Here is a 144,179-nt window from a genome sequence, read left to right as displayed (position 1 = left end):
AGGGAAATATGACCCACCATTTTTACTAATATCTTATATTAACAGCCACATTTATCTGTTATAATCCTTAAAATTGATGAAAAATGTCAAATAACTCCCATAGAAACACTTAATTTTGTACTTTACCCAAGGAAATTGGTGCATTTAAAAAAAAAAGATGTTGTGGAGTCTAATCCTTTAAAGTCTTTATACTATCATGCAAATGTCATGGGGGGTGGCAGGTCCAAATCACAGGACACTGTCAAAAAATTGGGGTAAGAGCCCGGGGAGCCCTTTGCTATCTGAAAAAATCATGCTTTACCATCTTCGACCTTACAACTTTTTAAGGTACTTCTTGTCTTAAAATTTATGGCCTCCATACTTGGCAGTGGCAAACACGTTGGATACTGCCTTTTGGAGGTACATTGAGGCAAAAGATCGTTGTTTTCACTACCGCATGCTCTAAAGAACTCTGAAAAAGAGAACTGTACTGGAATGTCTGAGAAGTACATTAAAAATTCCTGCATACCTTTATGCATTTAAAAGACAAACTAAACATATGATATAGCTCAAAGAGTAAATATATGTTCGTGGCAAGTGTAGTAACATAAAAAATAACTATAAACGGCATACTACATAGTACATAATGTACCTTGCCCGCAAAATTTGAAAAGTCACCTCATGATTTTATTTCTAGACCGATCTGGATCGAAATTTAAAACGTGGATCAGTATTTTCTTTTCTAGAAAAAGAATAACATAACAAAGTTTTGTAGGCCATTTGTTGAACGAATTTTATAACAAGACCCTTTCAGACCGAACTTGAAACGAAACACATAATAGAATATGATACATAATAAAATAGTCCTGTATAATGATGATAAAAAGATCATTCCCATAAGGTCATAGGGGTTATTTTAAATATTCGGTAGTGAGAGTTAAAGATGGAGATTATATATTGTTAAGGTGAGAAGGAACACTATGTCTATAGTATTAAATTATGTTCTTGTAAGTTCCATGAATGGGAGGATAATAGTATAAATTAATTGGATATCTGAATAACATAAAGTCTTTTGACATAACATGCGCTTTTTGCATTTACTTAACCTTTCAGAAAGGAGTGCTTTAAACTATGGATCTACATATATTATGTATGTTGTAAATGGAGTTGAAGAATGCTTTTTTTTAAATATATGAGAGTACCAATTATGTACATGTACCTATATACAGTACAAAATATGTATGCATTTAAATGGGGATATGAAAAATATGACGTTGACTCTTTGCCTCTTCCAACAAAAGTTTAACAGAAGTTACCTTTGTGTTTCCCTCTTTCTGTGTTTGTTAGTCAACAGAACAGGGCCAGAAGTTACGGATCGATTTTGATAAAGCTTGCTACAAAGATTATATAAAACCACATTAAGAGACCATTAAATTTTGAGAAGTCAAGCTCAGAGGCAAAGTTCAAGTTATACATAACCTAAAAAATGCATAGTCGACTATAAATTTGGAACAAACTGAGATAGACAACTCAATAGTGACATTAAGAGGCCTTAAATTTTGAACAAAATAGTGTACGAAAATTATATATAGTCACAGTAGGGTACCATTTTGAGAGTTTTAGGTCAAAGGTCAAGGTAAAAAAAAACGTAAAAAATCATAATCGAACAAACTTAAGGAAAAAATCGAGATACATAAATCAATTTTACTTTAGGTGGATGTTGAACGCTCTCTGTTGTGTGTGCATTCAAGTTTTTTTTTGGTTTTTTTTCAACCAATCCTCTCATCTGTAGATTAACAAATCTGTGTGATCATTCTGTGTCTTTAGAATTCAATAATATTAAAAAGGACTAAACCCCTGCCATGGTTTTAGGAAAAATGGCACAGAAAAAATTCGACAATACTTTTAATCTGACCGTTGTCCTGATCAAACATCTCACATAAATCCGTTCATTCATTTCATTATAAAGTGAATTTCTAATCTTGTTACTCTAAGCTTGAAAGTTAAGACAGTAGAACATGCTCAAAAAACCATGACAGGACCCTTTTTCCACAAATTTTACCAACAGTGAGGCATAACATATATTCTGCCGGTATATAAAATTATAAAAAACAGAAAATGAACTTGTTCACCTTGACAAATTGAAGAATATTTTGTAAGAGAGCAACTTAGCTGTCACGACAGCTTATTGTATCAGCTGCAAGGGTGGGATGGAGGAACTGTAGCCCCACCCAAATTAAGGAATTTTAGTTCTTCCAAAAATATATTGTATTTGAAATTTAATTAAATTTTTCAATAATTTTTTTCCAACCAGTTCAAATTTTCAATTTTTTCCAAAAATTTAATTTTTCAATATTAAATTTTTGAAATTTTTACGAATAACTATGGACTTGTGTATTATTTTTTTTTTCTAAAAAATTTTTTTTTATAGGGGTAGATTATTGATTTTTTTTCCAAAAAAAATTATATTTTGTGAATAGCTCTGGATTTTTTTTTTTTTTGTCATAACTCCTTATTAGATCAGTTATAAGAAAAATAAATAAATCCTTATCTAACTATGACATATAGGCTGGAATTACTTCCATGTTGACCCTCAATTCTACTCCGAGTACAAAAAAGACTTACACTTAACTCTCGTGCAAATCTTTTTCTTGCTCTTTCGAAAATAAAAATCTGTTCTGATTACCAATTGGAAAAAACAACTCCGCTTGCTAAAACAAGTTTTATACACCTCACATTGTCAAAAAGAAGAATCCAGGATATCAAAAGGAAAAAATAAAGGAAATACTATTAAAGAAAGTAGTTAATTAAATTCACCAAACCTCCACTAAAAATGGTAAGATATACGAATAAATGATAAACAAGGCATTATTTAGGTAAATAAAGAACTACACATAGTCATGTTTAATGTTTCTGGAGCATTTTGAAAAGTTATGGCGATAAAATGTAATTACAAAACTACAAAAACATTTTCATAAATTTCGGGGTAAAAAATATCCCAGTTGAATAACGAAGGGTTAATAAATTAAATGATTTGAGTATGTATATTTTTTTAATTGTCTGTGGAAGACTCATTTTAGACAAGGAGAGAGTGTAGCTATAGCTCAAAGCGTCATATTAAAAAGTAAAAGAAACTACCGCATATTTGTCATATAAAGATGTTATCTAGTGGTACACAAGGGTAAAATTTAAAGGAGAGGTTTTGTGAGGACATTTATTTCACAAACTCATCTGAAAAGAGTGATCGGCACATCTTTTATTCTCCATTATGTTAATCCTCATATACAAGGTCCAATACGAGACCTAAATCAATTGCAGATCTTGAATATGAAGTCATACTCAAGCATGATCCACTCCTTTTTGATGAAATCTCCATCTCCAGTTATTGGACACTCCTGTGACGAGTAACATCAGAGTTGGCAAGTTAATGCAACCTAACTTATAACTTGTAAATTTTTTTAAACTGCAGTATCTTAATTTTAACTTAACTTGATTAAGTTAATTAGCTAAAGTTAAATTAATTTTTTTATTCAAAGTTGAAATACTAAAAAAACAGTCTTTAAGAAACCGTTAGTTCTACAATGATTTCGTTAAATTTTCAACTGGGTCATTCCACATCAAAGCTATAAAAAGTATATTTTCTCAGTGTCGTAGAAAGTGTCGTTTTTATATTATTTCCCATATAATATATAATTTTACATATATTTTAAAATTAGATAGAAGCTCAAAAATCAAAAAATTTAGCTATTTTTGACTTCCTTTTTAGTATTAAGCATGAATTTGTATTTTTTTTCTTGATCGTTCCATTGTATATGGAGAAAATTTCATCGAGAGAGACCAACAGAATAATTTTATTTAAAAGCCTTGATAAATCTCTCAATGGACTAACTTAAATAGTTATTTTTTTAATATTGAAATTAATTTTAGCTTAACCAAGGTTTAGTGAGTTAATTTACCTTAAATTACTCTTCAGTTAATTAATTTAAATTTAACTAGTTTAAAAAAACTTCGAAATTAACTTTAACTTAACGAGTTATTTTTCATAGAAAAATAAATTAACTTTAATTCAACTTAATCATCTTTAATTCCCCTTACTCTCCACAAAATGGGCGGGGAGGTAGACTCCACAATACCCAAGCCATGCTTCCATCTGGATTTTTTGTTCTGAACGCTGAGATATTGTTTGGTGTGATGTTGCGCCTGGTCTGCTGCTTTTTCAGACTGGTATCAATAGTGAAAAAATTTTTCATCAGAAAATAGCAAAACTTTGTTGCTTTTGAGAAAATTTAGAATCTTCTTTTCTATTTCCAACCGTCTCAGTTTCCTCTTTTCAGAGATAATATGTCTTGATGCCCTCCTCCGTGGTTTTGCACCAATGGTATTCCGGATTATAAATGAATAAATATTTTCCTTTAGATAAGATCAACCCTATACTCCATCAAAATAGGCAATTTTCATGTAAAAAGTCATCGATATTATTATTCTCTCTATAAAAAAGTATATTGCTAATTCTTTATTTAGAAACAGCTCGTAGTTTAAAAGGTAAGCATTATGACACATATCTTAAAATCCACAAACATTAAAAAATAGTAAACATTATAATCATTGAACATCTTCTTCTTCATTTTATAAAGAAAAATAATTCTGAAGACTTAATTCATGAGTATACATAATTTTTTTATCTGTGCATTCCCCCATGATGCTGTATGTGTTTAAAATAGGAAGACAGAAAATTTAATTTTTGGTAAATATGCATCAGCATTTGATCGATGATGATATCAGTAAAAGTGGGCATAAAAGATACGTATTTATAAAATACATAAATGCTATTGAATTAATTTACTAAAAGTTATCTTTAAGATAACATTTGCAAGATATGTAGAGAACCACATCCATATTCCCAAATATGCTTTGGGCGTATAATGTATTTATATCCTTTACCAAATAAATCATCTGTCGGGGTCATGGGTAAATAGAACCATTCCGTGCAGAATGATTTAAATTCCACAAAGTTCTAACGTACAAACAGTACGGGTCAAAACTACATTGCATTCTGACTGTCAGTTTAAAGTCGTTGTAGTGACCCCAGTTTTATAAACGACTTTCAACGGCTACCCTCCAATCTGCTGACAATCTTCTTTTTCAACATTTCGCTTAAATGGCTTCAAATAACGCTCTGAATCGTTGATGCGTGGTTGTTTATCGTCCACTGTAAGCAAACGCACACCCACTTAGAAATCAACTTGTGTTGGTCCTAATATTTGCCCGTATAATAGCCTTGACTTGTCAACGATCTCAGACAGCTTCATATTATGATCTCTAAAACCTTTTTGTGGACATTTTCCGTAACAGCTACCCAATTTTGGACGCTGCTCAATCAACACGAAATACCTTTATATCCCATGTCTCAAAAATTAAAAAACTAGAAGTAACTAAAACGACTGTTATCACTAAGCTAAAGAGTCGGGAATCTTTTTTTCTGAGGGAGCCATAAACCCCACATATTTTAAATTGTAATTTCGTGAGAGCCATATGTACAATATGACTAACACGAAATGCAAGTAAATGTGTGGATTTTGTGTAGGACCAAGACTTTTAAGGCACAATAGTTAATGAAATTCTTATTTATAAAGTGCATTAAAGTCATGCGTACCGTATTCAATGTTCATTTACACAATAGGAAATCAAGAACTATAGACAGGGGTGTCCACAGGATTATACAAACTTTTTTTTTAGAAAAATAAGAAATCCCCTACTTTCTCGTCAAAATTTTTCTATTTAACAAATAATTTTTTGTTTCAATAAAAGTTCCTTGATAACATTATACAATAAAGTTCAGTAGGGTAGTACTAAATTTATTTAAAGTTATCCTTTTTATATATGTATAATATAGTTACAATTTTTACGTCACATATCATCTTATACATTTAAATAATGGGTCATTTTAATTAACATCAGTTAATTAGTTATAACACTTCTAATTTATATTGTATTTGCAAATAGAATAATAATATTCTGGTTATTTGAACCCTTACATTGTGCCACAGAATATTTATCAATGAGTCATTTCAATAAAGGATTCCAAAGTGACAATATGAGGATATTACATTAACAAATAGCTACACATCTCTAATATATTAAAGACACACTCCAAAATGAGGTGTCTACAGACAGACAAACCTTGCTTTTACATATTTGAACAAAAATAAATAAAATAATACCAATCCCAATAATTACCCTTTAACTTATAAATATAAAAATCCCAATATTTCATAGAGTTAGTTGAGTTCATCATCATAAAGTTTATACAAAGACTATAAATTAATTTTATAGTTAAAAGTCTTTTTCTCGATTTGTAAGGCGTTATTGGACGCTGCTGATGTGCCCTATTTAATAGAATATTCTTCGTATTAATTAATTGTAACGCATAATTTCTGCAATCTGTATGTGTAATTTACGATGCCTCCAAATAATTGATCAGGATAATTAATCAAAATAGAAGTTTGATAGATTTATGAAATTGAGTCAGCCATCCATTCTCATTTTTGAAAAAAATTCTAGTTTGATTTAGTGTTGACGGTTTTCATCTTTACTTACTATCTATTAGTACTGTCTTTCCAATACCCGTAATGACTAAATGCACAAATTTAAACACTCTCAATTGGTCAAGTAAATTTATAAATTGTAGTCATATTATATTGGCTAAATTGCAGTAAGTGTAAAAACCTACCTACGAGACTGGAATGTTTTGGTGGATAGATATTACCTTTAATTTTCATTTATTTTGTTATTTCACATCAAAATATAGGCTGTGAAAATGTAATGAAAATAGGGCTTAAAGGCTAAACTTATTGCGTTTTAGAGGAGTTTAATTGTTCTTTTGTGTTTTACCGCTTAAATAACAATAATAAATGTGAATTGAGTAGACCAAGTACCTAAACACTTTGTAAGGATACTAATTTGTATCCTTTTAACTTGCCTTCTTTTTTTTTTTTTTTGGAGTTGGCAACCTCAAGAGGGAATTTTCTTTTCATAAGCTGTTATCATTATTATTACATTCCCTAAGGAGGGAACTTCCTTTTCTACTACATGCAATCTATCAATGATATTTACGAAACACGATGAATATTAGCGTGTGTTGGTCACAAAAGAAGGATAATTAACCGGAAGATTTGTTGCAGAGTAGTAGTTTTATGTCCTTAATGGATCTACATCGGAGCCATTCTAGGTCCATATCAACATGCCTTAAATTCTTAACAGAACTATGCTGATATTTGGATTTTTTATTTTAACATGCCCGGACAGACACCGTCCATTGGGTCAAATGAGTGAACTTGACTCTATTAATTCTAATCATTTAAATTTACTAGATTTTTTTATGACTAATAATTACTGCCTAGTTGTTGAAATTGAATGTTAATACATGTATTGTTAACATGAAACATTTGAACTGTTCATTCAATTTCTTGAGACAAGCCTCTTAACGCCGAAATACACATTCCACCCCCTTAATCCTATATTTGAACCTAAAATTTATGCTTCATTAATATCCTTTATGTTCATACTAAACAAATATAGAAACCATTAAAATAACATTAATCTGACATGGAATGTAATAGATAAAAAGTCCTAGTTGTACTGCACTGTACATCGTTTTTACTCTTATGAATGCCACAAATACGTGGGCAAAAATGCATTTTTCATAAATTATTCCTAACTATCTCTTGAATAATAAAAGGAAGTAATTATTAAATACCATTTATATGAAATGCTCATAAAATACTTATTCATTAGCTTGCATCTGGTCGTGATTTATAATTATGATTACTCCAATTTAAGAGAGCTTGAAAAAGTTTTTTTAATACCATATATGACATGGTTGAAGATTTGACCCCGATTTGGGTAGAAAATAAATATTGATGATCGTTTAATAAGTCTTTTCGTGTGTCAAAATGTCTTTAAATTATGAAATTTTAAGTTTCAATCCTCAGTTTTGTGTTATTTAGCCCAGAAATTTGAAGGCTTGACCAATTTTTCACAAAAATAACAGTTTTTACGTGGCAAATTTTTTGAAATCCTAATTTTGTAGACCTATAGAATCTACAATCTACATTAAAATAACCATTATTTATGTTCAAATGATAGATAAGGGGCAGGACTTTAAAACAAAACCATTTGTTTAGTTATTTCTTACATAACTTTTGTACAATGGCGCTTTAAATAGTATGTTTAAAGTGACAAAGTAAATCAAAAAGTCACACTTTTTGATAAATTCCTAGCTTTAGGTAGCCATATCTATTGAAAGGAAATGACTAAAAGCTTGATCTACAAACCATTTTTTTTTAAATTTAATAAACTTTAAATTGATACCTAAATTATACTATTTTTTGTTCAGAAATATTAAAAAAAAAAAAATGTAACACGTACTCCCTAATTTTATTGACGTGTGAAAAAATACAGTTTGACATTTAAATGGATGGTATACAAAAACGTTTGGAGCTACATACTTGAAAATTTAATCGTTGTACTTGAAATGGTATATTTTAGGCCTATGAGTTTATTTTTCTCTATCAGATGTAATATTGTAGATTTTTTATTTATTTAACGATTAACAAACTTAAAATTTGATGCAAAATTTCTCATTACAAGAAGCCTTAACCAAAATACAGAATGAGCAATATTCGCGAAAACGTACTCGATTATACCCAGCATATATTTCTTTATGAAAATGATAACCAATTTGAGTCAAACTACTTAATACTTCTGGATTTTTCAATTGCTTTTTTTTTTTTGAAGCAATTAGAACACATTTTTGAGCAAAATATCCATATTTCAGAACGTGTGATATTGTGCAATCATTTGACACTAACATCTACTTGATATTGACCAAATCAAGATCCTATTTGTACACGAACAACTGCAGAATGTCAAAACAATAGGACTGATTGATTCATTTGTAGAACTTGAAAATGCTGAAGATTTATTTTTATTTCCGTCAGATTAGACATACCTTTACAAAAATGAGTATACTAAAAAAATCAACTATTGCATATTTTGTATTTCTGACTTTAGATTTGAAATCTACATAAGATTTTGTTTTTGAAAATATGTATTACTTATCAGAATTCGATATTTGAGATTTTCCTAATTTTGCCAGTTAAATCAGGGTCGAATCTCAAACCATGTCTTATACTGCATTACTAGCGACAGTACCCGGCATTGTCTTGAATAACTAGGCGTCAGCTAAAAAAACACGTTTCGCCTTAATAATGACCAAATGACTACCTATGAAATCTTGAGTGTTACTCTCTATTTTGCATGCGTAACTACACAATATACATACCTGCCCATACCTATGACGTGTTCTCTCAAGAATGACAGAATAATATTAAGAGTTTGAGGGGGGATGTACTTTAACTCTTGACTGCTCACTAACAAATAAAAACTACAGCTCGTATGCTACATACAAAACGAGAGTTAATTCATTTTAACATAGCAGCGTTTATATTTTATTCAAATCATAAGATATAACGAGTAGTGCATTAAAATCTGAACACTTTAATTTATCATCATCAACAAAATATAATTCATTCATTAACGATGGAATCTCAACAAAATAAATACTAGAAATAGGTGTGTGTTTGACCTTTCTTAATCGTGAATGTCCTTAGAGCCAATGATGGCTTCCTGGTGGCAGCAGAAGGCCTTGCACCCACTGAGGATGTAGTCCTATGTCATAGTGTGCTTGCTGATGGTAGCTTTGAAGGCCACGTTTTTTTCGATGACGGACACTGGAAACCTTCCCCTCGAATGTACTTAAAAGGTTTAGTCGAGCTATAGGGGGCCCATAAGAATAAAAAAGTGTTCAAAAGAACACAAAAGAGTCTTTGAATGGAGGAAATGGGGTTCTTTCATGCTGGTGTGAAATGTGGCCGCTCCACTCTTACAGTGCCCTTTTCACCCACTTTTTTTAAAAGCTCTCTAGACAGTTTATTGTGGAATCCCGAGATATCTTGCATGTGCTCTCATGGACTTGAGAGGATTGACCAGGCCTGTTTTCTTTAACTCCTCAGGGTCCAGTTTCCCTTTTTGACAGAGCCCTTCTTCCTCTTCAAAGTTTCTAACTTGTACAGGACGTAAAGAGTGGTCCTGGAGACTTCCAGTGTCAACGAGTGCTCGAATGGAAATTCGTCAACCATATTCATGTGTCATTTTCTGGACTTTTACGTAAGCAAGGTAGCTCAAAATTATATATATATAATTGTTTATGCATGAATATATATAAATTAACTTCAATCACTCAAACTTCATTAATGAATGAATTAGTAAGTGGTCAGATTTCAATGCACCACCCGGTACTACAAATGCAATTGAACTATGATATATATGTGTAATAATTCAATAACAGAAACAGTACTCTATATTCGATGCTCCACGCACACAATATTTCATTAATACTACACCATTATCAAAATATGCTTATGATCCACTATATAGAGTGCACCCTATGATTTTTTTAGTACAAACAGACAAAAAGAATGATAGACAGACAGATAAACTTTGCCATTCCTCTCGAGTCAAAAGCAACTTTACTATATCAGTATGGGATCTAGTAGGGCGGATTTGTTGTAGCATCTATACTTTTTTATTGGATGTCTTATGTCTTCTCGAATTGAAGTGTTTTCCAGTGGCTTCCAAATATTTATCGACATATCTCATGGGATCACTTATCCATTATTTTAATCTCCTTTTGGTTTGGCCGCCATATTCCCTTTCACATAAACCAAATGTGTGGACTTGCATGTAGGTAATCACATGAGACAGTTTCTGTGTAAAACCCTGAGCTTATGACGGCATAATCGAACCTGCTTGAACATATAAACAGGCTCTACATCCGTTTTCTAAGGACATTTTCAACCCCACTTCATTGACACTACGTGATGACCTACTTGGTGTCTCTGAAAAACCTTTGCAGCTTAAAGTTGATCCCTGAGATTTTCTTTTTGCAATCATAGCTAGCTTTCGAAACATTCTTTCCATTCTCAGATCAAGCGTTAGTGCTCTCCGATTATGGTGAAGTACAAATGAAATTTGCTTAAGCTGCAGATAATAAGTTACGACACACATTTGGTGATCATTGGATTTGAATTCGGTTTTCTTTATTGCTTCATTCCTTCCCCTTAGCTTTGCTTTCTCAATCAAAGTATCAATGGCTTTTGATCGATAATCAAAAGCTATCAGGATTTCTTTAAGCTCTTCAAAATGATTTTCTCGCTCATTTGAATTGCTGCAAATTCTCAAGATTCTTACTTAAGATACTGAATTCGATGAGGCTTTTTTTTTGGTAAAAGTTTTTATGGATTTTCTCGCCCCTTATGTTAACCGGAGTGTCCAAAAACTGGTAAATTTTGTTGCAAAGTTGTGTGATTCTGTGAACTTTATTGTGGGATGAACTGAATTCAGTTGTGAAATGAAATTTTCGAGTTCTTCTTCTGTTCCAGTCCAAAATCTACACAAATCATGGATGAATCTAAGTAGAAAAGAAAGAGGATTGGAAACATTTTGATTCGAAGATTGTGCTGCCATCTGTTTGATAATTTTGTCTATTTTGCTCATGAAAATATTCCAAGCATGGGTGCCACTTTGGTTAGCACGCTTGCAATGTCCCACGACGGGATGAAGAGCTTCGAATCAAATTCAAGTATGTTCAGACAGAGAACAAGTGTCAACAATGATATCAGAAACGATGTTGGAATTGATTTGTTGTTTTGAGTTTCAAGAGCTTCTTTAAATGTGTCGATTCCTTCATTAATAAGTATATTGCTACATACACCAACAGCATCAATGGAGATGGTTGTCACATTTGTGGGATGAGTGTCACTTTTTTTTTATCTCGTTGATGGATCTCGAGAAGTCTGGAGTACCCTGGATTAATGTTTCTGGTAATTTTACGAAGGCTTATGAATGAAAAGCTGGCTTATCTTCTCAGTGATTGACTCATTGCCGGATATGATGGGACGTCCTGGTAGAAGACTTCCTTTTGGATGGTCTTTTTGAACTTTAAAGATCTCATAACATTCAGCAACTTTCTTTTTTTAGGGGTTCATACATGAAAATTCATCCTTATCAATGAAGCAATTTAATGTCCCATCATTCAGAACTTCTTTGATTTCTGTCTTGGAATTTTTGAATTTCTTCTCCTCTAGCTTTGTATTCAAATTTAAGTGATGATTTAAGATAACTAAAAGTTTAAGCTATAGTTTAAAATTTTTATTTGATTTAAGTAACTTATATTGGCCCAAATATGGGCCTTTCAAATAAAATATGTCAATTTCTCAACTTTTTATTGTGACGATCAATTTTGTCTACTTTCAATGTAATTTGCGGCACATCCAGAGTCTTGATAAGAGTCCCATGTTACTTTAAGAGTGAAATTTTGGCTGTGGCAACACTCTGAATGTGCTGCAAATTACATTGAAAGTAGACAAAATTGATAGATAGACGGTTGATAGAAACGCACAATCATTCGTCAAGAATATAAATGTAATCCACACTTAATTTTGAGGAAAATCATTCTAGCTTGTTTTTGTGTTGAAGGACACACACATGTGATATTCCTTAAATAGATTAGAAAGCCTCCAAATATCACTATTATCACAATTCCATCAATGTAATCTGTAATCAAGTACTATACTTACATCTTCAGGGTCTTTTACATCCACCGACGAAGTTGAAAGGAGGTTGTTTTTGCATTTGTTTGTTAGGTACCAGGATTAGGCCAAAAGTTGCAAATTCAATTTTGATCAAATTTGGTGCTTTATACTGTATATATATGGTAACAGTAATATTCCGGGAAAAAAAATTGAAAAATCAAATATTTTCGAAAAAAAAATTCAAATATTTTCGAAAAAAAAATTATTAAATTTTTTGGAAATAAGTACAAAGTCAAAAACTATTCTTGAAAAAAATTAAATTTTTTGAAAAAATCTCAAAAATTCTGCAATTATTTCCAAAAAATTTTACAATTTAATTTTGAAATATGAACTTTTTTGTAAAAAAAAATGGAATATTATATTTTGTTGAGAAAAATCTCCAAAATTCATGCCTATTAACAGAAAATTAATTTTTGGGGGAAAAATGGAAAAATTATATTAAATTTTTAGTAAAAGCAGAAAATCCTTACTTTAGGGGTGACTACAGCACCTTCAGTCTAAAACTGCGGACGCCCCTTAATACAAATGAAATTATTATATGTAAAAGACCCCAAATCATAAATCCATTTGAACACATCTTCTACATCTTTAAGTACAAATAACCAACCATATGTTGGTCATAAATTAAATATAATGATTATGTTTCTTTGACACATTCTTAAGGCCTAGTGAGATGAAGATATTTGAAGAAACAAAAGAGGAAAAAAAAATACGACAACACAGTAGAAGGAAGTATTCAAAGAAAATTTGTTTAAGAATAAAGGCGGAGTCTTGTAGATTTGTTTTTAAATTGTATAAATATGTGGTTAGTTAACACGGAAATAATCTTGTACAAAAATCAAGAAAAGGAGAAATTCTCAATTCATTTTGATCAAATAATTCATTGACATATTTGAGTCAATTATAGGCATTTGTATTCTAATTTATAATATTAGTTTAAAAGCCAAAGAATGGTCACTTAAGATTTTTATAACTGAAGACTTTGATTTTTTTTTTAAAACCTTGACTAAGTAAAAGTCGTTTCTTAAGCCTTATGTACATATCCCAGCATTCCCCCGCTGATGATACTATGGACTTGGTAATTGCTTTTTTTTCTTGACCAGCTCAGTCATTTTCTTTCTTGGATAACATTCAAAGGTCCCTTGGGCACCTTCTGGCACTAGTTTGGTTCGTTGACAATTTCCAGGTTTGCCTGTAATGTTATCTTCAGCTTCAAGTCGTTTCCTGATCCTCCAGAGAGTCTAGTTGTTGGCTCCGATAATATTCATTTTATTGAGATGACCAGTGTGAGAACTAGAACGGCAAATTCCTTTCTTTTGGCTTCTATTTTCCACATAAGAGTATTTAATCCGACATACACAGCTAACCTTTTCTATAACTTTAAAAAGTAATTTACACATTATAATTTTATTTTAATAGCATTCCATTTTCGACCTTTATTTTATCACGATATGGGCAATCTGGTTCTTCCAAATGGATGACTTTTTAAAATTTTAGACACAAATCAGAAGATATAAGTTCTTCATTGGTACGGAATTGTGTTCATTTATTGTTGGAAATTGTTCGCAGATTCAAATAGCTAATTCAAATCCCACCAATCAACGTTCGGAACACTAATAGAAGAAAAGAAAATGACACCTCGACAGCTGTCAACAAAATACACTCTATACTATTGTGTTAGTGAAGTATTAATCAAAATCCTTTATTGATATCAATTGACGATGATTTGTCAAAGAATACAATGTATGTAATTCAAATTCAACATTGATAAAAATCCTTTTAATTTGCTTTTCTGTTGATAGTGTGTGATTATATTTGCAAAAATGTATATGTAGATATACAATTGCAAGCCATCTAATAAATATAAACCGTTTTTGAGCTAGAACACGTGCAAACACGTGTTTATTCATTTTATGCAAGCAAATATATTAATGAAATGACTTGCAACAATGAACAAAAAGAAGAAATGAATTTAAATCATGTTTCATTTGGGAATATATTTACAGTTAATTTCAAATCTAGGAAGTCTATGATTGTATAATGTTTGTTTTGTTTCTGGACTGAAGTTGATCCAACAGTTGTTTCTAAATACTATCTAATAGTTATATTTCCATTCTTAATGCTCTTACATAGGGCCGTCCGCAAGAGATAGGCTAGAGGGAATCAAAAGTATTTAAATATATATATTCCTGCAGACGCCACTGTTAAAGCAATAAAGTATATTTGACATTTATAAGTAGTTACACATCAGGATATAAAAACAATACGCTTGAATTTTATGCAAAATACATATGAAAAAACAAATACAATTATTTATTTATTTTATAAATTTTTTTATACATAGGCAACGTTCTCTTAAATACCAATTTTTGAATACATAAAATACTATTGAAGTAAAAAATCCGCATGAAGTAAACTTTTTTCCCCTTATTTTGCTATCAACTTCATAAGAATTAATGAGAAAAAATAATTTCCAATGACTATTTTTCCTATATTTTATATGTACAAATCATAAGCTGGCCCACCATTTTTGTTGATACTTCTCATGAACTCCCCCCTCCACCCCGAAAAATCATTTCACTTAAAGATAAGCTAAAAATCATCAATGGTATGTCAAAAACTAAATCAGGTTTACACAGTAATTAGAGTATTAAAATACGTAATATTTAAGAATCAATATGGATACAGTTATTTGTAAAAAATCAAAGTATTTTGGATTACATTTTAGTTTCATCAAAAAAACCTGCCTTTTCCCCTATAAATGCTTTACAGACTTTTGCCATTCTTGTTGTTAGTTTTTCAAGATAGGCAGGTGTGATATCATTCCAAGTTTTCTTTAAAATGTTCCACTTACTTGTGGGGTATTTTTCTCGAACTTTTCTGTCTTGTGGGTGTTCCCACAATAGTTCTATTGGGGTCAAATCAGCTGACAATTGCATAATAGATAAGATGTGAGAGGCTTCCTCTTTTTACATAAAGTTTTTTCAGAGCTTGGATATATGTTTTGGGTCGTTGTCTTCTTGAAAAACAAACTTCCTTCCAATTAATCTCTGTCCAGAAGGAATGGCTTGCCTCTTCAGGATGGAATGATAACAATTTTGCTTCGGAATGCTTCTCTTGCCAGAGAGATACATTACAAATGAAATTAAGCCTGGCCAAAACAGCTGGATTTTTATAGACAAATAAAATAAAAAATATTTGATGCATCTATTTTTTTCATAATAATTTTCATAGGATTAAAGTCAAAAATATTGATAAAGACATTAACATTTATGAAAATGACGATAAAGTAGTTGTTGTTGTTTTTCAAACTTTTTCTTGCAAGTGTATATGCATGCATTTTTGCTTGTTTAAGTGCAATTTGCGGTAACTTAATTAGGATTAATCATTATAATTTGTTGTAAGAAAGTAATGATAATTCCTCAAAGAACCGCATATTGTGTACTTGACTTTACCTCTTGATGTAATAGACATTTTAATTCAGACATGCAGGTCAAAGATTCATCTCAGGGTTCATTATTATTGATAATTAATCATGAACTCGGATAGGAATTACATATTATTTTATCTTTGACTTGAATGTCTGAATGAATGGTATCTCTTCATTATGAATGAGCCTCATTAAAATACAAGGCTACATATTACGGACGTAATTGAGACATGAGGCTCCATGTTGATATCTAAATGAGAGACTCACTGTGTTTATATAAGATGAAGGAATTTATTGTCAAAAAGGATTCACTTGTTTTTAGTGAACATTTAGAGGCGTCCACAGGATTATAAATTTTTTGTGGTGGAGGGGATGGGGCATGTTGATTTTTAGAGTTTTTTTTTTTTTTTGAAAAAGAAAACAAATTATTTTTTTTAGAAAACAATTTCAGATAATAAATTATTTCAAAAATTCACAGACTATGCATAAACAAAAATGTTTGAAAAAAAAAATCAAAATTTCACAACTCCTCACAAAAAATTATATTTTTTGGAAAAAAATATCAAATATTAAATTTTTTGCAGAAAAATTTCAATATCCACCTATTCACAGAAAAATTAAACTTTTTAGACAAAAATTTCCGAAATCCATGAATATTCTCAAAAAATTGATGTTTTATTTTTATTTTCAAAAATCTACAGCTGTTTTAAAGACATGTAAAAAAATTCTGAAATTATTTAACAAAAAAAACCCCATTTCTATTTAGAGAAAATTAAATTTTTGGGAAAAAAGTATCAAAAATTATATTAAATTTGTAATATTAAAATTTAAAAAAATGCAATATTAAATTTTATTGTAAAAAGCAAGAATTCATTCATTTGGGAGGGGCTAAACCCCCTCCAGCCCACCCCCTGCGGATGCTCTTGACATTGAATGCGGACTTGTATCACAGTGATTTAGACTCGAGTTGCTACCTTATGACTTGTCTTGAATTATTAAACTTAATGACTTGAACTTGATATTTAATTACTCTTTACTTGACTTGACTTGAGACATAAAAGGATACACTGAAAAATCATCTACAAGTTATTATTCTGGTAAACTGACTCCCTCATGGGTGACTTGTCTCATCTATGCTCTTAGTTAATTATTTTTTAATTCTTTATATTCTTATTACCTACTCAGGGGAGTAATATTATTTAAGTCCTTTAATTTAGTACTTATACTTAAGTATTTAAACAAATCAATGTTTTTATCAATTGAAAAGTACACTTCTAAGGAATAAAAGTTACTATAGGAAGTACTCGAACAAATTATATAGTTGTGTCAGCTAAAAAATCTACAATAGCTACTGATGTTTTGTTAAAAGATGAAAAGCAACTTGATGGAATTTTCAGTTTAATATGATAAGATCTAATCTCTCCATTTCAGACCATGAATTTTTTTCTTAGAAAGAATTCCTACGCTAACTTGCACTAATTTACTTCCTATAAAAGTAGATTAACTCCTTAAATGGGATTGAGACAACACACAAAGATAATTTAGGGGATGGTCCATTGAAATATGAACACTTAATAATTCAATAATTAATAAATACAGGTTGAGTCATTGAAATTAGTTTATATTTCAATTTATTAAGCCATACACAAATAGTTACAAAGCAAAACAAATCTGAGCTCTCTAACTTAAGTACAAGTCGAGAAATGACACTCTAACGTGATCAACGAATTTCTATTCATCAACTACAAGTAGTTGGGGGGGGTCTCCAGGACCAACGTCTACGCCGTTAGCTATTCCGAAACTTTGGGGAGAGGGAAGAAAAGATCTGTCAAGAAGCACAAACTGTACCCAGAAGAGTTAAAAAAAACAGCCAAGGTCAATCATCTGAAGCCCATGAGAACCTCTTCAAAACTCTTTTCTTTTGAATTCTTTGTTGACGCTTTTGGCCTCCCTACAGCCGTGATGACAACCCCATTCAAATACAACTTTTTAGTGCATGTCGAGGGAAAGGCCTGTAGTGTCTGTTATCCGAACAACGAGAGTCTAAAAACCACTGTCAGCTGGACTGGGAGGCATGACAGAGGACTACATCCGCAGTGGGAGCCAAGACTTCTTCCGGGACCGTGAAGCCATCATTGCCGGCAAGGGTGGCTACATTAATAATTAAGTGAGCTCAGGCACACATCTCACTAAAGTATCTATTTTGTTGAAATTCTAGTGTTAATGAATAAATTACGTTCTGTTGAAGTTTAAAAGTCAAAGTGCTTCGATTTTAATGAACCCCTGGGCATTCTTCATAGTTTATTCATGTTTAAATGCATTGCTGGTATTTGTGAAACACTTAAATCTATATTAATAAAGCAAGTTTTGTCTATCTGAATGAATATATGAAAAGGAGTCACTGGGTGGACTATCCCATCATATATATCATATGCGTATTTTTGATTTAAAAAAGGGCAATTTAGTCGTATTAATGAAGTATTGCAGGCGTGTGTATGTAGCATCGAAAGTATATACAGGGTCCACTGTATTTGTGGTATATTGTCTCCCTGACGTAAATCATATAAATATTTTTGATAAAATAATTAATAATGTGGTTTTATTAATATAATATTGGAGTTTGTGTATTCTGCATTTATAACAAGATCACAGTTTATATTTATTTTTTATTACTGCTCTCTAGTATATATATAACATAATTCAGGGGAATTTACAGTATATAATTTAACATTTGAATAAAATATAGAGGCTAGTATGTTAAAATGAATTTTGCTGGATTTTGTTAGTTATCACTCTAAAGAATAAAGTACTCATCAGTACTCCCAATATATTACTTTTTTTATCAAACTCTTATTATTAATCTTTCATTCTTGAATATGAATTGATATAGGTATTGATTTCTTACGTTGTTTGCAAAAAACGAAGCGTAACACTGAGGATTTATTGGAGAGTTATTTTCTTTATTATTAATGGAAAAATTGTTTTTTAGCCGACGCCTAATTACTCAAGGCAATGCCTGGTACTAATGCAAGTATTAAATAAAAAGAAAAGTATACCTTATTTATTTTATTACTCAAGAGTGTAGCTCGAATTATCAAGTGTTATTCAATTAAAGATGTCAGCTTCCAGGAAAATGCGAATTTCTCTTAAATATAGTATCTAAATATTAATTTTCAATACAAAATGTTTTGTGATCCTTGATGCTGCTCAGGATCAATTTTTAATCATTTGCATTTAGTTCTTACATTTTGAAATTCGGTCGTTAAAAATTTAACCTACGACAGTTGCAAAGATATTCCATATTCTAAGACAATAGGGTAGAATTGATTTGAAAAAAAGTATGTAAACCAAACAGTTCTGAGAGTGCTTCGATATATATTACAAGGGTGTAAGAGGAGTCTCTAGGATGCAATAACAGCTGTCTATATTTAAACTTGTCAGTAATGCCTCTGATGCTCAAGCCTTGTAATCCATAAAAGCTAAAAAAAATATATCTATCCTATTTACTATTATTAAAAAAAATACTCTAAACGATAATTGTCCCGAATTACTATTTTTCTAGATATTTCAGAATTCAGATGAATGAGAGAAAAACTGAGATCAGTTTTGGATTCAGTGCTCAAAGATAAATTCCTTTTTTGACTTGAATTATTTTGCATCAAATGAATCACAAATTGCTACTGTTTCAACTTGGCCAATTGATGGGGGGATTTATAAAACAAAGAAGAATATTATAGCTAAAATACCGTTTAAAATAGGTGTAAAATGTTACATTTTGTTTTCACATTGCAAAAATAAATTCACGCCTCAATATTACTTCTATACACAGAGTTACATGCCAGATTTTCATATCAACAAGCCCCAGTGCCCCCCCCTCCCTATGTCTAAAAAGTATAAAACATTATCAACAATGTTATTGATGTTGTATCTTTCAACCTTTCCTACAAAAAAGATAATAATTGTTGACAGTTAAAAATCCATTGATTATTATTTATCCATTCAGGAAATAAGATATTATGTTGTGTCCACATCGTACTCTCATTCAGAGAGTGATGATTTCTAATTGGAACAAGATGAAGAATATGTCCAACCACCTCAATCAAGTACTTCTAATATTGACGACTATATTTAAGCTTCTGATCAGCTTGTCGGTATGTAATTTTGTTGAATATCATTATTAGTTTTGATAGAAGCCATATGTATTTATTTACAACTAATTGATATATTTAACGTTTCAAAAACTGTGATGATGACATCAAGTGACTCAGTTCCCACCACCTAAAAAACATAAATCGCCCGACTTTTTAGGAGATAAATGTTTGTTGGGAATCTGCACAAACAAATGGGAAATAGAGAGATAGTTCAGCCCGGGTTTTTTTCTTTGTCCATTCCTATTTAGCAACAAAGGCTGCAGTCCTTCCAGTTCAGTCCTGCGTATCAGTACTGAAAACTATGAAGTTCGGTCCTTGATAACGTCCCTCAACTTTAATTCCCAATTTAAAAATCATTTATAGTACAGAACAGTACAAAGGACAAATAGGACTGATTTTATGACTGGACTGGACCGGTCCTAAGATATTTGTGTGACCGTCGTCCGGGGATTCCAGGAAAACGCCTACTACAGTTTTTTATGTCTTTAAATAACTACATGGGAACTGGATATGGCCTCTTAGTACAGTGATACACTTAAATCCGGTGACTATTGGGCCATGTTAGACTATAATAATAATTTAAAAAGTTTGTTCCGGTAACCATATATATATAGCAGAAAGGTTATGGATACCCGACTCTTGGGAGTCCATATTTACTCATGAAAATAATTGTAAAGGACCCCCATCACTATCAACTGTTGAGGGTAGAAGTACTGAGTCGGTTTTCAGTTGCAATTCAACACATGCCTGCAGGAGTCACACTCCAATTCTTGCCGGAATGAAGTATAAATATGGAGATGAAACTTTTGAATAATCTCTCTGTGAACACTATAAAAAACTTTTCACGATTTGATCATAAGTTTATAGAGTGTAAGGGCATTGATGCTAAGATTGACATCAGAGAGAAGGGGCGTAAGCTCTGTATTGACGCCCATAACAACGACCTGGTCAACATTAGCAAGGAACTCATTGATGAAGACCCTGTTCAGTCCCTGAGGAAGATTGTAAGAGAGATAGAAGTCTCGTACATTCTTGTAAATAAAATAGTGAAGGAGTTATGTAAAATTAATAACTACAATCGAAATGAAGTCTTAATACGCTCTAGAAATACAATAATGTATACATAAATATGTTTTTTAAATGTCATATTATTCAACCATTAAGCCTTGTTATTATTTTTACATAAGTGGATTACCCCACCACCAAATAATAATGATACTTGATATAATCTCCCATTTACATTAGTATTGATTCTATCTTTGAGAGTAAAAATATAATCTTTCTGTGTTTAATCAATAAAGACTCAATAAATGAGTCATGAAATATATTCAATATATTATATAACGATCCACGTCATCCATCAAACCAATGATACTTTCTAAAGGTTCTTGTATGAGTAATTATTAAAAGTTTTTAGAATAGTAGATAGTGAAATGAACTAAAAACTTTTAATTATTAATGAAACTCACTTGAAGGCTTATTCTTTTACATATTTTAGTACCGATTTTGAATATCCGAGTATGTTTTTTTGTTTTTTTAAATTTTAACCTTTGAATTTTTAAGAAAATAAATATTTATTTTGCTCATCAATTTTATTGATCTTTCTTTATTAAATTAAGTATGAATGCCTGGAAAATGTTATTTATCAAAATATTATTGTGTTGGGAGGGACACTTATTGAAGAAGGTGACTTCACCTTGATACTCGAATGCTGATGAATTAACAAGGAATTGAGTGATATTGTATAATAAACGATTTATACTAATAAGCAGAGATATGGACTTGGCCTCAAGACTGTACTTGCAATCGACTTTATATTTTATAGAACTGTCACTCGAAATTATTTCACAGTGATTGAGTACTGACTAGGTATATACTAAATCATATATGTATATTGTATATAAATCCAATGTCTTTAGAAATAGGTCTTCCTTAAATATCAAACTATTCTAATATAATGCAAAATAACTAGTAATAAAAATTACAAATTAGAATTCGTAGAAAATGAAATGAAAAAAATAACTAAATATACAATTTTGGAATATTTTACATAGTTGTTAAGAGGCAGACTCTTTAGATCACTTTCCTCTGAATAGAAGGTGGTGTGCTATTGAAGAATTTGTCTATTTGTTATATTTGAATATAACCTTTTAAAAAAGAAAAGATCAATTTTTTTTCGTTTTTTCTCTCTCTTTTTGCTCAATAGGATAACTTTAGGAACAAACTTTATTGATGTTTTTTATAGTTAGAGAAGGGAAAATATATGTCAAATAAACCCTCTTAATGACCTCGAAATCCCAAATAAAAATATCATAGCAACATGTTTTTATATTTTATATGTCTAATCCCAAGTGTTGGAAGATCTATTTAAATGTTTTGAATTATAAATGTTCTGTGACACCACCAAAGACAGACTTAATATGAATAAGAAATGATAAAAATAATATGGTCTTCAGGAACTTTTAAGGGAGCTGAAGCTAGCCAAAGGTAACTACGTCATTTCAGCTATTGTAGTTATCATAAAATACCACTAAGAAATGGTTCAAGTCTGATAAATTTCAGTAGGACCAGATTAATAGGATTGCAGTATTTTGAGATCAAATACACTTTATAAATATATTTATTCATTCAATATCACATTAAAAAAAACATGTGGATATCAAGAGGACGTATCAAACAAGGTTTTGAGGTAATCTCTAGGGGACTTATCGAAAGAAAAAACCTTTTTCCTTTTAATTAATTAATGAAGACACAAAAACGTGTGTCTAAAAGAAGATGGCTCTGAAATTATAGGTCTGTAAAACATTTGCTTTAGATAAATATATATGTTATGAGTCATAGGAATTTATTTCACGTAACATAAAAAGTACTGCTAATGTATGCTTGAAAAAAAAAACCAACCATCTAGTATTAAAACTATTGTTCATTACTCAACATAAGATTTTTGAGCGATTTTTTCTACGAAAAAAAAGCACACATTTTTGAAAAATGAGTATCAAAAAAATCAAAATTGAGCAATTTTATATTTAAAGAAAAATATATTTTTTAAAGGATAATTTGAAGTACTTTCTGTTGTATTAAATTAAAGGATAAATGATACTATATTATAAATCGTCAAATCCAGATTTTAGGGATATTTTATTATTTTACTTCGATTAGGTTTGGTAGTTTCAAAAATACTTATAGACGGTTCTTCAGGAGTCTTGTTAGAAGAAGGCATCTCATCAAATCCAACAATGATTATACGTCTAACGTTTTCCCTAAATTGAAGATTAGGATTTTGCAATTTGCCGCAATCGTATTTTCCCTTTGTTGGAAGATTCAAGAAGGATTATTCAATAGTCAAAATTGTATCAAATGTTACCTTCCTCTCATTAACTGTTTCTGCAATCTGGCTCCCTTGCATATCCAATTAGTTGAATCAAATGTAATGTTTTCTCTCCAAAAATAAAGATGCTTTTTTGAATAGTTTTTTCACTTAAAGAAGGAAGGCGGTTTTAGTTGGATATTTCTAATAAAAAATCATCGAAGCTTTGGCGTAATCTAACTAGAATCCAAATTTACCCTATTTACTTCATACCAATCTATAAAAGTAACCAATTTCCATACTAAAAGCAGTAAAATGAGCGTTTTCCCTCCCAAAAAATGTAAAAATGCTCACAAATCTTGAGTAAATTAATCGCATTAACTGAATTGATGATTTAAATCAAATATTACTAAGTAGTATTATAAAACAGTATCAAATAAAATACTATATACAAACTAATAATATGTAATTCATTTTAAAAATCGTGAAGAAGTAATATGACACTGATAGTCTGGGAGTAATAAGAGATATATAGCAGTTGGTATGATTGACTTACATGGCTACCTACCACATGATGAGGGTCCTTTTTCGGTTTCTTTTTAGAAGAAAGGTTGAGTGATACAATAAAGATAACAACGTGTTACATAAACTGTTATTTTCAGCTATGCTAGCTGTGAAGTCAAAAGCACGAAACTAACTTTATTTAAATTACGTCCACGAGGAGTATTCTATAATATTCAAAGACAATATCCATCTCAGTAGTTATTTTAATTTTCTATCTTTCCTAATTTTTAATATTACTTTTTTCTAATATATATAAATATATATTGTTTTTATGAATATATTAATTCTTCAACCTACAAAAACGTCATCATTCTGGATTCGGTTATGTGGGAAGAAGTATGACACACCTTGCTCTAATTTGTGCAGCTACAAAAAATATAACCAAGGCGGGACGGTCATAATTTAGAGAAGAGCCGGGTGTCCAAAAATATGTAGGAACACCATTTTAATACAACTTTATCAAGATCTATCTATGTAATAACGACCTACACTTCCCAACTAGGAAGTGTACGTCGTTATTTATTTGGTACAGTTTGGTCTTGGACCAGGTCCTTTCCGTCCTTGGGACCAGTCCTTTAAACCGTCGGTCCTTTCGACAGTCAGAACTATAACTGATTTAAAAAAGGAAGAAATAAACTGTGTTACGCCATCAAGGACCAAACTGTTAAAGTTTTAGGACTGAATTCTACCGTGCTGAGACTGAATTGGACGGGATAAATATGGACCCATGCAACACTAGCTACAAAAACAGTATTTCGGCGGGGGGAAGTAAACATGTGTCTCATCTATTTATTGGCTTAAGATTCCACCATTATCACTGATGCAGGCCTCAAATCAGTGATCGAGGAAATTGGAAGATGAATTCAGGCTATTGGTAAACATGTTGTTCCAGTTGAGATCAAGAGCTGTTTTTAGATACTCAACATTTAGGTTTGGACAGTTAAGGCCTATTGCTCCACATGCGTCCTCAAAAATAGTTTTGGGTGTTCAGATTTGAACTTGACGGTGCCCCTTTGATCCCAACTTGCTCTTAAGGTGGCTTTGGACGGTGTTGCATGTGTGAGATGCCCCTCCATGGTTTCAGATTCACTGTCATTTCCATTTGCCATCCAAAGTTCTTTTTTTTCTCCTCCACTTTGGTTTAGAACTTTTGCACTGGCCAATCAGAAAGAATAGAATTGGGTCGCCCTGCTATTTTAGTACCTTTGGTAAGACCTCCAGTGGTGTTATAGATGTCCATGGGCCTGTAGACGGTGGTGTGGGAGACTGCAAGCCTGCAGGAGATGATACTTATGTTTGTCTCCTGCCAAAATCTGCGAAACTTTTTTGTTTTTGTTTTTTGCAAAGCTGAGTCATAGGTTATTTTCCTATTAATAAGACAATCAATGTAAACAAATATTTCAGGGCTTTAGATTAAGAGTCTAATATATCTAATATTTCTGCTTTTTACGAATTTAAACAGTTTTAAACAATAGTTTATGACAAAATATGTGATATTATTTGGCTTTGTAATTAACAAAAATACAGTTAGTAGATATTTGGGTTTCTCATTTCCCGTGAAACAAATTTTAAATAATTGGAGCCCACTAATAAATAATATGAAGTGTGAAATTTAAATATTTATTATTATCTTCTAAAAAAATGAATTTTAAACTATAGTATCATACTAAAAACTGGCAATTTAATTAATTTTTAATACATTTTTTTGTAAAAATGTTGCATAATATTGTTCTGATGCAGTTTTTGTTGTGAATCGGCCACGAAATGGGTGAACAGGAGACAAAAAAAAGTGTTTATGCATCTGCTTTGTTTGATAGAAACATAAGCAGAAAAGACATTACTGACATCATCAGGATCAAAAGAGGACCGTCTGCAATATATACTTGTACTTAATGCTAATTTATGGCTATTCAGTACATGTGGCCTCTTTCACCCTCTACTTTCAACCCCTTAATTATTGTTGATGAATCAGAATTGAGGATATGAAAAATGCAATCCCACATCGAAATGTGAATGATTTGACATCCTCCATCAAATTTGGATGTCGAAGATGCACCACGCTCTGGAAGGCTATGTAGTTGTGGGAAATGTAGACAAAATAATGGAAATCGTAGAGTACGACCGTCATGTAAGCACCATTTTCATTGCCCCGGAGTTCAACATTACAGAAAAAAACCCACCTTTTGAACCTCTTGAATAAGGCTGGATACAAAAAGAAGCTCCATGTTGGGGTGGCACACATGATGACACAAAAAAACCTTAAGTACCAAATTTCCATCTGAGAATATCTGTTGAATCACAACAAAATTAACACATTTCTGGATCAGGTTTCCATGGAATTATCTTCAAAATAGTAAAAAGTATTCCAACAAAATGGTGCATATCTTACTTAAATCATTTCATTTTAACTATATTAAATAAAGCCTTGAATGTCATGCAAAAATAATGTATTTTATTTTTACTACACGTTGTGTCTTTGAAAAAAATTGTGAGTTTACTAGATTGGGAGTTTGAATTTTATATTCCTAAAAAAAAAACACAATATGAAATACAGACAAACTTGACCACCGCAATATCTAACATGCTCAACAAAAGTGGCCAGAAAACAACTTTGCCTCGGATCTCAAACAATTATCGACCTTATTCATAGTAGGATTTCGTATAGACGACATTTAAACCACGTGGGCACTTAGGGTGAAAGAAGGACTAAGCCCTAAAAACACGTCCATCCTTGTTGGGTTTGATTGTGTGTGGGGGTAAATATTATGTGAAAAAAGAAGCACATGTCTCATGAATGACTCCATAGCTAAGTTTCAACAGGCAATATTAGATTTGATATTCCTTATTGTAATTTAAGGTTATTAAAAATTAATTCTATTACACCAAATGTTAATATGTTTCAAAAATGTAAAATATTTTTTCTCAAAAAAGTAAGCTTCTTTGGCTATACGAAAATACTACGAAATGAAGAAGAAGTGAATCATTTATTCAAGCAATCGGGGGGAAAATGCATATATTCTCTTTCTTAACTTTGTTTCATCTTTGTTACAAAACAGTATTTTTAAGAGTTGATTGTTACCTTTTAACAACTATTTTACTGTATGTATTTTTTTCCCCTACTAAAAAAAAACCCTCATCCTATAATACTATATGAATATTTAATCATGCAGTTTTCCACTGATTTCAACACTCATCGCATTGCATAAATAAACAAAGGAAGATCCATCCTGTTATTCACATAATGGATACATTTCATTAAATGTTCTGCATTTTTTACAGGCATTTATTGCTTGGCTCTTTCCTCAACTGATCAATCCAGCCACCAAACCATCTAACAAGGACATTCATCATGAAAGCTATCACCCAGACCCTTATCACCACCATCCTATTGTTCACAAAGCAGCTGTCTACCATCCAGCCCTGTTCACAGACCAGCTTCATACCACCCAGTTACTGCTACCTACTCGCGCTCAATACCTCTAAACTATGGTATCCCTAGGAAGATTGAGATCTTTTCCCACGACCCAATCAGTTTTTGAGGTTGTGACTTGTAGACTGTCTTTTATTTTTAGTTCAAACATAGATACTAAAGGATCAATCTTATCGCAGTCTTAGAAGAATGTGAATTAAAGTTTACAGTTTCTTGCTACAGAATGTGCAGTTTATACTCTCATTTTGATTATTCGACTTATTATCATCAGTAACTTTTGCAAGCAGGGGTATATTTTCGATTCTCATTCTCTCTTTGATTCATTCTAAATTATTCCTGTAAATAGGCATTTCTTCCCTTGTTAGGGCAGATTCTTTTGCCAACTTGATCTTTTCTATTTCAAACTTAATTTTCAGCTCCTTCTCTTACTGTTAGTAAGTTATACTTCCTTGCTTGGGTGTGATCTTCTACCATCAACATCTAAACTTTCTTTCTTAGCTCGATCAGTTTTGCCTGTGTATAACTTACCTACTATTTTAAAATCTTTGCTCCAGAATCCATTCTCGAAACCTCTTTCAAATATGCCCTGTGCCTCCCTTTCTCGTCATGGAGCGGTTTCAATTCCCTCAATATCTCTTCAACTTCTTTCTTCGACATCTCGTTTGTAATACAACAGCTTTTGTTCTCCTCGATGAGGAATTTCACGGATACTTTTGGAAAAGATCAACCCCAAACATATTATTAAAAGTGCTTACTAGAATGAACTAAACCAAATCTTTAGGAATGGTACCGTATGACTCCTTTTGTACCAGTTTTCATAAAAAGACATCTCACTTTGTTTTCATATTTATTAAATTTGCTAATACTTTTAATAGTCACTTCTACGTCATTACTAAGTGCACAGTTAATATTGCACAAATCAAAAAAGCATAGGATGGAAAAGAGGTATACACCTGGATATTAAAGTGGAATGACGTCAATCCACAGAGATTCAAATTATATCAAATGCCTTTATTTTAAAAAAACATTGTGCATTTCTTGAGGAGTTTCAGGTGTAAGTCTTTTTCAACTCAGAGTAGGCTTGAGGATCAAAAACGAAGTAATTTCTGCCTATCTTCTTTATTTGATAGAAAACAGAGTTTGTGATTAAATTTAGCGTTGTTATTCTCACATAATTTAGTACTATAACAGTTGAAACAATTACAATACTGTAGGCCAGTGGAGTTGCTAGCCTCATTTTGTGGGCTTAAGCCCATTCAAAAGTTTCTGAAGCACTGGCAAAAATTTTATACTATATAAAAAAACCTATTTAAATATGTATTTATAACAGTGTTGATCATTTTTGAAATAATCACCCCCCTCCTTCTAAATAATGAAAGCAAGCAACGTCCTTCCTGTTAAAATAATCAACTAGTTTTGTTCAATTTTGTAGTAGATAAGTTAATTCAATCTTCTGATGTACTTAATAAAAAAGTAATGTTTCTAAAGTTTCAGTCTTCAAAGGGCGTTTTTTGACTTTATAGCAAGTTGAAAATTACTTTTGGGTAGGCTGGATTTTTTTTTTTTTTTTCAGAGTGATTAAAGATCTTTTTGCATCCGAAAGCTGGGCTAAAATTTAATTTGCTCATTTTTATTATTTAACCCTCCCCCTGTACTATAACGGCCGCGAGTACAATGTAAGAATTTTCGGAGTCTTTTAAATCAGTATTTATGTTTGTTTCTAAGCACAAAAGTGTATTAATTTTCAAGTCAGTTAAAATTGAAGATTTTTTTTTTTTTTTTTTTTTTTTTTTTGTTTAAAGTAATTAAAAGACTGTTTTTGCTAATTTTTCTTAAAAATATACGGTTTTTTCCCCATACATGGAGTTCTAGATATATAGAAATATAACTCTACCGACGTATTTATTTTCCCCCACTTGAGGCATACTTTATACACTTAGAGTTATTGGTGAATAATTTGTATTTAAAACATTTTTGCTGGTAATTCGCCAGAAATAAACATATTAAACGATATCCATGGTAAGTTATTTTGAAATAGAAAAATTCTACCTTTATTCGGCGTATCTAGAGTTTCATAATCTATATAACACCTCCGAAAATTATATATTTAACTTGACAAAATATAACCGTCATCTTTTTTCAACGAGGCAATACATTTTAACCCTTGGCGGTCATAAGTAAATAGTTTGCATCTTTTGCTTGTTAAATCATCAATGGATTTGCAATTGCATCCCCGAAGTTTTTGAGCTAAAAAGCTATCAAACCACTGAAATTGAGTATTAAAAATTCATTAATGAGATGTATGGCGCTTTAGGAAAAATATGTTCAAATCATAAATTTAAAATATTTACATTAAACTTATGTCATATTTCAATGACACTTTTACCTTTTTTAAAAATCTCATCTCTAGAATGAAACCACCCCATTCTTCTACTACCTTCACAGCCTGATTGTCACGCACTATAAATAAGGACAATATTTTGCCGCACCCTATAATATTTATGGCAAATTTTCAAAGAAACGTTTAATAAAGAGCCTATATTATACATATAATGAAGTTAGATTAAACTGTAACTTGAGATGACAATATCAAGACTATACCTAATTATAAGTGTAATCCACGCCTTAATTCAACTAATGTTGCTTTTATGTTCTATCCAACGCTAGAATATTTCAAATTATTATAATAATTTTTTTATCCATTTTTATTAATTGAATGTATGTAAATATTACTTTAAGATTCAGGGATAGAAAAGATTCCTTCTATATTTAGGAAAATTAAAGGTATCTTATATGTATGTAATACTTAGTACATCCCTGAGGTAAAATATGAGATACAAGCTCACTATGACAATTACAAGTCTGCATCTAAGCCAGCTCCCTACCACCCTGCTCCATATCACCCATCTCCTTATTATGCCTAAATTCATATTTAATAATTCTTCTTTAGACACATATTTATTTATTATGAAATAAAGAATTGAAATTGGAATGAATTAGCGCTGAGTAATTTCTCTTCCTTCGTACTAAGTTATCACCAAATACTTTTTAAAGTTCAATATACTTAGCTAATCATAATAGGTCCATGCACTAGATTTGAAAGTGAAGGAGCTTAACAGTAATTTAAAAAGAAAGATTTGTTTTAAAAATATATGTTTGATCATCAACCATCCAGTGAAATCTTTGTAAAAATTTATGAAATTTCTGGGTTCTATCAATTTTTTAAATAGCATAATATACAGCAGATGTTTTCTGTAATGACACAGACAACTGTTTTAAGTCATCGCCGTATCCCAAAACGGGATGAAACCCACTGCCACTATTTAAGCAACCACTAAGAGCCCCTCTCAACTCATATGTTTTAGATTTTCCCGGGTACGGCCTGGCCCCAAAATGAGATGAACCCCACTGTCACTGGTTAAATTTACCCCACCTCCATTTACACTCCGAAAGAGCCCCCAAAATTTGAGACTGTTTCGTGTTTCCTCTCATTTTGAGGCTGGGTGGTACCCAAAATAGCCCGAATTTCAAAGTATAAATTAGGGTTTGTGAGGGTTCCTTTGGGCTGGAATGTCTGGAGTGAAATGTCGTAGAAACAGTTTTTGATATTTTGAAATGTAATATTTTACAGTCAACGTTATTTACGGTTGAAGTTTTATCCATTCGATGTTTTGTCCATTCCACATTTTGTCGGTAAACGTTTTGTGAGTCGACGTTTTGACCGAATACCATTACAAAAGTACCTATTTAAAAAATTTGCATATCCAAAGATTTTGGTTCGATTTTGTATTTTTAGAGAGAGCCTATTTTTTATGAGGGTGTACCATCAAATAATATAAATTATTTTAATAATGTTGATTATATCAATATGACGACATACTCCGTAATAAACATTAAAAATTAATTTCACTATATAATATGTCGAGTTCAGAGCAAGATACAAAAAACACTTTTATAATCATAAAAACCCCTTTTACATCAGTTTTATTCATCGTACAACAATTTGGGGATTGTCTTAATGATAAAATTGACCTTAAATAATAATAGTCCCGAATTACTATAATCTCAAATATTTCTAATGTCGAACGAGTTTTGTATTTTGCTCTCAAAGATAAAAATATACTCTGGTTCCCTTCTGTAATTTTTGGATAGAACTTGAGGACAATTCATTGAAGAATACAAATTAGAGATGTAATGCATAACACTTTGTGTTTATGCTACTGTATTGAGTATTGAAATCAGTGGAAGATAGCTTGATATAACATAAAATCAAAGTTTTTTATACGATGGGGTCAATTGATTAAAAAAATTGAAAAGTACCCTCAATTTTAAATGAATATTTCCGGTTAGATTTTTCAGAACAAAGTTGAAACACAAAAAAAAGCAAATATATACGCAAAATGATGAAGCAATGATACTATTAAAAGGATTATGTCTATGGTAAAAATGATTTTTTATTAAAATAGGGGGAGCAAACTTATTTTTCTCCGGCCAAAATCGCCAAAATCCATTTTCATAATAAAATATTGAAAAATTAAAGCTCCATTTTGAGAAAAATCATTCTATCTAGCTTTTGTGTTGATGGCCGACATTTTTGTCTATAATTCAAATAAATAGTAGAAATCTCTATTAAATAAACTAACAAATTGCTATAATATTATTTTATGTGTCAAAGAGTACTTTAGAAAATGAGAACCCCCCTAAAATGCATGTATACTAACTCAGACCTAGTTTTAAAAAAGGAAAATAGATAAAGAAGTACAGTCTATGCTATGTATATTAATTACACAAAGAATGAATGTCTGATTCAGACTTGCTAATAAAAAGAAAAATTAAACGCCGTTCCATGGAACGTCGTCCTATGAACGGAAGAGAATTTTTGTTTGAACGGCAAAAATCTGATTTTAGCGTCCTGTTCCATTACTACTTACAAAAATTCAAGAAATCCAACTTTATATATTTTTTAAAATATGATTTTAAGGGCTGATAAGGCAAAGATTAAAGCTTGGTAGACCTTTTTTGTGTCATTAGCACAGGGAGGGGGCGGATGAGGGGTCACTTTTTGAAGATATCGAACAGGAAAGATTCTAGTACTCTACCTTAACTAAAACATATGAACTGTAGCAGTTTAATAATTTTGAATCATGTGGCCCAAACTCATGATTTGGGCGTGAATGTAAGCAAATGGACCACTCAAAATAATAAATTCTGATCTTGTGTTTTGCAAGGGCTGCAGTATATCCTGCTGGAACACATAGATAGTTCCTCTCTGGGTTGTTGGACTTAACCCTGAGTAAGACCATCTCCTTGAGGACGTCCTGGTAATCCTTGGCTCCGATTTTCAGGCCTTTCCGGAACCTAAACAGGAGTATCCTCTTTCTGTCTGATCCCACAATTCCCAGCCTCTTTGCGGAGTCTGTGAACTTAGGATGGTCAATCTGCAAACCCTCGTCGACAACGTAGGGGTCCCTTCTGGAGTTTCTCAACTCGTCCACGGTCCACCAGTTTTTCTTGCCTTATTGATGTACTAGGAGTGAATCCAATCTGCTATATTTTACCTTTTGGCCTCCATATCGACAATGAATAAACCAGATTTTAGTCAACTGCAGCTCATGTGTACTCTAATATTCACCAAAATATTGTATTAAAAATTTTGGAAACGTAGTTCTCCAATGAGATCTCCCTGACACTATCAAAGTGAAAGTTGTTATTTGTTCCACACAGTGTATATGGTACAATCTTATGATTGGAACGTAGAACGGAACGCAGAAAGGAAGAGAAATAATGGATGAACACTGAATAAAGAAAAACAAAATTGAACAGAACGCCCAGCGGATCGCCTAGAAGCCTGATCAGATACTCCAAAAAAATAAACTGTTATACATTCATAAAGATATCCATTTTTGTAAATCAAATTTGTCAATAAAATATATTCAGAAAGTTTGATATAGCTTACAGCAGATAAATAAAGATACTAAAAGGGCTTGAAATACATTAACCAGGGATGAAACAGCAAAAATTAATTAATAGATTAGGCATCACACAAAAATGTAATATCTGAAAATTTTGTCAAAAAATTGAGTTTTTGTGAACTGCTGTAGATTTTTGATTTTATTTTACAAAATTTTAATTTTTTGATATTGAAATATTAAAAAAAAATAAACCTCCGGAAAAGTTTAAAAATTATTTTAGTAAGACGAAACATTCAAAAAACTGTTCCATTATATATTCGTCTTCCAATTATTAAGAAATAAAATATTCCTTGAGGAATACATTTCGTCAAGTCACACCTAACAAAATGAATACTGTTCATATCACTGATTAGGGAAAAAGAAGCAGAAACATCAACAGCTGACAAAATACACTGTACACTTTTGATCAATTAAGATCATGCTTGGATTCTTTTTAATATGATACGTCAACATAAAAACAATCTAGAATAAAAATCAAGAAAACGGAAGAAACCCAATTTATTTATTAACTTCATGTATTCATTTAGCTCAATATTTCAAAGGGATATTTGAGTCAATTATAGGCATTGTATTCAAATTATTTGGGCGAGTTAAGATACCCAAGATTGTTTGCTATAATTGAGACCCTTTATTTCATTGTAGAAACTTGCATATTTTGTTTTTCAAATAATTTCTTTTTATTGTTGAGATCAAGTTCAATTGGCGTCAATGGATTAATAAGGATAATCTATTGATATAAATTGACGATATTTCGCCCAAGAATCTAAATGTATTTTTTATATAAATAATTATAGTATGCTTTTGTGTTGACGAACAACAAATATTGTTTGATAAGTGTTGACAGACTGATTTAACCTGTAGAATAAAGTTGTCATAATAATTACAATACAAAATAACATCGAATTTAAGGGGGGAACATCTGATCACACTTCTAAAAAGGGATTTAACATGATCATCCCCCCTCGTCAATCTCATACATTTCGAAAAAGTCATATGTATTTAGCTAACGGATATTTAAATTGTATTTTATAAATGTCAAAAACTAAGGACATATTTTAGCCCTTTATTGATGGACGTTCTTTCAAGATCGAGCGGCTTGTTAAAACCAACACATTTTCAAGTTTTCTATTAGGAGACCTTGATAAACTCCCAATTTCTCTTTAAATAATATTTGAAGTGTACAATTAATTAAATGTATCAAGCAATCATTCATCTTATTATGTTGGTCTTCCCATACATAGTAATCAAATAATTAAATTAAGTTTATTGACTATACACAGAGTAATTTTTCCGGCATCTTATCTATGTCGTTCATTTTGAACAAAACACTTATTGCACAAAGCATTTTCAAACAACCGTATCTAAGCAATTAAATAACTTTGTAAATTAGGGATTATACTTTCGTTAAGTCTGCTATATATCCAAAACATAAGCCCCTCCCCCCACACACCTTTTGTATACAGAAACTAAAGAAAAAGATAAATTAGACCTCCAATACCAATTTTATCTTTTTTTAAGGAATAATATTCTTTTTTTTAGCAAATAAATTGTGTTACTAAGTGACTTTTTTTCTCTTTTTTTTTTACATTAGGTTAAACCTGTTATAACTCCAGCTGTTTTAAGCGTGTCACTGCACTTAGCGCCTATATGCATTTTTCCAAATGTAGAAATGTTACAAAAAACTAACCCTCATATGGCACGACATAGCTCAATGGACAATGTGATTGGGTGAATTTATTTTCTTGAATTCAATGTGTGTAGGTTCGTGCCACGGTCGTTTCTAGAGAAGAAATAGCTATACTTTATGTTTATGGATTTCAAAGACGATTCCTTGATCAGATGGATAAATTGCAACACTATCAGGTTTACTTTAACTTCTCTAACCAAATAAATGAACATTAAAAATAAAATGTAAAGAGTAACCCTATTGGCTTAATTGGTAATCTGTACTATTCAATTGTTTTTAAGTTTCTCTTCAGGGGCGTCCGCAGAAGGAGGGCTGGAGGGGCGGTACCCTCCCCCCTTTCCAATTTAAATAGTTATTACTAAATTATTATTTTTTTCAAAGAATTTTATATTTGAAATTTATTTTTATTTTTCAAATTATTTTTTTGAAAAAATTTAATTTTTCAATTTTTTTTAGTTAAATTTTCTGTCACTATTTATGGTTTTATATTTTAATTTCAAAATTTTTTTTTAATTTTTTGTGAATAATTTGAAAATATTTTTTTAATTTTGTGAATAATTTGAAAATATTTTAATATTTTCAAATTAGTTATTGAAATTTTTTTTCAAAAAATTAATATTTTCAATATTTTGAGAATACCTGTCGATTTTTCAATTTTTTTTTATAAAAAATTTAATTTTTTTAATTTAATTTTGTAATTTTTTTTCAAAAAATTATATATTTTCAATTTTTATGGTAGCTATTGATTTTTGAAAAAAAAATTAATATTTCCAATTTTTTTTGAAATTTTTTCAAAACAACTTGATATTTTAAATTTTTTGATAAAAGCTGCGGATTTTTGAAATCTTTGCGGAAAAAATTTTGATTTTTTGATTTTTTTCAGAAAAAATTCAATTGTTGGATTTAAATTCTAAAAAGTTTCAAATCCCCAGGCAAAAAAAAAATTATTTTTTTTTATACGCAGTATATATGTGGTCTGCATGACTCTTGCCTGACCTTTCGAGACAGGTTTTACTCTACTTTAAAAATTGGATGTCTATTAGGCAGCCCTTACATCCATCATAAACATTTTTGGCAATTTCTTAGGCCCTACCCCTCATATATCTGCCATATATCTATGACCCCTTAATCAAGGATTTTTTGATTTTTTTTCCCCCAATTACAGATATTTTTTCAGCTATAGTTTTAACAGGTTTAGAGATTTTGCGGTCAGTTGTTTTTCCACAAATTGAATTTGGCAGGACTTGCCAAAGATTGTACCTTTCCTCATAGCCAGGGATTGTTGCAACAGTTTTAAAAATTGAATGATTTTTAATAAAATAGACATTTACTTGACTTCCCGCAACTTCTTGATGAGAGGTCGTGCAATTAAGCAAAGACGTGAAACACATCGGGGCTACCTGAAATTAGGACCACATGCACTCAGTAATATTGCTCTGTACACATTGTGCATCAGCAGAGTTAGAAGAGCCGTTTTTGGAAGAGTATTTTTGAATAACCCGAGATATTTAATAAAAAGACGTCTGGATCTCAGTTAGGTATCCCCTCGACCACTCTATTTTAAAAAATGCGGGATTTATTCTGCAAAATCCCTTTGTCAAACTCAAAACAACAGTAGTTTCGCAATGAATTAGCTACAAATTGATTTACCAAAAATAAGGCCTTGAAACCGCTGGATAAATATTGTATCTTTTGTCAAATCGAAGTTGAGTCCTCTTGCCATCTATTCCATAGTTGCCCTAGGCTAGTCCTCCTCCGTAAGGCAGAAAAAAAGGTTTAGTGTGTAGTAGTACTTTTGGTGAGATGATCTAGGAGAGCGACTGCCTCATATTGTGAGGCTGAAATTATGAAGTTGGACTGCATAATAAAAGATGTCCTACAATCAATTTATCAACATAAACAGAGCAGTAGTAGCCCCACGCCTTCCTTTTTAAAAATAATTGGTAAATTATATTAACATGACAAGTTTTGACCCTTCTATGATGTACTACTCTATGTTTGTCTTCGTTTATTGTCTGATTAATTTTATATTATTTATTTTACAAACACGTGCTACCCTTGTACAAAAAAATGAAGCTGTTTTTTTCTTATTTATTTTTTACCTAGGAGTCTTTGAATTTTAAAATTGTTTTAAAATATATCAATCATATTGTAAAAAGAGTAATTAAGTAGACATATACGTAAAGGTGTTAAATAATCTTAAAAAATCGAACTTGAGTATGAAATTAAGAAAATTATACTATATAATATTTTTGACGAACTGGATATTTCAAGTTGATAAATTGTATTTTAGTATAGAAAATTTAATTATAAAAATATTGATATACTAGATTATTGATTAGTATTATATATCAGACAAATTCACTTCACAGTCCTCTTCAAGACATTTCTAGACTAATATACATGATTGCCTTGATGAAGAATAAACACTGCATGGAGAATTGGACACTTGTTGCAGCTGATCCCTTTATACTAAGCGTAACAAAATCTCAAATTCCTCGTCAATGAATAAGTTTTGAATTTTGATAAAATTATATGTACAGATTGCCAAAGAATTAATAAAACAAGTCGATATAAAAAAAATGGACTCCATATCTAATTATGAAATTAATTGACACGCGGATCACGAATCTGTAATTAGTTTTTTCGCATCAAATCTGGTTTTTAAGAATTCTTGAATTGAATTTTGGTTAAGAAAAATAATATATATTTCACAAAGGAGTAAATTTATTCGTGGGTAAAATTTTATTTTGATTTCAAATATGTGATAATATTTTATATAGGATCATGTAATCCTAATAAAATGTAGTTTAAAGTTTAAAAAAAAATTATTATAGTTTAAGAATTCCAAGGGAAAATCAATTTTAAACAAAAATAACAAGAACTAATTATAAATCTCATTTATTTATATTTAAGCCATAATGAAAAATGTCATGAGGCCAAATAGTTTAAGGTAAAATCATCGAGCACCGTGCAATTCATATCATATTATTACAAATTAAAAAACTGACTAGTATTATTAAATATTGATCCTCAAAAACTTTTTGCTCAAAATCAATTTTGTGTATTATATACAATGTTACCCACAAGTCATATTTTTTCTTAAGCTGAAATTCAATCATTACAACCTTATAATAATAGGGGGGGAAAGAAATTTGGAAGACTTTGAGAGACGGATTTGCATGTTCCGATTTCTGTGCAGGGTATTCCTGAAAGTAATGATATTGTCATGATTCATGATAGATACAAGAAATAGCCATGATACATTACATAATGAATACAAGCACTCAGTATACGGATCTATGCTGAGTCCCCCTCCATGAAATAAAATAAGAGACGCCCTAGGGAAGCCTACAATATATATATTATTTTAGTTAAATAATTTTTTCCTTGTGAGTTTCTAATCTAATTTTTTTCTTGAATATTCTCAGTTTTTTAAAAGTGATTATAAACCCTAGCTCATCCTTCCATGAGTCAGGCCCTACAAACTCTGAATTTATCCAGTCCATATAATCAGGCCTTCAATTCACTTTCAAGATCATCCTCCAAAGTGATAATTGTCCGAATAACTCAAAAGAGTTTAGATCCTAAAAGCAGACTCTGTGATAAAAAAACATTTCTGCAAAATATATCTAAACCCATCAGAGGCTCATTTGTAATTGATTTAAAATTGTTTTAAAAAAATGAAGCCCAGGTCTGGCCTCGATGGCCATTGTTATTATAGATGATTCAAAAATTTGACAGTTGTTTAAAAAAACTATACCCGGGTGCTTCGATAATCATGTGGAGTTATTTTTCGAATGTTGCAAAGATTTTATGAAGACGTTCGATATCTTTTCAAAGATTAAACACATTCCCACGCTCCGCTTAGATTATGTACAAAATATAATAATTACTGCAAAAAATATACAGATTCTTTAACTGTTTAGCCAAAGCAACATTAAAATTGGTAGTTAAACAATACTTTTAAAACTGTCTTTGCTCTTGGTAGTTGTTAGATATGATACTACAAGTATCAGCCATTTTGTTTTTAATTATTTTTGTACACTATATTTTATATATGTAAATAAGTTCTATGCAGAGTAAAACATCCACCAATCTTCCTTCACGATCATCCCTTTTCTTATTTGCTGTTAAATTAGGTAAATAGTATGAATACACAAAAAAAATCAATCTTTGTAACCTCGATAATGATTAATTCCAGAATTTGTTAAAAGGCAAAAACTAATGAAATATATGATAAATCAATAATTTAATATTCATAGAAGGCAACACTAAAAAGGGATGCCCATAAGATATTACAAGAATATTTCTGTCTCTAGGGTGAATAAACACAGTGTTAAAATTGTAACTTTAAATTATTTCAAAATATAGATATTTTAATTGTCATGAAAATCAACATACGCTCTATGAAACGCTCATGACATTTATCAAAATTAAGTATCCGTATGATAATTGTGGAAATTTGTAACACATTTCTCATACATGTGTTTACTAATTTCATGTAATTTCAATTACACAAAGCATTGAAGAAACCCAATTACATTCAAGGAGGTGAAATTAAAGTTTGCAAAAATAAAAGTGAAAAACATGTATATTAAAGAATTTTATTTTTTTGGGGAAAAACAATTAATATAAGTGTTTTTGTCAATGAATGATCCTCGTGTATGTGAGAAAAACTAATTTGCTGCATCTATAAGAACCTCTAAAACATTTGAACCAAGCATCAAAGCTACACAATTTGTATCCGAATCCATTGCAGCATCATATAACAAAGTTTGAATTAATAATTAGAATGTCATTTGTCTTTTCCTCTCCATGACTCTGGAAGAATCATTCCCCTGGTCAGATTATGAGAGTGGCAAACAGATGGATACAATGGATATAACTCATAGTGTGACGGGATAACCTGAGAAGGGAAGAGACAAGAGAGGTGGGAAAATGGTACTCTCTGGACGGAACTTGTTCAATGCTCTGAGAGTCACATGTTCTTCAATCTGAGGAAAGAGGTCTGCAGATGGTTTTTCAGAGGAAATGATGGGTATGAATAATCTACGGAGTAACATGGGGGAACGAGCAAGGCTCAAGGATCAATTCATTACTCAGCCGTGTTCATTTACAACCCTTCTTTTTGAGTTTTGCTAAGTAACTCACGTCCACTTTATCTCTCTACATGAAATCAAAATGCAAATAAGTTTTTCATATCTCATTGCATCTTAATTTTGATTCCCTATATTATATTAATCAATTTACATCATTACTATCATACTTATTTATTTTTATTTTTTTTTGCTTATTTATTCAAAGGCTACGAACCAATTAATACCTAACGAAATTTCATAAATTGAACGCTTAATTGCAACAACTTGGTATTTATTTTTCAATTTAAGAGAACGATCAAAATTATATGGGGAATTAGGGGGAATTGACAGGAAATTTATTTTTTGTGTAAATACTCAGCTAGTGGAAGTAATAGATCATTTTGTCTCTCCATCTACTTGAATGTTCTTGTCTGAATGTTTAAATTAAAAGATAATAACTCATGCTCTGATAAGAGAGCATACATACCTTTGGGTTAGTGGAGATGTCTGAAAGATATCGGAATTAAACTTTTTTAAAGTACGACTGTTAAAAGTAATAACTCATGCTCTGATAATCCTACTAAACATATTTTACGTATTATTTTGGAATAACCTCAAAAAGATCTAAAAGTAGTTTTGCTTTCTTTTTTTATTATTTCTACGAACTCAGGCCTAAAATACATTAGTTTCTATTACTTTTTTCATTCATTTTACCATAATGTTTGATCAAGTGCGGGGAAAAGGGTCTGGTTTCCTTATTGTCTAGTATGTGTTTCAAATTTGGATATAAAAATCCTACTCTGAAAGATCAAAGAAGAACTTGAATCCATTATATTTCAACAAACATCAAGATTATTTGTAAAAAGACCTGGAGGACTTTCTTAATGTGATTATGAACAAACAACAAGGAAAAACTCACAATATTTAGATCACTTTTTAAAAGTGTAAGTACATTATGGACACAGAGTGTAATTCCAGGTAAAAAACCAGTAATTCCCTACATATCTCCGTCAGGGTTGCAATGTTGATTTTAGGTTTGATTCCATAAAATTCTTATGACCAACACCCCTAATTATAAGTTAATAATGATACTCTATCTCGGGTCGGAATTGTCTTTAAAAGGCGCTAAACTTACAGTTCGTGCCCAACAGGGGCTTATAATTATTTATAAGGATGTAAATCGTTTGAATTTTTTATCTGACCGTTACTTTGGAATTGGTAATCTGAAGAATGAATTCTCTAGGAGTGACACTGGCTCGAATCTAAGTACTTTTAGTTTTGGAGATTTTTTTTTCCTCCTTTGAGTGAGTTGTCCGCTGAGCTACGTCGCTCCAACCGTTCCCACTTTTCTGATATCAAAATTATAATGCTAAGCCAAAGTGTCTTCTCCCCGATCACGTAAATATACAAGCAAGAAATCCAAGAGACCAGCAGAGCAAATTACGGAGGACTCTTTATTATTACTACATATTTGTACAAACATATTAAAATTCGGTTAAATGTTTGTTCAAATACTCCAAAATATTTAATGTTAAAATGAGTATCAGGCTCTGCTTGTTGAAATATATCATATAAATGACTAATTATAAAGGCAGTAAAAAGTGTGTCATTAAAAATGTGTTCTTCTGAAATTATAATTGATTAAGGTTAAGGCCGTACTAGGTAGGAAACGATACTAAATATGCCAATAGGAGAAAATAATTTTTATTTTGAACTAAATAAAATAATTTATGTTTTGAATTACTGCTCTTAAAACATAAACATAAGGAACTTTTACAAATGAATGAGATGTTTAAGTCTATTCTGATGTTTTGAAAATACTAAATTATGCTCTTGATTTTTATAATAATTAGATGGAAAATCTTCACATGAATATTGTGTAGACATATATTTGTCAAACGTTTTAGTCCTAATACACTGCGATGATCGTTTCTTTTTGCTTCAATTATCTATCAATATTAATTTTGGGTCTTATAAATTTATATATTTTTTGCAACTGATTAACTTCAGAGAATACGCTCAAAGAAAAATTATGTCGACAAGTCCAACTTCTCAATCTTGTTTAACTCATCGACTCATTTATTTCAACTTATCCCTTCTAAACTTCATAGATACACAACTAAGTTCTATAAATGAAGTGAACTCTTTATATGTTTAAAATAACTGTTTTTGACTAGTACATCCCTATTTAATTATCGGCGCCTACCTAAGTACTATAGATGTCTTTTCTCAGGTAAAAGGTATCCAAACATAATAATCATTATAAATAAGTAGAATAATGTCAATAGGATGGATAAAAAAATAGTAATGATCTAAAATCTAAATTTTTAATCAATAAATTGAATATATTTATCTCCCTACTTTTGTGTCTAATAAAGATGGGTAAATTTTAAATATAGAAATCATAAAGAAGTGGGCTATTTCATAAGCCTGCAGAACAAATTTTATAGATTTTACTTTTCTTTACTGCACCTTAAAGGATAAAATACGAACCTTGGGTGTTGTTTTTTGACAACAGTGTTACGGAGTGTCTTATTTCTACGGTTAAAAACGACATTGTAGATAAAAAAAAAACTAGGATTTACTATTTTATTAAAGAGTTTCCCACTGATTTCCATACTCATCACAGTAGCATAAACATGAAAGTAAATCCATCCTATTATTTACATTTTATTACAGGTTTTTATTGCATTTTCCACACTCTTGACTCTTGCCTCAGCTGATCAATCCAGCCATCAAACCATCCAACAGGGACATTCTCCTCCTGTTCATGCGTTCATCCACAATCCACATGGAAGTTATCACCCAGCTCCTTAGTACCAAGCGCCTGTTGTTCACAGACCAACTGGCTACCATAAAGCCCCTGCTCATGGACCACCTGTGTACCACTCAGCTCCTGTAGTTCACAGACCAGCTCCATACCAACCGGCTCCAGGCATCCACAAGTATTCTCCCTATCACACTGCTAAGTCATATGCTGACACACCAGTCGTCTACCAATACGGGTATGCTGTTGCTGATGACTACTCTGGAACCAATTTCGCAGCCAACGAAAACAGAGACAGATACTCCACCTACGGTGAATACAGAGTTGCTCTCCCTGATGGCCGTACTCAAGTCGTCAACTACAAAGTTGCAGATGCTTACTCCGGATATGTAGTTGATGTCAAATACGAGGGGAAAGCACACTATGACACCTACAACCCTGCTCACAAGCCAGCTCCCTATCACCCTGCTCCTTATCCTACCTAAATAACTCTTCTAAAGACACATATTTATTTATGTTGAAATAAAAAAATTTAAATCGTAACGAATTACATATGTGTTTTTTTCTTTCTGTGTACATACAAACTACTCTTTAAAGGTAAATATATTAAGTTAGCCATACAAGGATCTACAAATTATTTTTGAAAGTTAAGAGGACAATAACAGAAATATTTAATAAGATATTCTTTACATATATATGTTGGGTAACCAACAGTACAATGTACTTTTTATAAATTGATATAATATCCCAGATATTTTGGACTAGGTCGATTTTAGGTTTAAAAAAGTTGACAACTTAGTCATCCTAATTTAATATCCAATACGGATTTTTGATAATAATAGAAAAACAAAGACCAATTTAGAAGTATAGAAAAATCATTTCTTTTTATTAAAAATTTTCTAAGATAATTAATTAAAAATAATCACAATTAGACTTATTTCAAAATGTTCATCTTCTCCTCTCTAAAACTAACGCTAATTTGCCACTTGTTTTTGTTTTTTTAAATCAAAATGTGGGCATCCTAGTAACTCGATTACTTTGATTTTTCTAAAAGTGGGGTCGTCATGACCCCTCCCTGTTGTATGGTCATTGCCGAATGGCATAGATTATCAGTCTTACTTATATTTATTTTCCTATCCTCAAAAGTATAAAGTCATAACAATTTCATAGTTCATGAAATCAAACAATTTTCACTATCAGATTCTTTATATAACGGCAATAATCATGTTAAAAAAAATCACATAATTATAATTTTATCAGTATATGTGGTACGTCAACATAAAAATATTCTAGAACAAGACAAATAGAAATTCCTAATTCCTTTTTTTAAATTCATATACAATATACTGCGCAATATTTCATGTTTGAGTAGTCGATTGAAGGATTGCTATTAAAATTTATGAGATGACTCATGATACCCAAGATTTTGAACATAATTTAGTCCTTTTTTTTTTTATTTGAGAGACATGTATTTCAAATTAAAACAATATCCCTTTCTCATTACTTTATTTTAATGCTCAATTTGGCTACTTCAAGTGCAATTTGCAACAGACCCAAGGGGTTGATAACAAATAAGAGTTAGAGTTATCTGATAGACATTCTAATACCTCCAGTTATCCTTTTACAACTCGATACGCAAACCGTTTGTTTGTCAAATAGTATAAGGAAATTGTTTGTTCAGAAAAATGTTATCTGATTATGAATTTTCAATTCTTAATCTAAAACTCCAAAATATCTATTAAGGACTCCAATTTCAAACAATTATAAAATTTTGACAATTTATTAACCTTGCTGGTTTTTATTGTCTATACAACCCTTCAAAACAAAGCTTTTTTTTATTTTTTTTTCAAAAAACAATGTGAATAATGCGTCTTATCTTAAAAAATAAGTTAATTTCAAACAAGAATAAGAAACATTTAAAAACAAGACGTTATTTGACAAGTAGAAAAATTTATTAAGGATACTTTGAACATTTCCCAATTAGAGGTACCTACTCAGATATTTATAATTTTATAATTATATACTCAAAATATATCTAGAAAAAATATTGACATAATGATGATCGTGATGTATCATACAAGTTTTTATTTTCAGGGATTATGTAAGATATAAATGCTTATAAAATTATAAATTATTTGGTACACATAGATATTTTAAACAAAGTTTGGAATACAACTTCCGGATATTAGCCCCATTATTTCTCCATTTGATTTTGAATATGTAGCATCCCGCAGAGAATATCACATGTAAAAACAAGGGACAAGTCATGATCTAGCATGATATTCATGAATATGAACCAAACGACTTTTTTTTTTACATGATGGGTGCATATCTTAATTTTATATCCATTATTAAATAATAAGATTTAACCTGAGATATTTCGACGTTTCATGAAGAGGAAATGTCCATGTGCTAGTCATAGAATTTACATCAGAGTTCATTATGATTTTTTCCTTTTTGAGTATTAATTTCACGCGAGGGTTACGCATTCAATGTGTTGGGTGTTGCCTATTCAATGAAATATATTTTTTTAAATATTTATGGGGGAAAAAGCTATTTGTATAAAAGCATTTTGATTTAATATTATATCAACCAGTTTCCCACTGATTTCCATACTCATCACATACAGTAGCATAAACATGAAGGTAAATCCATCCCATTATTCACATCAAAGATTCATTTAATAAAATGCTTTACATTTTTTTACAGGGTTTTATTGCATTTTATACACTCTGGGTGCTTGCTTCAGCTGATCAATCCAGTCATCAAACCATCCAACACGGGCATTCTGCTCCTGTTCATTCTTCCATCCACAATCCACATGGAAGTTATCACCCAGCCCCTTACTACCAAGCGCCTGTTGTTCACAGACCAACTCTCTACTATACAGCCCCTGTTCATGGACCACCTGTGTACCACTCAGCTCCTGTAGTTCACAGACCAGCTCCATACCAACCGGCTCCAGGGATCCACAAGTATTCTTCCTATCACACTGCTAAGTCATATGCTGACATACCAGCCGTCTACCAATACGGGTATGCCGTCGCTGATGACTACTCTGGAGTCAACTTCGCCGCCAACGAAAACAGAGACGGATACTCCACCTACGGTGAATACAGAGTTGCTCTCCCTGATGGCCGTACTCAAGTCGTCAACTACAACGTTGCGGATGCTTACTCTGGATATGTAGCTGATGTCAAATACGAGGGACAAGCTCAATATTACACCTACAAGCCTGCTCCCTACCACCCAACTCCTTATCATGCCTAAGATTATTATATTTGTATTTATTTCTGATTTTCGTTTTTATGAAGAATCGTAAAATATATCAATCAAACAACTAAAATGTTAAGCATTTTTTTTAAATCTTACTTAGAATGACAATTATCATTTTGTACCTCAGTATTTAGTAAATGATATTATGATGACGGAAGAGTGTCACTATTAAATAATGATTAACACAAGTAATTATATTTTATTAAACAAATACATATATATTAAACTAGAATAAGTACCCTGTATTCCCCAGAGTTATAAGGCTATCGTAAAACAGACAGACTTTACATAAAAAATACAGATTATAACCACGCAAGGAATCATTGTTCCTCACCGATTTTGATGGGCACACATTTATGAATAGTTACTCAATATATAGACAATTGATATTCCCCTATAAGATCTCAAAATCTTTGTATTATACACAACACAAAATCAATTTTACAATTTCTTCATTGAATTAAAAAATATGCCTTTTCTTAAAAAAATGAACATGACATATAAATTTGACACTTTTTTAGAAAGATATGAAGCAAAATTGTACTTCAGTCAGTGATCAGAGACAATAGATCAAAATTTAATCCCTTTCAAATAGTGTATAACTCGGTAAATCTTTTGGCTTTGTTTTTGTTTTTCTTACTCGCATCAAAAAAAAGTCGTTCACGATGAATGACGAGGCCAAACGTCATATAGTTGCCACTCTCCTCCGTGCCGGTATGTCTATCAAGGAGATAATCAAGGACACTGGACTATCCAGGACTACTATGTTCAAGTTCCAGAAGATTGTGAAGGAGGGAAAAGATCTGAAAGACCTGCCCATACCTCTGGAATGACTCAGGATTGGCTCGCTGCCAACATGCCATCTTGGAACAAAAACATTTGGACACCTCAATCACCTGATTTGAATCCCCTTGACTACAGTGTTTGGTGTCAAATTGAGAAGAAGGTCTGTGCTACCTGCCACCCGAATTTGGACTCATTGAAGGCCAGTGTCAATGAGCAATGGGTAGCCATGAAAGGCCATTACATCATCAATGTGTGCAAGGCCTTCCGCGGGCGCTTGGAGAGGTTTGCAGCTGATGGTGGTTATATTCAGTAATTATATTAACTTTAATACCAAAATAAATTCTCTATTATATAATTCTCAACAAAAATACGTCATATGAATTTTATTACACATTTAATTATTAGCCACAAATAGTCCGCGTATTTATGCAACTACCGGTATATATTGTAAAACGTAGATATATAATATTAGTAATTACCTGATATCCAAAAATGTAGAGGATCTAACCTGAAATAATAAAATAATATTAATTTTGTAAATTCAAAATTACATTGGATTAAATTATGAATATTAGAAGTTAAATTATTGTGTGTAACAGATCGTTTTTCAATTTAAACTATTGTAAAAATGGAGTCAGTTATCGGCAATTTTTCTTATCCTTTAGAAAATAAAAGTTAAAAGGGTCTTGTGAGTTTTTCAGATACAGATATAGTTAAATTTAGGCACATTTAATGTTTCATAACACTTTCTAAAAATTTATTTGTTTATCTTTTTTAAGTTATCAAGAAAATGACGTCTATACGTGACACTCAGGTAAAGACCCACGCACTTATTTATGCAGGAAAAAAAAAAATTGGAGGATCACTTCTTCCCGTGGGCTTCAGATAACTCCCCAGAAGTTTATGTGGTCCTACAACAAGATGTTGCTCTTGCCCGCTCTCCCAAAGCTTCTCAAAGATGGTTAAGCATCAACATCAATTTCTTCCCACAAAAAGTATGGCTCCCATAATTAACCGACGCTAACACTTTGAACTATGACTTCTATTTGCGTGTAGATTCCAGGGCCTTACTCTTAGGCAAAAAATATCATGGACATGAAGTCATCTGTGAACGAACACTGGGCACGATAAATTAATTATTGTCAATTACTACCAACAAATGAGTTTGATTGCAGTAGCAAAAGTTCATCTGCAGGATGAAATAATTAGCAAATTTATAGATTTAACTTGGAAGTTCATATCCGCACGAAATTAAGTAGATAAATCAAATGAAAGGTTTAATGTTATAATAAAATTCTTAGATATGTCAAATTATTCTAGATATTTGAATACAAGACCCCTAATAATTGAGCGAAATATTTATATGAGATACATCTTTTTGTAAAATTTAATTTAATATTCTTATTGGTCTTCTCATCAAAATGGGGCTAAAACCAATCTTGAGAAGAATATCATAAGTATTCAAGCATACAAATTCAAATACTCCTAAAATTTACTTATGTTTTAATAAATATGCACAACTGTTAAATTCTTGTTCAAGTCCAACCTACAAAGTAGGGATTTTAAGTCAAGAAAATTGGAGGATAATGTAAAGTACAATTTATTTCCCTAAATTAATTCACCAACCCAAAAATCTTTTGCTCATGCCTGACAGGATCCAGTGAAGTCAATCACTAAAACCTACCACTTTCACCTTCAAACACAGCCTCTAACCTGCCACAAGTATTGATGAGGAACTCCTTATTTATTTAGGCACTGCCTTGAAAATGGAAGACCGTAAGGAGTTAACAGTTTTATTTGCACTTTACTTTGACTCTCTCTCTCTTAAAGCCGCTAGACAGATAGTGGTTCATTTGGTTCAGATCCACGTAGCAAGAAGGTCCAATTTTATTAAATTTTGGGGTTTTCAAGAATAAATCCTGTTTCCATTACCCGATTGCAAAAATGCCAGCCATTTCAAATTCTAGCATGACACTGGATCTGTTAATACCAATTTAAGCATTATATTTCTTCGAAATTGGAAACCATCAATAGGAACCAGTACAAATAAAAGAATTAGCCTTTATGTAAGAATAAAATAGCTTAGGCATGCAATACATTATTAGAACTTATATATTATTATAGTTTTAAAATTAAATTTGTTTCAAAAAATGGTATTTCAATTACTTCGTGTGTAGTTATTAAAATAGAGTAATAATCTATATAAAAACTGAAATAAAAATATATATATTTTTATATTATTTGGTAGATTTTTAAGGGAGTGTTATGGGCTTCAGGGATGGGGTGTTGCCTTGTGAAAACTGCTTTAAGCAGTGTATTATTTTAATATACAGAAAAATACATTGTATATACGCACATTGATTTATTGTTTTATCAAGCAGTTTCCCGCTGATTTCAATACTCATCACAGTTGCGTAAACATGAAGGTAAATCTATCCCATTATTCACATCATAGATTCATTTAATTTAATTAAATATTCAAATATATTATTTACAGGCTTTATTGCTTTTTCCACACTCTTGGCTCTCGCCTCAGCTGACCAAACCAGCCACCATACAACACGGACATGCTGCTCCTATTCATATTTCAATCCACAAACCTCATGGAAGTTATCATGCATTTGTAGTCAGTCAGCCTGCTGCAGATCCCAATTATGTTCACATCATTACCAAAATAGTTTTATTTTCCTGGGATCTTAAAAAGGGGCCATTATTTTTAAAAAGTCTCTTGTATGGACTTAAGCTTTTGTCTTTCCAGTTTTGATTTCAAGGGCTTGGCTTAAAGAGTATGTCTTCAAAATGTGTGTCCCATTTCTAATAGATTTTAGTGTTTGAGATGGAGTGCGAGTAAAAATTAAAGGCAAGATATCTCCTTAATATAATCATTTTAAAAGATAAATGATTTGTCATTATGATGGATATCTCGTATTAAAGGTCGAAAAGGAGTTAAACCATTGACTTCTGGTTACTTGGATATCAAAGAAAACTACAATAATGGGCACAAAGTTACCATCAAGAAAGTAGATCTTTTTTTTTCTCTTTTGTACACTAATGTAACATTTAAAAATAAATAATTTGTTATAGTGCTTCAAAAGGGATATTTAAATATATATTTTCTGGGATAAAGGTGACATTCATGTTTGTCCTAAACATTAAGTCATTATACAATTAGAAAATCTTCGTTTTGATCGGCAAAAGCTTAAAAAGAATAAAATTCAAACATCTAATACTCATCAATCATATGTAAATACCTTTAAGATTAAACGAGAAGATTTGTTCGACGTTGCACATAGAAATCCAATCACTTTCATCAAAATTCCAGAAGTTAGAGACTTTCTTTTAGCAAATTGAGAGAAAGGACGTGGAGTGTGTAAAGACGTAGAATATAAAGCCCATTCCAAGAATACATAATGATTATTATACTATGCACACATCATAAACAAGTGAGTAAAAAGTACATATTTCAATCCCTCAATTGACTGGATCTATATACAGAACAAAGTTATCAGATCAAAATGCAACCTTTTTACTTGCTTCAACTGTTAAAAGTAATAGCAACAACTTAAAATATTTCAACATCAGCAAATCAGAGATACGGAAAGAATGAGAAAATATACAATAACTTGAATAACAAATTCGTTCCTAAATTTCCTTTAATTATACATTGGAAAAGCAAATTCTTGAAAGGCCAGACAGAAAATGGGTCCCTCATCAGGACTTGATATTCAAGTTCTTTAAGGTTTTCAAACGATTGGAGCAAGATATACAAAACAGACTTTAAGTCGGTCATGACCAATGATTTAAAAGTCATTTCTGATATGTAGTATAACATAATTGACTTTTTTAAGGTAACAACATGTGTTAATGATTCGTCTGAAAGTTGGGATATTCACATAAAATAATTTTAACTCCTTAATTTCTATTGATAAAGAGCAGATATGGTATTTATTAGAAGTAGTCCAGGACTATCGAAAGAGATTTCCCAGTATAAAAAAAGTAAGCTTATAATATTTCAATATTAACACCACTCTATTTTTTTTAATTGAATATAACTTTTTCAATTTTTTGTTTCAGTTAAAAAAAAAAGAAAAGATTATTTAACAAAATAAATTTGGACATTCTTTAAAGAAATTCGACAACAGAAACTAAAACAACATTCAATGAAAGACCAAAGTCCCTTTGATATTATTGTGTATTTTTTACTAAAAAGATTTGCCAATATTGAATATGGATAATGAGTAACAAGTTTAAAAAACAACCTTCACTCCTATTACGTTTGAAATCAAAGAAACTAATGACAGAAAAAAGTAACATTAATAATTTTTTACGCAAATTTACTTATATGAAAAAAGTTATAGAGTACATTTAATCATATCTGCTTGTGATTGGAATGAATCAAACGAAGAATGCAAAATCGCTAAGGCCTTGGGTAGTCCTCCAAAACTTTTTTGAAATTGTTCAAAATTTGACCGTCCTCTTTTTTTACCCAAATGCATATTTTCAGTGTATGGGGGATCAACATTTCCAGAAATTTAGAAAGGAACCAATCTCATGTTTATATCATATTAGGACTAAAATTATTATTATTAATTTTTGTACAGATATACTAAAAATTAATTCAGTAATATTAATTAAAAAGTTTTTGAACAAAATATATACATTAATTTGTATCAAAGATAGAATACCATAAAAAAGTAAGGAATATAAGCACAAAATCTTGATATTCCTTTATGTTTAACAAAGTATCTATTATTTGATTATTATTATTATAATGTGTTACAACTTGAACAAAATATTTCATGTAAAGAAAATGACAAATTTTATAAGAAGATATTCATAAATATATTCCCAAATTATCTTCCTGCTTCTTTTCAACAAGCTTTTTGCATAATTCAATTTTTATAGCCAATATTAAATTATAAAAAACATAAGCTGATATATTTTGACATTTCATTCAAAGGAAATGATCCTGTGCTGAATAAAAATTCGCCAAAATGTACTATTCTTTTTTTACTTCCTGAGTATATACTTCATTCTATGCATTGGGCGTTGCCTATTTTAGAAAATGTATTTTTTAAGTATAAAAATACAAAAATGCAAGTTGTATAAAAACATTTCGATTAAATGTTATGTCAACGAGTATCCCACTGATTTCAAAACTCATCAATGTAGGATAAACATGAAGGTAAATCCATCCCGTTATTCACATTATGGATTCATTTCATTACATGTTTTACATTTTTTTATAGGTTTTTATTGCATTTTCTACACTCCTGGACGTCCCTGATTATAATGTTTGTTTTCAAACCTCATTTTCTTACCTCAGCTGACCAAATTAGTCATCACACCATCCAACACGGACATTCTGCTCCTGTTCATTCTTCCATCCACAATCCTCATGGAAATTATCACCCAGTCCCTGTTCACAGACCAGCTGTCTATCACAAAGCCCCTGCTGTTCAAAGACCTGCTACCTACCAGCCACCCCTGCTACCTACCACTCAGCTCCAGTCGACCACCACAAGTCTTCTCCTTATCAAGCTGCTGAGTCAAATACTGAAACAAATTCAACAATTCAATTTCTAATTTAATTTTTTTTTGGGAAATGAATATTCCCATATTCAATATTGTGCAGAAAAGTTTTAAAAATACATAGTTATTCACAGCAAATTTAATTTATTGGTAAAAAGTTTGAAAAATCATTGCAATTCAAAATGGAACCCCTTATTTGAGACTATATTTACTTTTTCTGCCCAGAGTTCGTGCAATATACCAGCACGTATTGGGATCATAACCTAACTTACTTATTTTGTGATATGACCTATAGAGTGTAACTAAAATGTTTAGACTTTCAATAACTATAAACTGCACTATGGGATTTATTGAACTTAAAAGGGAAATATTCAAAATCCGTTAAATATTAGTACCTTGTGATTCATTCATTTATAAATCTATGAGAAAAAAATATTGATTTTTTTAACAAACATTCTCATTCTTTGGCGCTAGTGTTCTTTTTTATTTAATTCATTTACCTTTAATAATATATTATAATTTAATTTAATATTTATTTACTTATTAATTAAGTAAATGTAGGCACTAAACATCTCTTCAACGTATTGCTCAACGGGTTATAATCTGAGTAAAAAGTCATGTATATAAAACTAATGAAATTGTTCTATATGTATTTTTTCAAATTAGATACCTTATGGATTCGAACTGGAAGATGAGTAACTAGAAAGTTCAATTAATTTGTATGTAATGTTTTTTTTTACTTTCACTAGCACAGCCATTTTTATCATCTGTATCGTTTGTATACTTTTTTGGCATCCTATCGGCCCTCTTCTTTCACACAATGAGGAAGTAGTTGCTTTATTCTGGGACAAACGGTGAACCCACAATCTTGCAGCCGCTTCCCTGAGCATCAAGGAACCCTCCTAATATCCCAAAATGCACCCCAGCTCTCATGTTGTATAGGTGAAGTACAAGGCCAAAATACAGTTTAAACTCTAGCGCTGCCACTTTTCTTGAGGGAAAGGAACCCTTCTAATATTCTATAGTACCCCACAACCCACGGCTTGTGAAGGGGAACTGTTGGGCCTAAGTCAAGTTAAATCTCTCTTTCATATTTTATCATTCTTGTAAGCCTCAAAATGATTTTCTTTTTCTCCTTAAAATTCTGCTGTTTCGCACAAAAAGAAAGTTAATTAAGAATACTTTAAATGACTACTACAATTATTTCGTTTGGTCTCATAATCTGACATCGCAGCTGAGTGATTTATTTTTATCAATTCAAAGTGACTAATTAAATATTAAATAAGATTTTCTATCCTTCCAATAGAGAGATAAGATTGTAAAAACTGATTGTCAAGACTATCACTTCCTTTTACAAATTTTTCAACATTGTATCGTATTTTGATCGTGAAAATTTACTATTTTTGTGAAATAGTAAATTGTTTAATTTATTATCTAGCTAGAGTGAAATAATCCTAACTACATATATAATTTGGATGATTTGTGATCTTTTTTAACATCAAATGTAAAAAAATATATGATGTGCATGGATAAATGTGATAGCAAAAACTGACTCTTCAACATAAACTAATATTAAAGTTCAGACCTCCAAGAAACTTTACCTATTTTGACATAACAAGATAAAGGAAATAAATAAATATTTTAAATGGTACAAAACTTTATCCTTCAGTACATTTTTATTTTCTTCAGAGGCTACGCACTCATAAGAATTATTTAAAAAAGCGTTGGGTGTTGTCTATTTGACAACTGTTTTACGAAATGTACTCTTTTATCAACGCATTCTATAAAAGCACATTGATTTACTGTTTTGTTAAGCAGTTTCCCACTGATTTCAATACTCATCACAGTAGCATCATAAACATGAAGGTAGATCCATTCTATTATTCATATCATGGATTCATTAAACAAAATATTATATTTTTCTTACAGGTTTTTATTGCATTTTCCACACTCCTGGCTCTTGCCTCAGCTGATCAATCCAGTCATCAAACCATACAACACGGGCATGCTGCTCCCGTTCATACTTCCATCCACAAACCTCACGGAAGTTATCATGCATCTGTAGTCAGTCAGCCTGCTGCAGATCCCAATGATGTTCACAACCCTTACAACGCTGACTACAAGCCTATTGCTGCTGTTCACGCTCCTGCCCATGTCCCTGTTCATTCTTCTTATAGCCCATCTTCTTACCACCCAGCTCCCTACCACTCTGCCCCTGTTGTTCACAGACCAGCTGTCTATCATCCAGCTCCTATTCACAGACCAGCTGTCTACCACACAGCCCCTGCTGTTCACAGACCTGCTCCATACCACCCTGCCCCTGCTACATACCACTCAGCTCCAGTCGTTCACAAGTCTTCTCCTTATCACGCTGCTGAGTCATATGCTGACACCCCAGCCGTTTACCAATACGGGTATGCTGTCGCTGATGATTATTCTGGAAGCAACTTCGCCGCAAACGAAAACAGAGACGGATACTCCACCTACGGTGAATACAGAGTTGCTCTCCCTGATGGTCGTACTCAAGTCGTCAACTACAACGTTGCGGATGCTTACTCTGGATATGTCGCTGATGTCAAATATGAGGGACAAGCTCACTATGACACCTACAAGCCAGCTCCCTATCATCCTGCTCCTCATCACCTAGCTCCTTATCATGCCTAAGATTATTATACAATCATTCTTCTTAAGAATATATTTATTTTGAAATAAAGAGTTAAAATTGTAACCAATATGTTTAGTCTATATACTATTTTATACTCGTAAACTCAGGGAATTACATAGTTGGTAAATGAACCATTAGAGTCAATATTGTTGCATACAAAGCCTCTGTCGAGTCGAGTTCACGTTAGGAAAATATACTCATTTTTGAGTTTTGGCTCATGGGAACTTGCATATATGTTGTTGCACTCCAACATAAAAACAACTTTGAAAAAAATCGAGCCAAGGAGATAATCCCAGTATTTATTTAACTTCATTTATATTCCTGTATACAGTCCTCCAATACTTCATTGACTAATTTGAGTCCTTTATTGGCTAAGTATTTAAATTTGATGGATTAATGAAAGGACGAAACTAAAAAAAAATCGATGCCCTTCTAGAAAAAATTCCAGAGGCTTATTCCGATGCGGGGAGTAACTTCTATAAAAAATAATTTGAAAAATAAAAATATTTAAAATAATTGCAATAATCCACAACTCTTCAAACAAATACAATTTTCCGGAAAAAATCAACAAGCCATCGTTATTTTCAAAAAAAAAAAAATCAAAATCCACTGCTGCTTGCAAAAAAATTATATTTTTGAAATAAAATTTTAAAAAATCCACCATTTTTCCTAAAAATTTTTTTTTTTTTAAGATGTTGAAATAACTTTTTTGCAAAGAAAAATCAAAAATTATTAGTTTTTTTACAAAAAAAAAGCATTTTAAAAAAATTCAAAAAAACCATCAGTTTTCCCAAAAAAAATTAAATTTTTAGGAAATAAAATTTGTTAAAATAAATGTTTTGTATTAAAACTACAATAATTCTTAGTTGTGTTACAAAAAAAAAAATTCCCAGATATTTTTTTAAAAAATCAAAAATTAAGTTTAAATATTTAAAAATTGAAAAAAACTTCAATAGCAAATATTTATCAGAAATTTTTTAAAATACATAGTTATTTCCAGAAAATTAAATTAATTGGTAAAAAAAATTCAATAATCTACACTGTACAAAAATACATTTTTTTGGAAACCATTTCAAAATACAAAGCTGTTTACAAGAAATTTATATTTTTGGAAAGAATTGTAAAATTACCCAATTTTTAAATTTTTTGTGGAAAAACCAATTCCAATATTAAATATTGTGCAGAAAAGTTTCAAAAGTAATTAGTCATTTACAGAAAATTTAATTTTTGCGTAAAAAAATATAAAAATTCAATTAAATTTAAAATAATAAATGTTCTTTTAAAAAACCAAAAATTTCTTAATTTGGGGAGGCTATTTTTTTTATAATTTTGAAAATTAGTAAAGAAGAATCTGAATTGCTAATTTAAAATTAGCATACCAGTGGCAATCCGATTCCAGAAAAGACACCCGATTCTGCTGAATCGACCCATCACTACATAAGATACTCAAGAATTTGTAACAATAGTTCATACCTTTATGTTTTTTGAAATACTTATAGGGCCTTTCAAATAAAATTTACCATCATGGTAGGTGGTCACAGCATGCAATATAATTTTGAATGAGGTAATAATACAAAATCAACATCAATCTGACCTCAAAGGCTAACTGAAGGTCTGGATTGAACTTTATGTGGTATGATTTAAAAGTTTTATTTAAGTTCTCTGTAATGAAGTACAAATTTACATTGTAGGTCAAATTTTCGTTGGTAGTTAAATTTTCTGCGTTTTCTACTGTATATACAGGGGCGTCTGCGTAACCATATTTTTTTTACCTTGTTTCCCCATTGAAATACTTTCCTCCAAGGGAATAGCAATTTTCTATACCAACAAAAAAATTCAGGTAGACATATTTTTACAAGAAAGTATTTTCTGTCTGTACTTTAAACATTGACTTTTCCGTTTGAATAAGATGTAATAGCAAATATTTTCCTTGGCATGGAATAGAAGATATTGTACTTGACATTCTATATGCTTGTATTAAGTGAACCAGGTTAATTTGGGTTTCTTTTTTGAAAAGTTCATACTTTATAAAACTAATAATTGAAATTACTCATAATCTGTACAATACTTACCTGATATTACAACCAATACTTAGTGCCCCACTACCTCAATAAAAATTGACCCGTCAATGACGTAACCCCTCAAACTGTAGGCATCCCTTCCCAACAGAAATCAAATGGTTTGTTATAAAATAAAATAAAACTACAAATTTCATTTTATGTCAAAAATTGGCGCCTTCTTAGATTTTTTATTTTTTTTGGTCAGTTTGCTTACTTATTTACATGTGTATTACAAAAACTTAGCAAAGTTGCGCCATATTGCGGATATTGATGCTTTTTGTTTTTTTAATTTGCTCATACCCTATTTCTTTAACAATAATTTATTTTTGTAATCAAAATGTACCTGCAGAGACGGAACCCAAAATTTGAAGTATTATTTAATTATCCATTAATAAACAAGTTTTATTTATTTCCATCTCTCTAAATATAAAAATGTGGAAGTGCAAACTCAAAAGGCAACGCTTGTGCGATTTCCTCGATAGAAGACTGCCACGTCCGGATTCTTTACAACATCAAGTAGTCAATTACAGACCCATAATTGCAAGGAAAATTCCAACTTCTGCAGCAAAAATATTACTTTGGAGTTTGAAACGTCTTAGAGAAGAATGCCTTACTACATAGCTCATCCAAATTTGGATTGGCTCTGAGCTGTCATCATGAGAGCCAGTGTTATCTTTGTCAGGCCTTACGAGACGAAATAATTTCGTCAACAAAGCTTTATTTCATGACGAAGACAAGACGATGATAAAAATTTGACAAAAATCATGACGAACACGAGACAAAAGGAAACTGACAAAGACAAGACGATGATAAAAATTTGACAAAAATCATGACGAACACGAGACAAAAGGAAACTGACAAAGACGAAAATCTGACGAAGTCGAAAGACTGACGAAGACGAAACTCCGACGTAGACGAACTAAAAGACAACTACAACGAAACAATGATAATATCTGACTAAGATAAAATTATGAAACTCACAAAGCTCTTATAAAAACATAAGAATTACGATAACGAAGACAAAAAATATCAATGCTTTTACTGATGCTGAAGGTTTCTGCAACATGGTTTTACCATGGTTTTACAACAAACTCATAAAATAAAACTTTTATGAAATTGCCTGAGTGTGTAGGCATGTATTTCAACAGCCCTCAAGTTGTACAATATTTCTGTATGGCCCGGAGTAAGTTCATAACCCACCGCCAAATCATTGTAATTGAAAATGGAACCCTTTATTTGAGACTCTATTTACTTTTTCTACCCAGAGTTTGTGCAATATACCAGCAGTGCACGTATTGGACTCTTAACCTAACGCCAATTTACCTATTTTGTGATATGACCTATGAAGTGTAACAAAATTTTTTAGTTATTTGATCCATTTGACTTTCAATAACTATAAACTGCAATATAGTATTTATTGAACATAAAAAGTGAAATATTCAAAATCTATGAAAAAAAATATTGATTTTTTCAACAAACATTCTCATTCTTTGGCGCTAGTGTTCCTTTTCCTTTGTATTTGTTGTCGTGATATGTGAATATTTACGTATTTAATTCATTGAAGGCTCAGATATTTAATAATATATTATAATTTAATTGAATATTTATTTACTTATTAATTAAGTAAATAGTAGGCACTAAACATCTCTTCAACGTATTGCTCAACGGGTTATAATCTGAGTAAAACTAATAAAATTGTTCTGTACGTATTTTTTCAAATTAGACACCTTATGGATTCGAACTGGAAGATGGGTAACTAGGAAAGTTAATTAATTTGTATGTATTTATTTTGTTTTAACTTTCACAGGCACTCCCATTTTTATCATCTGTATCGTTTGTATACTTTTTTGGCATCATATCGGCCCTCTTCTTTCCCGCAATGAGGAAGTAGTTACTTTATTCTGGGTGAAACGCCAAACCCGCAATCTTGCAGCCGCTTCCCTGAGCATCAAGGAACCTTCCTAATATCCCAAAATGCACCCCAGCTCTCATGTTGTATAGGTGAAGTACAAGGCCAAAATACAGTTTAAACTCTAGCACTGCAACTTTTCTTGAGGGAAAGTAACCCTTCTAATATTCTATAGCACACCACAACCCACTGAGCTGTTGGGCCCAAGTCAAGTTAAATCTCTCCGCTGCCCCTCCCCTGAGCATCAAGAAAACCCTCCTAATATCCCAAAAAATAATCCGGCTCATAGGTGTTAGGTAAAGGTCTCAAGGCAGTTTAAAATGCAATGCCGCTGCAATTATTATTACCAAGAACATCTTCTTATATGCAAGAATAAACCCCCGCCCACGTTTTGTGTGCTGCTGGTCCCTGAGGCAGGTTACATTTTTCATCCTCCGCTTCCCTGTGCATCAAAGACCCTGTCTCATATTCTAAATACATCCCAGCCCTCAGGTTGTACAGGTATTTGCTAAAAATGCTATTTATAGGCCATCGTGGTCCAAAGACTTAAAAAAAATGTTACCAGATACATTTACAGAGCCTTAAGAACCTACAAAAAAAATTCATTGAAGGCGAGACAAGGACGAAATAAAAGACAACTATGACCAAATAATGACGATTTCTGACTAAGACATGATTATGAAGCTCACAAAATGATGACGACGAAGACTATTGGTTGACGAAGACAAGACGAGTTAAGACTAAAAAGATACGAAGACGAGACGAAACAGAAAATAGCTGGCAAAGATAACACTGATGGCAGTGTAGCATGCCTTGGACACAACCTTTATCGTCCGGAGTTGTCACTCTGTTCACCAGCAGTGTATTGGTTGTTACTGCTTGTGAAAAAGAACATATTGAATTAAAAAGCAAAGCTACATTTATTATTTAAACATATCAAAAATTGGTTTTGATTTGTTTCTTCATGATTTCATAAAAACAACGTTTTTGGGTACCCAACACTAACTGGCTAACACTACCTAAATATGAAAATGAATACTTCATTTTCATATTTTATCATTCTTGTAAGCCTCAAAATGATTTTCTTTTTCTCCTTAAAATTCTGCTGTTTCGCACAAAAAGAAAGTTAATTAAGAATACTTTAAATGACTACTACAATTATTTCGTTTGGTCTCATAATCTGACATCGCAGCTGAGTGATTTATTTTTATCAATTCAAAGTGACTAATTAAATATTAAATAAGATTTTCTATCCTTCCAATAGAGAGATAAGATTGTAAAAACTGATTGTCAAGACTATCACTTCCTTTTACAAATTTTTCAACATTGTATCGTATTTTGATCGTGAAAATTTACTATTTTTGTGAAATAGTAAATTGTTTAATTTATTATCTAGCTAGAGTGAAATAATCCTAACTACATATATAATTTGATGATTTGTGATCTTTTTTAACATCAAATGTAAAAAAATATATGATGTGCATGGATAAATGTGATAGCAAAAACTGACTCTTCAACATAAACTAATATTAAAGTTCAGACCTCCAAGAAACTTTACCTATTTTGACATAACAAGATAAAGGAAATAAATAAATATTTTAAATGGTACAAAACTTTATCCTTCAGTACATTTTTATTTTCTTCAGAGGCTACGCACTCATAAGAATTATTTAAAAAAGCGTTGGGTGTTGTCTATTTGACAACTGTTTTACGAAATGTACTCTTTTATCAACGCATTCTATAAAAGCACATTGATTTACTGTTTTGTTAAGCAGTTTCCCACTGATTTCAATACTCATCACAGTAGCATCATAAACATGAAGGTAGATCCATTCTATTATTCATATCATGGATTCATTAAACAAAATATTATATTTTTCTTACAGGTTTTTATTGCATTTTCCACACTCCTGGCTCTTGCCTCAGCTGATCAATCCAGTCATCAAACCATACAACACGGGCATGCTGCTCCCGTTCATACTTCCATCCACAAACCTCACGGAAGTTATCATGCATCTGTAGTCAGTCAGCCTGCTGCAGATCCCAATGATGTTCACAACCCTTACAACGCTGACTACAAGCCTATTGCTGCTGTTCACGCTCCTGCCCATGTCCCTGTTCATTCTTCTTATAGCCCATCTTCTTACCACCCAGCTCCCTACCACTCTGCCCCTGTTGTTCACAGACCAGCTGTCTATCATCCAGCTCCTATTCACAGACCAGCTGTCTACCACACAGCCCCTGCTGTTCACAGACCTGCTCCATACCACCCTGCCCCTCCTACATACCACTCAGCTCCAGTCGTCCACAAGTCTTCTCCTTATCACGCTGCTGAGTCATATGCTGACACCCCAGCCGTTTACCAATACGGGTATGCTGTCGCTGATGATTATTCTGGAAGCAACTTCGCCGCAAACGAAAACAGAGACGGATACTCCACCTACGGTGAATACAGAGTTGCTCTCCCTGATGGTCGTACTCAAGTCGTCAACTACAACGTTGCGGATGCTTACTCTGGATATGTCGCTGATGTCAAATATGAGGGACAAGCTCACTATGACACCTACAAGCCAGCTCCCTATCATCCTGCTCCTCATCACCTAGCTCCTTATCATGCCTAAGATTATTATACAATCATTCTTCTTAAGAATATATTTATTTTGAAATAAAGAGTTAAAATTGTAACCAATATGTTTAGTCTATATACTATTTTATACTCGTAAACTCAGGGAATTACATAGTTGGTAAATGAACCATTAGAGTCAATATTGTTGCATACAAAGCCTCTGTCGAGTCGAGTTCACGTTAGGAAAATATACTCATTTTTGAGTTTTGGCTCATGGGAACTTGCATATATGTTGTTGCACTCCAACATAAAAACAACTTTGAAAAAATCGAGCCAAGGAGATAATCCCAGTATTTATTTAACTTCATTTATATTCCTGTATACAGTCCTCCAATACTTCATTGACTAATTTGAGTCCTTTATTGGCTAAGTATTTAAATTTGATGGATTAATGAAAGGACGATTCTAAAAAAAAAATCGATGCCCTTCTAGAAAAAATTCCAGAGGCTTATTACGATGCGGGGAGTAACTTCTATAAAAAATCATTTGAAAAATAAAAATATTTAAAATAATTGCAATAATCCACAACTCTTCAAACAAATACAATTTTCCGGAAAAAATCAACAAGCCATCGTTATTTTCAAAAAAAAAAAAAAATCAAAATCCACTGCTGCTTGCAAAAAAATTATATTTTTGAAATAAAATTTTAAAAAATCCACCATTTTTCCTAAAAATTTTTTTTTTTTAAGATGTTGAAATAACTTTTTTGCAAAGAAAAATCAAAAATTATTAGGTTTTTTACAAAAAAAAATCATTTAAAAAAAAAATTCAAAAAATAACTCAGTTTTCCCAAAAAAAATTAAATTTTTAGGAAATCAAATTTGTTAAAATAAATGTTTTGTATTAAAACTACAATAATTCTTAGTTGTGTTACAAAAAAAAAAATTCCCAGTTATTTTTTAAAAAATCAAAAATTAAGTTTAAATATTTAAAAATTGAAAAAAACTTCAAAGCAAATATTTATCAGAAAAATTTTAAAATAAATAGTTATTTCCAGAAAATTAAATTAATTGGTAAAAAAATTCAATAATCTACAACTGTACAAAAATACATTTTTTTGGAAACCATTTCAAAATACAAAGCTGTTTATAAGAAATTTATATTTTTGGAAAGAATTGTAAAATTACCCAATTTTTAAATTTTTTGTGGAAAAACCAATTCCAATAATAAATATTGTGCAGAAAAGTTTCAAAAATAATTAGTCATTTACAGAAAATTTAATTTTTGCGTAAAAAAATATAAAAAATTCAATTAAATTTAAAATAATAAATGTTCTTTTAAAAAACCAAAAATTTCTTAATTTGGGGAGGCTATTTTTTTTTATAATTTTGAAAATTAGTAAAGAAGAATCTGAATTGCTAATTTAAAATTAGCATACCAGTGGCAATCCGATTCCAGAAAAGACACCCGATTCTGCTGAATCGACCCATCACTACATAAGATACTCAAGAATTTGTAACAATAGTTCATACCTTTATGTTTTTTGAAATACTTATAGGGCCTTTCAAATAAAATTTACCATCATGGTAGGTGGTCACAGCATGCAATATAATTTTGAATGAGGTAATAATACAAAATCAACATCAATCTGACCTCAAAGGCTAACTGAAGGTCTGGATTGAACTTTATGTGGTATGATTTAAAAGTTTTATTTAAGTTCTCTCTAATGAAGTACAAATTTACATTGTAGGTCAAATTTTCGTTGGTAGTTAAATTTTCCGCGTTTTCTACTGTATATACAGGGGCGTCTGCGTAACCATATTTTTTTACCTTGTTTCCCCATTGAAATACTTTCCTCCAAGGGAATAGCAATTTTCTATACCATGAAAAAAATTCAGGTAGACATATTTTTACAAGAAAGTATTTTCTGTCTGTACTTTAAACATTGACTTTTCCATTTGAATAAGATGTAATAGTAAATATTTTCCTTGGCATGGAATAGAAGATATTGTACTTGACATTGTATATGCTTGTATTAAGTGAACCACGTTAATTTTGGGTTTCTTTTTTGAAAAGTTCATACTTTATAAAACTAATAATTGAAATTACTCATAATCTGTACAATACTTACCTGATATTACAACCAATACTTAGTGCCCCACTACCTCAATAAAAATTGACCCGTCAATGACGTAACCCCTCAAACTGTAGGCATCCCTTCCCAACAGAAATCAAATGGTTTGTTATAAAATAAAATAAAACTACAAATTTCATTTTATGTCAAAAATTGGCGCCTTCTTAGATTTTTTATTTTTTTTGGTCAGTTTGCTTACTTATTTACATGTGTATTACAAAAACTTAGCAAAGTTGCGCCATATTGCGGATATTGATGTTTTTTGTTTTTTTAATTTGCTCATACCCTATTTCTTTAACAATAATTTATTTTTGTAATCAAAATGTACCTGCAGAGACGGAACCCAAAATTTGAAGTATTATTTAATTATCCATTAATAAACAAGTTTTATTTATTTCCATCTCTCTAAATATAAAAATGTGGAAGTGCAAACTCAAAAGGCAACGCTTGTGCGATTTCCTCGATAGAAGACTGCCACGTCCGGATTCTTTACAACATCAAGTAGTCAATTACAGACCCATAATTGCAAGGAAAATTCCAACTTCTGCAGCAAAAATATTACTTTGGAGTTTGAAACGTCTTAGAGAAGAATGCCTTACTACATAGCTCATCCAAATTTGGATTGGCTCTGAGCTGTCATCATGAGAGCCAGTGTTATCTTTGTCAGGCCTTACGAGACGAAATAATTTCGTCAACAAAGCTTTATTTCATGACGAAGACAAGACGATGATAAAATTTGACAAAAATCATGACGAACACGAGACAAAAGGAAACTGACAAAGACAAGACGATGAGAAAAATTTGACAAAAATCATGACGAACACGAGACGAAAGGAAACTGACAAAGACGAAAATCTGACGAAGGCAAAGACTGACCAAGGCAAAACTCCGACGTAGACGAATTTAAAGACAACTACTACAAAACAATGATAATGTCTGACTAAGATAAAATTATGAAACTCACAAAGCTCTTATAAAAACATAAGAATTACGATAACGAAGACAAAAAATATCAATGCTTTTACTGATGCTGAAGGTTTCTGCAACATGGCTTCACAAAAAACTCATAACATATAACTTTTCTTAAATTGTCTGAGTGTGTATGCATGTATTTCAACAGCCCTCAAGTTATGCAATATTTATGTATGGCCCGGAGTAGGTTCATAACCCACCGCCAAATCATTGTAATTGAACCCCTTATTTGAGACTATATTTACTTTTTCTACCCAGAGTTTGTGCAATATACCAGCAGTGCACGTATTGGGATCTTAACCTAACGCCAATTTACTTATTTTGTGATATGACCTATAAGTGTAACTAAAAGTTTTTGAGACTTTCAATAACTATAAACTGCAATATAGTATTTATTGAACATAAAAAGTGAAATATTCAAAATCTATGAAAAATATTGATTTTTTCAACAAACATTATAATTCTTTGGCGCTATTGTTCCTTTTCCTTTGTATTTGTTGTCGTGATATGTGAATATTTACGTATTTAATTCATTGAAGGCTCAGATATTTAATAATATATTATAATTTAATTGAATATTTATTTACTTATTAATTAAGTAAATAGTAGGCACTAAACATCTCTTCAACGTATTGCTCAACGGGTTATAATCTGAGTAAAACTAATAAAAACTTGTTCTTGTTCTATATGTATTTTTTCAAATTAGACACCTTATGGATTCGAACTGGAAGATGGGTAACTAGGAAAGTTAATTAATTTGTATGTGTTTATTTTTTTTTTCTTTCACAAGCACTGCCATTTTTATCATCTGTATCGTTTGTATACTTTTTTGGCATCATATCGGCCCTCTTCTTTCCCGCAATGAGGAAGTAGTTGCTTTATTCTGGGTGAAACGCCAAACCCGCAATCTTGCAGCCGCTTCCCTGAGCATCAAGGAACCCTCCTAATATCACAAAATGCACCCCAGCTCTTATGTTGTATAGGTGAAGTACAAGGCCAAAATACAGTTTAAACTCTAGCACTGCAACTTTTCTTGAGGGAAAGTAACCCTTCTAATATTCTATAGCACACCACAACCCACTGAGCTGTTGGGCCCAAGTCAAGTTAAATCTCTCCGCTGCCCCTCCCCTGAGCATCAAGAAAACCCTCCTAATATCCCAAAAAATAATCCGGCTCATAGGTGTTAGGTAAAGGTCTCAAGGCAGTTTAAAATGCAATGCCGCTGCAATTATTATTACCAAGAACATCTTCTTATATGCAAGAATAGACCCCCGCCCACGTTTTGTGTGAACTTGGTCCCTGAGGCAGGTTACATTTTTCATCCTCCGCTTCCCTGAGCATCAAAGAACCTGTCTCATATTCAAAATACATCCCAGCCCTCAGGTTGTACAGGTATTTGCTAAAAATGCTATTTATAGGCCATCGTGGTCCAAAGACTTAAAAAATGTTACCAGATACATTTACAGAGCCTTAAGAACCTACAAAAAAAATTCATTGAAGGCGAGACAAGGACGAAATAAAAGACAACTATGACCAAATAATGACGATTTCTGACTAAGACATGATTATGAAGCTCACAAAATGATGACGACGAAGACTATTGGTGGACGAAGACAAGACGAGTTAAGACTAAAAAGATACAAAGACGAGACGAAACAGAAAATAGCTGGCAAAGATAACACTGATGACAGTGTAGCATGCCTTGGACACAACCTTTATCGTCCGGAGTTGTCACTCTGTTCGCCAGCAGTATATTGGCTGTTACTGCCTCTGAAAAAGAACATATTGAATTAAAAAGCAAAGCTAAATTTATTATTTAAACATATCAAAAATTGATTTTGATTTGTTTCTTCATGATTTCATAAAAACAACGTTTTTGGGTACCCAACACTACCTGGCTAACACTACATAAATATAAAATTAATACTTCATTTTCATATTTTATCATTCTGATAAGCCTCAAAATGATTTTCTTTTTCTCCTTAAAATTCTGCTGTTTCGCACAAAAAGAAAGTTAATTAAGAATAATTTAAATGACTACTACAATTATTTCGTTTGGTCTCATAATTTGACATCGCAATTGAGTTATTTATTTTTATCAATTCAAAGTGACTAATTAAATATTAAATAAGATTTTCTATCCTTCCAATAGAAAGATAAGATCGTAAAAACTGATTGTCAAGACTATTACTTCCTTTTACAAATTTTTCAACATTGTATCGTATTTTGATCGTGAAAATTTACTATTTTTGTGAAATAGTAAATTGTTTAATTTATTATCTAGCTAGAGTGAAATAATCCTAACTACATATATAATGTGAATGATTTGTGATCTTTTTTAACATCAAATGTAAAAAAATATATGATGTGCATGGATAAATGTGATAGCAAAAACTGACTCTTCAACATAAACTAATATTAAAGTTCAGACCTCCAAGAAACTTTAACTATTTTGACATAACAAGATAAAGGAAATAAATAAATATTTTAAATGGTACAAAACTTTATCCTTCAGTACATTTTTATTTTCTTCAGAGGCTACGCACTCATAAGAATTATTTAAAAAAGCGTTGGGTGTTGTCTATTTGACAACTGTTTTACGAAATGTACTCTTTTATCAACGCATTCTATAAAAGCACATTGATTTACTGTTTTGTTAAGCAGTTTCCCACTGATTTCAATACTCATCACAGTAGCATCATAAACATGAAGGTAGATCCATTCTATTATTCATATCATGGATTCATTAAACAAAATATTATATTTTTCTTACAGGTTTTTATTGCATTTTCCACACTCCTGGCTCTTGCCTCAGCTGATCAATCCAGTCATCAAACCATACAACACGGGCATGCTGCTCCCGTTCATACTTCCATCCACAAACCTCACGGAAGTTATCATGCATCTGTAGTCAGTCAGCCTGCTGCAGATCCCAATGATGTTCACAACCCTTACAACGCTGACTACAAGCCTATTGCTGCTGTTCACGCTCCTGCCCATGTCCCTGTTCATTCTTCTTATAGCCCATCTTCTTACCACCCAGCTCCCTACCACTCTGCCCCTGTTGTTCACAGACCAGCTGTCTATCATCCAGCTCCTATTCACAGACCAGCTGTCTACCACACAGCCCCTGCTGTTCACAGACCTGCTCCATACCACCCTGCCCCTGCTACATACCACTCAGCTCCAGTCGTCCACAAGTCTTCTCCTTATCACGCTGCTGAGTCATATGCTGACACCCCAGCCGTTTACCAATACGGGTATGCTGTCGCTGATGATTACTCTGGAACCAACTTCGCCGCAAACGAAAACAGAGACGGATACTCCACCTACGGTGAATACAGAGTTGCTCTCCCTGATGGTCGTACTCAAGTCGTCAACTACAACGTTGCGGATGCTTACTCTGGATATGTCGCTGATGTCAAATATGAGGGACAAGCTCACTATGACACCTACAAGCCAGCTCCCTATCATCCTGCTCCTCATCACCTAGCTCCTTATCATGCCTAAGATTATTATACAATCATTCTTCTTAAGAATATATTTATTTTGAAATAAAGAGTTAAAATTGTAACCAATATGTTTAGTCTATATACTATTTTATACTCGTAAACTCAGGGAATTACATAGTTGGTAAATGAACCATTATAGTCAATATTGCTGCATTCGAATCCTCTGTCGAGTCGAGTTCACGTTATGAAAATATACTCATTTTTGAGTTTTGGCTCATGGGAACTTGCATATATGTTGTTGCACTCCAACATAAAAACAACTTTGAAAAAAATCGAACCAAGGAGATAATCCCAGTATTTATTTAACTTCATTTATATTCCTGTATACAGTCCAATACTTCATTGACTAATTTGAGTCCTTTATTGGCTAAGTATTTAAATTTGATGGATTAATGAAAGGACGATTCCAAAAAAAGATTGATGCCATGCTAGAAAAAATTCCAGAGGCTTATTCCGATGCGGGGAGTAACTTCTATAAAAAATCATTTGAAAAATAAAAATATTTAAAATAATTCCAATAATCCACAACTCTTCACAAAATAGCCATTGTTATTTTTAAATAAATTTCAAAATCCACGGCTGACTACACAAGAATTATATTTTTGAAATAAAATTTTAAAAATCTACCAATTTTCCCAAAATTTAAATTTTTTTAAATAAAATATGTTGATATAAATATTTTTTTTTAATTAAAGAAATATTAGTTTGTTTACAAAATAAAAAACATTTTAAAAAAAAAATTCAAAAAATCAATCAGTTTAAATATTTTTTCTCAAAAATGTGAAGTATCCTGCAAATAATTTACGTAAATTTATATCAATAAATAATAAAACTTTATGGCAGCTAACCCCTTTCTTCAAATTGCCCGGATTATGTAGGTCAATTTTAGGTTTATTTTATTTTTACATACCGGTGCAACACCTTTTACAAATCACTGTTCATATGTCAACTAGGTAAAATGATTTGTTTTACACATAAATAGACTCAAAGAAAAGAGACGACATGCCAGTAAAAAAAGAAAAAAAAAACAAGCATCTCAAATATGTTAACTCATTCACACAACCCCAATCACAAAAATGACTAGGGATTCTACAAACTATCTAGAATGCAGAGATAATAAAACTGTATAACTAATTTACAAAAATCCCATCCTTAACAATGAGGCAAAACAAAAGAGAAATACAGCATCCGTAAAATATTGTAAGCCCATCACAGCTCAATTTGATATTTTTTTCTTCTATGAATATGTTTGTCACCTCTTTCCTGAGAGTACCTTTAAGAAGTTTAATATTAAAATCTGAACTAATTGAGCAAAGTTTGTTTGTATGGATGGATGTCGGAAAAACAGTCACCGGGTCCACTAAATATAGTGTTCTCTGATATATATCATTTACCAATACAGTTTAAAGAAAAAAAAAGGGGGTATAGTATACAGAGATTACAGTGATGTATGATAACATAGATAATTAGTAATTAGCGATTCAGGTATAGTCTTAAATGTGCTAATTTCCAGGAAGAAATCCAGTTTTAATTGTCCTATTTGGACCAACGCGACCATTTTTAAATAATTACATGACATCAGATCTGATTCCACCAATTTTAGCTCTCTAGGATCGTGCACAGAAAACGGCTCTGAAGACAATTGTCATTTAGGGAAATTGCCCCTATTTTGATCAAACTTAATGATGAATAATAACACAAGATATATTCGTTCCTTGGATGTATTGGAGGTGATTTTGAGGAATGTAGAGGGATACACTTCACGTACCTCGCGCAATGCCAGGGCATGGAACTATTTTTTATTATTAAAGGAATTCCTTGGATGAATTGGCAGTGGTTTTTAGTCATTCTACACTATATCTTGGTCAATCTGAGGGTGGAGGGTATTTAACAATATTTTAAGAGGACTTAAGCTATTGCACCCTTCTTCCTCACTAATGGTTCAGGAAATTGTTTTGCGATAATATTACTCACACTTGAAGGTACTCCCTAGGGTGATGGAGCAAACAAATATGTTTAGATATTTGTCATGAAGTTTGATCAAAATACTTCATGACCCTGACTGGCAATTTTATCCCAGGTGATCTTCCATGGGCAATTTATCACAGAGCAGTTTTACTAGAATCCTCTAGTATATCGATCAGTAGAGTTATTTCCGTTTTTCTATATTAAAAATTAAATCAATTAACTGATAAATATAAATCCCAAAAATACAAACTTTGGAACTAAATTTTAATGATTTTAATATTCTGTTAAACCAAATTTTGGGTTTATTTATTTTCGAAAGGAAACATACGTTTCTAACTACTACAACACATATAAAAAAAAGAATCTTCTCAAGATTGAGACCACGCCCTTTTTTCATGCTTAATAAAAGTTCAATTTGAACTTATTGACTTTGTCCATTATTTGAATTCAGAATCAACAATATTCAAAATACTCTGTTAATGATATAAATGAGCAAATTTTTAGGACTTTGACGTTTCTTGAACCGACAGGATATTTTATTGGGTTCTCAAAATATTTCTTCAATCTTAAATGAATGGAATATATGATAGAAAATAAATATAACAGCCTTTTTCCCCAATATTTCAAAGTATTAGAACAAAAAATATTTATTCTATTAGTCAATAAATTAATGGGAAGAGACAAAGGGTATCGTTAGTGAAGTATATGCCCCCGACTTTTATGCTGTAAAATAACGATTGCCTTCCGCTTGTGTATAACCCCTGACTGAGCTTCTGGACGACTACAGATGGATTGGTTATAGGCCATTATGCCGGAAACATTTTCCCCTCTGGAATATTTTGCTGTATAACATACTCGTTAACGCCGCCAATATATATTTTTATATAGTAGGTTCGAATTATAGTTTTAAACAAAGCCGTGGAGTCAGAATCTGTGGCTTTTTTTTTGGTAGAGTCGAAGTTCAAGTCAAGAGTCGTATTTATAATCTAAGGCTGACGTTAAACACGACACTTAACACTAATAAGATTTATTATTCACAAGACCAAGTAATGAACCAGTATGTCTAGTGGATATTCTCGACGTAACATAATAATTTAGACTTTAGAGATTATTATGTTACGTCGAGAATAGCCACTAGACATACTAGTTCTGTGATGGTCTTGTGAATAATACACCTTATTAGTGTTAAGTGTACAGTCGCAGTAAGAGATTGTTTCTATAGATATTCCTCGGTTAAAAGTGCATAAGTGATCTTCAGAAACTTATGAATGTATTAGCAATAGATAGGATTTTGATCCATTTCCTTTGTTTTTCATCTTTTTAAATATATTATATTCCAAATATTTTCAACATACCTCGCACAATTATTTACTACATATAACAAATAACTATCTATATATAGCTATAAATTAAATCCATATTTATAGTCTCTAGTATCAAAATACTCAATATTGGCTATAAAGTATATTATTAAAAATAGTGTGTAGAGTCAATGACGTTCAAAATGCTGGAGTCAAAGTTGGAATCAGGGGAGCCATTTTATTTAACAACATAAAACCATTTCTTTTGAACTCTAATGTCAATACTAATGATTAAAAAGAGAGTGATTAATTAATTGTCGATGAAAAGTTGCTAGAGTCATTTTGAACTGCAACAATTTTGTTGGGGCACACTGTACCAAGTAAAGATACATACGTAAAGGAGTTACCGACCTAAAAAAATCATATATTCAAAAGACAGGAAATAAAAAGTTGATTTAAAAAAAAAAAAAAAAGACATATATTTGGGCCCACTTTTTTTTCCTTTTTTTTTTGTGTGTAATTGATTTAGTTCCGTTGATTTCAAACGAAAAAGAATTACATGCAACAACATGTATGTACTCAAAATATGTAAAGATATCTTACGCACTCGAAAAGAAAAATTATTGTGTTTAGGGTGTTGTCTTACAAGTATCTATAACAATATACTAATATTCAAGAACGGTATTCATTCTCATAAGTATAAAAGAATAAACATTTATAACCTCAACAAGCAGTCAACAACTGATTTTAAACATCAACAGAACTCAAAATGAAGGTACAAACAAATGCCTTATATCACTCTTTAAAATATATATTTTTTTTAAAACTCAATTTCTAGGTTTTCGTTGCTATTTCCGCTCTTTTGGCTCTTGCCTCTGCTAACCAATCCAGCCATCAAACCATCCAACATGGACATGCTGCTCCCGTCCACACATCCATCCACAGACCTCATGGAGTTCATCATGCTTCCGTAGTCAGCCAACCCGCTGCTGATCCCTCTGACGTTCACAACCCCTACACTGCTGACTACAAGCCCATTGCTGCTGTCCACGCACCAGCTCATGCCCCAGTTCACGCTCCCTACCACCCTGCTCCTTATCACCCAGCCCCCTACCACCCAGCCCCTGTTGTTCACAGACCAGCTCCTTATCACCCAGCTCCCTATCACCCAGCCCCTGTTGTTCACAGACCAGCTCCCTACCACCCAGCTCCCGTTGTCCACAAGCCTTCTCCCTATCACGCTGCTGAAGTCTACGGTGATAGTCCCGCCGTCTACCAATACGGATATGCTGTCGCTGATGACTATGCTGGAACCAACTTCGCCGCCAACGAGAACAGAGACGGATACTCCACCAACGGTGAATACAGAGTTGCCCTTCCCGATGGCCGCACACAAATTGTTTCCTACAACGTTGCTGATGCTTACTCTGGATATGTTGCTGATGTCAGATACGAAGGAGAGCCTCATTACGACTCCTACAAGCCTGCTCACAAGCCAGCTCCCTATCACCCTGCTCCCTATCACCCAGCTCCTTATCATGCATAAGATTATTTTGTAATAATTCTTCTTAAGACATACCTATATTTATTTATTTTGAAATAAAGAGTTGAAATTGTAGCTAAACTAAATGACATTTACTCCAATTAGGGAAGCAATTGACCATTTCTCAATTGATAATTGTAAAAGAAATAAAATTTACTTTATTTTTTATTTTAAATTACCTGTATAATACGACTTGTCAACAAGTCGGTGAAAGTTATACGTTTATTAAAAAAAGATTAACAATTATGTTACTTGTAATTATTTATTGAATTAGAAAAAGTGATATCAATAAAGGGATCCCATTCAATTTTTTATCTCAATCCAAAATCACTATAATGTTGTACATCACTCTACTTAGGTAGAGAATTTTCCTAAAATTACACAATACGAGTATTTCGCAGATTTATCAACAATTATGACGTATTTTATTAGATGTTGATCTATAAGCACTGATTTGAGTTCTGAACATTAATATACTGAGCTCACATTAAATCTGATTAAATAGAGAAGTGTACATATTAATATGCTAGCTGCAGTACTCTGATGTACTGCCCGGAGTAATTAAGCGTCGGCTAAGAGACAAATTTTGCTTTAATAATATAAAAAAAATTTAATGAGCGCACTCTGGTGAAGCTTCTCTATATTTATCTATCCCCTCAAGAATGAAAAGATAATAATGGAAGTTTGATATATATATATATTTTTTTATATTTTTTTATAATGTTGTTGTTTTTTTGGTTTAAAATTATGTTTCCTTTGAATTTTTTGATCAAAATATCTATTACTTAACTTTCTTCTGCAAGACAGAAGGTTAATGTAGATCTTCGTTCACATCTTTCCAATCCGATTACAACTATTTTAAGCTTTACAGTTTTCCTTTCTTATGCTCCTAATTGCCTTATGCTCTCTTACGACACGACATTTGTGTGCCTCCTCGAATCCTCTCCGTGGTTTGCCTCAGAAAAGTATCTTCTTCTGAAACATCCTTGATTCTAACGAAGTGAAAATCCCTGTTCTTGTCTCATATTATGATTGTTCTACAATCCATGAGTCTTTTCCAATATGAATTATCCATCATGTTTAATTGAACAGGGAGAAGTGATTCACACTTCTTCCATTTGAGTTGTTGACTTGTTTTGATTTATTATATTAATGAATAGTTATGTTACTTAGTTAGTCTCTGGTTCGATTCATAGGATGAATTGAATTTTTGAGTCATTATTCCAACAGTTTTAATTGTTTTTCCTTGGAATAAATAGTACATATTTTGATTAAGACATTCAAAGGTAACATTTATTTAAACCAAAAATTAGCAATAACGATGTATAAATTTCATTTATGTATATATTAATGGAATTATCTTTGAGGCATAATGGTTTTAAGGCAAAAATAACTAACACGGGTTTTCAGACATTTATACAAACATATTTACTTTATTAACAAGTGATGAAGAAGAGTTAAATTGTTGGAAGGAGTGTCGTTATTGGCAAACTACCTTATAATTTTGAGACATTTCTTCCCTTGTTTTCAAGGAAATGTTGAAAGATACGTCTGTAGGATTGTACTTTGTGAGGGGCTTGGTGTTTGTGATATTATCTTGAAAAGAAATCCAATAATTATTTTTTTTTCGACAAAAATTAAAAGATTTACAGCTATTCACAAAAAAAATTTATATTTTTTGGAAAAAAAGTTCAAAAATTCACAATTGTTTACATAAAATTCAATTTTTGAAAAAAAAAATTTCAAATGTTCAACTTTTTCGAATAAAAAGATCCACAATTATTCAGAAAATATTAGGTTTTTATAACAAATTCACAGCTGTTAACATTAAACTAGTTTTTTTTTTGGAAAAAAAAATTAAATATTAAATTTCTTATTTTGGAAGGAGGAATACAGTCCCTCCAGCCCGCACACTGCAGACACCTCAGTGTAGATTGGTAGATGTATTTTTTTAGATTAACAGTATCATTAATAGGAGGTTATATCCCTATAATAAAAAATAAAAAAAAAGATATAGGGACCAATTATTTATCAACTCATCTTTGTATTTCATTGATAGAACTATGATACGAAATATCTACAAAAAAATAAATTATAATAATATTTTTGAATAGTTTGTGGTTAATTCTCTTCTTTTTTTTACTACAGATTAAACCACACAATTTCAATATATATAATGATATCATTAACAGTAACTTATTGGTTATTTTTCATATTTATTTTGCGTATTCAAGCGTATAACTGATTATAACATTTTTATTTTTACTAACCACTACTGCAAATAATTAGTGTTTGTACTTATAAACATCGTCATTATTAAATCAGCATTAATTAAAGATACGGAATATAATCATTTTCAGAACCAAATTCATTCGTGGCAATCTATGAACATTAAACAAAGATTAATTGATTTTGTAAGGAACACATTTTGAATAAAACATGTAAAATATAAAATTCGTAGTTGTATGTAGGAACCTGACAAAATGATTTCAAATCTTATGTAGGTATGATAAATGTCAAGGATGACTATCCATTATACCGTCTACTATTTAGACTTTGTCGTGAACCATTTTTTATTTTTTTTATTAGAACTCAAAATATGAATGAATTATTTTATCATTTTTCATGTTAAGATGAATACTTTACATTTGTATAGTCAATGAAAGAAAACGGACAACTAAAAATTAGTCAGAAAGGATTTGACATAACATTTTAACTTTTTGATTACTCATATTTTGAATAATTCAAAATTACTATCAAAGTTACATTTTAATGTAAGTTGTTCGGGAAATGACGATACATCTGTTTAAGCCATCTTTGCTACTTTGTTCGAGTCCGAAACTTTAGAAATACATTCAAATATGAAATACCAATATGAAGTTTGTGAAGGAATATTGTCCTGAATCATTTTTGCTGAAGGAAACTTTCCCAAAGTCAATTTGCCGATATTATACTTGCTTGTCACTCCATGAGTAATCTCCATCATGTCGATTAATAACTAATTGATAAGGGAGAAGTAACAAGAACTATTCTTGTATTCGAATTGCTATCATGTTTTTTTATTAATAAATATATTTAGAGTACTTCAAAGCTAAAACTTTCGAACTATGTACAATTTATCAAGGTTGTTTCCGGATCAAGTTCAGCAGTTCTATCGTTCCCGGTATCAGTTCTTTCCTAGCAAGGGTTTCGATCTCGGTTCAGTGTTATCCGTCTCGTTTTCGATCTTTGGTCTCAATTATTTTTTATACATGCTGAGTTTGTTAACAGGCGCTTCAAACAAGGGGCGTTTTTTGGCCCAGGAAATGATTTTCGAAACAAACACGACTGCAACTACCATATATAGAAAAATTCGTAGTGCTCCAAGTTCCAACAGGGGCCCTGAAAACTAAGGTTGCTTATGCCAATGGTTTTCAAAGTGGGGCTGTGAAGGGACTAGGGAGGTGTAGGAAGATGGAGAATTGAGGATTGCTTTCTGTCTACAAGACTATAGTACACGTGTTTCTTATAAAAGTTTAAAAATTTATTAGTATAGGAAGGCCTTGGCATAGTGAAGTTTAGGAAACCTTGGTCTAAGAAATATTATAGTTATCATATTATATGTTACCAACAAGCCTTGTAGTGGACTTCGTTCCATAATCTAACCCACCCCTTCCGTCTTTATTTACACCGTTTGATCCCTAAAACCACTTTTCCAGATCCCTAAGAAGCCCTTACTTTTTTGGAGCTCAGATACTAATGTATCACCATGGCAACGTACAAAAATCACTAAAAAGCTTCAATTGCACAAAAAAAAAAACTCAGAAAATTGACTTTTTGTTAAAGCTAATATATTTTTCGTAATATATATAGTATTTTCTTTATATATTCTATAGAGGAACAAAATCCCCAGAACCAAGATCGATAACAATATATTGCGGGCTCGGTTCCCTATATCGGTTCGACTTTGTCGGTTCTGATTCAAGCAGTTCAAGAACCTGAGCCGCTTGAGCCACTAGACCGATAAGGATATTGCATTTTATACTAACAATTGCTCGGAGTTATTGGACATCAACGGACAATCACATTTTCAATCATAAAGAAGATAACTCCCCTATCAATCATTGAAAAAAAAAAATGATTTGATGAGCTTGAACTTGTTGCTAGACATTATCTAAAGTCACATTCATTTTTTTTAAATTTTATACTAAGTACTTTCCACTTTTAAATGACTGCAAGATTTCATTCATTTTATCAGTGCTCCCAGTATATGATAGTCCCTTTATTTTTCTAAATACTGTATTGGTACATGAATCAGGGACACCATACATGGTGCACCTGGTGACATTTTATCATATATTCATAAATTACTTTGTACTCGCTAGATGACTATTACGTTGATTCACTCGTACTTTCTAAAAACTTTTTCACCACAAATAGTAAGATTTTTTTTTTTTTTGCAAAAGAAGAGATGTGTAACTCAATTCAATCAAGAATATTATCAACTCCCTGAATACAAAAATTGTATCTCATTGGTCACATAATTAAATGAATCTACTGAATGGAATATCCATTTAGATTGTCTTCAAAATAATACTAACTAATTCACCTATAATAAATTTACATTAAATGAATATCTATTTATCATACTTTCATATTAAATTGAATTAAAGTATGCAATACCATAAGTCAATAATTTAAATATCATTTTTTGGCAAAATTTATGTTGGGAAAATTGACCTTCCGGCAAATGTCCATTCGGTAAAAATACATTGGGACAATAGACCTAGAACCATTCAACATATTTTATATTTATTACAACAGATTTTAAAATAAGATCCTTCAGGTAAATCCGGACCACCATTAACAGCATCCTGATCAATAAGGGAAGCAAGAAAAGGTTTTATTGGAAAGTATAAATAGTACAAAAGAAAAAAATAATTCAAGTCTACCGTCTCCCCCAATCATACGCTCAATACGAGCCCTAAAGGATTTGTAGCCCTGCGGAGTAGAATTTGTCAAAGTACTATATGATGGAAGTCTTCAAGTAGTTGATTCAAGGAGTCTACCCAAAAAAGAAGTAAGCCATGGGATTAATATCAGAAAGGAGTTAAAGGGTAAGGTTTGGGGGTCCCAAAATGGTATCTACTCTTCTTTCAAATAGTTTGGTTCTTGGGAACCTTGTGAAAGGGGAAGAGTCGGGTACCATTGGCCTCAGCTTTCATCCAAGGTATCACATGGTAAGACAGGAATTCATAGTACCTGTCGGCCCGACCCTCTCTTTTGACACAAGAAGAGGGGGCATGACACTGCCGTTGTTCCCAATAGCCCCAAGGGTTATGATGCTGCCCGGAAACTTGGTTTTCCAGATGCGATGGACATTTGCTGTCTCTCCAGCCACCCACCTGTCGTTCTGGAGGTTATAGGAGCTGTCAATAGTCCATTGTTTCTCATATGAATAAAACATTGAAATTCGATGATGGTGTTCCTCCGGGTCTCCTCCGTCGTAAATACTTGTTTTGAATTAAAAGTTACACAACTAACTATAAGTGAAAACTCAACCTCTCACTTTAAAATTGAAATTACGGAGTATTATAGTATGATATTTATTCCTCTAACCTAGGAATCTTCTGTAAAGTCCATATCCATCATTTATATTTCCTTCTCGAGGAACAATTGGTTGATAACCTACACACATTACAATCAAGAGAATAATTTCTTCCAAGCGTGTTGTCCATTCTGCTAAGTCGTTCTATTTGTCTCAAAATTTATTGTAGAACACATTGGTATTCGTAGACAAAATATTGTCCATTTCTATGATCAGCTTTTTTTCAAACACTACAAATTGAAAAAAAAATAGCCAAAATAATTCGGAATAATTCATAATAAGAGAATGATAAATTGGCAGATATTATGCAAATGAAAGGGCCCATATCGGGCCTAATATATGTCTGTGAAATCAAATAAAGATTTTAAATTATAGCTACAACTCTTGGATATCTTAACACATCCTACAATTTTCAATAATATGCCTATAAGTGCCTCAAATATGTCTGTGAAATATTAGGCTGTATAAAGTTAAATTGGGATTTTCATCTTTTATTATTATTTGGTAATGATTGGTTTTATGTTGACACACCACATTTAGAAGTAAAAAAAAAAATCAATAAATGCTTGGTTCTATCAGTGATTAACTTCTAAAAATCGTTTATGAATGTTATGTGCTTTAATTATGGTTCTATGAAAACCAATATCTTAAAGGACATAATCTGTCTGTGGGCTTTGATTTAATTCAACCAAAAAAAAAATGGTATATATATCTTTATTTGAAAGTTATACTACGACTTTGATTGATTAGTTTTTACCCAACTAATATGAGTATTAGTATAATGGGAATTGACAGTCGTTGAGAAAACATCAAATTTTTTTGTATTTTATATACGTTTAATATTGGAATATTTATTTTCTAATACAAAAAAAAATATAAAGAGTTACTAAACAACATCAATTTAAATCATAGTGTTATTTAATTTATAAGTTGGTATCGGTGTCTTTGACATTAGCAATGAAATTTATTTTGATAAATAATTATTCCAAAACAGGAAGAAAAGTACATGAAAATCATTAACAACAGTATGATCTCGATTGCACTCTTATCCTACGCATAATAGGGAACATACGAAGAAGGGTGGTTCCTATACGAGTATTAACATTTGTATAACGAAACGTGTTGCTCAGACATTCATAAAAAAAGTATAAAAGTTCATCCACACAACAAGAAGTCAAGCAGTTCTTTACTGACTATCAAACAAAATAAACATCAGCAAAAGCATGAAGGTACTTGGAAACAAACTAATATAATGTATAAACATCTAATCCTTCACTTTTTTATCAGGTTTTCGTTGTTATTTCCGCTCTTTTGGCTCTTGCCTCTGCTAACCAATCCAGCCATCAAACCATCCAACACGGACATGCTGCTCCCGTCCACACCTCCATCCACAGACCTCATGGTGTTCATCATGCTTCCGTAGTCAGCCAACCCGCTGCTGATCCCTCTGACGTTCACAACCCCTACACTGCTGACTACAAGCCCATTGCTGCTGTCCACGCACCAGCTCATGCCCCAGTTCACGCTCCTTACCATCCAGCTCCCTATCACCCAGCCCCCTACCACCCATCCCCTGTTGTTCACAGACCAGCTCCTTACCACCCAGCTCCCTACCACCCACCACCCGGCCCCTGCTCCCTACCACCCGGCCCCTGCCCCTACCACCCAGCCCCTGTTGTTCACAGACCAGCTCCCTACCACCCAGCTCCCGTTGTCCACAAGCCTTCTCCCTATCACACTGCTGAGATCTACGGTGATAGTCCGCCGTCTACCAATACGGATATACTGTCGCTGATGACTATGCTGGAACCAACTTCGCCGCCAACGAGAACAGAGACGGATACTCCACCAACGGTGAATACAGAGTTGCCCTTCCCGATGGCCGCACACAAATTGTTTCCTACAACGTTGCTGATGCTTACTCTGGATATGTTGCTGATGTCAGATACGAAGGAGAGCCTCATTACGACTCCTACAAGCCTGCTCACAAGCCAGCTCCCTATCACCCTGCTCCCTATCACGCCTAAGTGAAACTATTTATTTATCCTAGATTTTATTCTCAAATTTATATATTTATTTGAAATACAGACCTGAAAAGGACTTATAAAATAGCTTTTCCTATAAGTTTTATTTATTTTTTAAATTTATAGGTCTGTTCTTAAGGGAGAAGCATTGATTATTTTTATAATCAATGCTCCTCATAAATTATATTAAGATGTGAAAAAAATTACTTATCATCGCACTTGAATGCAATTCATTCTATTTGTTTCTTATTCTCCAGTGAGACTTACTTTCATGGATGCTCTGACAAATTCTCGGTGTTACATTTTCCGATGCCATTCTTGATGCTACACCATAACCATTCCCGGAAATATTTTCCCCCATTGGAAAACGTGGAAGTCTCCAAAGTCTCACAGGTGAGGAGCTGAGAGAACAATGCCTGAGACTTAGTACTATATTACATTTAAGGGACAATCAGAATTGGATGGTAAAGAGCTCAAGAAATTACAAGTCCTTATATATTTGACTGAGCTTCTGATATTAGTCTCAGAAAGACAACTGTCTCAAATACTCCCAAAACTCTGGATTGCTCTCAAGTTCGTCTCAGTCTTCTAATAACTCTTGCTGAAGCAAAGAGGAGCTTTTCAAAACTAAAGCTCATCAAGGCATACATCAGGTCTATCATTTAAAAGAATCCTTACTGGTCTGGGCATCATCAGAATCAATCACACAGTTGCGAAACAGATCTGATACGATTAAGGCATCAACTACATTTCATCAAGGAAAGCAAGGAGTGTGCAGCTGTAGTTGGCAATTGCCTTGTTTAAATGGAGTAAGTTATTTGACGCATGTTTAAATCTATTTATTTGTATAATAGGTATTACTCTGTGTGTGTGGCTTTAATATATAAGTGATTTTAATTTTCTTGTTTTTATTGTCCCTGTTATATTTTCTTTGGGAGGGGGCTGGAGGTGAAGTTGGAGTGCGCCAATGCCTATATAGATATCCTATCAATTACCCCCCTCCTTCAAATGAAGTTTCAAAATGGCTACTTCAGTCTATAACTTGACTTGACTAAAATATTAGAAAGGAGAAAGGGAACTTGCAAACATGGCTGTTACTGGCGCGTATAAAATTTGGGTAAAGGGTCAATACTCTTGATCTGTCTTCTTTATTAATTTGTTTTAATAATAAAAAACTTTTTTTATAGTAAAATAATGTAGGTAATATTCGGATTACGAAACCCGATTGGACATTTAGATGTGTTCATAAAAGACCGAGAGTAACCAAGAGAGTTATAATTCTAAGCCTTTGTTGCACTCGAAGTGACAAAATGACACGGAGCTCCATTTTGAGTCAAAATAAAGTTGTCATCGAACTTTTCTCTGGCCAAGGTTGCACGTTCTTATCCAGAATTATGATGTAAGTATTGATCCTTCCTCTCGGTCAAAATGTGAGGGGAGACTTTGCCTGGCTGGGCACTGTTTTGTTCTGAAGACATATCTCACTGAAACTGAGGCATTGTCTGGATGTAGCGGTTATTCTCCGTATTTACAGTGGTGTCAAGTGTGGAAAAAAAAATCATCAAAAAAAGCAAAACTTTCCCCAATTTTTGTTGACCTTCTTTGCTCTTTCATACAGTATATGCTTGCTCTTTTCAAAGATAAGATGTCCGGTCCTCCTCTCTGATTTTGCACCAGTACCATTCTGGATTGAAAATAATTAAAAGTGTACCATTAGATAAGATCAACCCTGTACATTTAAAAAAAATGATATGATGCTTATCCAGAAGGTATTCCTGCTCTTAATAAATAATTTGCCCCTAAATTGAAAAATTCAAATCTATTGGCAAGCAAAGAACACTATAGCTTTTAAAGTAATATCTCGTGTGGTCTTCCAGTGCATATTTATTCAGTCAAGTCCAGTCCATTAGAATTTAAGGGCGACATTGCAGTAATTCTTGCTAATGGCCTTAATTAATTCCTACCTTCCTCCTTTGTCATAGCTGATTGTAGGTGATCTCCTTCAAAGCATTCTTCAAATTTCCAGGGTTATCATCTTGATTTTCTTTTCTTTTTTTTTTAACATGCCCATTATACACACGATTTTCATCACTACTTAGTCACTTCTATTCATGAACAAACACTCTTTACTACACTTTATACATGTAATTAGATGTTCTATTCTCAAGAATGAAGACATAATGAGTAACAGCTTTACAAAATACACTCCTACTAATAAACTAATTCTTATCAATTCGATGATTTTTTTAAAAAGAAATGAAGAACAGTAATATATATATAATTTTAATTAAAAGTTGGGTATGTAACTCGATCATATCACAAGACCACTCAACTTTTTGACATGAAAAAATGAAAAAAAATAATAAATACAAATGACAACCGTATTGATAGTTTATTGTAAATCCAAATCTTTGATACATTTGATAGTATTAAACAAACGTGATCTTAAATATATAATTGTGGACTATAGGCCTTCATTACATGAAGTTTCCTCTACTTTTTGGGAATTCAAAAGATGGTGGAGGGATGTATATCCTCACATCTCACTTTTGTAACTTAAACTGTATACTAATATAAGACCAATAACTCTTGGGGACAATGATGTGAATCCAGTTTGTTTTTTAGCTGGACTTTGACTTTGTAATTGGTAGTATATAGAATGAATTTTATTTTCGTTAGGAGTTGTCATTATTATTTAACATCCTTTCCTAAATAGATTCAATTATATTCAAAACATGTTTCAACGTTCGTGTGCCCTCATAAAAGGCGGAGCGTAATCCTGAGGATTTGTTGCTGAGTTATAATTGTATGTCCCTGTTATACTCAAAGTAGAATTGGGGATCGACCTCGGAGTAATTCTGGCAAATGTCCTTGCTTATATCCTTTTCTCCTACTTCTCGCGTCACAGCTGACTGTAGCTGATCTAATGAAACGTCATGAGTAGTATTCTTTCTCTCCTCCAAAACATTCTTCAAATTGTCAGGGTTACCATATTGATTTTCGTTTTTTTTTTTTTTTTACATGCCCATGCCACATTGGAGTTTCACCTTTGCTTGGGGATAAGAAACCAAGAGCAAAAATTGATATTGTTTTGTATTTTTAAAACAGTAAGATTTTAACATAAATAAATACAAAATTCCTTTCCGTATCAAAAATCCATCGTTATTCGCAGAAAAATTTATTGTTTGGAAAAAAATAATTCAAATATTAAATTTCTGGGAAAAAATTAAAAAGTCTTTACAAAAGATTCACTTTTTTCCCGCCAAAATTATATTTCCATTTTTTGGAGAAAAAATTCAAAAATTTACAGGTATTCTCAAAATATTAAATTTTTTGGGGGAAAAAAATTCAAAAGTTTATAGCTATTTAAAAAAGTTTCGAAATTTATATTTTTGTAAAAAGTTTTTTACACCTGTTTTCGTCGCATAAAATATTTTCATCCTGAGCAAACAAAAAATATCTAGTAAAAAAAAAAATTCCTTAATAATAGGAGGAGGTTACATCCCCTTCAGTCCACCCTGCAGACGCCCCTAATTTAGTTCTATATTCTTGGTCAAGAGCAACGTTTCTTACAGTGGGTATCGCGAAATACTAGAGAGCCCTGACCGCGTCAGGGGTGGCGGAAAAAATTATACGTCTTTTAATAACTCTTTTTTATATAAAATCCGACATATCATATTTGAATACATAAATATATTCTTTTTACATATATGTAGAGAATAAACTTATAAGTTTTAGAGAAAATACATAAAGTGTAAAAATCGGTTTCAAGTACACATTGTCATTAACGTGCAATGCAGGAAGCCCAGCGGGGCAGCTTGAATTCAGTGTGAAGAATACTGCTTAATAGATTTCACAAAGAACAAGCAAAGCAACATCATTATGGAACGTTTTCAAAAAAGAAAATCTCCACAAGAATTGTACATGATTTACTTTGAAATGGGGACTCAGCCTTTTGCATGTGTATGTCAACGGCCTCGGAGTTGGCACAAAATTTCACTGGAGTAGATCCTAGTTTGACCAAAAAAAGGGCATACAACCAAAAATTACAATTATTTTAACATGACAACAGCAGTTTTGCATTTGCACTTTTGATAGGTGCCCTGACTGAAAAAAGTTTGAGGAACACTGGTTTAGATAACGAGATCAAGCTTTGAGGTTCCTAGACAGAGACGAAACCAAGAGGGATTTCGATAACTACTCGTATTGGGTTTTGGTAAAGAAATCCTAGAATGGCCTGAGACTAATATAATATTTACTAATTCGGTCCAAGTTCGGTCAGAACCTATCTTGTTATGAAATCTAAAAAATAACGGCCTTGATCTGTACATAGATATGTATAATAAGAGTTGTAAATCCTGAGAACTTTTGAGCGGGAAAGTATTTGTTGTTGGCAGCCTGAACATTTTTTATTTTATTTTTGGTGTTGTCCGGTACTTTTGCTTTAAACGACATATTTTGCCTGAGGACATTTCCCCTTAAACTATAAATAAATGACATTTATCCCGTTCCCCCTACTCCAATAATTAATAAATTGTTACCTTTGCAAAGTTATTTCCTGTGTATTTCAACTATCTGCGGTTGCTGTCACCAATTTCGGGAGAGAAGGATAAAATATGACTGTTGGGTAAAAAAATATACAAGACACCTTCGTATACGAAAGTGTTCTGAACAGTTTCCGACCTCAACCAACGTTTCAGCCATTTTGGGCACACAGATGTTATCCAACAGTTATTTGAGTTTGTTGATGCGAGTGTTTTTGTGAAAATGGACAAAAATGAGTAGTTTGAGCTGTCATTAAATATTTGTTTTTGAAAGTGTAACCTTTCAATAGAGTCAGAAAATAGCTACATACATATAAAGGCTTGTTTTGTCAAAATTAAACACGTCTAAGTCAATCCAACTAGGAGTCATTGAGTCAAAAACAATGAGTGTCTCGTGAACAATTATTTTGTAGAATAAAATGCAGAGTACTATTTGAACGGGATACCGAGATGTAAGCATCCCCGGAAGTAGTGTGTTGAGTCACCAAGGGAAAATGTTGAAAAATATAATAAAATATTCAGAAAAAATGTCTAGTATCCTCATTATGTCTCCGTATTTAATGAGAAATCAGAGCTCTTTGAATGATTTTTTTAAATTTCTTTTGAACTTTTACTAATCCTCCATCTCTTCTTGATTTTTCATCTACCTACACGAGAGCTCCAGCGGATTAGATATTTAGAGTTAAGAAATAAACTGCTCATATTTCAACTTTTAAAAAATGATATTTAGCACCAGTTGGTTTTCATCCAACGTTATACATATTGGTTTAATTCTAGTTAAGTACCAGTTATATCAACTGAACGCCTGAAAGTGTGAATTTGAAAAGAAAACACTTAGTCCCATATAACGTTCATTATTTCTCACATAATAATTATAGAAATATTGTAATGAAAAAGCAAAAATAAATGTAGATAATTTATGTGACGTCAGCATTTTTGATGACGGTCCAATTATAAATAACAAGGGTTTATATCCATAAATCCCCTTTGTCATTAATATTAAGGAAACAGAATAATATGTAATTTCTACTTACTTTTCTATAAATTATCATTAATCAAAATGTATCTAGATAAAAAACTGAAGAACTACATAAAACGTTAAGAAAATAAATTGAAGCCTATTTCTCTATTCTATAGTCAAGTAAAGCTCTCAGATGAAGACTTGTCATTGATTAATTTATTTTAAGACCAAAATAAGGATACTTTTGATAGAATTTATTAGAAAATAACAGAATTGGATAAATGTAGGATATTGTAATTAAGATAGATACAGTATATTGCAGGAAAGGCAACATTTGATACATAAAAAATAATTTTTACTGTTGCGTATGTGACGCAAAGGAATGGCAGGTGTTGGGTGTTGTCTCATTACGTACAATAATATCTTATAAAGTTGGGCTTTTTATTATTATCGTTCAAGCGTATAAAGGTTCATCCACACGACAAAAAGTCAAGCAGTTCCTTACTGACTATCAAACAAAATAAACATCAGCAAAAGCATGAAGGTACTTGGAAACAAACTAATATAATATACAAACATCTAATAATTCACTTTTTATCAGGTTTTCGTTGTTATTTCCGCTCTTTTGGCTCTTGCCTCTGCTAACCAATCCAGCCATCAAACCATCCAACACGGACATGCTGCTCCTGTCCACACCTCCATCCACAGACCTCATGGTGTTCATCATGCTTCCGTAGTCAGCCAACCCGCTGCTGATCCCTCTGACGTTCACAACCCCTACACTGCTGACTACAAGCCCATTGCTGCTGTCCACGCACCAGCTCATGCCCCAGTTCACGCTCCCTATCACCCTGCTCCTTATCATCCAGCTCCCTACCACCCAGCCCCTGTTGTTCACAGACCAGCTCCTTATCACACAGCTCCCTACCACCCGGCCCCTCACCCAGCCCCTGTTGTTCACAGACCAGCTCCCTACCACCCAGCTCCCGTTGTCCACAAGCCTTCTCCCTATCACGCTGCTGAGATCTACGGTGATAGTCCGCCGTCTACCAATACGGATATGCTGTCGCTGATGACTATGCTGGAACCAACTTCGCCGCCAACGAGAACAGAGACGGATACTCCACCAACGGTGAATACAGAGTTGCCCTTCCCGATGGCCGCACACAAATTGTTTCCTACAACGTTGCTGATGCTTACTCTGGATATGTTGCTGATGTCAGATACGAAGGAGAGCCTCATTACGACTCCTACAAGCCTGCTCACAAGCCAGCTCCCTATCACCCTGCTCCCTATCACGCCTAAGTGAAACTATTTATTTATCCTAGATTTTATTCTCAAATTTATATATTTATTTGAAATACAGACCTGAAAAGGACTTATAAAATAGCTTTTCCTATAAGTTTTATTTATTTTTTAAATTTATAGGTCTGTTCTTAAGGGAGAAGCATTGATTATTGTTATACTCAATGCTTCTCATAAATCATATTAAGATGTGAAAAAATTACTTATCATCCCACTTGAATGCAATTCATTCTATTTGTTTCTTATTCTCCAGTGAGACTTACTTTCATGGATGCTCTGACAAATTCTCGGTGTTACATTTTCCGATGCCATTCTTGATGCTACACCATAACCATTCCGGGAAATATTTTCCCCCATTGGAAAACGTGGAAGTCTCCAAAGTCTCACAGGTGAGGAGCTGAGAGAACAATGCCTGAGGCTTAGTACTATATTACATTTAAGGAACAATCAGAATTGGATGGTAAAGAGCTCAAGAAATTACAAGTCATTATATATTTGACTGAGCTTCTGATATTAGTCTCAGAAAGACAACTCTCTCAAATACTTCCAAAACTCTGGATTGCTCTCAAGTTCGTCTCAGTCTTCTAATAACTCTTGCTGAAGCAAAGAGGAGCTTTTCAAAACTAAAGCTCATCAAGGCTTACCTCAGGTTCATCATTTAAAAGAATCCTTACTGGTCTGGGCATCATCAGAATCAATCACACAGTTGCGAAACAGATCTGATACGATTAAGGCATCAACTACATTTCATCAAGAAAAGCAAGGAGTGTGCAGCTGTAGTTGGCAATTGCCTTGTTTAAATGGAGTAAGTTATTTGACGCATGTTTAAACCAATTTATTTGTATAATATGTATTACTCTGTGTGTGTGGCTTTAATATATAAGTGATTTTAATTTTTCTTGTTTTTTATTGTCCCTGTTATATTTTCTTTGGGAGGGGGCTGGAGGTGAAGTTGGAGTGCGCCAATGCCTATATAGATATCCTATCAATTACCCCCTCCTTCAAATGAAGTTTAAAAATGGCTACTTCAGTCTATAACTTGACTAAAATATTAGAAAGGAGAAAGGAAACTTGCAAACATGGCTGTTACTGGCGCGTATAAAATTTGGGTAAAGGGTCAATACTTTTGATCTGTCTTCTTTATTAATTTGTTTTAATAATAAAAAACTTTTTTTTATAGTAAAATAATGTAGTAGGTAATATTCGGATTACGAAACCCGATTGGATATTTAGATGTGTTCATAAAAGACCGAGAGTAACCAAGAGAGTTATAATTCTAAGTCTTTGTTGCACTCGAAGTGACAAAATGACACGGAGCTCCATTTTGAGTCAAAATAAAGTTGTCATCGAACTTTTCTCTGGCCAAGGTTGCACGTTCTTATCCAGAATTATGATGTAAGTATTGATCCTTCCTCTCCGTCAAAATGTGAGGGGAGACTTTGCCTGCCTGGGCACTGTTTTGTTCTGAAGACATATCTCACTGAAACTGAGGCATTGTCTGGATGTAGCGGTTATTCTCCATATTTACAGTGGTGTCAAGAGTGGGGAAAAAAATCATCAAAAAGAGCAAAACTTTCCCCAATTTTTGTTGACCTTATTTGCTCTTTCATACAGTATATGCTTGCTCTTTTCAAAGATAAGATGTCCGGTCCTCCTCTGTGATTTTGCACCAGTACCATTCTGGATTGAAAATAATTAAAAGTGTACCAGTAGATACGATCAACCTTGTACATTTAAAAAAAAATGATATGATGCTTATCCAGAAGGTATTCCTGCTCTTAATAAATTATTTGCCCCTAAATTGAAAAATTCAAATCTATTGGCAAGCAAAGAACACTATAGCTTTTAAAGTAATATCTCGTGTGGTCTTCCAGTGCATATTTATTCAGTCAAGTCCAGTCCATTAGAATTTAAGGTCGACATTGCAGTAATTCTTGCTAATGGCCTTAATTAATTCTACCTTCCCCTCCTTTGTCATAGCTGATTGTAGGTGATCTCCTTCAAAGCATTCTTCAAATTTCCAGGGTTATCATCTTGATTTTCTTTTCTTTTTTTTTTAACATGCCCATTATACACACGATTTTCATCACTACTTACACACTTCTATTCATGAACAAACACTCTTTACTACACTTTATACATGTCATTAGATGTTCTATTCTCAAGAATGAAGACATAATGAGTAACAGCTTTACAAAATACACTCCTACTAATAAACTAATTCTTATCAATTCGATGATTTTTTAAAAAGAAATGAAGAACAGATATATATATAATTTTAATTAAAAGTTGGGTATGTAACTCGATCATATCACAAGACCACTCAACTTTTTGACATGAAAAAATGAAAAAAATAATAAATACAAATGACAACCGTATTGATAGTTTATTGTAAATCCAAATCTTTGATACATTTGATAGTATTAAACAAACGTGATCTTAAATATATAATTGTGGACTATAGGCCTTCATTACATGAAGTTTCCTCTACTTTTTGGGAATTCAAAAAGATGGTGGAGGGATGTATATCCTCACATCTCACTTTTGTAACTTAAACTGTACACTAATATAAGACCAATAACTCTTGGGGACAATGATGTGAATCCAGTTTGTTTTTTAGCTGGACTTTGACTTTGTAATTGGTAGTATATAGAAGGAATTTTATTTTCGTTAGGAGTTGTCATTATTATTTAACATCCTTTCCTAAATAGATTCAATTATATTCAAAACATGTTTCAACGTTCGTGTGCCCTCATAAAAGGCGGAGCGTAATCCTGAGGATTTGTTGCTGAGTTATAATTGTATGTCCCTGTTATACTCAAAGTAGAATTGGGGATCGACCTCGGAGTAATTCTGGCAAATGTCCTTGCTTATATCCTTTTCTCCTACTTCTCGCGTCACAGCTGACTGTAGCTGATCTATTGGAACGTCATGAGTAGTATTCTTTCTCTCCTCCAAAACATTCTCTTCAAATGGTCAGGGTTACCATATTGATTTTCGTTTTTTTTTATTTTTTTACATGCCCATGCCACATTGGAGTTTCACCTTTGCTTGGGGATAAGAAACCAAGAGCAAAAAATTGATATTGTTTTGTATTTTTAAAACAGTAAGATTTTAACATAAATAAACACAAAATTCCTTTCCGTATCAAAAAATCCATCGTTATTCGCAGAAAAATTTATTGTTTGGAAAAAATAATTCAAATATTAAATTTCTGGGAAAAAATTAAAAAGTCTTTACAAAAGATTCACTTTTTTCCCCGCCAAAAATGATATTTCCATTTTTTTGGAGAAAAAAATTCAAAAATTTACAGGTATTCTCAAAATATTAAATTTTTTGGGGAAAAAAAAATTCAAAAGTTTATAGCTATTTAAAAAAAAGTTTCGAAATTTATATTTTTGTAAAAAGTTTTTACACCTATTTTCGTCGCATAAAATATTTTCATCCTGAGCAAACAAAAAATATCTAGTAAAAGAAAAAATTCCTTAATAATAGGAGGAGGTTACATCCCCTTCAGTCCACCCTGCAGACGCCCCTAATTTAGTTCTATATTCTTGGTCAAGAGCAACGTTTCTTACAGTGGGTATCGCGAAATACTAGAGAGCCCTGACCGCGTCAGGGGTGGCGGAAAAAATTATACGTCTTTTAATAACTCTTTTATATAAAATCCGACATATCATATTTGAATACATAAATATATTCTTTTTACATATATGTAGAGAATAAACTTATAAGTTTTAGAGAAAATACATAAAGTGTAAAAATCGGTTTCAAGTACACATTGTCATTAACGTGCCATGCAAAAGCCCAGCGGGGTCAGCTTGAATTCAGTGTGAAGAATACTGCTTAATAGATTTCACAAAGAACAAGCAAAGCAACATCATTATAGAACGTTTTCAAAAAGAAAATCTCCACAAGAATTGTACATGATTTACTTTGAAATGGGGACTCAGCCTTTTGCATGTGTATGTCAACGGCCTCGGAGTTGGCACAAAATTTCACTAGGGTAGATCCTAGTCTGACCAAAAGAGGACATACAACCAAAAATTACAATTATTTTAACATGACAACAGCAGTTTTGCATTTGCACTTTTGATAGGTGCCCTGACTGAAAAAAAGTTTGAGAAACGCTGGTTTAGATAACGAGATCAAGCTTTGAGGTTCCTAGACAGAGAATAATATGTAACTTCTACTTTTCTATAAATTATCATTAATCAAAATGTATCTAGATAAAAAACTGAAGAACTACATAAAACGTTAAGAAAATAAATTGAAGCCTATTTCTCTATTCTATAGTCAAGTAAAGCTCTCAGATGAAGACTTGTCATTGATTAATTTATTTAAAAACCAAAATAAGGATACTTTTGATAGAATTTATTAGAAAATAACAGAATTGGATAAATGTAGGATATTGTAATTAAGATAGATACAGTATATTGCAGGAAAGGCAACATTTGATACATAAAAATAATTTTTACTGTTGCGTATGTGACGCAAAGGAATGGCAGGCGTTGGGTGTTGTCTCATTACGTACAATAATATCTTATAAAGTTGGGCTTTTTATTATTATCGTTCAAGCGTATAAAGGTTCATCCACACGACAAAAAGTCAAGCAGTTCCTTACTGACTATCAAACAAAATAAACATCAGCAAAAGCATGAAGGTACATGGAAACAAACTAATATAACATACAAACATCTAATCATTCACTTTTTTATCAGGTTTTCGTTGTTATTTCCGCTCTTTTGGCTCTTGCCTCTGCTAACCAATCCAGCCATCAAACCATCCAACACGGACATGCTGCTCCTGTCCACACCTCCATCCACAGACCACATGGTGTTCATCATGCTTCCGTAGTCAGCCAACCCGCTGCTGATCCCTCTGACGTTCACAACCCCTACACTGCTGACTACAAGCCCATTGCTGCTGTCCACGCACCAGCTCATGCCCCAGTTCACGCTCCCTATCACCCTGCTCCTTATCATCCAGCTCCCTACCACCCAGCCCCTGTTGTTCACAGACCAGCTCCTTATCACCCAGCTCCCTATCACCCAGCCCCTGTTGTTCACAGACCAGCTCCTTACCACCCAGCTCCCGTTGTCCACAAGCCTTCTCCCTATCACGCTGCTGAGGTCTACGGCGATAGTCCCGCCGTCTACCAATACGGATATGCTGTCGCTGATGACTATGCTGGAACCAACTTCGCCGCCAACGAGAACAGAGACGGATACTCCACCAACGGTGAATACAGAGTTGCCCTTCCCGATGGCCGCACACAAATTGTTTCCTACAACGTTGCTGATGCTTACTCTGGATATGTTGCTGATGTCAGATACGAAGGAGAGCCTCATTACGACTCCTACAAGCCTGCTCACAAGCCAGCTCCCTATCACCCTGCTCCCTATCACGCCTAAGTGAAACTATTTATTTATCCTAGATTTTATTCTCAAATTTATATATTTATTTGAAATACAGACCTGAAAAGGACTTATAAAATAGCTTTTCCTATAAGTTTTATTTATTTTTAAATTTATAGGTCTGTTTTTAAGGGAGAATCATTTGATTATTGTTATACTCAATGCTTCTCATAAATCATATTAAGATGTGAAAAAAATTACTTATCATCGCACTTGAATGCAATTCATTCTATTTGTTTCTTATTCTCCAGTGAGACTTACTTTCATGGATGCTCTGACAAATTCTCGGTGTTACATTTTCCGATGCCATTCTTGATGCTACACCATAACCATTCCGGGAAATATTTTCCCCCATTGGAAAACGTGGAAGTCTCCAAAGTCTCACAGGTGAGGAGCTGAGAGAACAATGCCTGAGGCTTAGTACTATATTACATTTAAGGAACAATCAGAATTGGATGGTAAAGAGCTCAAGAAATTACAAGTCCTTATATATTTGACTGAGCTTCTGATATTAGTCTCAGAAAGACAACTCTCTCAAATACTTCCAAAACTCTGGATTGCTCTCAAGTTCGTCTCAGTCTTCTAATAACTCTTGCTGAAGCAAAGAGGAGCTTTTCAAAACTAAAGCTCATCAAGGCTTACCTCAGGTTCATCATTTAAAAGAATCCTTACTGGTCTGGGCATCATCAGAATCAATCACACAGTTGCGAAACAGATCTGATACGATTAAGGCATCAACTACATTTCATCAAGAAAAGCAAGGAGTGTGCAGCTGTAGTTGGCAATTGCCTTGTTTAAATGGAGTAAGTTATTTGACGCATGTTTAAACCAATTTATTTGTATAATATGTATTACTCTGTGTGTGTGGCTTTAATATATAAGTGATTTTAATTTTTCTTGTTTTTTATTGTCCCTGTTATATTTTCTTTGGGAGGGGCTGGAGGTGAAGTTGGAGTGCGCCAATGCCTATATAGATATCCTATCAATTACCCCCTCCTTCAAATGAAGTTTAAAAATGGCTACTTCAGTCTATAACTTAACTTGACTAAAATATTAGAAAGGAGAAAGGAAACTTGCAAACATGGCTGTTACTGGCGCGTATAAAATTTGGGTAAAGGGTCAATACTTTTGATCTGTCTTCTTTATTAATTTGTTTTACTATAAAAAACTTTTTTTTATAGTAAAATAATGTAGTAGGTAATATTCGGATTACGAAACCCGATTGGATATTTAGATGTGTTCATAAAAGACCGAGAGTAACCAAGAGAGTTATAATTCTAAGTCTTTGTTGCACTCGAAGTGACAAAATGACACGGAGCTCCATTTTGAGTCAAAATAAAGTTGTCATCGAACTTTTCTCTGGCCAAGGTTGCACGTTCTTATCCAGAATTATGATGTAAGTATTGATCCTTCCTCTCCGTCAAAATGTGAGGGGAGACTTTGCCTGCCTGGGCACTGTTTTGTTCTGAAGACATATCTCACTGAAACTGAGGCATTGTCTGGATGTAGCGGTTATTCTCCATATTTACAGTGGTGTCAAGAGTGGGGAAAAAAATCATCAAAAAGAGCAAAACTTTCCCCAATTTTTGTTGACCTTATTTGCTCTTTCATACAGTATATGCTTGCTCTTTTCAAAGATAAGATGTCCGGTCCTCCTCTGTGATTTTGCACCAGTACCATTCTGGATTGAAAATAATTAAAAGTGTACCAGTAGATACGATCAACCTTGTACATTTAAAAAAAAATGATATGATGCTTATCCAGAAGGTATTCCTGCTCTTAATAAATTATTTGCCCCTAAATTGAAAAATTCAAATCTATTGGCAAGCAAAGAACACTATAGCTTTTAAAGTAATATCTCGTGTGGTCTTCCAGTGCATATTTATTCAGTCAAGTCCAGTCCATTAGAATTTAAGGTCGACATTGCAGTAATTCTTGCTAATGGCCTTAATTAATTCCTACCTTCCCTCCTTTGTCATAGCTGATTGTAGGTGATCTCCTTCAAAGCATTCTTCAAATTTCCAGGGTTATCATCTTGATTTTCTTTTCTTTTTTTTTTTTACATGCCCATTATACACACGATTTTCATCACTACTTACACACTTCTATTCATGAACAAACACTCTTTACTACACTTTATACATGTAATTAGATGTTCTATTCTCAAGAATGAAGACATAATGAGTAACAGCTTTACAAAATACACTCCTACTAATAAACTAATTCTTATCAATTCGATGATTTTTTAAAAAGAAATGAAGAACAGATATATATATAATTTTAATTAAAAGTTGGGTATGTAACTCGATCATATCACAAGACCACTCAACTTTTTGACATGGAAAAATGAAAAAAAATAATAAATACAAATGACAACCGTATTGATAGTTTATTGTAAATCCAAATCTTTGATACATTTCATAGTATTAAACAAACGTGATCTTAAATATATAATTGTGGACTATAGGCCTTCATTACATGAAGTTTCCTCTACTTTTTGGGAATTCAAAAGATGGTGGAGGGATGTATATCCTCACATCTCACTTTTGTAACTTAAACTGTATACTAATATAAGACCAATAACTCTTGGGGACAATGATGTGAATCCAGTTTGTTTTTTAGCTGGACTTTGACTTTGTAATTGGTAGTATATAGAAGGAATTTTATTTTCGTTAGAGTTGTCATTATTATTTAACATCCTTTCCTAAATAGATTCAATTATATTCAAAACATGTTTCAACGTTCGTGTGCCCTCATAAAAGGCGGAGCGTAATCCTGAGGATTTGTTGCTGAGTTATAATTGTATGTCCCCTGTTATACTCAAAGTAGAATTGGGGATCGACCTCGGAGTAATTCTGGCAAATGTCCTTGCTTATATCCTTTTCTCCTACTTCTCGCGTCACAGCTGACTGTAGCTGATCTAATGAAACGTCATGAGTAGTATTCTTTCTCTCCTCCAAAACATTCTTCAAATTGTCAGGGTTACCATATTGATTTTCGTTTTTTTTTTTTTTTTTTTACATGCCCATGCCACATTGGAGTTTCACCTTGCTTGGGGATAAGAAACCAAGAGCAAAAAATTGATATTGTTTTGTATTTTTAAAACAGTAAGATTTTAACATAAATAAATACAAAATTCCTTTCCGTATCAAAAATCCATCGTTATTCGCAGAAAAATTTATTGTTTGGAAAAAAATAATTCAAATATTAAATTTCTGGGAAAAATTAAAAAGTCTTTACAAAAGATTCACTTTTTTCCCCGCCAAAAATGATATTTCCATTTTTTTGGAGAAAAAAAAATTCAAAAATTTACAGGTATTCTCAAAATATTAAATTTTTTGGGGAAAAAAATTCAAAAGTTTATAGCTATTTAAAAAAGTTTCAAAATTTATATTTTTGTAAAAAGTTTTTACACCTATTTTCGTCGCATAAAATATTTTCATCCTGAGCAAACAAAAAATATCTAGTAAAAAAAAAAATTCCTTAATAATAGGAGGAGGTTACATCCCCTTCAGTCCACCCTGCAGACGCCCCTAATTTAGTTCTATATTCTTGGTCAAGAGCAACGTTTCTTACAGTGGGTATCGCGAAATACTAGAGAGCCCTGACCGCGTCAGGGGTGGCGGAAAAGTTATACGTCTTTTAATAACTCTTTATATAAAATCCGACATATCATATTTGAATACATAAATATATTCTTTTTACATATATGTAGAGAATAAACTTATAAGTTTTAGAGAAAATACATAAAGTGTAAAAATCGGTTTCAAGTACACATTGTCATTAACGTGCCATGCAAAAGCCCAGCGGGGTCAGCTTGAATTCAGTGTGAAGAATACTGCTTAATAGATTTCACAAAGAACAAGCAAAGCAACATCATTATAGAACGTTTTCAAAAAAGAAAATCTCCACAAGAATTGTACATGATTTACTTTGAAATGGGGACTCAGCCTTTTGCATGTGTATGTCAACGGCCTCGGAGTTGGCACAAAATTTCACTAGGGTAGATCCTAGTCTGACCAAAAAGAGGACATACAACCAAAAATTACAATTATTTTAACATGACAACAGCAGTTTTGCATTTGCACTTTTGATAGGTGCCCTGACTGAAAAAAGTTTGAGAAACGCTGGTTTAGATAACGAGATCAAGCTTTGAGGTTCCTAGACAGAGAATAATATGTAACTTCTACTTTTCTATAAATTATCATTAATCAAAATGTATCTAGATAAAAAACTGAAGAACTACATAAAACGTTAAGAAAATAAATTGAAGCCTATTTCTCTATTCTATAGTCAAGTAAAGCTCTCAGATGAAGACTTGTCATTGATTAATTTATTTAAAAACCAAAATAAGGATACTTTTGATAGAATTTATTAGAAAATAACAGAATTGGATAAATGTAGGATATTGTAATTAAGATAGATACAGTATATTGCAGGAAAGGCAACATTTGATACATAAAAATAATTTTTACTGTTGCGTATGTGACGCAAAGGAATGGCAGGCGTTGGGTGTTGTCTCATTACGTACAATAATATCTTATAAAGTTGGGCTTTTTATTATTATCGTTCAAGCGTATAAAGGTTCATCCACACGACAAAAAGTCAAGCAGTTCCTTACTGACTATCAAACAAAATAAACATCAGCAAAAGCATGAAGGTACATGGAAACAAACTAATATAATATACAAACATCTAATAATTCACTTTTTATCAGGTTTTCGTTGTTATTTCCGCTCTTTTGGCTCTTGCCTCTGCTAACCAATCCAGCCATCAAACCATCCAACACGGACATGCTGCTCCTGTCCACACCTCCATCCACAGACCACATGGTGTTCATCATGCTTCCGTAGTCAGCCAACCCGCTGCTGATCCCTCTGACGTTCACAACCCCTACACTGCTGACTACAAGCCCATTGCTGCTGTCCACGCACCAGCTCATGCCCCAGTTCACGCTCCCTATCACCCTGCTCCTTATCATCCAGCTCCCTACCACCCAGCCCCTGTTGTTCACAGACCAGCTCCTTATCACCCAGCTCCCTATCACCCAGCCCCTGTTGTTCACAGACCAGCTCCTTACCACCCAGCTCCCGTTGTCCACAAGCCTTCTCCCTATCACGCTGCTGAGGTCTACGGCGATAGTCCCGCCGTCTACCAATACGGATATGCTGTCGCTGATGACTATGCTGGAACCAACTTCGCCGCCAACGAGAACAGAGACGGATACTCCACCAACGGTGAATACAGAGTTGCCCTTCCCGATGGCCGCACACAAATTGTTTCCTACAACGTTGCTGATGCTTACTCTGGATATGTTGCTGATGTCAGATACGAAGGAGAGCCTCATTACGACTCCTACAAGCCTGCTCACAAGCCAGCTCCCTATCACCCTGCTCCCTATCACGCCTAAGTGAAACTATTTATTTATCCTAGATTTTATTCTCAAATTTATATATTTATTTGAAATACAGACCTGAAAAGGACTTATAAAATAGCTTTTCCTATAAGTTTTATTTCTTTTTAAATTTATAGGTCTGTTTTTAAGGGAGAATCATTTGATTATTGTTATACTCAATGCTTCTCATAAATCATATTAAGATGTGAAAAAATTACTTATCATCGCACTTGAATGCAATTCATTCTATTTGTTTCTTATTCTCCAGTGAGACTTACTTTCATGGATGCTCTGACAAATTCTCGGTGTTACATTTTCCGATGCCATTCTTGATGCTACACCATAACCATTCCGGGAAATATTTTCCCCCATTGGAAAACGTGGAAGTCTCCAAAGTCTCACAGGTGAGGAGCTGAGAGAACAATGCCTGAGGCTTAGTACTATATTACATTTAAGGAACAATCAGAATTGGATGGTAAAGAGCTCAAGAAATTACAAGTCATTATATATTTGACTGAGCTTCTGATATTAGTCTCAGAAAGACAACTCTCTCAAATACTTCCAAAACTCTGGATTGCTCTCAAGTTCGTCTCAGTCTTCTAATAACTCTTGCTGAAGCAAAGAGGAGCTTTTCAAAACTAAAGCTCATCAAGGCTTACCTCAGGTTCATCATTTAAAAGAATCCTTACTGGTCTGGGCATCATCAGAATCAATCACACAGTTGCGAAACAGATCTGATACGATTAAGGCATCAACTACATTTCATCAAGAAAAGCAAGGAGTGTGCAGCTGTAGTTGGCAATTGCCTTGTTTAAATGGAGTAAGTTATTTGACGCATGTTTAAACCAATTTATTTGTATAATATGTATTACTCTGTGTGTGTGGCTTTAATATATAAGTGATTTTAATTTTTCTTGTTTTTTATTGTCCCTGTTATATTTTCTTTGGGAGGGGCTGGAGGTGAAGTTGGAGTGCGCCAATGCCTATATAGATATCCTATCAATTACCCCCCTCCTTCAAATGAAGTTTAAAAATGGCTACTTCAGTCTATAACTTAACTTGACTAAAATATTAGAAAGGAGAAAGGAAACTTGCAAACATGGCTGTTACTGGCGCGTATAAAATTTGGGTAAAGGGTCAATACTTTTGATCTGTCTTCTTTATTAATTTGTTTTACTATAAAAACTTTTTTATAGTAAAATAATGTAGTAGGTAATATTCGGATTACGAAACCCGATTGGATATTTAGATGTGTTCATAAAAGACCGAGAGTAACCAAGAGAGTTATAATTCTAAGTCTTTGTTGCACTCGAAGTGACAAAATGACACGGAGCTCCATTTTGAGTCAAAATAAAGTTGTCATCGAACTTTTCTCTGGCCAAGGTTGCACGTTCTTATCAGAATTATGATGTAAGTATTGATCCTTCCTCTCCGTCAAAATGTGAGGGGAGACTTTGCCTGCCTGGGCACTGTTTTGTTCTGAAGACATATCTCACTGAAACTGAGGCATTGTCTGGATGTAGCGGTTATTCTCCATATTTACAGTGGTGTCAAGTGTGGAAAAAAAAAATCATCAAAAAGAGCAAAACTTTCCCCAATTTTTGTTGACCTTATTTGCTCTTTCATACAGTATATGCTTGCTCTTTTCAAAGATAAGATGTCCGGTCCTCCTCTGTGATTTTGCACCAGTACCATTCTGGATTGAAAATAATTAAAAGTGTACCAGTAGATACGATCAACCTTGTACATTTAAAAAAAAATGATATGATGCTTATCCAGAAGGTATTCCTGCTCTTAATAAATTATTTGCCCCTAAATTGAAAAATTCAAATCTATTGGCAAGCAAAGAACACTATAGCTTTTAAAGTAATATCTCGTGTGGTCTTCCAGTGCATATTTATTCAGTCAAGTCCAGTCCATTAGAATTTAAGGTCGACATTGCAGTAATTCTTGCTAATGGCCTTAATTAATTCCTACCTTCCCCTCCTTTGTCATAGCTGATTGTAGGTGATCTCCTTCAAAGCATTCTTCAAATTTCCAGGGTTATCATCTTGATTTTCTTTTCTTTTTTTTTAACATGCCCATTATACACACGATTTTCATCACTACTTACACACTTCTATTCATGAACAAACACTCTTTACTACACTTTATACATGTAATTAGATGTTCTATTCTCAAGAATGAAGACATAATGAGTAACAGCTTTACAAAATACACTCCTACTAATAAACTAATTCTTATCAATTCGATGATTTTTTTAAAAAGAAATGAAGAACAGATATATATATAATTTTAATTAAAAGTTGGGTATGTAACTCGATCATATCACAAGACCACTCAACTTTTTGACATGAAAAAATGAAAAAAAATAATAAATACAAATGACAACCGTATTGATAGTTTATTGTAAATCCAAATCTTTGATACATTTGATAGTATTAAACAAACGTGATCTTAAATATATAATTGTGGACTATAGGCCTTCATTACATGAAGTTTCCTCTACTTTTGGGAATTCAAAAGATGGTGGAGGGATGTATATCCTCACATCTCACTTTTGTAACTTAAACTGTATACTAATATAAGACCAATAACTCTTGGGGACAATGATGTGAATCCAGTTTGTTTTTTTAGCTGGACTTTGACTTTGTAATTGGTAGTATATAGAAGGAATTTTATTTTCGTTAGAGTTGTCATTATTATTTAACATCCTTTCCTAAATAGATTCAATTATATTCAAAACATGTTTCAACGTTCGTGTGCCCTCATAAAGGCGGAGCGTAATCCTGAGGATTTGTTGCTGAGTTATAATTGTATGTCCCTGTTATACTCAAAGTAGAATTGGGATCGACCTCGGAGTAATTCTGGCAAATGTCCTTGCTTATATCCTTTTCTCCTACTTCTCGCGTCACAGCTGACTGTAGCTGATCTAATGAAACGTCATGAGTAGTATTCTTTCTCTCCTCCAAAACATTCTTCAAATTGTCAGGGTTACCATATTGATTTTCGTTTTTTTTTTTTTTACATGCCCATGCCACATTGGAGTTTCACCTTTGCTTGGGGATAAGAAACCAAGAGCAAAAAATTGATATTGTTTTTGTATTTTTTAAAACAGTAAGATTTTAACATAAATAAATACAAAATTCCTTTCCGTATCAAAAATCCATCGTTATTCGCAGAAAAATTTATTGTTTGGAAAAATAATTCAAATATTAAATTTCTGGGAAAAATTAAAAAGTCTTTACAAAAGATTCACTTTTTCCCCGCCAAAATGATATTTCCATTTTTTTGGAGAAAAAATTCAAAAATTTACAGGTATTCTCAAAATATTAAATTTTTTGGGGAAAAAAAAAAAATTCAAAAGTTTATAGCTATTTAAAAAAGTTTCGAAATTTATATTTTGTAAAAAGTTTTTACACTAATATTTTCGTCGCATAAAATATTTTCATCCTGAGCAAACAAAAAATATCTAGTAAAAAGAAAAATTCCTTAATAATAGGAGGAGGTTACATCCCCTTCAGTCCACCCTGCAGACGCCCCTAATTTAGTTCTATATTCTTGGTCAAGAGCAACGTTTCTTACAGTGGGTATCGCGAAATACTAGAGAGCCCTGACCGCGTCAGGGGTGGCGGAAAAAATTATACGTCTTTTAATAACTCTTTTATATAAAATCCGACATATCATATTTGAATACATAAATATATTCTTTTTACATATATGTAGAGAATAAACTTATAAGTTTTAGAGAAAATACATAAAGTGTAAAAATCGGTTTCAAGTACACATTGTCATTAACGTGCCATGCAAAAAGCCCAGCGGGGTCAGCTTGAATTCAGTGTGAAGAATACTGCTTAATAGATTTCACAAAGAACAAGCAAAGCAACATCATTATAGAACGTTTTCAAAAAGAAAATCTCCACAAGAATTGTACATGATTTACTTTGAAATGGGGACTCAGCCTTTTGCATGTGTATGTCAACGGCCTCGGGTTGGCACAAAATTTCACTAGGGTAGATCCTAGTCTGACCAAAAAGAGGACATACAACCAAAAATTACAATTATTTTAACATGACAACAGCAGTTTTGCATTTGCACTTTTGATAGGTGCCCTGACTGAAAAAAAGTTTGAGAAACGCTGGTTTAGATAACGAGATCAAGCTTTGAGGTTCCTAGACAGAGAATAATATGTAACTTCTACTTTTCTATAAATTATCATTAATCAAAATGTATCTAGATAAAAAACTGAAGAACTACATAAAACGTTAAGAAAATAAATTGAAGCCTATTTCTCTATTCTATAGTCAAGTAAAGCTCTCAGATGAAGACTTGTCATTGATTAATTTATTTAAAACCAAAATAAGGATACTTTTGATAGAATTTATTAGAAAATAACAGAATTGGATAAATGTAGGATATTGTAATTAAGATAGATACAGTATATTGCAGGAAAGGCAACATTTGATACATAAAAATAATTTTTACTGTTGCGTATGTGACGCAAAGGAATGGCAGGCGTTGGGTGTTGTCTCATTACGTACAATAATATCTTATAAAGTTGGGCTTTTTATTATTATCGTTCAAGCGTATAAAGGTTCATCCACACGACAAAAAGTCAAGCAGTTCCTTACTGACTATCAAACAAAATAAACATCAGCAAAAGCATGAAGGTACATGGAAACAAACTAATATAATATACAAACATCTAATAATTCACTTTTTTATCAGGTTTTCGTTGTTATTTCCGCTCTTTTGGCTCTTGCCTCTGCTAACCAATCCAGCCATCAAACCATCCAACACGGACATGCTGCTCCTGTCCACACCTCCATCCACAGACCACATGGTGTTCATCATGCTTCCGTAGTCAGCCAACCCGCTGCTGATCCCTCTGACGTTCACAACCCCTACACTGCTGACTACAAGCCCATTGCTGCTGTCCACGCACCAGCTCATGCCCCAGTTCACGCTCCCTATCACCCTGCTCCTTATCATCCAGCTCCTACCACCCAGCCCCTGTTGTTCACAGACCAGCTCCTTATCACCCAGCTCCCTATCACCCAGCCCCTGTTGTTCACAGACCAGCTCCTTACCACCCAGCTCCCGTTGTCCACAAGCCTTCTCCCTATCACGCTGCTGAGGTCTACGGCGATAGTCCGCCGTCTACCAATACGGATATGCTGTCGCTGATGACTATGCTGGAACCAACTTCGCCGCCAACGAGAACAGAGACGGATACTCCACCAACGGTGAATACAGAGTTGCCCTTCCCGATGGCCGCACACAAATTGTTTCCTACAACGTTGCTGATGCTTACTCTGGATATGTTGCTGATGTCAGATACGAAGGAGAGCCTCATTACGACTCCTACAAGCCTGCTCACAAGCCAGCTCCCTATCACCCTGCTCCCTATCACGCCTAAGTGAAACTATTTATTTATCCTAGATTTTATTCTCAAATTTATATATTTATTTGAAATACAGACCTGAAAAGGACTTATAAAATAGCTTTTCCTATAAGTTTTATTTATTTTTTAAATTTATAGGTCTGTTCTTAAGGGAGAAGCATTGATTATTGTTATACTCAATGCTTCTCATAAATCATATTAAGATGTGAAAAATTACTTATCATCGCACTGAATGCAATTCATTCTATTTGTTTCTTATTCTCCAGTGAGACTTACTTTCATGGATGCTCTGACAAATTCTCGGTGTTACATTTTCCGATGCCATTCTTGATGCTACACCATAACCATTCCGGGAAATATTTTCCCCCATTGGAAAACGTGGAAGTCTCCAAAGTCTCACAGGTGAGGAGCTGAGAGAACAATGCCTGAGGCTTAGTACTATATTACATTTAAGGAACAATCAGAATTGGATGGTAAAGAGCTCAAGAAATTACAAGTCATTATATATTTGACTGAGCTTCTGATATTAGTCTCAGAAAGACAACTCTCAAATACTTCCAAAACTCTGGATTGCTCTCAAGTTCGTCTCAGTCTTCTAATAACTCTTGCTGAAGCAAAGAGGAGCTTTTCAAAACTAAAGCTCATCAAGGCTTACCTCAGGTTCATCATTTAAAAGAATCCTTACTGGTCTGGGCATCATCAGAATCAATCACACAGTTGCGAAACAGATCTGATACGATTAAGGCATCAACTACATTTCATCAAGAAAAGCAAGGAGTGTGCAGCTGTAGTTGGCAATTGCCTTGTTTAAATGGAGTAAGTTATTTGACGCATGTTTAAACCAATTTATTTGTATAATATGTATTACTCTGTGTGTGTGGCTTTAATATATAAGTGATTTTAATTTTTCTTGTTTTTATTGTCCCTGTTATATTTTCTTTGGGAGGGGGCTGGAGGTGAAGTTGGAGTGCGCCAATGCCTATATAGATATCCTATCAATTACCCCCCTCCTTCAAATGAAGTTTAAAAATGGCTACTTCAGTCTATAACTTAACTTGACTAAAATATTAGAAAGGAGAAAGGAAACTTGCAAACATGGCTGTTACTGGCGCGTATAAAATTTGGGTAAAGGGTCAATACTTTTGATCTGTCTTCTTTATTAATTTGTTTTACTATAAAAAACTTTTTTTATAGTAAAATAATGTAGTAGGTAATATTCGGATTACGAAACCCGATTGGATATTTAGATGTGTTCATAAAAGACCGAGAGTAACCAAGAGAGTTATAATTCTAAGTCTTTGTTGCACTCGAAGTGACAAAATGACACGGAGCTCCATTTTGAGTCAAAATAAAGTTGTCATCGAACTTTTCTCTGGCCAAGGTTGCACGTTCTTATCCAGAATTATGATGTAAGTATTGATCCTTCCTCTCCGTCAAAATGTGAGGGGAGACTTTGCCTGCCTGGGCACTGTTTTGTTCTGAAGACATATCTCACTGAAACTGAGGCATTGTCTGGATGTAGCGGTTATTCTCCATATTTACAGTGGTGTCAAGAGTGGGGAAAAAATCATCAAAAAGAGCAAAACTTTCCCCAATTTTTGTTGACCTTATTTGCTCTTTCATACAGTATATGCTTGCTCTTTTCAAAGATAAGATGTCCGGTCCTCCTCTGTGATTTTGCACCAGTACCATTCTGGATTGAAAATAATTAAAAGTGTACCAGTAGATACGATCAACCTTGTACATTTAAAAAAATGATATGATGCTTATCCAGAAGGTATTCCTGCTCTTAATAAATTATTTGCCCCTAAATTGAAAAATTCAAATCTATTGGCAAGCAAAGAACACTATAGCTTTTAAAGTAATATCTCGTGTGGTCTTCCAGTGCATATTTATTCAGTCAAGTCCAGTCCATTAGAATTTAAGGTCGACATTGCAGTAATTCTTGCTAATGGCCTTAATTAATTCCTACCTTCCCTCCTTTGTCATAGCTGATTGTAGGTGATCTCCTTCAAAGCATTCTTCAAATTTCCAGGGTTATCATCTTGATTTTCTTTTTTTTTTTTTAACATGCCCATTATACACACGATTTTCATCACTACTTACACACTTCTATTCATGAACAAACACTCTTTACTACACTTTATACATGTCATTAGATGTTCTATTCTCAAGAATGAAGACATAATGAGTAACAGCTTTACAAAATACACTCCTACTAATAAACTAATTCTTATCAATTCGATGATTTTTTTAAAAAGAAATGAAGAACAGATATATATATAATTTTAATTAAAAGTTGGGTATGTAACTCGATCATATCACAAGACCACTCAACTTTTTGACATGAAAAATGAAAAAAAAATAATAAATACAAATGACAACCGTATTGATAGTTTATTGTAAATCCAAATCTTTGATACATTTGATAGTATTAAACAAACGTGATCTTAAATATATAATTGTGGACTATAGGCCTTTCATTACATGAAGTTTCCTCTACTTTTTGGGAATTCAAAAGATGGTGGAGGGATGTATATCCTCACATCTCACTTTTGTAACTTAAACTGTATACTAATATAAGACCAATAACTCTTGGGGACAATGATGTGAATCCAGTTTGTTTTTTAGCTGGACTTTGACTTTGTAATTGGTAGTATATAGAAGGAATTTTATTTTCGTTAGAGTTGTCATTATTATTTAACATCCTTTCCTAAATAGATTCAATTATATTCAAAACATGTTTCAACGTTCGTGTGCCCTCATAAAAGGCGGAGCGTAATCCTGAGGATTTGTTGCTGAGTTATAATTGTATGTCCCTGTTATACTCAAAGTAGAATTGGGGATCGACCTCGGAGTAATTCTGGCAAATGTCCTTGCTTATATCCTTTTCTCCTACTTCTCGCGTCACAGCTGACTGTAGCTGATCTAATGAAACGTCATGAGTAGTATTCTTTCTCTCCTCCAAAACATTCTTCAAATTGTCAGGGTTACCATATTGATTTTCGTTTTTTTTTTTTTTTTTTTTTTACATGCCCATGCCACATTGGAGTTTCACCTTTGCTTGGGGATAAGAAACCAAGAGCAAAAATTGATATTGTTTTGTATTTTTAAAACAGTAAGATTTTAACATAAATAAATACAAAATTCCTTTCCGTATCAAAAAAATCCATCGTTATTCGCAGAAAAATTTATTGTTTGAAAAAATAATTCAAATATTAAATTTCTGGGAAAAAATTAAAAAGTCTTTACAAAGATTCACTTTTTTCCCCCCAAAAATGATATTTCCATTTTTTGGAGAAAAAATTCAAAAATTTACAGGTATTCTCAAAATATTAAATTTTTGGGGAAAAAAAAATTCAAAAGTTTATAGCTATTTAAAAAAAGTTTCGAAATTTATATTTTGTAAAAAGTTTTTTACACCTATTTTCGTCGCATAAAATATTTTCATCCTGAGCAAACAAAAAATATCTAGTAAAAAGAAAAAATTCCTTAATAATAGGAGGAGGTTACATCCTTCAGTCCACCCTGCAGACGCCCCTAATTTAGTTCTATATTCTTGGTCAAGAGCAACGTTTCTTACAGTGGGTATCGCGAAATACTAGAGAGCCCTGACCGCGTCAGGGGTGGCGGAAAAATTATACGTCTTTAATAACTCTTTTATATAAAATCCGACATATCATATTTGAATACATAAATATATTCTTTTTACATATATGTAGAGAATAAACTTATAAGTTTTAGAGAAAATACATAAAGTGTAAAATCGGTTTCAAGTACACATTGTCATTAACGTGCCATGCAAAAAGCCCAGCGGGGTCAGCTTGAATTCAGTGTGAAGAATACTGCTTAATAGATTTCACAAAGAACAAGCAAAGCAACATCATTATAGAACGTTTTCAAAAAGAAAATCTCCACAAGAATTGTACATGATTTACTTTGAAATGGGGACTCAGCCTTTGCATGTGTATGTCAACGGCCTCGGAGTTGGCACAAAATTTCACTAGGGTAGATCCTAGTCTGACCAAAAAGAGGGCATACAACCAAAAATTACAATTATTTTAACATGACAACAGCAGTTTTGCATTTGCACTTTTGATAGGTGCCCTGACTGAAAAAGTTTGAGAAACGCTGGTTTAGATAACGAGATCAAGCTTTGAGGTTCCTAGACAGAGACGAAACCAAGAGGGATTTCGATAACTACTCGTATTGGGTTTTGGTAAAGAAATCCTAGAATGGCCTGAGACTAATATAATGTTTACTAATTCGGTCCAAGTTCGGTCAGAACCTATCTTGTTATGAAATCTAAAAAATAACGGCCTTGATCTGTACATAGATATGTATAATAAGAGTTGTAAATCCTGAGAACTTTTGAGCGGGAAAGTATTTGTTGCTGGCAGCCTGAACATTTTTTATTTTATTTTTGGTGCTGTCCGGTACTTTTGCCTTAAACGACATATTTTGCCTGAGGACCTTTCGCCTTAAACTATAAATAAATGACATTTATCCCGTTCCCCCTACTCCAATAATTAATAAATTGTTACCTTTGCAAAGTTATTTCCTGTGTATTTCAACTATCTGCGGTTGCTGTCACCAATTTCGGGAGAGAAGGATAAAATATGACTGTTGGGTAAAAAATATACAAGACACCTTCGTATACGAAAGTGTTCTGAACAGTTTCCGACCTCAACCAACGTTTCAGCCATTTTGGGCACACAGATGTTATCCAACAGTTATTTGAGTTTGTTGATGCGAGTGTTTTTGTGAAAATGGACAAAAATGAGTAGTTTGAGCTGTCATTAAATATTTATTTTTGAAAGTGTAACCATTTAATAGAGTCAAAAAATAGCTACATACATATAAAGGCTTGTTTTGTCAAAATTAAACACGTCTAAGTCAATCCAACTAGGAGTCATTGAGTCAAAAACAATGAGTGTCTCGTGAACAATTATTTTGTAGAATAAAATGCAGAGTACTATTTGAACGGGATACCGAGATGTAAGCATCCCCGGAAGTAGTGTGTTGAGTCACCAAGGGAAAATGTTGAAAAATATAATAAAATATTCAGAAAAAATGTCTAGTATCCTCATTATGTCTCCGTATTTAATGAGAAATCAGAGCTCTTTGAATGATTTTTTTAAATTTCTTTTGTACTTTTACTCATCCTCCATCTCTTCTTGAACTTTCATCTACCTACACGAGAGCTCCAGCGGATTAGATATTTAGAGTTAAGAATAAAACTGCTCATATTTCAACTTTAAAAAAAATGTTATTTAGCACCAGTTGGTTTTCATCCAACGTTATACATATTGGTTTAATTCTAGTTAAGTACCAGTTATATCAACTGAACGCCTGAAAGTGTGAATTTGAAAAAGAAAACACTTAGTCCATTATAACGTTCATTATTTCTCACATAATAATTATAGAAATATTGCAATGAAAAAGCAAAAATAAATATAGATAATTTATGTGACGTCAGCATTTTTGATGACGGTCCAATTATAAATAACAAGGGTTTATATCCATGAATCCCCTTTTGTCATTAATATTAAGGAAACAGAATAATATGTAATTTCTACTTACTTTTCTATAAATTATCATTAATCAAAATGTATCTTGATAAAAAACTGAAGAACTACATGAAACGTTAAGAAAATAAATTGAAGCCTATTTCTCTATTCTATAGTCAAGTAAAACTCTCAGATGAAGACTTGTCATTGATTAATTTATTTAAAAACCAAAATAAGGATACTTTTGATAGAATTTATTAGAAAATAATAGAATTGGATAAATGTAGGATATTGTAATTAAGATAGATACAGTATATTGCAGGAAAGGGAACATTTGATATATAAAAAATAGTTTTTACTGTTGCGTATGTGACGCAAAGGAATGGCAGGCGTTGGGTGTTGTCTCATTACGTACAATAATATCTTATGCAGTTGGGTTTGAAACTTTTTATTATTATCATTCAAGCGTATAAAGGTTCATCCACACGACAAAAAGTCAAGCAGTTCCTTACTGACTATCAAACAAAATAAACATCAGCAAAAGCATGAAGGTACTTGGAAACAAACTAATATAATGTATAAACATCTAATAATTCCCTTTTTATCAGGTTTTCGTTGTTATTTCCGCTCTTTTGGCTCTTGCCTCTGCTAACCAATCCAGCCATCAAACCATCCAACACGGACATGCTGCTCCCGTCCACACCTCCATCCACAGACCTCATGGTGTTCATCATGCTTCCGTAGTCAGCCAACCCGCTGCTGATCCCTCTGACGTTCACAACCCCTACACTGCTGACTACAAACCCATTGCTGCTGTCCACGCACCAGCTCATGCCCCAGTTCACGCTCCCTACCACCCAGCCCCTGTTGTTCACAGACCAGCTCCTTATCACCCAGCTCCCTACCACCCAGCCCCTGTTGTTCACAGACCAGCTCCTTACCACCCAGCTCCCGTTGTCCACAAGCCTTCTCCCTATCACGCTGCTGAGATCTACGGTGATAGTCCCGCCGTCTACCAATACGGATATGCTGTCGCTGATGACTATGCTGGAACCAACTTCGCCGCCAACGAGAACAGAGACGGATACTCCACCAACGGTGAATACAGAGTTGCCCTTCCCGATGGCCGCACACAAATTGTTTCCTACAACGTTGCTGATGCTTACTCTGGATATGTTGCTGATGTCAGATACGAAGGAGAGCCTCATTACGACTCCTACAAGCCTGCTCACAAGCCAGCTCCCTATCACCCTGCTCCTATCACGCCTAAGTGAAACTATTTATTTATCCTAGATTTTATTCTCAAATTTATATATTTATTTGAAATACAGTGCTGAAGTATACTTCGCAAAACGTTATCTTTCAATATAATTAATTCAGTGGTACATATATTTCTTCATACATATTTTAGAGTTGGGTAGTTGCAAAATAATTGCAAGAGTTACATCCATAAAAACCTTTGATTAATTGTTCTTGCATTCATTTGTATTTACGTAATAGAACCTATCAGTTAAATAGTTAAATCCATCAGTTACTTATTTTAGTAATCTTTGAGGTTTTCACTCAATTCAAATTAATATATTTTTTATGATTTGGAGTTGTAAAGTAGAAAAAAATTTAAATAACATAGAAGTAATAAGTATGAACCCCACAGTGAGGGAGTGTCTCCCATTAAACAATAAAATTTCACCAATTCTGGGAGCTTGTGTTCAATCCCCAGCTTCAAACGGTTGTGTTGTTCACAGAACAAGGCAGTATTAAAGGATTGTTCGAACCACTGTTGTGAAACACAAGCTGGAAGACTATCGGCACCCTATACATAACAAATCTTCTTGATCGCTTTTGGCGCGTTTTTCCCTTTCCGGTAGTAAAATTTTAAAATATTCGAGGCACTATAGTCGACTGAATCGACCAAGCAGAATACCATTCATTAATTATATATTTACCAAAAATCTTTATTAATCTTTTTTCTGATCCATAGCCAATCTCAAATTTATTTTATCTATTGGGCCGCCGTTGCCCTCACAGATGGTGAAGAGCCTCTTCTGAAAAGTGTTACAAGTATTGCAAATGAAGTTTGGATACATGGGAGCCCACTAATCGTGGACAGAGGCCTTCATGGCTTCGACGTTTGGATGACTGGCTCTACAGGATCTTTTCTCGATGTGCGTCCAGAAAGAAAATTCGAGAAGATTACCTTCCAGAATGTATGGTGGCCGCATTCTGGTTTCTCAGAGGGTGTTGTTGTTAGTTATGAAGATATATGTCAGTACAGTTATGTGATTTTTTAAATTTATTTTGCGTCTCCTGATAAAAAGAATTTAGTAAATTTTCTCCATTGATTGTTGTTCAGGTCTACAATATTCATATGATGTATTTGGCAACGTATGGATTATATTTGCCGCCATATTTACAATAGGCTTTAGTCGGGCCTATGTGAAGACAATATTTTGTTCTATTTAATGTCCAGTCTTTTTGACATTCATTCTTGAACAATATTTGCAGCATGTGAATACCCAACTAGACATTCGAGACAGCTTAGTGATTTTGTAAATTTAAGGAGAACATTTTCTACATGATCATCAAGTTGTTGGCGGCTGTTAATCAGCATCCTTGGGCAAAACAGATAAGTGGATTATGTCCTAAAACATCTTGAATTATTACTGATGAAGGATATTTCGTCCTGAATATGAAACAAATTTCATTATGGCTACCAAGGGTGTCCACACGGGTGGGTTGAAAATTGAAATTTCATTTTTTAAGTATTTTTCTAAAAAATTTATTTTTTCAATTTTTTCCCCAAAAAAAATAATATTTGCAATTTAATTTAATTTTTTTTCAAAAAATTCCAAATCACCAAGCTCCCCGCCAAAAAATCAACCTTCAGGGTTACTTTTTACCTGATTATTTTGCTGAGTTACGACTCAATCAATATCGAATGTCTACTCATCCGAGAACAAATAAACACAATTTCTGTTATGCTTGATAAAATTCAAAAGGGACCCACCACGTTCGTAACGTAGTTATCTGTGCCTTTGAGACAGGAAAACCATTTCTAAATATCTCAAATAATTAAACTCCGTCATTTACGATTAATTCATACATAGTGGCAGGATATTCAGACTTCTTCACAGCAAGTTCAGCCATGGACATCCCTGCCTTTATTTCAAACTCATTTTCATGCTATGTAAATCAAGTTTTATCGGATGTTCTGAGGGAGGACGATTCTTAAGGCCCCCATTTTTCTATTCCATGCACTTACAGACATTGTAAACCTCCAAGCGTACTTTTTCCTCCCAAAAACATGACGTCAAAGGAATTTTTTTTCCGAACAGACATTTTGCTGAAAGAAAATTAACTGAATTTACATTTTGCCCAAGGACCATTTGGGACATTTGGCCGAAAATTGATATTTAATTTATGGATAAATGCTCTTTACTGATATTATCCTCGTTCGTTAATCCATGGGTCTTTTCCAATATATATAATCCATCATGTCTCATGATAACTAATTGAATTCATCTACCCCTGCTTCCTTGAGTATCAAAGAACCCTTCCAGTATCCAAAATATACCCCGAACCTCAAGTTGTACAGCTGTAAATAATGCTATTTTAAGGCGGCCATAGATTCGACCCCAAAAATGTTAGCAGAACCGTTTCTGGAGACTTTGGAACCAACATGGAAAATTTCAGAAGAATCCATCCGTTAGTTTCTTTGAGGCCGAGTACTTCAGCTGCAAACCCTGAGAGTCGGAGTGTATTTCGAGATTTTATGAAGTTTTCTTGTTGCTCAAGTATGGGCGATGAAGAAATTTAAGTTGCCTCGGGCACAGCAGTTCACCTGCATAACCCGTGGTTTGGGGTGTATTATATAATAATAGTAAGTGTCCTTGCTACCAAGAAAAACGGTGAGGGTAAAGTTTATATATAACTAAGACATAGGTTATATAGCATTTGAACAATACCTATTTATTTATCAAAATATCATTTTAAATGGAATTAAAATATAGAATCGCATATATCAATATATTAAATAAATTTCTTCTGCCAAATGTTTCAAATGGTCCAAGGGGGAAATGTAAATCGTAATTTTATTTTAAAACAATTATAACTTTTAAATACATACTTAAATAAACACTTCTGAATATTTATATTAATAAAGCAAAGCTTGGGTCATGTCGACACCTACTAACTCCAAGCAATGCCGTGTTTTATGAACCGTAAAGCCTCTGATTCCCAGCTGTTCGATGATGTCAAGCGTATTGTTGCCATGTAGGATAAAAGTAGCAACGTGTAATCTTTTTACTTTTTTTTAAAAAGTAAACCATAAATATCCTTAAGGCCTTGTTTTAAAGATACTGTTGTTGTTTTTTTGTTGTTTTTCTGGTTAAAGCAACAATTTAATAAAATATTTTTATATACCTCAAAAAATTCAATAGAAAACGTGATAAAAAGACTTTTTAAAGATTTAATATATAGAAGATATCTAAACAATGGAAATTTATTTTTATCAAAATGTATTTTTCAAGACTAATTTAAATATAGAGCATTCCGATTAAGTCACAATTCAAGGGATTCAATTGTTACAAAAATTTAAATTTTTATGTAGGGAACGCTAAGAAATGAATTAAAAGGATTTTTTCTATTTTATTAAATAGATTTGTATTATTAATCAACCCTTATTCTTTTATAATGAGAATTATTATGTCTAACTGAAAATAACAAAATTAATGAATATAGGAAAGTGTGATTGAGATAGAAACAGTTTACTGTAAAAAAAGGGGACATTGGATATATATAAAAAGGAACTTTTACTATTGCGTATGTGACGCAAAGGAATGGAAGGCGTTGGGTGTTGTCTCATTACATATAATAATATCTTATGAAGTTGGGCTTTTTATTGTTATCATTAAAGCGTATAAAGGTTCATCCACACGACAAAAAGTCAAGCAGTTCTTTACTGACTATCAAACAAAATAAACATCAGCAATAGCATGAAGGTACTGGGAAACAAACTAATATAACATACAAACATCTAATCATTCACTTTTTATCAGGTTTTCGTTGTTATTTCCACTCTTTTGGCTCTTGCCTCTGCTAACCAATCCAGCCATCAAACCATCCAACACGGACATGCTGCTCCTGTTCACACCTCCATCCACAGACCTCATGGTGTTCATCATGCTTCCGTAGTCAGCCAACCCGCTGCTGATCCCTCTGATGTTCACAACCCCTACACTGCTGACTACAAGCCCATTGCTGCTGTCCACGCACCAGCTCATGCCCCAGTTCACGCTCCCTATCACCCTGCTCCTTATCACCCAGCTCCCTACCACCCAGCCCCTGTTGTTCACCGACCAGCTCCTTACCGCCCAGCACCTGCTCCTTACCACCCAGCTCCCGTTGTCCACAAGCCTTCTCCCTATCACGCTGCTGAGATCTACGGTGATAGTCCGCCGTCTACCAATACGGATATGCTGTCGCTGATGACTATGCTGGAACCAACTTCGCCGCCAACGAGAACAGAGACGGATACTCCACCAACGGTGAATACAGAGTTACCCTTCCCGATGGCCGCACACAAATTGTTTCCTACAACGTTGCTGATGCTTACTCTGGATATGTTGCTGATGTCAGATACGAAGGAGAGCCTCATTACGACTCCTACAAGCCTGCTCACAAGCCAGCTCCCTACCATCCTGCTCCCTATCACGCCTAAGTGAAACTATTTATTTATCCTAGATTTTATTCTCAAATTTATATATTTATTTGAAATACAGTGCTGAAGTATACTTCGCAAAACGTTATCTTTCAATATAATTAATTCAGTGGTACATATATTTCTTCATACATATTTTTAAGTTGGGTAGTTGCAAAATAATTGCAAGAGTTACATCCATAAAAACCTTTGATTAATTGTTCTTGCATTCATTTGTATTTACGTAATAGAACCTATCAGTTAAATAGTTAAATCCATCAGTTACTTATTTTAGTAATCTTTGAGGTTTTCACTCAATTCAAATTAATATATTTTTTATGATTTGGAGTTGTAAAGTAGAAAAAATTTAAATAACATAGAAGTAATAAGTATGATCCCCACAGTGAGGGAGTGTCTCCCATTAAACAATAAAATTTCACCAATTCTGGGAGCTTGTGTTCAATCCCCAGCTTCAAACGGTTGTGTTGTTCACAGAAGAAGGCAGTATTAAAGGATTGTTCGAACCACTGTTGTCAAACACAAGCTGGAAGACTATCGGCACCCTATACATAACAAATCTTCTTGATCGCTTTTGGTGCGTTTTTCCCTTTCCGGTAGTAAAATTTTAAAATATTCGAGGCACTATAATCGACTGAATCGACCAAGCAGAATACCATTCATTAATTATATATTTAACAAAAATCTTTATTAATCTTTTTCTGATCCATAGCCAATCTCAAATTTATTTTATCTATTGGGCCGCCGTTGCCCTCACAGATGGTGAAGAGCCTCTTCTGAAAAGTGTTACAAGTATTGCAAATGAAGTTTGGATACATGGGAGCCCACTAATCGTGGACAGAGGCCTTCATGGCTTCGACGTTTGAATGACTGGCTCTACAGGATCTTTTTTCTCGATGTGCGACCAGAAAGAAAATTCGAGAAGATTACCTTCCAGAATGTATGGTGGCCGCATTCTGGTTTCTCAGAGGGTGTTGTTGTTAGTTATGAAGATATGTCAGTACAGTTATGTGATTTTTTTAAATTTATTTTGCGTCTCCTGATAAAAAGAATTTAGTAAATTTTCTCCATTGATTGTTGTTCAGGTCTACAATATTCATATGATGTATTTGGCAACGTATGGATTATATTTGCTGCCATATTTACAATAGGCTTTAGTCGGGCCTATGTGAAGACAATATTTTGTTCTATTTAATGTCCAGTCTTTTTGACATTCATTCTTGAACAATATTTGCAGCATGTGAATACCCAACTAGACATTCGAGACAGCTTAGTGATTTTGTAAATTTAAGGAGAAGCTTTTTCTACATGATCATCAAGTTGTTGGCTGCTGTTAATCAGCATCCTTGGGCAAAACAGATAAGTGGATTATGTCCTAAAACATCTTGAATTATTACTGATGAAGGATATTTCGTCCTGAATATGAAACAAATTTCATTATGGCTACCAAGGGTGTCCACACGGTTGGGTTGAAAATTGAAATTTCATTTTTAAGTATTTTTCTAAAAAATTTATTTTTTCAATTTTTTCCCCAAAAAAAATAATATTTGACATTTAATTTAATTTTTTTTTTCAAAAAATTCCAAATCACCAAGCTCCCCGCCAAAAAATCAACCTTCAGGGTTACTTTTTACCTGATTATTTTGCTGAGTTACGACTCAATCAATATCGAATGTCTACTCATCCGAGAACAAATAAACACAATTTCTGTTATGCTTGATAAAATTCAAAAGGGACCCACCACGTTCGTAACGTAGTTATCTGTGCCTTTGAGACAGGAAAACCATTTCTAAATATCTCAAATAATTAAACTCCGTCATTTACGATTAATTCATACATAGTGGCAGGATATTCAGACTTCTTCACAGCAAGTTCAACCATGGACATCCCTGCCTTTATTTCAAACTCATTTTCATGCTATGTAAATCAAGTTTTATCGGATGTTCTGAGGGAGGACGATTCTTAAGGCCCCCCCATTTTTCTATTCCATGCACTTACAGACATTGTAAACCTCCAAGCGTACTTTTTCCTCCCAAAAACATGACGTCAAAGGAATATTTTCCGAACAGACATTTGGCTGAAAGAAAATTAACTGAATTTACATTTTGCCCAAGGACCATTTGGGACATTTGGCCGAAAATTGATATTTAATTTATGGATAAATGCTCTTTACTGATATTATCCTCGTTCGTTAATCCATGGGTCTTTTCCAATATATATAATCCATCATGTCTCATGATAACTAATTGAATTCATCTACCCCTGCTTCCTTGAGTATCAAAGAACCCTTCCAGTATCCAAAATATACCCCGAACCTCAAGTTGTACAGCTGTAAATAATGCTATTTTAAGGCGGCCATAGATTCGACCCCAAAAAATTTTAGCAGAACCGTTTCTGGAGACTTTGGAACCAACATGGAAAATTTCAGAAGAATCCATCCATTAGTTTCTTTGAGGCCGAGTACTTCAGCTGCAAACCCTAAGAGTCAGAGTGTATTTCGAGATTTTATGAAATTTTCTTGTTGCTCAAGTATGGACGATGAAGAAATTTAAGTTGCCTCAGGCACAGCAGTTCACCTGCATAACCCGTGGTTTGGGGTGTATTTTATAATAATAGTAAGTGTCCTTGCTACCAAGAAAAACGGTGAGGGTAAAGTTTATATATAAGTAAGACATAGGTTATATAGCATTTGAACAATACCTATTTATTTATCAAAATATCATTTTAAATGGAATTAAAATATAGAATCGCATATATCAATATATTAAATAAATTTCTTCTGCCAAATGTTTCAAATGGTCCAAGGGGGAAATGTAAATCGTAATTTTATTTTAAAACAATTATAACTTTTAAATGTATACTTAGATAAACAATTACACATATCTATATTAATAAAACAAAGCTTGGGTCATGTCGACACCTACTAACTCCAAGCAATACCCTGTTTTATGAACCGTAAAGCCTCTAATTCCCAGCTGTTCGATGATGTCAATGTTGATAAAAGTAGCAACGTGTAATCTTTTTACTTTTTTAAAAGTAAACCATAAATATCCTTAAGGCCTTGTTTTAAAGATACTGTTGTTTTTTTTGTTGTTTTTCTAGTTAAAGCAACAATGTAATAAAATATTTTTATATACCTCAAAAATTCAATAAAAAAGGTGATAAAAGACTTTTTAAAGATTTAATATATAGAAGATATCTAAACTATGGAAATTTATTTTTATCAAAATGTATTTTTCGAGACTAATTTAAATATAGAGCATTCCGATTAAGTCACAATTCAAGGGAATCAATTGTTACAAAAATTTAAATTTTTATGTAGGGAACGCTAAGAAATGAATTTAAAGGATTTTTTTCTATTTTATTAAATAGATTTGTATTATTAATCAACCCTTATTCTTTTTATAATGAGAATTATTATGTCTAACTGAAAATAACAAAATTAATGAATATAGGAAAGTGTGATTGAGATAGAAACAGTTTACTGTAAAAAAAGGGGACATTGGATATATATAAAAAGGAACTTTTACTGTTGCGTATGTGACGCAAAGGAATGGAAGGCGTTGGGTGTTGTCTCATTACATATAATAATATCTTATGAAGTTGGGCTTTTTATTATTATCATTCAAGCGTATAAAGGTTCATCCACACGACAAAAAGTCAAGCAGTTCTTTACTGACTATCAAACAAAATAAACATCAGCAATAGCATGAAGGTACTTGGAAACAAACTAATATAACATACAAACATCTAATCATTCACTTTTTTATCAGGTTTTCGTTGTTATTTCCGCTCTTTGGCTCTTGCCTCTGCTAACCAATCCAGCCATCAAACCATCCAACACGGACATGCTGCTCCCGTCCACACATCCATCCACAGACCTCATGGTGTTCATCATGCTTCCGTAGTCAGCCAACCCGCTGCTGATCCCTCTGACGTGCACAACCCCTACACTGCTGACTACAAGCCCATTGCTGCTGTCCACGCACCAGCTCATGCCCCAGTTCACGCTCCCTATCACCCTGCTCCTTACCATCCAGCTCCTTATCACCCAGCACCTGCTCCATACCACCCAGCCCCTGTTGTTCACAGACCAGCTCCTACCACCCAGCTCCCGTTGTCCACAAGCCTTCTCCCTATCACGCTGCTGAGATCTACGGTGATAGTCCCGCCGTCTACCAATACGGATATGCTGTTGCTGATGACTATGCTGGAACCAACTTTGCTGCCAACGAGAACAGAGACGGATACTCCACCAACGGTGAATACAGAGTTGCCCTTCCCGATGGCCGTACACAAATTGTTTCCTACAACGTGGCTGATGCTTACTCTGGATATGTTGCTGATGTCAGATACGAAGGAGAGCCTCATTACGACTCCTACAAGCCTGCTCATAAGCCAGCTCCCTATCACCCTGCTCCCTATCACGCCTAAGTGAAACTATTTATTTATCCTAGATTTTATTCTCAAATTTATATATTTATTTGAAATACAGTGCTGAAGTATACTTCGCAAAACGTTATCTTGCAATATAATTAATTCAGTGGTACATATATTTCTTCATACATATTTTTAAGTTGGGTAGTTGCAAAATAATTGCAAGAGTGACATCCATAAAAACCATTGATGAATGGTTCCTCCATTCATTTCTATTTACGTAATAGAACCTATAAATAAGTTAAATCCATCAGTTACTTATTTTAGTAATCTTTGAGGTTTTCACTCAATTCAAATTAACATATTTTTATGATTTGGAATTGTAAAGTAGAAAAAAATTAAATAACATAGAAGTAATAAGTATGATCCCCACAGTGAGGGAGTGTCTCCCATTAAACAATAAAATTTCACCAATTCTGGGAGCTTGTGTTCAGTCCCAGCTTCAAACGGTTGTGTTGTTCACAGAAGAAGACAGTATTAAAGGATTGTTCGAACCACTGTTGTGAAACACAAGCTGGAAGACTATCGGCACCCTATACATAACAAATCTTCTTGGTCGATTTTGGCGCATTTTTACTTTCCGGTCGTAAAATTTTAAAATATTCGAGGCGCTATAATCGACTGAATCGACCAAGCAGAATACCATTCATTAATTATATATTTAACAAAAATCTTTATTAATCTTTTTCTGATCCATAGCCAATCTCAAATTTATTTTATCTATTGGGCCGCCGTTGCCCTCACAGATGGTGAAGAGCCTCTTCTGAAAAGTGTTACAAGTATTGCAAATGAAGTTTGGATACATGGGAGCCCACTAATCGTAGACAGAGGCCTTCATGGCTTCGACGTTTGAATGACTGGCTCTACAGGATCTTTTCTCGATGTGCGACCAGAAAGAAAATTCGAGAAGATTACCTTCCAGAATGTATGGTGGCCGCATTCTGGTTTCTCAGAGGGTGTTGTTGTTAGTTATGAAGATATGTCAGTACAGTTATGTGATTTTTTTAAATTTATTTTGCGTCTCCTGATAAAAAGAATTTAGTAAATTTTCTCCATTGATTGTTGTTCAGGTCTACAATATTCATATGATGTATTTGGCAACGTATGGATTATATTTGCCGCCATATTTACAATAGGCTTTAGTCGGGCCTATGTGAAGACAATATTTTGTTCTATTTAATGTCCAGTCTTTTTGACATTCATTCTTGAACAATATTTGCAGCATGTGAATACCCAACTAGACATTCGAGACAGCTTAGTGATTTTGTAAATCTAAGGAGAAGCTTTTTCTACATGATCATCAAGTTGTTGGCTGCTGTTAATCAGCATCCTTGGGCAAAACAGATAAGTGGATTATGTCCTAAAACATCTTGAATTATTACTGATGAAGGATATTTCGTCCTGAATATGAAACAAATTTCATTATGGCTACCAGGGGTGTCCACACGGGTGGGTTGAAAATTGAAATTTCATTTTTTAAGTATTTTTCTAAAAAATTTATTTTTTCAATTTTTTCCCCAAAAAAATAATATTTGCAATTTAATTTAATTTTTTTTCAAAAATTCCAAATCACCAAGCTCCCCGCCAAAAAATCAACCTTCAGGGTTACTTTTTACCTGATTATTTTGCTGAGTTACGACTCAATCAATATCGAATGTCTACTCATCCGAGAACAAATAAACACAATTTCTGTTATGCTTGATAAAATTCAAAAGGGACCCACCACGTTCGTAACGTAGTTATCTGTGCCTTTGAGACAGGAAAACCATTTCTAAATATCTCAAATAATTAAACTCCGTCATTTACGATTAATTCATACATAGTGGCAGGATATTCAGACTTCTTCACAGCAAGTTCAGCCATGGACATCCCTGCCTTTATTTCAAACTCATTTTCATGCTATGTAAATCAAGTTTTATCGGATGTTCTGAGGGAGGACGATTCTTAAGGCCCCCATTTTTCTATTCCATGCACTTACAGACATTGTAAACCTCCAAGCGTACTTTTTCCTCCCAAAAACATGACGTCAAAGGAATTTTTCCGAACAGACATTTTGCTGAAAGAAAATTAACTGAATTTACATTTTGCCCAAGGACCATTTGGGACATTTGGCCGAAAATTGATATTTAATTTATGGATAAATGCTCTTTACTGATATTATCCTCGTTCGTTAATCCATGGGTCTTTTCCAATATATATAATCCATCATGTCTCATGATAACTAATTGAATTCATCTACCCCTGCTTCCTTGAGTATCAAAGAACCCTTCCAGTATCCAAAATATACCCCGAACCTCAAGTTGTACAGCTGTAAATAATGCTATTTTAAGGCGGCCATAGATTCGACCCCAAAAAATTTTAGCAGAACCGTTTCTGGAGACTTTGGAACCAACATGGAAAATTTCAGAAGAATCCATCCATTAGTTTCTTTGAGGCCGAGTACTTCAGCTGCAAACCCTAAGAGTCAGAGTGTATTTCGAGATTTTATGAAATTTTCTTGTTGCTCAAGTATGGACGATGAAGAAATTTAAGTTGCCTCGGGCACAGCAGTTCACCTGCATAACCCGTGGTTTGGGGTGTATTTTATAATAATAGTAAGTGTCCTTGCTACCAAGAAAAACGGTGAGGGTAAAGTTTATATATAAGTAAGACATAGGTTATATAGCATTTGAACAATACCTATTTATTTATCAAAATATCATTTTAAATGGAATTAAAATATAGAATCGCATATATCAATATATTAAATAAATTTCTTCTGCCAAATGTTTCAAATGGTCCAAGGGGGAAATGTAAATCGTAATTTTATTTTAAAACAATTATAACTTTTAAATGTATACTTAGATAAACAATTACACATATCTATATTAATAAAACAAAGCTTGGGTCATGTCGACACCTACTAACTCCAAGCAATACCCTGTTTTATGAACCGTAAAGCCTCTAATTCCCAGCTGTTCGATGATGTCAATGTTGATAAAAGTAGCAACGTGTAATCTTTTTACTTTTTTTAAAAGTAAACCATAAATATCCTTAAGGCCTTGTTTTAAAGATACTGTTGTTTTTTTTTGTTGTTTTTCTAGTTAAAGCAACAATGTAATAAAATATTTGTATATCCCTCAAAATTCAATAAAAAGGTGATAAAAAGACTTTTTAAAGATTTAATATATAGAAGATATCTAAACTATGGAAATTTATTTTTATCAAAATGTATTTTCGAGACTAATTTAAATATAGAGCATTCCGATTAAGTCACAATTCAAGGGAATCAATTGTTACAAAAATTTAAATTTTTATGTAGGGAACGCTAAGAAATGAATTTAAAGGATTTTTTTCTATTTTATTAAATAGATTTGTATTATTAATCAACCCTTATTCTTTTTATAATGAGAATTATTATGTCTAACTAAAAATAACAAAATTAATGAATATAGGAAAGTGTGATTGAGATAGAAACAGTTTACTGTAAAAAAGGGGACATTGGATATATATAAAAAGGAACTTTTACTGTTGCGTATGTGACGCAAAGGAATGGAAGGCGTTGGGTGTTGTCTCATTACATATAATAATATCTTATGCAGTTGGGCTTTTTATTATTATCATCCAAGCGTATAAAGGTTCATCCACACAACAAGAAGTCAAGCAGTTCTTTACTGACTATCAAACAAAATAAACATCAGCAATAGCATGAAGGTACTGGAAACAAACTAATATAACATACAAACATCTAATCATTCACTTTTTATCAGGTTTTCGTTGTTATTTCCGCTCTTTTGGCTCTTGCCTCTGCTAACCAATCCAGCCATCAAACCATCCAACACGGACATGCTGCTCCCGTCCACACATCCATCCACAGACCTCATGGTGTTCATCATGCTTCCGTAGTCAGCCAACCCGCTGCTGATCCCTCTGACGTTCACAACCCCTACACTGCTGACTACAAGCCCATTGCTGCTGTCCACGCACCAGCTCATGCCCCAGTTCACGCTCCCTATCACCCTGCTCCTTACCATCCAGCTCCTTATCACCCAGCACCTGCTCCATACCACCCAGCCCCTGTTGTTCACAGACCAGCTCCCTACCACCCAGCTCCCGTTGTCCACAAGCCTTCTCCCTATCACGCTGCTGAGATCTACGGTGATAGTCCCGCCGTCTACCAATACGGATATGCTGTTGCTGATGACTATGCTGGAACCAACTTTGCTGCCAACGAGAACAGAGACGGATACTCCACCAACGGTGAATACAGAGTTGCCCTTCCCGATGGCCGTACACAAATTGTTTCCTACAACGTGGCTGATGCTTACTCTGGATATGTTGCTGATGTCAGATACGAAGGAGAGCCTCATTACGACTCCTACAAGCCTGCTCATAAGCCAGCTCCCTATCACCCTGCTCCCTATCACGCCTAAGTGAAACTATTTATTTATCCTAGATTTTATTCTCAAATTTATATATTTATTTGAAATACAGTGCTGAAGTATACTTCGCAAAACGTTATCTTGCAATATAATTAATTCAGTGGTACATATATTTCATCATACATATTTTTAAGTTGGGTAGTTGCAAAATAATTGCAAGAGTGACATCCATAAAAACCATTGATTAATTGTTCCTCCATTCATTTGTATTTACGTAATAGAACCTATAAATAAGTTAAATCCATCAGTTACTTATTTTAGTAATCTTTGAGGTTTTCACTCATTTCAAATTAACATATTTTATGATTTGGAATTGTAAAGTAGAAAAAATTAAATAACATAGAAGTAATAAGTATGATCCCCACAGTGAGGGAGTGTCTCCCATTAAACAATAAAATTTCACCAATTCTGGGAGCTTGTGTTCAATCCCCAGCTTCAAACGGTTGTGTTGTTCACAGAAGAAGGCAGTATTAAAGGATTGTTCGAACCACTGTTGTCAAACACAAGCTGGAAGACTATCGGCACCCTATACATAACAAATCTTCTTGGTCGCTTTTGGCGCATTTTTCTTTCCGGTAGTAAAATTTTAAAATATTCGAGGCACTATAATCGACTGAATCGACCAAGCAGAATACCATTCATTAATTATATATTTACCAAAAATCTTTATTAATCTTTTTCTGATCCATAGCCAATCTCAAATTTATTTTATCTATTGGGCCGCCGTTGCCCTCACAGATGGTGAAGAGCCTCTTCTGAAAAGTGTTACAAGTATTGCAAATGAAGTTTGGATACATGGGAGCCCACTAATCGTAGACAGAGGCCTTCATGGCTTCGACGTTTGAATGACTGGCTCTACAGGATCTTTTCTCGATCGATGTGCGACCAGAAAGAAAATTCGAGAAGATTACCTTCCAGAATGTATGGTGGCCGCATTCTGGTTTCTCAGAGGGTGTTGTTGTTAGTTATGAAGATATATGTCAGTACAGTTATGTGATTTTTAAATTTATTTTGCGTCTCCTGATAAAAAGAATTTAGTAAATTTTCTCCATTGATTGTTGTTCAGGTCTACAATATTCATATGATGTATTTGGCAACGTATGGATTATATTTGCCGCCATATTTACAATAGGCTTTAGTCGGGCCTATGTGAAGACAATATTTTGTTCTATTTAATGTCCAGTCTTTTTGACATTCATTCTTGAACAATATTTGCAGCATGTGAATACCCAACTAGACTTTCGAGACAGCTTAGTGATTTTGTAAATCTAAGGAGAAGCTTTTTCTACATGATCATCAAGTTGTTGGCTGCTGTTAATCAGCATCCTTGGGCAAAACAGATAAGTGGATTATGTCCTAAAACATCTTGAATTATTACTGATGAAGGATATTTCGTCCTGAATATGAAACAAATTTCATTATGGCTACCAAGGGTGTCCACACGGGTGGGTTGAAAATTGAAATTTCATTTTTTAAGTATTTTTCTAAAAAATTTATTTTTTCAATTTTTTCCCCAAAAAAAATAATATTTGACATTTAATTTAATTTTTTTTTCCAAAAAATTCCAAATCACCAAGCTCCCCCGCCAAAAAAATCAACCTTCAGGGTTACTTTTTACCTGATTATTTTGCTGAGTTACGACTCAATCAATATCAAATGTCTACTCATCCGAGAACAAATAAACACAATTTCTGTTATGCTTGATAAAATTCAAAAGGGACCCACCACGTTCGTAACGTAGTTATCTGTGCCTTTGAGACAGGAAAACCATTTCTAAATATCTCAAATAATTAAACTCCGTCATTTACGATTAATTCATACATAGTGGCAGGATATTCAGACTTCTTCACAGCAAGTTCAACCATGGACATCCCTGCCTTTATTTCAAACTCATTTTTATGCTATGTGAATCAAGTTTTATCGGATGTTCTGAGGGAGGACGATCCTTAAGCCCCCCCTCTTCTATTCCATGCACTTACAGACATTGTAAACCTCCAAGCGTACTTTTTCCTCCCAAAAACATGACGTCAAAGGAATATTTTCCGAACAGACATTTGGCTGAAAGAAAATTAACTGAATTTACATTTTGCCCAAGGACCATTTGGGACATTTGGCCGAAAATTGATATTTAATTTATGGATAAATGCTCTTTACTGATATTATCCTCGTTCGTTAATCCATGGGTCTTTTCCAATATATATAATCCATCATGTCTCATGATAACTAATTGAATTCATCTACCCCTGCTTCCTTGAGTATCAAAGAACCCTTCCAGTATCCAAAATATACCCCGAACCTCAAGTTGTACAGCTGTAAATAATGCTATTTTAAGGCGGCCATAGATTCGACCCCCAAAAAAATGTTAGCAGAACCGTTTCTGGAGACTTTGGAACCAACATGGAAAATTTCAGAAGAATCCATCCGTTAGTTCCTTTGAGGCCGAGTACTTCAGCTGCAAACCCTGAGAGTCGGAGTGTATTTCGAGATTTTATGAAGTTTTCTTGTTGCTCAAGTATGGGCGATGAAGAAATTTAAGTTGCCTCGGGCACAGCAGTTCACCTGCATAACCCGTGGTTTGGGGTGTATTATATAATAATAGTGAGTGTCCTTGCTACCAAGAAAAACGGTGACGGTAAAGTTTATATATAAGTAAGACATAGGTTATATAGCATTTGAACAATACCTATTTATTTATCAAAATATCATTTTAAATGGAATTAAAATAAAGAATTGCATATATCAATATATTAAATAAATTTCTTCTCCCAATTGTTTCAAATGGTCCAAGGGGGAAATGTAAATCGTAATTTTATTTTAAAACAATTATAACTTTTAAATATATACTTAGATAAACAATTACACATATCTATATTAATAAAGCAAAGCTTGGGTCATGTCGACACCTACTAACTCCAAGCAATTCCGTGTTTTATGAACCGTAAAGCCTCTGATTCCCAGCTGTTCAATAATGTCAAGAGTGTTGTTGCCAGGTTGGATAAAAGTAGCAACGTGTAATCTTTTTACTTTTTTTTAAAAGTAAACCATAAATATCCTTAAGGCCTTGTTTTAAAGATACTGTTGTTTTTTTTGTTGTTTTTCTAGTTAAAGCAACAATGTAATAAAATATTTTGATATACCTCAAAAATTCAATAAAAAAGGTGATAAAAAGACTTTTTAAAGATTTAATATATAGAAGATATCTAAACTATGGAAATTTATTTTTATCAAAATGTATTTTTCGAGACTAATTTAAATATAGAGCATTCCGATTAAGTCACAATTCAAGGGAATCAATTGTTACAAAAATTTAAATTTTTATGTAGGGAACGCTAAGAAATGAATTTAAAGGATTTTTTTCTATTTTATTATATAGATTTGTATTATTAATCAACCCTTATTCTTTTTATAATGAGAATTATTATGTCTAACTGAAAATAACAAAATTAATTAATATAGGAAAGTGTGATTGAGATAGAAACAGTTTACTGTAAAAAAAGGGGACATTGGATATATATAAAAAGGAACTTTTACTGTTGCGTATGTGACGCAAAGGAATGGAAGGCGTTGGGTGTTGTCTCATTACATATAATAATATCTTATGAAGTTGGGCTTTTTATTGTTATCATTAAAGCGTATAAAGGTTCATCCACACGACAAAAAGTCAAGCAGTTCTTTACTGACTATCAAACAAAATAAACATCAGCAAAAGCATGAAGGTACTTGGAAACAAACTAATATAACATACAAACATCTAATCATTCACTTTTTTATCAGGTTTTCGTTGTTATTTCCGCTCTTTTGGCTCTTGCCTCTGCTAACCAATCCAGCCATCAAACCATCCAACACGGACATGCTGCTCCTGTCCACACCTCCATCCACAGACCTCATGGTGTTCATCATGCTTCCGTAGTCAGCCAACCTGCTGCTGATCCCTCTGATGTTCACAACCCCTACACTGCTGACTACAAGCCCATTGCTGCTGTCCATGCACCAGCTCATGCCCCAGTTCACGCTCCCTATCACCCTGCTCCTTATCATCCAGCTCCCTACCACCCAGCCCCTGTTGTTCACAGACCAGCTCCTTATCACCCAGCACCTGCTCCTACCACCCAGCCCCTGTTGTTCACAGACCAGCTCCCTACCACCCAGCTCCCGTTGTCCACAAGCCTTCTCCCTATCACGCTGCTGAGATCTACGGTGATAGTCCCGCCGTCTACCAATACGGATATGCTGTCGCTGATGACTATGCTGGAACCAACTTCGCCGCCAACGAGAACAGAGACGGATACTCCACCAACGGTGAATACAGAGTTGCCCTTCCCGATGGTCGTACTCAAATTGTTTCCTACAACGTTGCTGATGCCTACTCTGGATATGTTGCTGATGTCAGATACGAAGGAGAGCCCCATTACGACTCCTACAAGCCTGCTCACAAGCCAGCTCCCTATCACCCTGCTCCCTATCACGCCTAATGAAACTATTTATTTATCCTAGATTTTATTCTCAAATTTATATATTTATTTGAAATACAGAGCTGAAATAGAAAATTGTTCGTTTTTGATAATGTTAAGTGAAGAAGATTGAATTGCCTTCCCTGTTTCTTCTCCAATAATTGTTGCATCATGCCTTCCCGTATATAAATTTTACGAGTAATGGATCCAAGTTAAAACTTGTTATTGGATTTTCATTATAATTAATGATTCATGATCCTGTTTAAGTCATCTATTTTTCAAGCCATTCCTATCATAGATTTGGCTTCCTATTTCATAATAAATTTCTATTTTGAAATTTACATTGTTATTTAATTAATTATTCTTGAAATAATTAAAGTTCTCATATATTTTTGTATAAAACCAAACATAGGAAATTATATATTTTTTAAACATTTGAGAGCTTCCAAATATATATATGTTTTCACTTTAATCACAAGATCATATAGTACCCACTAAAAAATTAATTTGAATTTTTAAGTGGTTTTTGTTCACAAAGTGCCCAAGAATAATCATTTTACATAAATTGTAGTAATTAATATTATAATTATTTAGCATATAATCAAATATCTTAATTGTCATTACAAAAAAAAAAAAATGTTATGTTAAGCAGCTTAAAGTATTTGTAATAGCCTTCAAGTTATCATGTTTATGCTAATTTTAGCCACATTTTTATTTATGATTATCCAAATGAAAATCTTCAAAGCTTGAATAGATAATAAATTCACTGTGAAGTTATTTCACTAAGAGTAACTTTTGTACTCTGGAGACTCTCATAACAGCTTATATTTTTCAATGCAACATTTGATTCACTCATATTTGACAAACTATACGCGTCTTTTTTGTATTGAAGCAGAATTTGGTGAAATAACGAGACCTAATTCACTTTGATTTCTAAGAAAATGCTTTCCAAATATTGATTTTTTGAATGATTGCCCGTATAGGATATGATTTGAGGTATAGTTTGATCATTAGGCTTAGGCTTTAGATGTTACTGGCCTGAATACTCGTTACTCAGCCAAACACTTTTGCTCACTAAAAACTCGTCCGAAAAAAAAAATAATATTTTTAAAGAATTCTGGAAACTTGTAATTTAAAAATTATTTTCGTAATTTATTTACCAAAATTAACTTTAACTAAAAGTTAGTATCACTAATTTGAATCATGATTATAAACGGAATTGAACAGTTTATATAGTCGACTCATCAATATTTTAAAATAGTCGGGATATAACTTATAACCAATATGTTTTAGTGGTACTGATTCTTATGATAATATGTAGAAAAATAAAAGATTTTAGACGGCTAATATTTATTTTTTAGATATTCATCTTCTTGGAGAGGGAAAGTTGATTTAAAAAAAAAAACATTTATCAAATACAAATATATACTTAAACTTTAACCAGTAGTTTATTCACTTCAATTTGTAATTGCTATTTAAACAAAGAAGAATAATGATAGTTACTAAATTAATACTCTGCTACTAAAAAAATTATAATTGCTAAAGGAATGGGGATTATGTATAAGCTTAAATCTGAAGGTATATGCCAAATGAATCAGTAGCTAGTAGATTGAGAATCAAATTTGAGCATTCAGATTTATGAATTTCAAAATATTCATTTATTAATTATAATTTCTCTATATTAATACAGACAGGTTTGTCATAAGTCTATAGGTTAAGGAGTATTTTTGAGTATTAATTAACTGTGTAATTCCATGGCATGTCGATTACTCCGCTTTTAAAATAAATTATATAAAGATTACTTTTAAAACGAAATGGAATTATTAATAAACATTGCTCGTCAACAAGTTTTTAAGTTAAATAATAATACATAAGAATCGGAATCGTAAATTTAACATTATTTTTCCGATGCCGATTTCAGAAAAAATCACCCGCTTCTCCGATTTCTCATTCCGATTAATTGTATCATCACTAATTTAGATTCAAATCAACAAATAAATTGGAATATTGAAGAAGAAATCTGAAGACTCAAACAAGATTCAATAAAAATATTCAATGACTTGGACTTAGGACCGTCAGTTCTAACAAAAAAAGAATAAATATAGTTTAAGTGACGTCATCAAAGATGGAACTTAATACGTTTTAGCACTGATATGTAGGATTTGACTGGACATTATCGACCGGACTGAATAAATAAGGACTAACATAACACTATTTATATCCTGAATTTTTTAGTAGGATTTCAAATATCTGAATGGAGGACCTTTAGGGTCCTATACTTCGTATCAAATGTTGAGTCAATCTTAATAAAAATTGTATTAACAGATTGTTGTTACTGAACGAAAGATCTTCCAATTGACTCTATTGAGCCCATAAATTACATTATAATTCATCTTGTCACACATAAAAACTGGACAAATAATTAAGATTTTTTATCGTGTTTTAAAGAATGTTGATCGTTTCAGAAGTTTATAAAGAGCCTTGTATTCTCAGACAAATTGGTCTTAATCAAGAGATATTGCTCTCTTGAGTGTGAATATGTACAGGGTTATATCCAATTTAAGGATAATGTACAATACAATTATTTCCCCAAAATTAATGAAAGAATTTATAAATATTTTAATCTTACATGAAAGGACCTGTAGTGAAGTCAATCACTCCTGTTTCAACCATAGCCTCCAAACTGTCCCCCAAACCTGGGAAAGACCTTGTTGAGGAACTCCTTGTCCATGTTGAACACTGCCTCAAGTATGGACACCTGCAAGGTGTGAACAGTGTTATGTACACGTTTAATGAACTCTTTCTCCACGATTTCCTACACATAGTAGTCCAAGGTGTTCAGATCCTGCGATCTAGGAGGTCACATTTCCTTTTTCTTCGTTTGGAGTGCTTCTTTTTAAAGACTCAAAACGATCATGAGTCTTCTTGGTTGGTGTTTCCACCCACGAGACTCCTTTAAACCAAAGGAAACATCTTAGACGATTGATTTGTCAAAAAACTCAATAATGTGCTTGGACGTGCACCCGGCACAGAGGCACGCAATAATGGCTCCATAGCGTTGATATTTGGAGGAAATCTTCAGGATTTTGTACTTTTTCTTATACAGTTTTGTCAGCTGATTCAGATAACTACACTTTTATAAACATCGATCTCAGGGTTGCCAAGAAGTTAGTATCTAAACATGTTCCATATTTAAAATCCCCCACATGTATATATGACTAGATAAAATTAAGTCTTTTTCTAGAAAATCAGGCTTTTTTAAGTTAAAATATTATACTTTCTGACGTCATGTTTCCACCTTGACTTTTCCCTATATAAAGGGACGGAATGCATTCATTTGAAATATAAGCCAATTAATTCTAATCATATCTGGAGTGGCGCCAGATCTACTGTACAACCTCATCAGTGTGTCCAGTAATATTTCAAGGAAAAAATAAATTGGCATGTTCATAATTTTATTTATTTAGTTCTGAAATACATCATTTTATCTTCTTTATTTATAAGCCTCGTGGTGTAATGTATATCTCCACCAAACATCAACATTTTAATAGTAAAATAAGTTCACTTTTGAATTAAAATAGATACTGAAACAAACTCTTTTGACCTATGTATCACATACATATAGTCTTCAATAAAGATTTTTACATACCCCCATAACAAAAGAAATTACCAAAAATGAGTTATAGTATGTAATTTTTGTTATGAGGCTCTTACCCCCCGATTAAATACCCCCCATCATTTAACCCCCCACAAATTACCTTCTTTTACCACGTAGCAATTAACCCTCAAGCCAACTACCCCTTGAACCATCTAACCTCCCCCAGCATTTTATCCCCTTATACAATAAATAGCAACCAAACATTCCATCTTTTAACAAGCATACAAACGTAATTATTAATTTAATTTAATGAAATAAGTATTAGTTATGTATTGGACTTCTCTTGTAATGATCACTTATAACTTCTTGAAAGTCAAAGAGGAGTTTTCAATTAACTGTACGTCTATTTATACACTTTATTGATTGTTATTATAATAATTAATAGTATAATAATAATGTATAATTTTAGATACAAGTTAATGCAATTCATAACGTCATAGCATATTTGAAAAGTGGGAAACTACATCTCGACTATAATCTGGAACCAAACGAGATGATTACGAAAATTGAGGAATTGATTTTTTCAAATGTCTTGTATACCAATAAGTTAAAATTTGCAAATTTTGCTCATGACCATCAATAAGAGTGGAGAAAGACTGGGATATACAATGCACCTTGTTTATATGCGTAGTAAAATTATAGGATGATCTTTAAATTGATTGAATTAATAGCTTAGAAAACGTCTAACTTGATAGTTAAAAAGGCCTTCCTTAATGTGCAAGAAAATAAAAAACGCAGGAGACATAGTGATCCTGGAGGAAATGGAAGAGTGAATAAACTGTCGAATGTATCTTGAATATATTGTTTGTGTCTCAATCCAAAAATTATTGTATTTAAAATTATATTTGTATCTACAATATTGTAGCAAGTAAATGTAGATTTCCTTTCTGTATTATTCAGGGTGAAATATTAAATTTACTAACATAAATTATTGAATTAATTGTTTAAACTGATGAATTTGTCTTTCAAAAATATAGGAACCAACTTCAATTTGTGTACAAGATCATTATGTAGATTTATATCAATTAATTTAATTCAATTACATTCAAATAGCTAATTAATATGAAATATTATTCTTCGGTTGATCCTTCAATACTAATGCGATGAATTCATAGAGTCAGTATATTTGCGCAATTAGTCAAATGGATTTGGAGTCAAATAATTCAAATGTTGGGATTTAAAGCCAAGATTACAAAATATTATTCGACACTATAAATTAAGAATAATTGATTGTTAAATGTGTGAATTTTTAATAAAATTGTTTATATTGATTTTTTTTTTTCTTCTTTGCAAGATTTAAAATTTAAATTTAATATGTATGGTATGATTCAAATAGTTTCTTGAGGTTGGATTTATAATATCTAGAGATCTCAGCTCTAAATCTACAGGTATTTTAAAATTTGCGACTCCAAATCATAGTTAAATATGTATATTTTCTGTATTCCATACAGACTCTATGTGTAAATAACTTATGACCCCTAATTATTACTTAATGGGAATTCGATGTAAAAAAAAGGTATAGTTGCTTAAAATACCATGTGATGTTGAGAAAAATTTACAACTACTACAAATAATTATAATTTTACAAAATTAATATGAGTTTATCAAGTAGAATTTTTCATCAAAAATAGTTAGTATTTTGAAACTTTCCATTACAAATATGCCGTTGATATTACTTGAGAAGTAATGTTTTTGTAATATCGAAACACATATATTCCAAATTAAATATAGTTAATCTATTTATTTTTTATATGAATGACTTTATTTCACTGTATTTAAGGAGTTATCCAAAAATCCCTTCTCAGATATTTGTTATAACATCATGTTATATACTCGTTCTGTCAAATCGATCCCTCAATTCATCATGTAAATAACCTACTAAAACCCAATATTTTGTCAATTTTTGTCATGGAATTAAGGAAATTAGATTAGGAATTATTCGAAATATATATTGTATCTTATTTGTCATGCATATGACGAAACAATCAGGCTAAGTATTTATTTTAATTGAAAAATGTTTATATTTGTGTATTTTAATTTTTTGATGATTTATAGAACTCATAATGACTTTCGGATTTGAACTTGAAAGCTTCATTGCTCAACAACCGCTCCAAACAACCATAGTATTCATTTATTACGTTGGTTCTCTATCATTTACTAACTGTACTTTTCAATAATGCTGATGGGGTGGGAGGTAAAGAGTCCAGGAGATAGTTAGTCGGGGGTTAAAGGACGACGGGTAGTTAGCGGGGGTAGGAGCCCTGTGAATATGATACATTTAAGAAAAGATTCTTGAAGGACTATGTACTTGATATTTTCGGATCCCCTTTTAAATGCGATGAAATAGAGTAATGAATACTAAAAAAAAAGTACATAAATAATAATCATATCAACGGCATTTTCGTAATGGAAAGTTTCAAAATAACGACAGAGGCATATCTAATATTTGAAGAGATATCGAGACATATTAAAACTTCAGATTAAGAGTATTGGAAGAGAAGGATTATATAGAAAATCAAACTTCCTACCCAGCATAATTAGAACATCTGAAAGTCCTAAATGAAAAGAAGATGGAAGCTCAAGTAACAACTAAATATTATCCTATATAAAGTTTCTTAAAATTTATGTAGGCCATTGATTTTTTCGTCTCAATCCCGAGGGTTTCAAATGGCTATTATTTTTTTTTTTTTTTTTTTTTTTTTGAAAACAACTTTTTAAAGAGACATGACATTAAGTTGTCCAAAGACTGAATTGACAAACTTGGAAAAATTATTAACCTATGCTGTATGATACTACTAGGGGTAATGCTCGTTACGGCCCAGAGTTATTAGGCGACGGCTAAGAGACCATTTTTGCTTTAATAGAATAGAAGATTTTTAGCTCATTTTTAGCGTCCATGTCCTCTAGTAAAAGATGTCTTTGGCAATGCCAGGCAAGCATGTACATTTTTTTACCGTCCGTGGTGGCTTCTAAGGCAAACGTCCATGAAGGCTTCCTCTATCCAAGACTCCCATGGAACTACTCAATACAATGAATTCATATGACGTGTTCCTCCCTCAAGGATGAAAAAATATTAATAAGGGTTAGATAAGTTTTTTTAATATGTTGGGATTACGGATGAGTACTTTTATCTAAACATGAAGAATGATGTGTACCCGGTGTGTTTTTTAGCTGGCCCGTGAATTTGGTAATGGGTAATTTAAAGAAGGAATTTTCTTTTCTTTACCAGTTGTTATTATTATTTAATTCCTGAGTAGTTGACATCCTTTCTTAAATAGATTCAGTTATATTCTAAACCTGATTGAACATTCGTCTGCCCTCATAAAAGACGGAGCCTAATCCTGAGGATTTCTTGCAGAGTGATAATTGTAAGCCCTGGTTGGACTCAGAGAAGAATTGGGGAGTCTGTAAACATAATTATAATGTCATATTATTTGTTTGATTCTATGCCAACAGTATCAACATATTTTAAAAATACTAACTAAGAATTTTAAGAAAATAAAATAAATAATCGATTAATGTGGTTTATGAAAAGTGAAGGGATAATGACGATAATTAATCATAGAATACTTATACATTTAGCATTAAGTAATATATATTTATAAGTTATATGAGTAACTACTGATAAGAAAATGAATAGCACTTAGTCTTCTAAAATACACACGCTCATTTTTAGCGTCCATGTCCTCCAGTAAAAGATGTCTTTGGCAAAGCCAAGCAAGCATGTACATTTTTTTACTGTCCGTGGCGGCTTCTAAGGCAAACGTCCATGAAGGCTTCCTCTATCCAAGACTCACTAGAGGGTGATAGCTTTGCCCCTTCCTGGTCAAGCGTTTTGAATACAGTGGTCTTACTTGTGGTCCGGGAGTTGTTGTTGGACTCTTGTAATAGTTTCCTTGCAATTTTCGGGGGACACTTATTGATTCCTACAACAACAACTCAGGTTTATCACAATTAATTAAATCTTGTGCTTGTTTTTTATGCTCTGGACTGTTGCTCCAGGGATATCATACAGCTTTGAAATGGCATTGTACCGGGTGTCCCGAAAGTTTTGACCGGTACCTTCGATGGCTTTTTTCGAGGTTTCAGAGACTTTTTACGTAAATAAAAGTGAAAGACCGTTTTCAAATTAACAAGTTTTGTTTCAATAACATTTCGAAATTCATAATTGTTTTTGACATGGAGGGTAAAAGACATGAAGTAGCTGCTCTGCTTCGTGCAGGAATCAGCCACAAGGAGATCTCTGAGGCCACCAGCATGTCCGCCAGCACCATTGGGAGGATCAAGAGGAGGTTGGACAAGGGGGAAGGCCTTGAAGACAAGCCTCGAAGTAGGAGACCTGTCTTAAAGGGCACCAAGGCCACTAAGAAGAAGATCAAGCCCAGATCAAGCTAAACCCTCTTCTGAGCATCAGAACAATTGCCAAGAAGAACAACATGGGTAAGACTACTACTGCCAACATTGTCAAGGACATTGGGGGGCAAGTCCTTAGTCCGCACCACCCGTCCCATGTTGTCCATGGCCAATATGGAGGCCAGATACATCCGATGCAAGAAGATTTTGAACAACATGAAAGGCAATGGGGACAGAATTCTCATTTTTTCCGATGAGAAAACTTTTACAGTGGATCCAGTCTTCAACCGCAAAATGATCGCTACATTAGCCTTAATGGTTATGTGGGATCTGAGAAATATGTGTCCATGACCTAGCACCCAGCCAGCATCATGATGCTTGGAGTTGTTGGTTCATATGGTAAAGCCATGCCTCCAGTCTTCTTCCGAGAGGGCTACAGGCTTACCTCAGAAGACTACATCAAGGTGCTCAAGACCAAGGTGGTCCCATGGATCAGGAAGGAGTATCCTGGTAAGAGGGTGTGTTTCCAGCAGGATGGGCACCCGTACACACAGCCAAGAACACCCAGAAGTGGTTGAAGGAGAATGTGGAATTATGGCCTAAGGAATTCTGGTCCCCCTCCTCCCCCGACCTGACACCCTTGGATTTCAGCATCTGGGCGCACATTGAGAGCCAGGCTTACAAAAAACGCCACAGCAGTACCAAAGCTCTCAAATCCAGTATCACCAAGGTCTGGGCCAAGATGGACCCCACCTACATCAAGAACACCTGCTCCTCCTTCCATTGCCGTGGTGTGGCTATTATGGAAGCTGAAGGCCAAATAATTTAAAACATATTATAGATTATAATCTATACCAATCTAACCAAGCAAAGTTTTTTTATTAAAAACATTTCTCTGTATCTCTACTTTTAGTCCTTGTAGATCTTAATGAAGTTGGAAGTTAGAAATCAGTCAGGACTTTCCGGACACCCGGTATACATTTCCTATACCGTGGGTATTGACAAGAAGATGAAGTAAGTCCTCACTGAGCTCCCTCTGCTTTGTAACGATGACTGGAAATTGACTGTGATCTGAACAACGATTAAATACAAAAATATTTTTACTATTAAAAAATAATATATCAATGTTGCACATTGTAGTGTAAAAAATAGCAAATCCCAAAAGTTTAGCTACTTCTAAATATTCATAAAAATGGTTCCAACTTTCAAAGTCATTTTTTAAACACTTTTAACCCTCCATATCTTCTTACAAAAATCCTCATTGAGAGGTGTACAGTTTTATCAATAGATAATAAAATTGTAGTTCTCGACACCGTAGGTAGGAACAAAATATTTAAAAAATGCAAGATAATCATTTAACTATAGAACCAACACCCAAAAATACCAAGACAAGGAAGAGATATTTCATTCCCTTTTCTTTCTGAAAGTCAAAAAGTACATGTCTACTTTCATCTTTATGTATTTCAATCTCTTTCCAATGTATAAAACCTGACTTTTGATCATATCAAGAAGAACAAAAATTTCATTCAGCAAATGTAAAAAGGACTTTCTTCAAAATTATTCACAAATATTCATACTATGCATATAACTATAAGGCACAAATAATATTTTTATTTGTATGAGAATAAGTTTATCAAATGGACAGTGTCTGAGAAGCATATTTCATTAAAACAATTTTTTGTCTACGTGTATATATTCCAAAGTTGGAAAAATATACTGTTGCGTATGTGACGCAAGAGAATTGAATGCGCTTGGGTGTTGTCTAATTAAAGAAATATCTAAAGCAGTAGGAATTTTCAGGAGACAATCCTATAAAAGTTCATCCACACAACAAAAAGTCAAGCAGTTCTTTACTGACTATCAAACAAAATAAACATCAGCAAAAGCATGAAGGTACTTGGAAACAAACTAATTTAACATATAAGCATCTAATCATTCACTTTTTTATCAGGTTTTCGTTTTTATTTCCGCTCTTTTGGCTCTTGCCTCTGCTAACCAATCCAGCCATCAAACCATCCAACACGGACATGCTGCTCCCGTCCACACATCCATCCACAGACCTCATGGTGTTCATCATGCTTCCGTAGTCAGCCAACCCGCTGCTGATCCCTCTGACGTGCACAACCCCTACACTGCTGACTACAAGCCCATTGCTGCTGTCCACGCACCAGCTCATGCCCCAGTTCATGCTCCTTACCATCCAGCTCCTTATCGCCCAGCCCCTACCACCCAGCCCCTACCACCCAGCCCCTGTTGTTCACAGACCAGCTCCTTACCACCCAGCCCCTGTTGTTCACAGACAGCCCCTGTTGTTCAGCACCTGCTCCCTACCACCCAGCTCCCGTTGTCCACAAGCCTTCTCCCTATCACGCTGCTGAAGTCTACGGTGATAGTCCGCCGTTTACCAATACGGATATGCTGTTGCTGATGACTATGCTGGAACCAACTTTGCTGCCAACGAGAACAGAGACGGATACTCCACCAACGGTGAATACAGAGTTGCCCTTCCCGATGGCCGTACTCAAATCGTTTCCTACAACGTCGCTGATGCTTACTCTGGATATGTTGCTGATGTCAGATACGAAGGAGAGCCTCATTACGACTCCTACAAGCCTGCTCACAAGCCAGCTCCCTACCACCCTGCTCCCTATCACGCCTAAGTGAAACTATTTATTTATCCTAGATTTTATTCTCAAATTGATATATTTATTTGAAATACAGAGCTGAAATATAAAATATCTTTTTTATTCTTGTTTTGTCAAAATAGTAATATATACACATCATGAATATTATATACTCTAAAAATCGGGTGCAGCTTTTTTGAAAATAGCAATCTAAATTACTAGAAACTAGTAAGAAATGCTGTAATTATTATATTTTCATTCATTCATCCTCATTTATGATCATTAATCATAATAAAATAAGTAACCCCTAACTACTAACTACCTATTTATTATTATAATAAGTTTTAGAAAGTTGTATTTGATGAAGCTTGAGATAAAATATTGACTATTAATATTAAATACTGGATTTTAGCTGATATTAATGGTAAAAATCTATGGAGTTACAAAATAGATTTGACGTTTTTAGCATGACTTTTTTGCAATTATGGAACTAAAGTCCTGGAGACGTAGAGCAATACATTGAAAACCAAATCCACGAGTGGAATTTGTTATTATATACAAGTCACATAATGAATTCCAATTCTGAACATTGTAATTTTAATACAGATATTCCCCTACATATCGGGAATAATCCAAATATTGTTAAGTTTGTTGAAATTGAATCTGGGAAACTAATTCCCTCTCGCTCCTCCATCACCAAGTCAATGGAATTTCAAAGTAAAGAAGTGTTATCCAAGATAAAGAAAGAATTTGAAGGGAAGGGTATATTTCTTGCATTGGAGTAAACTACAGACACACAACAGTGTGCGTTGTTCCTTTAGATGATAATTGTTTGGGTCGTCATTATCTCAATAATTGGGAAGATGCTAGGAAAAAGAACAGATTAATGAATACGAATTTTAATGTAAAAAGTATCAAAAACTTCTTGTCTACAATTTCAGAGGCAAAAAACTGAAGGTTTTTCTTCTTTACCAATATAAAGTCATATTGAATTAAAGCATTTTTCAATGTCCCTTATCTAGCTCCTAATCTGAACAGAATATCAGGAGTAATAATATAAATAGTATTCAAAGCAATACATCAAATTGAGAAAATTAGCTCCTGAAACCATCAATCACGATAGCGAAATTTTTAAATACAAAAAACATTCCTATGGTTAACTGTAATTCTAAGAGGGTTTTCATTCCGATGTCGGACATAAATGTACATAATTTGACGGATAATTATGATTATGAAGTGGAACATTGAATTATTAAACGTTCGAGATTTACTACGAGGATAGTTTAATTATCCAATAAATCATAAATGTATTATTATTTTTACATTTTTAGGTTTAAACCGTTGTCTACTATAACGAATGTAAGTTGGGTCATTTTAGACGTTGACAGCTGTAATATATATCCAATATTTAAAATTAATGTTAAAAATTATATTATCTATTTATATTACTAAATTTAGAACTTATGGGGTCAATCAACTATTTTCATAGTAAAACTTTATGCTTCGTCAGATTATTATCCTTTTGACATAAACCTCCGTTAAATGGTAAATTTATGTCAAACTTGATGATTGAACGTTTTTGTATCTGGATTAGATTCAAATTTTGTTGAATAAACATTATTTCTGACAAAAGTGAATCATTCTTCAAATCTCTATTTTTTTTCAATTGCAACATTTGTTTTAATCCATAATATTAATATACCCTTTGGCTGAATTGAATTGCTTGGCATAATAGTCAATTGATTTAAATCATCTGAGTTCATACAAAATTATTCACTTGAGAGAAGATAGTGTGTGTATTTTAGAATTAATCCTGACAGAGGGTTACTATTCTGTTCACACTATAAGCTAGACAAGTGACATGCAATTTAATTGGGAAATGTTGTTTAAGATTTTCGACTGCTTTAATGGAATACCCTGCTCCATTGGTAATGAAAACCTTCAATCTTTAGTCTCTGAAATTGGATGCAAGAAACTTGCTTTTATTTATTACAGCAACACTTGTAAACTTTGTATACTTTCCAAATTAATGAAATAAGGATGACCCAAAAAATGCACATCTAAAGGACCAACCACAACTGAAGTCATGGATCGCCGTCGAGCTTGTACTTACTTCTAACGCCATAAATATATTCTTACCCTCAAATGTTTAATGGATCCTTGATAATAGTTTGAGATTTCTTTTTTCCTGCTGAAAGTTCTGTGAAAATAATAAAATTTGGATTATTCTCAAAATAGAGTTGGATATTGAAAAAGAAAAGGATCTTTGTTATATAAGTAGTGGAAATATCAGAATTGGAATTCATTATGTGGCATGTATACAGTTCAATATTTATCTTGTGAATTCGGTTTTTGATGTGATTTTCTACTTTAAACTTATTCAAAACTTTGATCCCTTGATTAAAAAACACCATGTCAAAACCTAGAAGAATTTTCTGCAGTCAATGCATATTTTCACCTAAATAATTAGTAATAAAAGAATACATAGTCGATTTACTTACCCTTTTAAAAAATATTATATAAATATAAAAAACTAATGATTTTTTTTCTTCAAAATTCCCTAATAAATGAAAATATTCTTTTAAGATATTTTTTTTTTTTTTTTTTTTCAATGGAAAAATGACTATTATTGTACTTGTAGAAGTGTCTTTGAATAAAAACAATTCAAAATTGTGTTCGTAAATCCCTGAAATAAGCCAATTATATGGAACCCATTTTAAAAAAATTTTACCATGCAGTAAGATTATAAACTATTTCATTAACATTAGATATCTTTTTTCCTATTACAGTAAAAAAATTCATTAAAGTTTTTATCTAACTCTGGGTAATATTTGACATGAATATAAAGCTAAATAACGTGTTTAGAATTCTGTTGGTCTCGACAACGTCTATTAAGTTATTTATGATTTTCTTCTTAATATTGAATCCCACTCTTGGCAATAACAATTTTGCAATCAAGAAGAAATTATTTATAATATTTAACAATTTTTCTACAGTGTAATTAACCCTCGCATTATGAATGAAATCATCGAAAATTATTTAATTAAAACGTGTCGATGACCTAGGATCCGATAGATAAACAGGAGTTTGTTGAACCAAAGAATCAATTCTCTCCATACCTTTGTTCAGAGGATTACCATTATAGCACAAAACACTAATGATTCAGACTGAGTCATTTACATCGTATACGAAAATTTGACAAGCTTTTCATTCTTGATAAAAGCAAAGCAAGATAATGGGTTTAATACTTCATATCATTGTGAAATCATTCCTACTTATACACCATTGATAGACACGGAGTCGGATTGAACATTTGCGTCTGCCTATGATAGAAGGAGAGTTACAAAGAGTTTTTTTAGGGGGTTATACGTGTAACAGTATATCAGGTTAATTTTTTAACACTAATTCAGCTTAATTATGTTAAACATTTTTTTTAATAAAAAGTTATTCACAATATGTCAAGTATATTTAATCATTAAAATGGCCTCCATTGACCTCATTATTGACCTCCAGGAGAGGCTGGAAAGTCGTACAAACTTAAAAAATATAGGTAGAACTTCGTCAATTTTCTCCATTCTTTCTTGATATATTGCTTTAGGTTTTCAATAATTACTATTGCATATTTAGCGAGGTTTGGACTATACTTGGCGCTAATTGGTTAAAATTAGATCTTTGAAGAGACCAAAGTCCATTTAATTAGATATTTATATTTTTTGACATTCACTCTGGAAGAATATTTGGAGTATGAAAATACCCAACCAGATTTTCCAGATAGCTTAGTGATTTTGTAGATTTAAGGGGAAAATTTCCAATAAGATCACACAGGTGTCGACAGCTGTCAATTGGCGTCCTCTATCAAACAAAAACGCCGCATTTTGTGCTACAACATCTAGCATAATTAATGATGCGATATATATTCCATCCTTAATATGAAAAAAAATTCATTACGCTACCCTTGACCTGATTATTTTGCAGAATTATAACCGGATCAATATAAATGTCTCCTCCTCCGAGAAAAAGTTAACATAACATATATGATGCATAACAGAATTCAATAGGCACCCACCAGATTCAAAACGGAGTTATCGGACACTTTGAGACTAAAAAGGACATCTCTAAATATCTCAGGAACTTAAACGTGTTTTTATGGTATCTGGATCAAGTTTTACCTGCTGCTCTGAACAAAGTCTATCGTGAAGGCGTCTCCCTTTTCTATGCGCTCACGGACATTATAAGCCCTTGAGCAGACTATTGGGCCAAAAAAAATTACCAAAGAACATTCCACCTTAGGACAATTTGCTGAAAACTATTTCACCGCATGCACATTTTGATAAGAACCACTTTGAAGATTTGAGCAAAAATGATATTTAACGATGGATATCTTCTCACCTATTCTGCTTGAGCGTCAATCCATGAGGTTTTTCCAATATGAATACTCCCTCAAGTCTAATGATAAGTAATTGATAACAGAGAAGTGAGTATCACTTCTTCTATTCCAATAGCTCTTGTGTTTTTTATTACATAATTTATTTAAAGTACTACAATGGTAAAGATTCGAACTACATTCGGAACTCATACCCCTGTGTTGTGTTTATATGATTATATACCACTAACTGTAAACGGGATGGATAAAAGTAGCAACGTGTAATCTTTTTACTTTATTTTTTTAAAGTAAACCACAAATATGCTTAAGATCTTGCTTTGAAACTAAATACAATGGACTTTGATTGTTGTTCCAGCAAAAATGTAATGAAAGATTAGTAAATCCCTGAAATAAGTAACTGAAAAGGTGCTAAAAACACTTTTTAAACATTAGGAAAAACTACTATTTATAGGAGATATCTGAACAATAGAAATTTATTTTTATCAAAATGTACTTTTCGAGACTAATTTAAATATAGATCAATCCGATTAAGTCACAATTCAAGGGAATCAATTCTTACGAAAATTTAAATTTTTATGTAAGGAACACTAAGAAATGAATTTGAAGGATTTTTTTCTATTTTATTAAACAGATTTTTATTATTTTTATAATGATAATTATTATGTCTAACTAAAAATAACAAA

General features: G+C 32.9%; 12 protein-coding genes and 1 long non-coding RNA gene across 13 annotated transcripts; all 13 read left to right on the top strand.

The window, feature by feature from the left end:
- Positions 1-54,446: 54,446 nt before the first annotated feature.
- Positions 54,447-55,339, top strand: LOC121130531 (uncharacterized). Its single transcript, XM_040726267.2, has 2 exons — positions 54,447-54,541; positions 54,605-55,339. Exons 1-2 carry the CDS (start codon positions 54,536-54,538, stop codon positions 55,337-55,339), a joined length of 741 nt encoding a protein of 246 aa, XP_040582201.1. The 5' UTR covers positions 54,447-54,535.
- A 5,698-nt stretch (positions 55,340-61,037) lies between these two features.
- Positions 61,038-61,930, top strand: LOC121130529 (uncharacterized). The gene is made up of 2 exons (XM_040726266.2): positions 61,038-61,132; positions 61,196-61,930. Exons 1-2 carry the CDS (start codon positions 61,127-61,129, stop codon positions 61,928-61,930), a joined length of 741 nt encoding a protein of 246 aa, XP_040582200.1. The 5' UTR covers positions 61,038-61,126.
- A 5,668-nt stretch (positions 61,931-67,598) lies between these two features.
- On the top strand, positions 67,599-68,557 carry LOC121130039 (uncharacterized). The gene is made up of 2 exons (XM_040725733.2): positions 67,599-67,693; positions 67,757-68,557. The coding sequence occupies exons 1-2, from the start codon at positions 67,688-67,690 to the stop codon at positions 68,489-68,491; spliced, it is 741 nt and encodes a 246-aa protein (XP_040581667.1). The 5' UTR covers positions 67,599-67,687; the 3' UTR covers positions 68,492-68,557.
- Positions 68,558-72,464: 3,907 nt separating this feature from the next.
- LOC121130050 (uncharacterized) lies at positions 72,465-73,380 on the top strand. Its single transcript, XM_071893683.1, has 2 exons — positions 72,465-72,537; positions 72,601-73,380. The coding sequence occupies exons 1-2, from the start codon at positions 72,532-72,534 to the stop codon at positions 73,306-73,308; spliced, it is 714 nt and encodes a 237-aa protein (XP_071749784.1). The 5' UTR covers positions 72,465-72,531; the 3' UTR covers positions 73,309-73,380.
- A 6,663-nt stretch (positions 73,381-80,043) lies between these two features.
- On the top strand, positions 80,044-81,003 carry LOC121130528 (uncharacterized). Its single transcript, XM_071893690.1, has 2 exons — positions 80,044-80,121; positions 80,180-81,003. Exons 1-2 carry the CDS (start codon positions 80,116-80,118, stop codon positions 80,921-80,923), a joined length of 750 nt encoding a protein of 249 aa, XP_071749791.1. The 5' UTR covers positions 80,044-80,115; the 3' UTR covers positions 80,924-81,003.
- A 5,887-nt stretch (positions 81,004-86,890) lies between these two features.
- LOC121130527 (uncharacterized) lies at positions 86,891-87,810 on the top strand. The gene is made up of 2 exons (XM_040726264.2): positions 86,891-86,965; positions 87,023-87,810. Exons 1-2 carry the CDS (start codon positions 86,960-86,962, stop codon positions 87,728-87,730), a joined length of 714 nt encoding a protein of 237 aa, XP_040582198.2. The 5' UTR covers positions 86,891-86,959; the 3' UTR covers positions 87,731-87,810.
- A 4,522-nt stretch (positions 87,811-92,332) lies between these two features.
- LOC121130048 (uncharacterized) lies at positions 92,333-93,224 on the top strand. Its single transcript, XM_040725744.2, has 2 exons — positions 92,333-92,389; positions 92,448-93,224. Exons 1-2 carry the CDS (start codon positions 92,384-92,386, stop codon positions 93,138-93,140), a joined length of 699 nt encoding a protein of 232 aa, XP_040581678.1. The 5' UTR covers positions 92,333-92,383; the 3' UTR covers positions 93,141-93,224.
- A 4,522-nt stretch (positions 93,225-97,746) lies between these two features.
- LOC121130046 (uncharacterized) lies at positions 97,747-98,637 on the top strand. The gene is made up of 2 exons (XM_040725743.2): positions 97,747-97,803; positions 97,861-98,637. Exons 1-2 carry the CDS (start codon positions 97,798-97,800, stop codon positions 98,551-98,553), a joined length of 699 nt encoding a protein of 232 aa, XP_040581677.1. The 5' UTR covers positions 97,747-97,797; the 3' UTR covers positions 98,554-98,637.
- Positions 98,638-103,151: 4,514 nt separating this feature from the next.
- Positions 103,152-103,362, top strand: LOC139904727 (uncharacterized). The gene is made up of 2 exons (XR_011783829.1): positions 103,152-103,208; positions 103,267-103,362. It is a non-coding gene; the product is annotated as an uncharacterized lncRNA (long non-coding RNA).
- A 6,584-nt stretch (positions 103,363-109,946) lies between these two features.
- LOC121130041 (uncharacterized) lies at positions 109,947-110,810 on the top strand. Its single transcript, XM_040725736.2, has 2 exons — positions 109,947-110,003; positions 110,061-110,810. Exons 1-2 carry the CDS (start codon positions 109,998-110,000, stop codon positions 110,724-110,726), a joined length of 672 nt encoding a protein of 223 aa, XP_040581670.1. The 5' UTR covers positions 109,947-109,997; the 3' UTR covers positions 110,727-110,810.
- A 3,565-nt stretch (positions 110,811-114,375) lies between these two features.
- LOC121130049 (uncharacterized) lies at positions 114,376-115,259 on the top strand. Its single transcript, XM_040725745.2, has 2 exons — positions 114,376-114,452; positions 114,510-115,259. Exons 1-2 carry the CDS (start codon positions 114,447-114,449, stop codon positions 115,173-115,175), a joined length of 672 nt encoding a protein of 223 aa, XP_040581679.1. The 5' UTR covers positions 114,376-114,446; the 3' UTR covers positions 115,176-115,259.
- Positions 115,260-123,236: 7,977 nt separating this feature from the next.
- On the top strand, positions 123,237-124,105 carry LOC121130053 (uncharacterized). The gene is made up of 2 exons (XM_071893698.1): positions 123,237-123,298; positions 123,355-124,105. The coding sequence occupies exons 1-2, from the start codon at positions 123,293-123,295 to the stop codon at positions 124,015-124,017; spliced, it is 669 nt and encodes a 222-aa protein (XP_071749799.1). The 5' UTR covers positions 123,237-123,292; the 3' UTR covers positions 124,018-124,105.
- Positions 124,106-127,649: 3,544 nt separating this feature from the next.
- Positions 127,650-128,573, top strand: LOC121130045 (uncharacterized). The gene is made up of 3 exons (XM_071893699.1): positions 127,650-127,742; positions 127,801-128,122; positions 128,158-128,573. The coding sequence occupies exons 1-3, from the start codon at positions 127,737-127,739 to the stop codon at positions 128,496-128,498; spliced, it is 669 nt and encodes a 222-aa protein (XP_071749800.1). The 5' UTR covers positions 127,650-127,736; the 3' UTR covers positions 128,499-128,573.
- The last annotated feature ends 15,606 nt before the right edge of the window (positions 128,574-144,179 follow it).

The sequence above is a fragment of the Lepeophtheirus salmonis genome, chromosome Z, assembly GCF_016086655.4.
Source record: "Lepeophtheirus salmonis chromosome Z, UVic_Lsal_1.4, whole genome shotgun sequence".
Lineage (NCBI taxonomy): Eukaryota > Metazoa > Arthropoda > Copepoda > Siphonostomatoida > Caligidae > Lepeophtheirus > Lepeophtheirus salmonis.
Note: the sequence above shows the minus strand (reverse complement) of the source record. Positions and strands in the feature narration are given on the sequence as shown.

Excerpts from the sequence above, each read along its gene's own strand:
- LOC121130045 (XM_071893699.1), top strand. Across the intron at positions 128,123-128,157 it reads AGCTCCTTATCACCCAGCAC|CAGCTCCCTACCACCCAGCT; the intron begins CTGCTCCTACCA and ends TTGTTCACAGAC.